General features: G+C 51.9%; 7 protein-coding genes across 10 annotated transcripts; 2 read left to right on the top strand and 5 right to left on the bottom strand.

The window, feature by feature from the left end:
- The first annotated feature begins 459 nt into the window (after positions 1-459).
- On the top strand, positions 460-5,027 carry PTGIR (prostaglandin I2 receptor). Of its 3 annotated transcripts, none has more exons than XM_064580292.1 (3): positions 460-574; positions 910-1,703; positions 2,731-5,027. In XM_064580292.1, the coding sequence occupies exons 2-3, from the start codon at positions 936-938 to the stop codon at positions 3,115-3,117; spliced, it is 1,155 nt and encodes a 384-aa protein (XP_064436362.1). In that variant the 5' UTR covers positions 460-574; positions 910-935; the 3' UTR covers positions 3,118-5,027. The 3 variants fall into 3 exon arrangements, with proteins under 3 accessions (XP_064436362.1, XP_045746366.1, XP_064436361.1); XM_045890410.3 differs by having other exon boundaries at positions 528-574; positions 915-1,703; XM_064580291.1 differs by lacking the exon at positions 460-574 and having other exon boundaries at positions 687-1,703.
- Positions 5,028-10,694: 5,667 nt separating this feature from the next.
- Positions 10,695-18,768, bottom strand: CALM3 (calmodulin 3). Its single transcript, XM_045891792.3, has 6 exons — positions 18,547-18,768; positions 14,075-14,105; positions 11,637-11,780; positions 11,358-11,464; positions 11,016-11,151; positions 10,695-10,872 (listed from the first exon to the last, which is right to left on the bottom strand). The coding sequence occupies exons 1-6, from the start codon at positions 18,547-18,549 to the stop codon at positions 10,844-10,846; spliced, it is 450 nt and encodes a 149-aa protein (XP_045747748.1). The 5' UTR covers positions 18,550-18,768; the 3' UTR covers positions 10,695-10,843.
- A 30,242-nt stretch (positions 18,769-49,010) lies between these two features.
- On the bottom strand, positions 49,011-50,752 carry LOC123842986 (paraneoplastic antigen-like protein 8B). The gene is given in 2 exon segments (XM_045872127.2): positions 49,011-49,462; positions 49,465-50,752. Coding segments are annotated over 2 exon segments (1,740 nt in total).
- A 9,324-nt stretch (positions 50,753-60,076) lies between these two features.
- LOC135362881 (paraneoplastic antigen-like protein 8B) lies at positions 60,077-61,819 on the top strand. Its single transcript, XM_064581626.1, is given in 3 exon segments — positions 60,077-60,208; positions 60,210-61,365; positions 61,368-61,819. Coding segments are annotated over 3 exon segments (1,740 nt in total).
- Positions 61,820-68,362: 6,543 nt separating this feature from the next.
- On the bottom strand, positions 68,363-71,176 carry CCDC8 (coiled-coil domain containing 8). Its single transcript, XM_045891791.3, has one exon. It carries the CDS (start codon positions 70,384-70,386, stop codon positions 68,830-68,832), a length of 1,557 nt encoding a protein of 518 aa, XP_045747747.1. The 5' UTR covers positions 70,387-71,176; the 3' UTR covers positions 68,363-68,829.
- Positions 71,177-84,750: 13,574 nt separating this feature from the next.
- On the bottom strand, positions 84,751-86,011 carry PNMA8C (PNMA family member 8C). Its single transcript, XM_045890409.3, has one exon. The coding sequence runs from the start codon at positions 85,363-85,365 to the stop codon at positions 84,751-84,753; it is 615 nt and encodes a 204-aa protein (XP_045746365.1). The 5' UTR covers positions 85,366-86,011.
- Positions 86,012-112,140: 26,129 nt separating this feature from the next.
- On the bottom strand, positions 112,141-116,281 carry PNMA8A (PNMA family member 8A). Of its 2 annotated transcripts, none has more exons than XM_045891790.3 (2): positions 116,023-116,281; positions 112,141-115,475 (listed from the first exon to the last, which is right to left on the bottom strand). In XM_045891790.3, exon 2 carries the CDS (start codon positions 115,397-115,399, stop codon positions 113,900-113,902), a length of 1,500 nt encoding a protein of 499 aa, XP_045747746.1. In that variant the 5' UTR covers positions 115,400-115,475; positions 116,023-116,281; the 3' UTR covers positions 112,141-113,899. The 2 variants fall into 2 exon arrangements, with proteins under 2 accessions (XP_045747746.1, XP_045747745.1); XM_045891789.3 differs by lacking the exon at positions 116,023-116,281 and adding an exon at positions 115,620-115,882.
- Between the last annotated feature and the right edge of the window lie 5,615 nt (positions 116,282-121,896).

Here is a 121,896-nt window from a genome sequence, read left to right as displayed (position 1 = left end):
GTAGTGCCTGAAAAACACTACATCGGGGAGGAATTTCCTGGTCATTTCTCAATCCCTGGTCAATGTCCTAACCCTGGGGCCTGGAGCCCAGAATAGATCTCAGAGGCCACCCCCAGACAGCCTCTCAGACTGGTCAGCTGTGCCCCTCAGGTCTTGTCCTGGTGCGCTCCATGGTGCGATGACTCAGTGATCCCCACGAGGGGCCACTGGGAGAGCTGCGGAAGGGAGAAGGGCAGAGACCAATGCGTGGGTCAGCGGCAGGTGGCTCAGGGATGGGACCACGAGAGGAAGCAGGGAGGGGAGGCAGAGGTAGCCTGGGCTGCACTGGGCAGGGAAGTTGGAGGGAGCGGGCCAGGGAAGGGGGGAGGGAGCGGGGGGGGTGCCCTCTGGAACAGGCAGGGGGTGGGAAGGCGGGGCAGCGGGAGGAAATGAAAAAGCCGGGGCGAGCAGGCTAGATGAGAAGGGAGGAGGGAGGAGGGAGGAGAGAGGAGGGAGGAGGGAGGGAAGTAAGGAGAAGCTGACTCGCAGAGCGGAGAGCAGGGCACAGAGGAGGGGACTGAGAGAGAAGGCAGAGGTGCGGTGAGAAGAGGGTAGAGGGCTGCTGGGGCGAGAGAGGGAGAGGCAGAGGGGGAGGTGAGGAGTGGGTAGAGGCTGCTGGGGCGAGAGAGGGAGAGGCAGAGGGGGAGACCGGGTGGGCAAGGGGTGGGGGAAAAGGACAGAACTAGGGAGAGGGCAGGACGAAGGAGAGAGGGGGAGAGAAGAGAGGGGCGGACAGACGGACAGCCAGCCGCACACACAAGGAGAACTGGGGGTGGCCCATGGGGAGGGCGGTGGGCATGAGCGGGCCTCAGGGCGCCCCCCCAGCCCCGGCTCCCCCTTACCCTCCCTCCCCCCTGGGGACCGCTCTAGTCCAGGCCGCACCAGAGGTGAGGGGGATGGCCGACTCGTGCAGGAACCTCACCTACGTGCGGGACTCGGTAGGCCCGGCCACCAGCACCCTGATGTTCGTGGCGGGCGTGGTGGGCAACGGGCTGGCACTGGGCATCCTGGGGGCGCGGCGATGCTCACGCCCCTCGGCCTTCGCCGTGCTGGTCACCGGGCTGGCGGTCACTGACCTGCTGGGCACTTGCTTCCTGAGCCCGGCCGTGTTCGTGGCCTATGCCCGCAACAGCTCGCTGCTGGGCCTGGCCCGGGGCCACCCCGCTTTGTGCGACGCCTTCGCCTTCGCCATGACCTTCTTCGGCCTGGCCTCCATGCTCATCCTCTTCGCCATGGCCGTGGAGCGCTGCCTGGCCCTCAGCCACCCCTACCTCTACGCTCAGCTGGACGGGCCGCGCTGCGCCCGCCTGGCCCTGCCCGCCATCTACGCCTTCTGCACCCTCTTCTGCTCGCTGCCCCTGCTGGGCCTGGGCCAACACCAGCAGTATTGTCCTGGCAGCTGGTGCTTCATCCGCATGCGCTCCGCGGAGCTGGGCGGCTGCGCCTTCTCGCTGGCCTACGCCAGCCTCGTGGCCCTGCTGGTGGCCGCCACCGTCCTGTGCAACAGCTCGGTCACCCTGAGCCTCTGCCGCATGTACCGTCAGCAGAGGCGCCACCAGGGCTCGCTGGTCCCCGGCCCCCGGGCAGGGGAGGACGAGGTGGACCACCTCATTCTGCTGGCCCTCATGACGGGCATCATGGCCGTGTGCTCCCTGCCCCTCACGGTAAGTCCCCTCTGCAGTCGGGGCGGGTGGCCGGGGCGGGGCGGGGGGAAGCGGGGGGGGGAGGGCAGCACCCAGCTCCAACCTCCAGCGGGGGGGCCTAGTTCCCAGAGCGGGGACGCTGAAGCCCCAAGAGGTCAGAGGTTTTGGGCGCGGTCCGACAGCTCCCAACTTTCTGGAGAGGTCTCTCCCCATTTGCTTCTGCCCCACTGGACGCCTCCTGAGCCCTCGGCTCCCCCCCTTTTGTATCTCCGGCACCCCCCCAGACACACCCCAACCTTGCCGCACCCCTGTAATGGTAATAAGATCCACCAGTCCTTGAGCCCTTGTTCTGTGTCTGTGGTTTACAAATTCTCTCTCAGATCATCTTCAAATGACCTTAGGCACCCATTCCACAGCACTTAGCAAGGAATGGACCCAAGTTCCTGTCCGGTCCCTATTTTTACAGATGGCTTCTCTACAGTCACACAGAGCCAGCTCTGGACCTCAGGCTTGTCTGATCGCAGAGTCTGATTTCCCCACTACCTCCCGCCCCAGCACCCCGCCCCCCCACCTCTGCCAGGGACTCTCCAGGCCTTGCCCCTTTCGGGCAGAGCTCCTGCCTGCCTCCCAGGAATTGAGCGGGGCAGCCCCCAGTCATCACCCCTCCCCCACCCCGCCCTGTACTCTGGGCCTCCAATTCTCTTTCTGTAAATGCAAGGGCTGGTGGTCAAAGCTTTGGGGGGATTACGGATGACTCACAGGCTGGAAACTTGGAGAGAGACACGCGGCCATAGCCCCAGGACTCACCCACACAACCTCCGCTCTGTTCCTCTAGGCTAGTGGTTTCCTGGGGCTTCCTTTCCCTCTGCTCCCCGATGCGTCTCTCACTTACTTTTCATCTTATCTTATTTCCTTCCCCTGCTGAAGGGCACCCCTCCCTCATTCCTGCTAGTAAGCACGTGGAAGGAGGGGAGCGAGGGTGGGGTGGGTGTGCGGTGGGGGTCAGAGGATTCCTGGGTGCTTCCTGATGCCCCCGCCCTGCCCCCAGATCCGAGGCTTCACGCAGGCTATCGCCCCGGACAGCAGTGAGATGGGGGACCTCCTTGCCTTCCGATTCAACGCCTTCAACCCTATCCTGGACCCCTGGGTCTTCATCCTTTTCCGCAAGGCTGTCTTCCAGAGGCTCAGGCTCTGGTTCTGCTGCCTGGGCCCCAGGCCTACCCACCGCGACTCGCAGACACCCCTCTCCCGGCCCGCCTCCGGGAGGAAGGACTCGAGGGCTCCCGCTGCTCTTGGGGGGAAGGAGGGGAACTGGGTACCTTTGTCAGCCTGGGGCGAGGGGCAGGAGGCACCCGTGTCTCGGGAGCAGCGAGCTGGTAGCACCGTGGGAACGTCATCCAAAATGGGGTCCGCAGCCGCCTGCTCCCCCTGCTGACATCTGCTGCCCATGATCTCCTGCCCGGTCTTCTGGGAGCAGAAGCCTGAGGCTCAGGGGCACAGCTGCCGGGTGGACGAGCAGAGATGAGACCCTGGAGTCCTTGCCTGCCAGAATCTTGAACCCCTGAATGCGGGGTGGGGGGCGATCAGCTGCTATTTCCCTTTTTCTCCTCGTCCAGGGTGGCCCCGACAGGCTCTGGTAGAGAGGGAGGGAGACAAGGAACGTTTATCCTGGAGCACAAAAAGAACACTTCTCTCAAAATAACCAGGGGCCCGGCCGGCCCAGTCTGGCCCTCGCTTGCCCATCCATCTCGCTGTCTAAATATTTAGAAGGCAGAAAAGTTTCCCAGAAGCTTCTGTGCGCCCAGGTCAGCTCTGGTTCGGGTTCTGGCTCTGACCCTCATCCATTCAGGGTGCCTTGCTGCCCACCCCAAGCCCCCCCCAGGGGACAACCCGGCCTTCTCCGAGGCCACTCCAAAAGCCAGCCCCTCTCTGCCTCCTGGGAGCCAGGGATTCTTGGACCAGCTCCCGGCCTCCCCTCACTCCTGATTTCCCATCAGACTTGGAAGCCCCCGCCCCCTCAAGGGGGGAGGCCAGAGGAAGGAGAGACTGCTGCATTGTAAGTAGCCTTGCTGGACAGTGCCTGGGAATCCGCATGGCTTGGTAGGCTGCAAGATGTGGGCCGTGGGGGCCCGGGTGTGTGTGTGGGGTGACCGGAGGACAAAGGCATGGGAGTTACGGATCCCAGGGACCCCTCCACCCCCCCGGGGGACACAGCCTGTCCCTGGAGGAGGAGCTGTGGCTCATACACAAAGCCCGCCCTCACATCCTGTGTCCTCCAAGCCCTCGCAACAAGTTCATTCATTCATTCAACAGCGAGCGGGCCCTGACTTGGCAGGTGTTGGAGATAACAGACCGGTCCCTGCCCCGCCCTGGACTCCGCTGGGGTGATTTCCAGCCTTCGGGCTTTTCCTGCCCTCAAGGGAGACCCAAGATCAAGGGTGCTTGGGACGGAGCTGACTGGCAGGAAGGGAAGTGGTGTTTAGGGTAACCCGGAAAGCCCTTTTCTCCCTACCCACCCTCCCCCCCCCACCCCGCCCCACCCAGTTCCCCTTATGCGGTTGCTCCAGGGTTGAAAGCACTTGATCCGGGGTTAAAAGGGTAAATGTGAACCTGGGGACAGGCCTGGTAGGGAGGCATGGGCCTCTGGAGAGATAACAGCACCTCACATCAGTGAGTCCTGGGCCCTGATGTCCTTGGAGCCTTTCCACAGAAGCTGGAAATCAAGGTCCAGAGAGGGTAATCGCCAGTCCTAGGTCACACAGCGAGGAGGAAGCACGGTCTGAGGGGGAAGCTGACCTTTCTGTCTCCAGAAGCCAGCTCCCTTGTTTGGCCAGGGGCTTTGCCTCTCTGTGCCTTGGCTTCCTTTGGTGCAGAATGGCGATCATAATCTAGAATTCAGTTTACAGGGGGGTGTGGAGGATTAACTGATTCCCTCTGAGAAGCAGCCGAGCACAGGGCCTGCCTGGAATAAAAACCACAAAAATGTTACTGTTACTGCAATCCTGTCGTTGCTGTTGTTATCTGTGGCTACTGGGCAAATGTGGGCTGAAAAAAAGCAACATTTCGCTCCATTGGTCTTTCGACCGCTATGATTCAAATCACGTTACAGAAGGACAAGGGTGTGTCTGGGAGAGTTAAAAATTGGTCAGGATGACTGGTTTATTGGGTATGGGTTTCCTTTTGGGGTGATGCAAATGTTCTGGAACCCAATAGCGCTGTGGGTTGCATAACATTGTGAAGGTACTAAATGTCTCTGAATTGTTCATGGTCAAATGGTTAATTCTATGTTATGGATACTTTGCCACAATAAAAAAAATGTGACACTAAAAAAAAAATTGAGGGTGTTTAGAAACTTTTATGAGTCTTGCCAGAGTGACATACTGGTTGAATTTGGTAATGAAAAAGGTTGACCTGTACAAAAACCCAAACGGGGCAAGAAACATCAGGTGGAGTCCGGCCTTTGTCGCCAAACCTGGCCCAGCTTCAGTGGGGACAGACCCAGAGGGCCTCCTCGGAGGGTGGTGGGGAAAGGATGGGGTAGGGGGAGGGGCCCCAGAGGGGCATTTGGAGCGAGAGGCCAGAGAACGGGGCCTGCCTGCCTGTCCAGGCAAGACCCCCAGGGGGCGCTCGCCTCCACTCTTTGTGCCGGCCCAGAAAGTGGGTCAGTCTGTCTCTCTGGCCTCTCAGGGCTCACTAAATGAAGGTAGCACAGGGCTGGGCATTCGAACCTACAGCATCCAAGCCTCAGGTGGGTGCTATTATCATCCCCATTTTCCAGATTTGGATTAAGGGGAAGTGAGGATTCAGCGCGGAAGCTGGTTTTCTGCGGGCTTTCACCGGCCAGGCCTAATATCTCAAGAATCCATCCGCCCTCGGGATCCCCCTGTATAGTCGCAGACCCCCCACCGCCTCTGGCCTGGATGTGTACACTTTCTTCCAGCTCGGGGGTTCGCAAGCATTTCCCGCCCCATCTATCTACACGCAGCCCCTGGGGGAGGATTTGGAAACTCCTCTCCTAGCTGGTGTCCCGACCCCCTGAGCGGCCGTGTGTCCTCTCCGCTAGCTCCTGGAGTCCTCTCTGAGCGGTCGCTCCCCTGATTGCCAAACTCCGAGGGCCCCCACCGCCTGGAAGCCGAGGGCCAGCTCCCTCGCTCCCTGCTCAGCCCCAGCCAGACAACCGAGGATTCTCCCAGAGCCTGTGCGTGACCTGTCTGGCTTCCGCCTCTTTGCTGATGGAGCTCACCCTTCCTGAAACAGCGTTTTCCCTTCGCCGTTCGTCACAAGCACCCTGGCCCTTCAGGTCCCGCTTAAACTATTTCTTCTTCTTTTTTTCTTTAAAGATTTTATTTTTAGGTCATCTCCACACCCAGCGTGGGGCTCGAACTCACAACCCTGAGATCAAGACTGAGCCAGCCAGGCGCCCCTATTCCTTCTCCTTGCAGACTTATTCGCATCTATCTCAGGCACTTGGGGCACTTTTGGGCTCCATGACGGTCCTCCCTGCAGCCTGACCTGGCGCAGACATTTGCTCATTCACTCAGCAGGCTCTTATTGAGACTGTGATGCGGGAGACACAGCGGTGACAGAGACAGCCCTGGCCCTCTCTCCTGGGGCTCTGAGTCCAGAGTGGGCAGAGCTGCGAGGTGGGGTGGGGTGGGGTGCAATCTAAGGGGACATCAGGGAGGGCTTCGTGGAGGGGATGGCAGAGTGGGACCTGAGGACTGGAAGAAGGTGAGCCCAGGAACTGTGCTCACGGATCTGACTCTGACCTCCTAGCCTCTTACTCATTCATTAACTCAACAATTCCCTGGAATCTGCCCCGGGGGCCCAGGCTGCTCTGTACCTGCTGGGGATACAGCAGTGACTGACACGGCCTTGGCCTTCTCTCACTCACATTTCAGTTGGATGACAACTTAATAATCACAGAACTAAGTATTCCAATAAGCAGAAAAAAATACAAATTTGCGAGCTGGGATATGCGCTGAGAGCATAGCCGAGGGGCCTGCCTAGCATGGAGTGGGCGTCAGGAAGCGAAGGAGACTTTGTGCATTTATCACTTCGTTTTATTCATTTTGGACTTCCTAGAACTGGGCCCGGCCCACAGATGGGACTCAAGCGCGCGCGTCCGTACGCGCGCGCGCGCGCGCACACACACACACTGGCGGGTCCCCAGGAGTGGCAGCTCTCTGGGGCCTTCTGTAGTCACTGCCCCACCTGCTGGTCACATGGGGAGTGACATTTAGAAGTACTCCCAGTGGCCACGACCCTGGGGGGGGGGGGAAGGGAGGGAGCCCTGGGTAGGGCACCTCCCACTGTGTCCCTCGGCTAGTCGCCCGCTAAGGACAGATGTGAGCTGGTCCAGTGGCCCTGAGAGCCGGAACTGGAAATGATCCCCACTCTCAGCATCCCGCTCTGGGCTGGAGTTCACTCCCTCAGGGCCTGCCCCACGTCCATTAGAAGCTCCGAGTGCCGTCTATGTGTCTTTGATTAATAAAGCATGGGAAAGAGAAGTCATGATTATTTAATAAGGCAGCCTGTCCAGGAGTAAAAGTCTTTCAAAACATAGGGCCCAAGGGGGAAAACTAATGATAGGAGCTAGAGTCACGCAGGCAGCGTGGGGCGTTTGGGATCCAAACGATCTGGGGTTTTGAGACCCAACTCAGCCACTGCCAGGAAGTATGGTACAAGAGCCTTTACCTGCCCGGGGCCCCCAGTTCTCTACTGTCAGATCTCCGTACTTATTTCACGCCTATGCGCACCCTCCATGGCCTGCGTGCCACCCGAATGAGACAGGTCTAGAAAGTGGTTGGCACAACCCTCTGAAGTGGGTATTTTCATGATCTTCCTCCTATAGGGTCATTATTCATCTCCATTTTGCAGACTAGTAAACTGAGGCCCAGAGAAGTGAAATCACTGCCCCAAGGTCATCAAGGAGCGGGTGGCAGAGGTAGACCTTGAGGGTTAGGGAGTGCACAGACTCACGAATGAGTGCTCACATGGGGCTTGGAGCCCAGTTCTGTGGGTCACCAGAACTTTTTCTCTCAACCACGAGACTAGAATTTTACACAGGGGTCCTGGCAGCTCAGAGGGCAACTCCCATCTTAGACCTGACCACTGTGACCCCAGACTCAGCCTACCCCTCCCACTGGCTTAGGCTCTGGCTCTGGCCTGCCTGAAGTCAGTTTTATTTATTATTTTTTTAAAGATTCTATTTATTTATTTGACAGAGCGACACAGCGAGAGAGGGAACACAAGCAGGGGGAGAGGGAGAAGCAGGCTTCCCGTGGAGCAGGGAGCCCGATGCGGGGCTCGATCCCAGGACCCTGGGATCATGACCTGAGCCGAAGGCAGATGCTTAACGGCTGAGCCACCCAGTCACCCCTGCAGTCAGTTTTAAAAGTCTAATGGAGGGGAAGCTGAGAGCCTGGACTGCTTGGGGTCAGCTCTGGTTCAAATTCCAGCCCTGCCACTTTTGAGGTTTGCCTCAATAACCTGGAGTAGCCTCTTCACTCTTCTGGGCCTCAGTTTCCTAGTCTGCATTCACAGCGTCTGGCCCAAACGGTTGCTTGCAGGACTCACCCGCATGGGGGCTGAGAGGTGCGCCCGCGGTGTGGGAGCCTCCAATAAAGACTGAACAGCGCTTGCTGTACCCCATGGCGAAAGCAAGTTTTTTTTTTTTTTTTTTATTCCACTGGATTCGGTTTCTGCTTCCACCAGCCCAGCCGCTGTGGTCGCGTGTGAGCAGGTCGCAAGTTAGACAGTGTCCGTTAACCGTTCATTCCCTGCACCCCTGAACGGGTGAGCGGATGGGATTTGCAGTTGGGGGCAGGGCTTCTTTATTTTGGGAAAAGCCCCCAAGGATTCTATGCCTTCCCTACAGAACCACTGGGCCCCAGGCCTTTCTTCTTCACATCCCCACTTGTGGCAGGGAAGTGAAGGGGCTTTCTGCAGTTTGCACATGTTCTGGGTTGTTTCAAATCTCCTGTCCCGGGCCCTCTCCGGGCCCTCTCCGGGGAGCTCACTAAAGCTCTGTGAGCTCAGGTCCCCAGGGTGTGCAGGCCGCTTGACTGACATTGACTCATTCAATGGCACCCCTTCCCCAGAGCACCCGGAGAGTCGCCAACCAGGGTCTCACCCCCAGGGTCTGCGTTCTTGCTGTTCCTCTGGATGACGCCCCTCCCTCCCACTGTGTGAGTGCTCAGCCTTCAGGTCTCAGCTCAGCGGGCTGCTCTCGTGGCCCTGGACCGGCCAGTCCTCATGGCGCATTCATTCATGTGACGGACACGCTGGTCTCCGCGCTTCTGTGCTCTGCCCCCTCCCCCCCGCCCCTGGGCCCCAAGGTTGATGGGCTGCACGGCCAGATCAGCATCCAGCTCAGAGGTCCCCTCTTGACTGCCATGACCAGGACAAGGCTCCAGGATGAGCACGCAGGAAAGGCTCTCCCAGGGCCGGGCTGCAGGGCCCACGCAGGGAGCAGGCCCAGAAACAGAGACAAGAGGGGAGGAGCCACGTCAGGTAGTCACTGTATTTTATTGGAAAACATTGATATATATTTTTCTTCACAGCTTGAACTGAACACAATATTGCCCGGTTTAAAAAAAAAAAAAAAAAAAAAGAAAGAAAACCAAAACCAAAACCAAAACACTCCAAAAATGTCCACAGCCTCACGCCTACCTGCCCTTACCCTCAGCTCTTGGCTGGGTCTCCCACTACGCCCCTTCCTCCCCTCCCCTCCCCCGGAGGCTGGGTGCCAGAGGGTGGATGAGGAGATTCTCAAAGCTGGGCAGGTCCCAGGAGAAGCCACTTGAACAACCTGGGTGGGGTGGGGGGTGGGGCAAGATGAAATGAACAGAAAAAGGAAAAGAAAAATCCAGACGACCGAACTGCCCACATTGACGTCCTTGTCCCAGAGGCGAAAATCAGAAGCAAGGTCACGGATCATGCTCTCCGCCGGGGGAGTGGGGGGGCAGGCAGGCGGGCGAGGGGGGAGAGGGCACAGAGACAGCACAGGTGTTCAGGAGCCAACCGAGTCACCACGGAGAAGCGGGAGGGGCCGGCTGACCAGGGAGCAGAGCTGCCCTCGGCCACCAGTCCCCCGGGCAGCTAGCCCACAAGACTGTTTTATTGCAGGTGTGTTCTCTCGAGAGCATGGCGGGCCTCATCTTCCCTCTCCCACCCTTCAGCTAGCCCGGCATGGTTTTTGACAGGATCAGTTTTAAGGGGCATAAAGAAAAAAACCAAAGGATAACCTGTACATGACAAAGCAACATCCCCACATCCGCTCCAACGAGGGGACCTCGGTGCGGGCGGGCAGGTGCGTCACGGAGGAGCGGCTGGGACGTTAGCACCAGGTATTCACAGAACAGCTCGAGATCGCTTTAGAAACATGGGCACGTACAATTTGTAGAGTGACCAGCTGAGCAGCCCCCACCCAGCCCAACCTCAGGAAGTCAATCAGATGGTTTCAGAATAGCAGCCAGTGGGACCTGAGTGGTGTTCGCTCTATCCGTCCCCTTCTGTGAGTCGGCCCCCTCCAGTGGTAAAAAGAACGCCAGCTTCCAAGACTCCCTTGCCCCTCGACCCTGTCCTGGACCATATCCAGTCAACACCACAACCCCTCAATTCCCCCCAGTCCTTCTGGAATGCCTCTCTTGGCACCCCTGCCCCGAAAGGTTGCTGGGATGTGCACACAGAATCACAGGGCTGGTTGCATGCAACAGCAAAAGGCATGCTCTTCTGCCTGGGCGAGGCCTCATCCCCTCCCTCGCAGGCCCTGGGACAGGGCTGGCAGCCACCCCAGCACCCAAAATAAGATGACACACGAAAGGAAACAAACCAAAACAGAGGAGAGCCACCCGGGCTGGAGGAGGAGGGCAGAGGCTCCCCTAAGGGGAAGGGGGCTTCATCTTATGAATGCATCAGGCCTTGGAAGATGTGAAGTGGGGAGGGCAAAAGGAAGAGATGAGGGGCATGGGAGGAGACTCAAGGAGGGAGAAAGAGCAATCATGCAGCTTGGGACAAATCTTTTGTTGCTTTATCAGATTCTCAGTCAATCAACTGGTGTTTGCTAGAACCGGGGAACGCAGGGGAGTGTTGAAGAGAGCGCGCGCGCGAGAAGAGAGAGATCACGAGAATGGGCATCACCAGCTGCCCAGGGGCCTTCACTTGGCAGTCATCATCTGTACAAACTCTGTGAAGCCAAACAGAGAAGGAGCAGGTCAGCCGGCGAGTGGGCCGAGCCAGCCGCCCTCTGACACGAGGGGCCTGGGGCTCGTTCCTGACGCCGCGACTCGCGCTTGCAGCCGGGGAGGTGGGGCCCCGGCGACCGCTCACCTTCGTAATTGACCTGGCCGTCTCCATCGATGTCGGCCTCTCTGATCATCTCATCCACCTCCTCGTCAGTCAGCTTCTCACCCAGGTTCGTCATTACGTGACGCAGCTCAGCAGCGCTGATGTAGCCATTGCCGTCCTGGGTGTGGGGACAGGGGAAGGCTCTGAGCGGGAGGCTCTGCTGGGGGCGGGGGCGGGCGGGAGCGGCAGCAGGCAGGGGAAGGGGGCCTCCTGAGGTCGCAGGGCAATGGCGCTGGCACTGCAATCCAGGCCTGGGGAAGGTCCCCCCCCGAGCTCTGTCCCTCCGCCGGAGTCCCGGAGCCACTGTGGCAAGCGACTACCTACCTTGTCAAAGACACGGAACGCCTCTCGGATCTCCTCCTCGCTGTCCGTATCCTTCATCTTTCTGGCCATCATGGTCAGGAACTCCGGGAAGTCAATGGTCCCATTCCCTGGAAGGTGGGGAAGGGAGTCGGGAATGCTCTCGGCCCGGAGCCTGGGAGACCACCCCAGAGCCCTGGCAGAGGAAGTAACGGGCCTGGACGTCGCCCCGAGGACGGCTCCAGGGGGTCACGAGACGCGACCGAGAACAGAGCCCCCATACACCCGCTCCGTGGGGCTCACCATCTGCATCCACCTCATTGATCATGTCCTGCAGCTCTGCTTCGGTGGGGTTCTGTCCCAGGGATCTCATCACTGTCCCCAACTCCTTGGTGGTGATAGTTCCATCTCCATCCTTGTCAAAGAGGGAGAAGGCCTCCTTGAACTCTGGGGTAAGAGAGGGAAGGAATCAGAGGTCAAGGACCACAGGGAAAGCCCTCTGTGAGAGAAGGTAAAGGGAGTCCTGTCGGAAGGAGCCAGAACAAGACTTCCAATCCAGGCCCCCCGCTTCGGTGCTCAGGGCAGACCCCTTCCTTCCTTCGGTCAACGTTTACTAAGCACCTACTCTGTGTCAAGGAAAGCTACCTGTGGGGCCAACCTGGCTCGGTGAGCACAGAGGGGAAACAGGCTGAGAGCCGTCCTCAGAGAATTCTACATTTCTTGCTGGTCCCTGGCTTCGACCTCTCCCTCCAATGATGAAATGGACTAATGTCACGGGATGGACAAGAGCTGAGAGAAATCTCCATCTGAGGTCTGCCAGCCAAGGTCACCCGGCTGGGACGGGAAGGGGAGGCTGCGAAAGCCTTCGGGGGTACTCCCAGCCCAGCTCCCCGAGCCGAAGCTGCCGGCTTCCGGAGGAGGAGCCGGGCGGCCGCGTGTGGTGGGGTGCGGGGGTGCGCAGCGGCAGAGCGCGGCTGGCGGGCGGCGCGTGGGCTAGGTGGGGGGATGGAAGGAGAGGGGACGGCTGCCAAGCCGGGATGAAGAGCTAGTGGCGCCGAGTGGGAAGGCCACAGCTGGGGACGCATCGGGCGCGGGGAGAGAAGCACGTGGCTGTGGCCCTCCCACTGGGCCCATTTTGGCGCCGGTGCTCCCTACCCCCAAACCCTCAGAGAACAGATGCCTGGCAGCCTATTCCCAGAGAGTGTGGGCTGGGGTGAGGTGGTGGACAGTTTGCTAATGGGGACAGGGTGGAGAGTGGAGTCTGTGTTTGTGTCACATGAGGGCAGAGTCGGGGTGTGGGTGGCAGGTGCAGCGGGAGACACGCACACAGCCGAGAAGCTGTGTCCCCGAGCCTCGGGGTCACAGGGAGAGGTGTCTCCTTGGGGATGCCAGGACCTCCCTGTGCTGAGGCCTGGTTGTTCTCGTGGAGGGCACGGAGTGGGTCATGGGGACACCCTGAGCTCATGATCACTGAACAACGAGGTGGCGCTCCAGCTTTCCTCGGTGGGTCTCCATGGCCACTGGGGGCCAGAGTTTAGAAACTGAAGGTGTGACTGTGCGCTGGGGGGTGGGGGACGGGAGGAAAGGACAGAAGGCAAGTCCACTCCTGCCTCGTCCCGCTTCAGATGCGGGGCATTCAATACTTATCACGCAGCCTGTCGGACGTGACAGCAAAGCTGGGGTTGGGGCAGCTGCTGGGGCCCAGGGCCCACTCCGTGAATCCTTCCTCCTGTCTGCTCTGTGCTGGCCCCTGATTATGGAGAGAAACCGAGAGCTGGTTTCTCTCCTCAGCAGCTCACGGTCTTGGGAGAGGGAGACTGAGAAGCCCACCGAATCACAGGTCAGTTCCTGTAGCGGTGACCTTTCTGGGGTGGCTACAAAAATGAATTACATGGGATTCCAGAATTTCTTCTGGCTTACTGGGGGATATACTACCATTCCTTTATTCATTTATTTGGCCAACAAAAATTTACAGAGCACCTACTGTATTCCGGGCACTGGAGGTACAGCAGGGACCAACAAAAACAAAGCCCCGAATTCAAGGAGCTCACATCTAGTGACAGGAGATACAGCAGGTGAAGACAGAAAAGACTGCCAGACAGTGAGAGAGGCTACGAAGGAAACCCACAGAGTGACAGGACCGAGGGTCCAGGAAGGCCGTCTGTCGGGGCCGGGGAGTTAGGGAAGGCCTCTCCAAGGTGCCATCCGAGCGGAGGCCCAGATGATGGGAAGGAGCTGCTCGTGCAAGGAGCTGGGGAAGAGTCATTTCTGGCAGAGGAAAGTGACTGCGAGCACGTGCAAAGGGGAGTGCAAAGCACAGGCAAGTGCAGAGGTGGGAGTGACAAGCCATCTCCTGGGTGGCTCCTAAAGTGGGACAGGAGCTCTGCAGCCCCACGGGGAGGCTCACGTTCGGAGCCCAACTGGCAGAAGCTGGGACAGAGAGCCAGGTTCACCCTGCAGCCACTGAGCAGTGAAAGGCCCCCGATGACCCACGGCCAGGGAGGAACAGAGTTTTGGCATCTGGTAGATGCCTGGCTCCGGACCCTGGGGGTTTGGTGTCACTGGGGTGCAGTGTGCTCTTATCCACGGTTCCCAACGTTCTAAGCACAAGGCCCAGCATTAACTGAGGTAGGGGCCACACGAGTTCATCTGTCAGATGCCACTTCTGGCCGGAGTAAGATTTGACTGGGGATGCAGAGGCCCTCCCAAGGCAGGAGGAGGAGGAGGGTAGGCAAGCTCACCTGCGATCTGCTCCTCAGTCAGCTGGTCAGCCTGGAAAAGCGAGAAGGAGAGAGTCAGTCACCAGGCTCGCCAGCCATGGTCCGCACGTCCTGCCTGCTCAGCCCAGCCCCCTCTGGTGAGGCCGGCTCCGCAGGGCATCCCATGCACCTGGGCCAAGGGGGTGCATGCCAGGGTCAGGGTCTGCAGGACAGCCAGGTTCTGGGGGAAAGTCTGGTGATTCATGAAGTTGGGGACTAAAGTGGACCAGAAACCCAGGCCTGCCTGCTACGGGGCCATTAAGTTGCCCAGACCCAAGGGCTTCCAATCCTGACCCAGTGCTTGGGAGCCACAGTGGGTGGGGAGACATCCTGCCCCAGCCCCAGCCCAGCTGAGCCCGCACAGCACGGGTTTGTGTCTCCGCGTCGCCGCTGCCGCCGCCGAGAGCCCCAGAGGCTGAGTGAAGGGAGCAGTTGCCCTAGAGGCCTAATCAAGCAGCTCTGGAAGGCTCCAAACTGAAGCAGGCCAGTCCTTGGGTAGGACGGAGGGAAGATGTCTGGGGCTCTTTGCTAGTTTCTGTGTCACCTATTTGGACGCAGCAGGTCCAAGCACAGTGGACGCAGCCGGCCAGGATTCTCCTAACTGGTAGCTCCGAATTGCCCCGGGTGCTCGAAAGAACCCTGCTCAGGCCAGAGGCAGCCGCTCCACCCCTCCCTGCCCGCAGGGCAGGCGCAGGGCACCGTTCGGTTCTGTTTCTTTGGGGCAGGAAGGGCCAGTGGCGGGGAGGGGACCGCAGTGAGCGGCAGCAATGGCGGCAAAGGCTGGAGGACTGAAGTCAGCTTCCCCAGCTTCGCTGCAGTTTTTAACCCCTTCCAGCCCGGGCCACTCTGGGGACTGGCCAGTTGGTGGCAGGCAGCCCTTGCTGCCTGCGGGGTTCGGGGGTGGTGGGGGAGGGGAGAGGCCCAGACTCGCTTTTTTGGCACTGGTGTCCTCCGGAGGAGCTGGGCTGGGGGGGGCGAGTCCCAACATTTAGCTCTAGGCCCCAAATGCAGGAATTTCCCCTGGTTTTGGCAAATGCTGCCAAGAGGGCACCACCCTGCCCGGTGCCCAGACAACCGTCCCCTCCTTTACTCCCTCTTACAGTCAGGGGAAAGGGGCTGCACGTCCACGGCAGGGCTCTAGCCTTGAGGCTGAGGGAGCCCTCAAAACTAGTGCAAACTGTCTGCACAGTGGTTCCAGAGCTTCCACTGGAAGCTAGCAGTGACCCTCCCACCCCCACCCCCACCCCGTCCCAAATACTAAGAACCGGTCACATAAGAACTGGTCTAAAATGTCCTTTACCTTTTTTTTTTTTTTTTTAATCTAAGGGAAAAGGAACTTGAGGCCAAGCCCCAAAAAGGCAGAAGGGGAGGGGAAATCGAAGTGATGAGGACAGAGGAGAGAGGGCTAAGAGAGGAGGGAAGAAGGAAGGTAGAGAAGGAAAAACACCACACACGCACATTCCGGAAAAGGCCAAAGTCTAAAGGGAAGGTTAGGAGGCCAAATGGAGATGCTTCTGCATTGCCTTCACACAAGACGCGGGGCTGCTGGGCTCTAAACGCCAAGCCGGCAGCTCCGGCCCACGAGCCCCCTGCTCTGGCCGCTTCCCTTGGCTCCCACGGGCCGAGAAGCCTGGTCGTGACACCCGAGGAAGCTGCTGGGGGAAAGCGAGAAGACAGGATGGGCTTCTGGTTACCAAGGCCAGGCAATGCCAGGGGAGAGGGAAAAGAACCGAGGGCAGAGGGACAGTGTGGGGAGGAGGGCTGCCATTCCATCTGCTGCTCAGCCTGGCCCGGAATGGAAGGAGCCAGCCCGATCGGGGCCCTTCCCACCCCCACCGCCCCACTCCGCAAGAAGCCCAACTGTTCCCCCCTTTGGGCAGCACCGTCAGGGTCTGGGACAGGTGGCCCCGCAGGCCCAGGAGTGGCTCTGAAGGCCCATGGCTGCCACTCCCGGCCGACAGGCACGGAGGAGGCATGCCACATGGCCACCCGGGGCTGCTGCAAACAGGCGTGGCTCTGCCTCCTCCTGGTTAGGAGACCCTCTCCTCCACCCCCTCCACCCCCACCCCCGCCGGGGTGGAGAAGCAAAGGTCCCAGCTCCGAGCTATAGCCCTCAAGGCATGGCCGCTTGCCCACAGAACTGATCACCCGGGAAACTGTCCTCGCCAGGGACCCCTTCCCGGGATTTCTTCCCTTTCCAAATCTGAAGATTTTCTGCTTTCATCAAAATTTGGAATTCCCTTTCCCAACCTGAAGATTTTCTGCTTTCACCAAAAATAACCCAGCTGGTCTCCTTCCTTACCCCTCATCTTCCTTCGGCTCCAGCAAGGGGCCGGGCAAGAAAAAAAGCCCTGGGGTGGGGGAGGGAAGAGGGTATTATTTCTCCGGCCTGACCCAGCCCCCAGGCAACGCCAGAGAGCAGTGTTAGATGAGATCAGAAACCAAGGCCAGGGCCCCTCACCCGGGCCAAGGAGGAGCCACAGTGCTCAGGCCAAAGTCCAAGGCCGGTTACCAGGGACTTGTCCCACCCATACCTTGCTGATCACAAGTGGGAAGAGACACTAGCTGCGGCCAAAGCTCTGGTCCTATGTGGGAGGTGGGGGGCCTCCTGGCATTGGCCAGCAAGTACTTGAGGGCCCCTTCAGCGAGGTCGTACTGGGGGAAAATGGGGCAGTGGCAACCGGAGCTACCAGGTCTGTGTCAGCAAGTATGAGATCTGATCCACAGCAGCGGCTGCTTGTTCTCCCCGGCCTTGCCAGGGAGGAGGGCTGCGCACGGTTCCGAAGCTGAGCCTGGGGGGGCTGTGAGTGTTGTGGGTGGCAGGGCGCAGGAAAGAACTAGTCGGCTGGGTTTCTCTCAAAGCTCCAGCTGTGCGAATTAACAGAGGCACCCAGTGAGGGGCCCCGAACGGAACAAGTGGCCCTCAGGCAGATGACGGGGTCCCTCTGGAGGTCCTCTCTGTTCAAGCTCTGCAGCCCCCCACCCCGAGGCCCCGGGAACAGGCGTCCGATTGTCACCGACGCCACACTGTACTGCACTGTCATTTGGCCCAAGTGAGGAGATGCAGAACAGTGCACGGAGCTGGAGACCACAAGAAAACCAGCACTCCAGTTTGGAAAAAGCCGCTCTCTTGGTCTGAAAGGGGCAGCGAGGGGGTGAGATTCTAGGCTCAAAAGGCTGGCTCGTTTGATGCATCCCAAACTTTGGTCCCCACCCCCATTTCATGCGGCTTCAGTGCGCAATAGGGGCCCAAACAACTCCGCCCACCTGCTCCCACTGCCGGGGTGCCTCCTGCCCAGCCCCATTCTTCCTGGGGAAGGGGGACCGTATGGCCACTCCCTTCGGCCTCTGCAGCCCACTCCCCATCTAGACTGAACAGTCTTTGTCCTGGTCTTTCCCTGGAGACTTCCAGGGAGCTGCCCACATTCACCTCCAAATCAAATCTAGGCCCACCCTGGCTGCCATTCATTTTCTCCTCCGACACCTCCCCCCGCCCAGGCCTCCTTCCACCGCACCTCCCACCACCCAAGCCAGGCTCCTCTCCTACCCCCACCTTCTCATGGACCCAGCACAACACTCCGCCCTGGCCCCCTCCCATGAAAACCAGCCTCTCTAGTTCAACAGCCACTAGTAACCTCAGAACCTTTTCTGGCCGCCCCCCAAACCAACCACGAGGCCTCCTGCTCCCCCACCACTGCCAAGCACCAGTCTTGCCATTCCCTCTTAATCACCTCCCCGACCCCAATCCTTTTCAGTCCCTGCAGGCTCCCAGAACATCTTCTAACCTCCACTGCCACCCACCCCTGGCCCTTCCTCCCCTAAGCTTGCACCTCGCCCTCCTCCTCCTTCCTCTGCAATGCTGGTCTTCCGAGAACAGCCCCCCCTCCCCTCCCGGGTCTGATCTGCAGAAGTCGCCCCCATCCCTGCCCCTCTCCCCACCCAGGTCCAGCTACACACGGCCCCCTCTCGGGAGCGCCCCGGCAGCCTGGCCTTCCTCTGATCTCCCTTCCCCGCATCCTTTTAGGATCCAAAGTGTTCATTAGGGCCCGAACACCCCCTTCCCGGCCAATGCTTCTTACCTCGCCCCCCAAGGGGTCCGAACACCCTACCTCAGAGATCCAACGCCCCACCCTGCGTCCAAAAGCCCTTTTTGGGGTCCAAACGCCCCCTCTGAGGGTCCAGATGCCCCCTCTGAGAGCTCGGGTGCCCATTTTGGGGTCTAAGCACCTCACCTGGTATTAAAAGTGACTTTTGAAGCCCCTAACCCTCTTTTGGGATCCAAACATCCCGCTCTGGGGTTCGAATGCCCCCGACAGGGGGGCCGAGAGGGGTCCAGGGGCGCTCGCCGGGGCCCCGACACCCCCTATGCTGGGTCCGCCTGCCCTCTCAGGAATCCTGCCCCGCCGTGCCCGCCTCAGAACCCCCAGCCTGGGCGGCCCCCCAGCCTCACTCACCATGGCGAGGCCGGGGTGTCCGGAGCGCGGGGATCAAGGTTCCTCCGGCGGCGGCAGCAGCTGCAGCTCGAACTCCGCCGCGCGTCCGCGCCTCCACACTCACTACCCGCAGCGCGCGCCGCCGCCGCCGCCTCCCGCCCCAACGGTCCTTCAACGGCCGCCGCGCGCGCGCCCCGCCTCGCCCGGCCCCGCCCCGCCCTGCCCGCGTGCCGCCGCACTGCGGCTCCCGCGGATCCCTCCGCGCCCCACTCTGCGCTGACGCGCCCGCGGATCTCTCGCGCCCGCCCCACACAGAGCCGGGCTTTGCTTCCGGCCGCGCGCGCGCGCGCACCCGCCGCGGAACTACTTTCCGTCGCCGCGCGCTCCGCCCCCCTGCGTCCTCTCTACTTGCCTCCCCGGCGGAGGGGCACCGGTCGGCGGCGCGTGACGCGTCCCTGTGTGAGCCGCGCCGCTATTGGGCCCAGGCCATGGCGGAAATGAGAGCGCGGTGCCGATTGGTCCGGCCTTCCCTGCAATGCGTCAAACTGGGGCGAGCCACTGCGTGGTGGTGGTGGGGAAGCTTGAAGTGTGTGCCTGCGGGGAGCCGTGAGGTGTAAGGAGGCGAAGGGAGAAGCTGGGTGGCTGTTAGAGACGCAAATACATGACTTGGGTCCTTGGCCTTCTGTTTCATGGCCAGTGCCAGTCGTCTTGGTGGCCAGGGAGAGGTAAAGGGCTGGCGGAAGATGCAAAAGGACTATCTCGGCTCTCCCCTCTAACAGATGGAAGATGGTGCAATCCAAAATTCTGGGGTCTGGAAGCCCCGCCCCCATCTGGGCCCTACGAGGTGGCGGGGTCTTCAAGGTTCTGCTCTTCCGGTAGAGGTTCCACTTGTGGGGGCAGGTGTCTGCGCCCTGAGACGCACTCCACAGGTGTGCGGGACCCCTACCCCCGCTTCACGCTTGATCAGCTCAGAGTCTATGAAATTGGGGCGGTCACAGGACAGCTTCTGGGAACAGGGCACTCATTCATTCATTCATTCATTCAATAAGCATTAATGGGGCGCCTCCTGTATGCACGGACTTGTGTTGGGCTGCGCTGGGGAGACCGTACTTCCCAACCATTCTGGTATCTCCTAGACCCACTTGATTCTTGCACTTCTCGTTCCAAGGTTCCAGCTGTAGGAGGAAAAATAATGCGAAGGTTAGCTGAAAACTGTTGACTGGAGCTCAGAAACAACCTTCTTTTGTTTAGAATAGGAGCTGCCATTCCTTTATGTGCCCCGCCCCTCATCCCCCTATCATTGGCCGAGGAATGGGCAAGTGAGTCAAGCTGGGCCATTCCTTATGTCCCACCTGGCACAGAATGTAGGTTGAATCAATGAGAGTCCTTCCCTGGGTTTTTGGATCTGGAGTCTGGGGGCAAGAAGCCTTTTCATTATGGGGGTGCCTGGCTGGCTCAATCAGGAGAGCGTATGACTCTTGATCTTGGGGTTATGAGTTGAAGTCCCACGCTGGGTGTAGAAATTACTTAAAAATAAAATCTTTAAAAAAAAAAAAATTTTTCTTTATGGGTGGTGAGGCTTTGAAGGAATAGGTCCAGAGTGTCTGTGGCCATTTTCCCACTTCTGGAGGAGAGAATAAAACTGACACCAGGGAGAAGCAAGTAAGAGATGGAGTGAGAGTCCCTTTGGCATTTACTTCACTGGTTCCAGTACTCTCGAGGCCAGCTGCACACCATCATGCAGGACTTTGAGTACACGAACTATTAAAATTTTCCTCTTATCCCAAACTAGTTTGAGTTCAGTTTTTATCACTTGCACCCAAAGAATTCCTGATGGATATGAGCTGGGCTAAACTCTGTCTTGGTCATCAGCACTGGGCCATGAAACAGAAGGCCAAGGACCCCAGTCAACATTTGCTGAACAAATAAGCGAAACAAAGACATGCTCATGCTCTCTCCTCCTCTCTGTCTCTCTTTCTCTTGACTCTGAATTTCTACCAGGCAGATCTTAATTCCTGAATTACTTGGGGTTATGAAATAGCAAATATACTACAAGTAACGTCTTTCAGCACTTACTCTGTTCCACACACCATTCCAAGCACTTCGTGTGCATTAGCTCATTTAATTCTCAGCCTCTCTATGGATATGTTACTTCCATTTTTTTTCATTTGATGAAACTGTTGCATTGCCACTGGAGTTAGATGAGACCAGAGAGATATGAAGGCTTGACCAAGAACAGAATCAAGTCGCTTGCCCGTGGTCAAGGAGGTAGAGTTAGGATTTGAACCCAAGCAATTTGACTGAAAAGTCCACACTCCTAAACACCATTACACTACCAGTGAGAGAGACTGGATTTGTCTTCGACGATCCATTCTCCCTCTCTTCAAGAGTAATAGAAGTGTAGCTGGGCACATTGCCACCCCAAATAAAAACTACATTCCCCAGTCTTCCTTGCGTTTAGGCTCATCCTGTGAACAAAGGAGAGGAGCACTCTTTTACAGAGGAAGGGGGGCAGGTTGGCGAGGGGTTGTTACAAACCAAAGGTCCATTGGAGCAATCCGGGAGTTTGAAGTGTCGAGGCTGTTCATTGGCTGAGTTGTGACCGCTCTCATTGGCTGGGCTGTTGCTGGGCAGGAGAGAATCTTCCTCCCTGCTGCTGTTGTGAGGGAAGCTTCTGCCTGCTGGGAATGCAAAGTACTCTCTTCCTGTTGGGATCTGCAATTGGAATGGTAGAGAGTGGGAGCTCCCCCTTCTGGCCTCCCGACCTCATTTTATTTTATTGTACTTTATTTTTAAGATTTCATTTATTTATTTGACAGAGAGAGACACAGCGAGAGAGGGGACACAAGCAGGGGGAGTGGAAGAGGGACAAGCAGGCTTCCCACTGAGCAGGAAGCCTGATGCAGGGCTCTATCCCAGGACCCCGGGATCATGACCTGAGCCGAAGGCAGACGCTCAAGGACTGAGCCACCCAGGCGCCCCTCCCGACCTCATTTTAAATGAGGTTTCCTTTTATTGATTTTCACACTGAGTCCAGGGGACCCACACCACAATCTGGTGACCCTGTGATTTCTCTGAGCTCACCTGCCTGTGCTTTCCCCCTCACTCTCTCTGTTCCAGCCACACCGGCCTCTTTGCTGTTCCTTGAACACTTATGTCTGGCTTCTGCCTCAGGGCTTTTGTATTCGTTCCTCTTCTTGAGATGTTCTTCTCACAATAGCCACAGGGCTTCACTTTCCTTAGCATCACCCTTCCTTATTCAAATGACACATTCTCAGAGCTCCTGGCTGGCTCAGTCAGTACAGCATGTGACTCTTGATATCAGGATCTTGATTGTAACCCAACGCGGGGAGGGGGAAAAAAAAAAGAAAAATAAATAAAATTGTAACCCAATGCTCCCAATCCCCTTTACCTGGCTTTATGGCTTTTCATAGGAGTGACCACCTCCTCAACTATGAGATAATGTAATTCTTTTTATAGTTTGAATCTTCCACTGTCATTTAAGCTCCATGAGGTTCGATCTTCCTGTCTTTTGTGCTCACTGTGGTTATCTGCAGTGTCCAAACTAAAGCCAGGAATGTAGTACGTGCTCAATAAACATGTTTTGAATAAATAAAGAAAAACGAGGAGATGGAAACTCTCCTACACTGTTGGTGGGAGTATGTGTTGATAGAATCACTCTAGTGAGTGTATCAGTTAGATTGGACTAGGCTATAGTGCAGTAAGAACTGCAAAAATCTCAGTTAACACAATTAAAGTTTCTCACGCAGTCTACTGTGGCTCTCAGCTGCGTTGCAGGACAGCTGTCCTCCACGTGGTGACTTGCTAACCTGGGCTCTTTCATCTCTCCCCAAGGTCTCTACGCTGCCGCAGCTGGGGAAGAGGGAGATCAGAGAATCTCCTGGGGAGTTTTCATGGACTCAGTCTGGGAGTAACACCTCTCGATTCAGCTCACATGTCATTGTCCAGAACTAGCTACGTGGTCCCATGTCACTGTTGCGGGATGGGGAAGTATGTTTTCTCACGTGCTCCAGAAGAAGACACGGGAAGCAGAATTTGATGACCATACCATGGTCTTGGTAACAGAGAGCCATTTGGCAGTCTCTATAGGCAAGTCAAAGGTGCACATTTGCTAAAACCTAGCAATTCTACTCTTATATGTATCCCGATCAGTCACTTTCAAGCTTTTTTGAATGAGGTTCATAATAAGAACTAGTCTTTTTTTTTTTTAAGATGTAGGGGAAGGGGAATTTTTGTTTTTATTTATTTTTTTGAAGGTCTGATTTTTAAGTAATCGCTATACCCAACATGAGGCTCGAATTCACAACCCCAAGATCAAGAGTCCCATGCTCCTCCAACTGAGCCAGCCAGGCAACCCATTTTTCTTGATACTTATTTGACAAACACATAAAGCATTTCCGATGTGCCCAGGACTCTTCAAGTACTTTAGAGGTCTGTGTCCAATATGGTAGCCACTAGCCACACCTAGTCATTGATCTCTTGAAATGGGGCTACTGCTACATAATGAAAATATATTATCTTGAACATATTGGGTTAAATAAGATATATTATTACATTGACTTTCATGTATTTTGTTTTACTTTTTTAATGTGAGTCCTAGAATACCTAATACAACACATGTGGCTTGCATTATATTTCTATTGTCAGCACTGCTCTGAGGTAGGTACTATTATAATACATTTATAATCTCCGTCCCAAAGATGAAGAAACTGAGGCACAGAGAAGTTATTTGCTTAAGGTCATACAGCTAGGTAGTATGAACCAAACAGACTGGTTTCAGGTTCCATGCTCATAACTACTACATTATACTTCCAATCCACGGAAGGTTTTTGTCTAAGATAAGCATTTAAAATTACATTTCCCTCTAAGCACTGCTTTAGTTGCATCCCCCAAATTTTGGCATGTTGCATTTTAGTTTTATTGAGTTCAAGATGCTTCCTAATTTCCCTTGTGATTTCTTCTTTAGTCTCTAGATTATTTATTATTGTGTGTAATTTTCAAATATTTGGGGTTTTCCCATGTATCTTGTCATTGATTTCTAATTTAATTCCATGATGATCAGAGAATATACTTTTCAGTCCTTTGAACTTTATTGAGACTTGTTTTATGGGCCACCAATATATGGTATATATTGGTTAATATTCTATGGGCACTTGGAAAGAATGTGGTTGTTGTGTGGAATAGTCTATAAATGTCAATTATGTAAAATTGGGTGATAGTGTTGCTCAAGTCTTCTATGTCTTTACTGTTTTTTGCCTACTTATTCTAGCAACTACTGAGAAAGCAGTGTTAACACTTCCAACTGTAATTGTGAATTTGTCTGTTTTCCCGTCTAGACCTGTCAAATTTTGCTTCATGTATCTTGAAACCCTGTTATTTGGTACATCTACATTTATGATTGTTATGTCTTCCTGACAAATGATTTCATAAGTATGAAGTTATCATCTTTATTTTTGATATTATTCCTTGTTTTGAAGTCTAGTTGGTCTGATCTCAATATGAACACTCTAGGTTCCTATATTTTCTGTTTGCATGGTATATTTTTTTCTACCCTTTTACTTTTGATGTGACTCCATCTTTATATATAGAGTGTGTTTCTTGTGGACAGCATATAGTTGGGTCTTGCTTTTTTGTCCAGCCTGACAATCTCTGTATTTTGATCAGAGTGTTTAGTTCATTTATATTTAATGTGATTAATCATGGTTTGAAGTTTGCCATCTTGCTGTGCACTTTCTATTTGATCCATCTGCTATTTGTTTCTATTTTCTTGTCTTCTTTTGGGTTAACTGTGTATTTTTTAGTATCCCATTCTTTCCTCTGTATTTTTTTTTAAAGACTTTATTTATTTATTTGACAGAGAGTGACACAGTGAGAGAAGCAGGGGGAGAGTGAGAGGGAGAAGCAGGCTTCCCACTGAGCAGGGAGCCCGATGCAAGGTTCGATCCCAGGACCCTGGGATCATGACCTGAGCCAAAGGCAGACACTTAAGGACTGAGCCACCCAGGCACCCCTTTCCTCTGTATTTTTAAAAGCTTTGTATTTTAGGATAGTTTTGGATTACAGAAAGGTTGCAAAGAGTACAGAGAGTTCCCATATACCCCACACCCAGTTTCCCCTGTTATTGATTTTACATGAGTATGGTACATTTGTCACAAGTAATGAACCACTATTGATATATTATTATTAACCAAAATCTAGTTTTTGGTATTTATCTCATGTCCTTTTTCTGTTCCAGGATCACATCACTTTTACTCATCATGTCATTAGCCTCCTCTGGGCGTGGCAGTGTCTCAGATTTTCTTGGTTTCGATTACCTTGAGTTTTGAGGAGTACTGGTCAGGCCTTTTGTAGAACAGCCCTCTGTTGGTGTTTTCTGATGTTTCTCATGATGAGACTGGGATTACGGCCATTCTCATCACAGCATAAGAAGGGTGCATGATTTATCACTATTAATGAGCACCTGGCTGACATTGTTGTTCATCAGATTTCTCCCCTATAAAGTTACTGTTTCTCCCCTCCCTCCCCACACTGTACTCTTTGGAAGGAAGTCACTCTGCATAGTCTATACCTAAGAAGTAGAGAGTTATGCTCCATCTCCTTGAGAGGGTAATATCTACATACGTTTTTGGAACATATAGTCCACCCAAGAAATCTGTACATTCTCCCCTATTTGTTTACTTATTCAATCATTTTATTTTATCACTGTGGACTTGTGGATATTTATTTTATACTATGTCTTATAATACAATACTACATTATTTATTTTCTTGCTCAGATTGTTCCAGCTTTGACTACTGGGAGCTCTTTCAGTTGCCTTCTGTGTCCCTTTGGCATCCACTCATCAGTGTGTGTGTGTGTGTGTGTGTGTGTGTGTGTGTTGGCACATTTTTACTTTCTGGCACTATAAGATATCCCAGGATCACTTTGTACATTTCTTGCTGCAGTCCTAGAATCAGCCATTTCTCCAAGGAGCCTCCTTTTATTGGAGAATGTTAGAAACCAGATCTGGGCTCTGAGGTGCTCATTGCTACTGATGATTGTTTTTTGTTTTTTTTTTTAAGATTATATTTGTTTGACAGAGAGAGACACAGTGAGAGAGGGAACACAAGCAGCGGGAGTGGGAGAGGGAGAAGCAGGCTTCCTGCTGAGCAGGGAGCCCGATGCGGGGCTTGATCCCAGGACCCTGGGATCATGACCCGAGCCAAAGGCAGACGCTTAACGACTGAGCCACCCAGCCGCCCCTGATGATTGTTTTTCTAACTCTACCTCTTCACATTCTATTTTTGTGATTGCTCCATGTATCCCTAAATGGTCACAATTGGTCACCTATCTGTAATTTTTGTATCAGATTAAGTTTTTATTTTTATTTTTTTTAAATATTTTATTTATTGAGAGAGAGAGAATGAGAGACAGAGAGCATGAGAGGGAGGAGCGTCAGAGGGAGAAGCAGACTCCCTGCCGAGCAGGGAGCCCGATGCGGGACTTGATCCCAGGACTCCAGGATCATGACCTGAGCCGAAGGCAGTCGCTTAACCAACTGAGCCACCCAGGCGCCCCTAAGTTTTTATTTTTAAAAAAATATCTAATATAATAGAAGATCAGGAGGTAGGGTCAGCCCAGGACTGGGTCAGTAGCTCAATGATGTAACTAAGGACCCAGACTCTTTTTCTGCCTCTAGTCTGATATCCTCAATATTTCCTACTTTCAGGCTCTTTGCTTCATGGTGCAAGGTGGCTGCCATAGCTCCAGACATTACTTCCCAAGATAGTAACACAAGTCAGGATGAAAAGAAGTAGGGCTCTTCTGTTTTTGTTTGTTTGTTTGTTTTTATCAGAGAAAATAAACCTTGCTCCCAAATCCCTTCAAGTTTCACTGGCCCAAAATGGGTCACAGGATCACTCCTAAAACCAATCACTAGCAAACAGGAGCAAGGCTCAGACCAATCAGGGTTCAGTTTTTGGGACAAAGCTCACCTTCCTTGAGCATGCTGTTACTTAGTAACAGGACAAAACCAAGGCTGGTTTAGCAAGAGAGAGGGGTGTGTGGTGGGGGAAATTTCTGCTACGTGGAAAAGTCTAGATTTTTTTCTTTGAAAATTCTGGAGGAAAAAGAAGAGGAGAGTAAGTTGTCCATCACATGGAAAAACATTCTTAATCCCCTTCTCTTTACACATTTCTATTCTTTCTCCCAAGTTTTTCTCCCAAAGCAATTTCCTCAAACCTCACCTTTCTCTTATAATGACTTGTCATTTCCTGCAGCCGATCCAGCACTAGTGTTGCTCTGTGAGGTCATCCAGGGCTGGTGGCTTGGCCCTGCCATCCTCCACATGTGGCTTCCATGTCTGCATCCAAACAGCTCCTACAGCTGTTGCAACTTCCCCACTGGCAGAAAGGAGAAAATGAGAGGCTCCTGGGTGGCTCAGTCGGTTGAGCATCTGACTCTTGGTTTCTGCTCATGTCATGATCTCAGGGTCCTGGGATGGAGTTCCGCATCGGGCTCCCTGCTCAGTGCGGAGTCTGCTTGTCCCTTTCTCTCCCCCTCTGGTCCACCTCCCCCCCACCGCCACCTCCTGCTCGAGCTCTCTTTCTCTCACAAATAAATAATAAAATCTTAAAAAAAAAAAAAAAAAAGAAAAGAAAAGAGAAAATGAGGAAGAAGGGCACTTACTCTTGTCACTAGGAAGGTGCACTAGTTACAGTGAGTGATGTAAACTATTGTAACAAATAAGCTCCCAAATCTCACACAAGGCAAGTGTGTATATTTCATTCACACAATGTGTAATGTGTTACTTCCTTTTACGCAGATAGCCTTCAGGGACCCAGTTTCCTTTTCTCTTCTGGTTCTGTTTCCCCTGCACACTCAGAATTCTCTTCTGGATCCATTGTCCAGCCAGAACTTGGGGGAAGAAAGAACATCGAGGACCATGTGGGTGGATTGTCCTGGATGCAGAGCATGTGTTTTAATTGCAGTCCATGGGCCAGAACCCAGCTCCGTGGCCAGATATAACTGCGAGAGGCTGGGGAACATAACTAGCTGTTTACCCAAGAAGAGGAAATGAGATTCGATGAATGTCGAATATTCTTTGCCACAGCCAGAATGCTAAAATGAGGAGCTGAGAACTGATTAGATAAGGCACTATTATCCATATATATGTTTACATATAACATTTTCTGGGGGCGCCTGGGTGACTCAGTCGGTGAAGCGTCTACCTTCAGCTCAGGTCATGATCCCAGGGTCCTGCGATCGAGCCCCACATCAGGCTGCCTGCTCAGTGGGGCGCCTGCTTCTCCCTCTTCCTCTCCCTCTCCCTCTGTGCTCTCCCCCACCCCTCTCTCTCTCAAATAAATAAATAAATAAAATCTTAAAAGATTTTTTTCTGAATCCTTTGAGAATAAGTTGGCGACCTCATGGCCACTTTGCCTCTAGATACTTAAATGTGAATTTCCTAAGAACAAAGACCTATCGAATCACAGTACAATGATCAAAATCAGAAAATTCAACACTGATACGATGATCTAAGCTACAGGCCTCTTCAAAGCTTGCCAATTGTGCCAACACTGTCCTTTATAGGAAAAGAAACATTTTCCTTCTTCCTTCCTTCCTTCCTTCCTTCCTTCCTTCCTTCCTTCCTTCCTTCCTTCCTTCCTTCCTTCCTCCCTTCCTCCCTCCTTCTCCCTCTCTCCCTCTCTTTCTCCCTCTATTTTTCTTTCTTTCTTTCTTTCTTTCTTTCTTTCTCTCTCTCCCTCTCTCTCTCTTTCTTTTTCTTTCTTTCTCCCTCTATTTCTTTCTTTCTTTCTTTCTTTCTTTCTTTCTTTCTTTCTTTCTTTCTTTCTCTCTCTCTCTTTCCCTTCCTTCCTTTCTTTCTTTCTTTCTCTCTCTCTCTTTCCCTTCCTTCCTTCCTTTCTTTCTTTCTTTCTTTTTCTTTCTTTCCTTTCTTTCTTTCTTTCTTTCTTTTCTTTCCTTCCTTCCTTCCTTCCTTCCTTCCTTCCTTCCTTCCTTCCTTCCTTCCTTCCTTCCTTCCTTCCTTCCTTCCTTCCTTCCTTCCTTCCTTTCTTTCTTTCTTTCTTTCTTTCTTTCTTTCTTTCTTTCTTTCTTTCTTTCTTTCTTTCTTTTCTCCAACCAGAATCACCTATTCCATTTAACTGCCACATTGCTTTAGTTTCGAGCAGTTCCTCAGTTTTTGTGTTTTATGAAATTGACAGTTTTGAAAATGTTATGTCAGTTACTTTGTAGCATGTCCATCAATTGGGGTTTGCCTGATGTTTTCTCATGGCCAGATTCAGCTGATACTTTTTTTTTTTTTTTTAAGAAATATCCTCGAAATAACTCTGTGTCCTCAATGCATCTTATCAGTTTGTTCTGTTACTGGTGATGGTGACGTTTCTCACTGTGAAGTTAGTCTTTTTCCTTTTGGAATTAACAAGGAATCTGTGGGGAGATGCTCCAACACTGTGTACCTATCAGTTCTCACCAAACCTTCATCTACTGACTTCAGAGGACTTCATTTTTGCACAGACTGCTGCTCTAGAACCAGCCAGTCTAAACCACAGGATCCTCAGATGTGCAGAGCTCTTCAGAGTCAGGGCTCTCGTTAGTGCCTTTCTGTCTTTATGTAAATCGTAACCCTCATCATATCTTTTTCACCCAGAAATGTAGGACAACCTAATCTCAATCCCTTTAGGACCCTCTCTTCCCAAGCACAAGAGGAAGGGACTATGTCCAGTGAAGGTATCTCCAGGGTTCCCCATGCAGGTCTGTGACCCTTAGGCTGCCGTGCACAAGACCGTTTGCACGGATTTCCGCTACCTGCTATTCCTTTCTAGAAAGGGTGTCACAGGGACGCCTGCGTGGCTCAGTTGGATAAACGTCTGCCTTCGGCTCAGGTCATGATCCCAGGGTCCTGGGATCGAGCCCCGCATCGGGCTCCCTGCTCAGCGGGAAGCCTGCTTCTCCCTCTCCCACTCCCCCTGCTTGTGTTCCCTCTCTCGCTGTGTCTCTCTCTGTCAAGTAAATAAATAAAATCTTAAAAAAAAAAATAGAAAGGATGTCAGAGGCACCAGCTCTCTCAGCAATCGGCTTTGTACTCGGTGAGCTCACTGTGTGTTCTGCCTTGGGGCATGTGTTGTTCTGGGTTATACTGATGTGGTTTATTCCATTCACATTGTGCCAGTCCCAGCTTGTGGGCAGTTCTGATGGGGACAGGGACTGTGAGCCTGGGTGACCCAGTTGTAGCAGCTGTGAGCCCACAGGGGCAGGGAGTGGCTCTGGCACTGATGGAAATAGATGCCGGCCACAGCGGGCCTGAGGCACCTGCCAGCCACACCGATTCTGGGTCTTGTTCCCGATCCTGCTCTGGTCCATACACCTGGTTCTGCAGGCTTCACCTGACTCCCCTCCCTCTCCACTGGATATTCTTTTGATTCCCATTTTGCAGATGAGGAAACTGAGGTTACGATGGACCAAGGATACACAGATGGTGACAAAGCTGGGATTTTGGATGCTGGCCGGTTTGGCCTTGAAGGCCGAGACCTTGGGCTTGGTGCTATTCTGCCTCCAGAATTACCCACTGAGTTATCCAGAGGTCTTTGGTAAGTCACCCAATAAAAGGCAGGTCCAACCTAGGGATCCTTAAATACCCTCCCCCAAAGAGATACCCTCTCCCCAAATGACACTTTCTGTCCCCAAAACAATTCTTAGATTCTTTTTTTAAAAAAAGATTTTATTGGGGCTCCTGGGTGGCTTAGTCGTTAAGCGTCTGCCTTTGGCTCAGGTCATGATCCCAGAGTCCTGGGATCGAGCCCCGCATTGGGCTCCCTGCTCAGCGGGAAGCCTGCTTCTCCCTCTCCCACTCCCCCTGCTTGTGTTCCCTGTCTCACTGTATCTCTGTCAAACAAATAAATAAAATCTAAAAAATAAAAAATAAAAAGGGGCGCCTGGGTGGCTCAGTCGTTACGCGTCTGCCTTCGGCTCAGGTCATGATCCCAGGCGCCTGGGATGGAGCCCCACATTCGGGCTCCCTGCTTGGTGGGAAGTCTGCTTCTCCTTCTCCCACTCCCCCTGCTTGTGTTCCTGCTCTGTCTCTCTCACTGTCAAATAAACAAATAAAATCTTTTAAAAATAAATTAATTAAATAAAATAAATAAAAAAGATTTTATTTATTTATTTGAGAAAGAAAGAACATGAGCAGAGGGGGAGGAGCAGAGGGAGAGGGACAAGCAGATTCTGCACTGAGCCTGACGCAGGGCTCAATCCCATAACTCTGAGATCATGACCTGAGCCGAAATCAAGAATCGGACGGACGCTTAACCAATTGAGTCACCCAGGCGCCCCCGATTCTTAGATTCTTGTACTCCTAGAGCTCCAAGGCCATGGCTACGCAGGCGATTCAGCCTCCCATATTCCTCCCAGAATGGGTAAGGAGAGACTGAGGGGGACCTTTCACTCTAACCAATGCTGCTTTTATTTATTTTTTAAGTTTTTATTGACTTTTTTTTTTAAGATTTTACTTTTAAGTAATCCCTACACCTAACATGGGACTCGAACTCATGACCCCAATATCAAGAGTCACACGCTCCACCTACTGAGCCAGCCAGGCGCCCCTATGCAGCGCTGCCTTTAAAAGTATGGCCGATTTTATTTTCCAAAGGTGGCCACAGCAATGTGGCTCATCCCACATCCTCTGCTAGAGCCTTGCAACTCCTGCATTAAGAGGTGGGGTCTGTGTCCCCTTCCCTGGAACCTGCATGGACCTTGGGGGCCGCCTTGAGGAGCAACTTAGAAGTGAAGCCGTGTGATTCTAGAGCTCGCCCCTAAAAGCACCACGAGCTTCTGCCTTGTTCTCTTGGCATCTAGCTGCCATGCTGTGAGGAAGGTCCAGGAGCCAGAGGGAAGGGCCCCTCGTGGATAGGAGGTGAAGCCCCAAAGCCCTCAGGTCCAGCCCAGCGCCCAGAAGACAGCTAGCATGAGCACGCGACCTTGAGAGCAGAGTCTGATGCTCTCCGGCTGACACCACGCGGAGCAGAGAACTGTCCCTGCCTTCTCCAAGTTGCCAATTTGTGAGCGAAATGAATAATGGTTGTTGTAAGCCACCAGGTTCTGGGGGTGATTTGTAATGCAGTGACAGATAACTGGAAGAAAGCCCCAAAGCAGCTAAATCAGAAAATTGCACAGCCCTAGCCTGGGCCCAGAAAGCATTTCTGCACTGAGTCAGGGCCAACCTCACATCCAAATCCTGCCTCTCTTCCTAAACAGTGTTTTGCAGAAGAGTAGAGACTTGGGAGCCAGGCAGAGTTCATAACCCTGGTCCCAGTACTTCTCAGTCATGAGACCTTCAGCAATGGAATGGTCCTCTCTGACCCTCTGGCTCCTCCTCTGTGAAATCGGCACACTGATAATAATTCTCCCTAAATTTGTCAGGAGGATTTAGTGAGATTATACTTCTAAAGTGCTTGGCCAAGAACATAGCACGAGGCAAGAGCTCAGTAACTATGAACCAGGATTTACCATGACTATTATATATAGTTGAGAGCCTCTTGCTGACAAACCCAGTCGGTACCAGATAGTCTCTCTTGAGATTAGAAGCCTCTGGGTCCCACCACACTTGGTTTATGCTAAAGTTCTCTGCCTAGAGTCCGAGAGACCTGGGTTTAAATAACTCATGGCTCCTCCAGTTTCTGGCTGTGTGACCTTGGGCAAGAGACTTAACCTCTCTGTGTTTGGAGTCCTCATCTGCAGGAAGGGGAGAGGTCAGAATTCCCTCCTTAAGGGGTTGCAGTGAGGATGGCGTAGAGGACAAAGCACAGTGCCCTGCATACAGTAAATGTCGTAGTGTGTACTGGGGGCGGGAGGGAGTATTCCCCCACTCTCTGCAGAATCCCCAGGGATCTCTGTCCCCCCTGCGCTCTACCGCAGGTGGGTGGTGGTGGTGAGCTGCCCAGAGACCAAGGGAGGGAAGGGGTGTTTTCGGAGAGCCAGCCTTGTTGTTCTCCCATCTCCCACCAGTGGGCGCTCTGGTGAAGTTAAGAGCGCAGCTTACCGCACCTTTTGTGCAGATCTGTGCTCAGGAACCAGGGCTTCGGTTTATTTCAATGACACGGGACTCAATGTCTTCGTTAAAAATAAGAAATCGAGCAGAATCACAGGCTTTTATTTCCATTATGTTTGTGGGAGAAGTGTGCAACGATCCTCTTCTGACTGAGAGCAAGGGGAAAAAACAAAAACAAAACCCAAACCCTGCAAGCATTTATTCCTTTTAATAATAGAAAGATGATGTTATCACCATGGCAACAAATGATCAAAGAAGACAACCAATCAGAATTACGGGCTTCTGCGGGAGGTTATTTTTCTCAAGAGATAGCAACAATTTCTAGGAGACTCTCACAAGACTCTCTTGTTCAAAATAGTCCTTTCAAGGACAGTCTTAAATGAACAGACCAGGTTGGTGCCAGGGACTCAAGCCTCGGGATGGCACAGGGAGACAAGATACCCATTCCTGGGAATGTCCTCCGTTTGTAACCTAGGAGGCAGCCTTTTTTTTTTTTTTTTTTTTTAGATGGGCTTGATTATGCAAAATAGTATGTCTGTGTGTAGCTGTAGAGAAGAGAGAACCTCTTCACCTCTTTTTTACATTTTAAAGATGATTTTTGTTAAAAAGACCTTTTAGTCACTGTGTAACACTCCCTTTGTTAACAATTGCCAGTCTTGCATTTTAAAGAGCTCGGTCTCAATTTCCTTGTTAGCATCACAGGCAAAAAGGTAGGCCAGGGGAGCTCAATTTTACTGGTAGCCTTTTGAGCATTTTCTTTCAACCGCGTATAGACATCCATGCAGTCGTTCCTCACTGTCCTCACCGCTCCTTAGAAGAGCTGCGCTCAGCGTGGCCATGGGCAGAGGTGCCAGATAATGTGAGATGCCATGAAACGTGGTCCTGAAGCCACACTGCTTGGATGGGAATCCCAGGCTGTGTGACGTCTGGCAAGTTACTTCACTGCTCTGTGCCTCAGTTTGCTCGTCTGTGAAGTGGGCATAAAAATCGTACCTCTTTGTGAGGATTTTAGAATGTGTTTGCAGATTCTTTATAATCCTTGTGTAAGGAGGCAGATTCTAATATCCCCAGGCTCTTGAATATGGGCTGGCCCTACTGACTTGCTTGTCACGAATAGAACGCAGCGGAGGAAGGGCACCTGGGTGGCTCAGTCGATTAAGTGTCTGCCTTCAGCTCAGGTTGTGATGCTGGGGTCCTGGGATCAAGCCCCGCTTTGGGCTCTCTGATCAGCAGGGAGTTTGCTTCTCCCTCTCCCTCTGCCCCCCATACTTGTGTGTGTGTGCATGCGCGCGCATGCACTCTTTCTCTCTCTCTTCCTCCCTCTCCTTTAAATAAAATCTTAAAAAAAAAAAAAGAATGCAGTGGAGGGAATTGCAGACTGACTTCTATTTCTGAGGTTAGGTTAGAATAGGTGACACAGCCATGCCTGGGTATCTCTCTCTCTCTCTCTCTCTCTCTCGGGACTTGTGCCTTGGGAACCCTAAGCCACCATGCTGGAGAGACCTCATGGGGACAGAAGAGAGACCAGGGAGCCACTGGCACAAGACAGGTGGATGAAGAAAGCTTGAAGGCAGTCCCAGCCTCAGCCACCACCTGACCGCAGCCTCATGAGAGACCCTGAGCCGGAGCTGCCGTGATGAACTGCTTCTGAATTCCTGCCCACAGTCCCCGAGAAATATAATAAATGCTTGCTGCTGTTATTCTGAACCACGAAGTCTTGGGCTTATTTATACCCCAGCAAGAGATCGCTGACACACGACTCAGGATACATCAGCTGTCTGGCCCATAGAAAATGGCACACCAAAAAGTAAAGAATGATCATTACTATCACTTTCTACCTGATTAAGTGTTACGGATTGAAGGTTTGTGCCCCACCTCCCACCCCGCCCAAATTCATATGTTGAAGCCCTAACTCCCAACGTGATGGTATTTGGAGGTGGGGCCTTGGGAGGTAATTCGGTTTAGATGCGGTCCTGAGAGCAGGGACCCCCAGATGGGATTGGTGTCCTTATAAGAAGAGAGACACCAGGGTTTTTTTTCTCTCTCTCTCTCTGCTATATGAGCACACTGTGAGAAGGCGGCCATCTACAAACCAGGAAGAGGGACCTCACCAGGAACCGAATCTGTTAGCGCCTTGATCTTGGACTTCCCAGCCTCCAGAACAGTGAGAAAATAAATGTCTGTTATCTCAGCCCCCCAGCCTGTGGTATTTTGTTAATGAAGCCTGAGCAGACTAAGACACAGGGTCCCCTTCTTCCGTCCACAGGCTCAGCAGCAACTCTACCACCATCCCTTATGCACCCCTGAACAAGGTCATGTTCCAGATCAGCCTGAGTGGGCAGGGTTGAAAAAAATGTTCTGTGTTCCTAGAATTCTTCCTCGGTTGTGGAAGTCAGAACAATCACCCTTCCTCTTGCTCCCTTTCTAGCTGGGCTCTGCCCAGAACAGAGTTCCTCACATGGAAGTCGAGCTCTGTGGAGCCACGGTGTCTGAAGAGGAGCTGCTCTAGGTATTTCAAACAGTGGGAATTTAATGCAGGGGATTTATCACAATGGTGTTGGAAAGGCTGGCAGAGCAAGAGCGAGAAAAGGATGTGGGGCGGGGGGTGGATAAAAAGAGGGAGTGATTTCCAGAGGCCAGGAGCTGCTGAAACAATTTTGCGAAAGATGAAACCATGTCCCGTTTACCGCTGCCCCAGCTGAGTACTTGCAGCAACGGGGAGGTTACAGGTCTTCCCATTTTAGGGACATCTCCCAATCTTGAAATTAAAAAATAAAATAAAATAAAACACTGTATGGGCAAAGAACACTCATCTATGAGCCATCTCTGGCACATGAGGCTGCAGCACGTGGCTCTTCATTGGAAGGGGAAGCCTCCAGAAGGGGCTGCACTGGGGTTTCCTCTAACTGGAAAAGGCAGGGAACCAGAAAATCCCAGATTCGACTGGATTTGAGAAGCCAGTTTCCCACGCTGGGAAGGGTTCCTTCCATCTCCAGCCACCGTGGGTGCTGCAAGCTCCCCGGAACGGGGGGTGCCTTTGGTTAGAATACAAATGATAACTGTGGCAAGAACAGAAGCCCCAGCTTAGGTAGAAACTTACCAAGGGCCAGGCTCTGCCCTGTGGTTAAAAATGAAGCTGCTGTTAAGACAGGAAGTAGATTAGTGGTTGGCCGGGACTGCGGGAGGACCCTGGGGATGAGTGGGGAGCGACTGCTAATTACTAGTGTTTCCTTGTTTTATAGTGGGGAGGTACACAGGACACGAAATGTACCATTTTAACCATTTTAAAGATTACAGGTCAGCGTCATTCAGGACACTGTTGGACAGCCTTCACCGCTATCTCGTTCTAGAACATTCTCTTCACTCCCAGCCAAAACCCCTGTACCCATCCCACCTCCCCAGCCCTTGGCAAGCACTAATTTACTTTGTCTCTATGGATTTGCCTAGTCTGGATATATCATGTAAGAGGAATAATGTGTTATGTGGTCTTTTGTGTCTGTCTTCTTTCTTTCTTTTCTCTTTCTTTCTTTCTTTCTTTCTTTCTTAAAAGACTTTGAGAGAGTGTGAGAAAGGTAGCATAAGCAGGGTGAGGGGCAGAGGGAGAGGGAGAAGCAGACTCCCCACTGAGCAGAGAGCCAGTTGAGGGGCTCCATCCCAGGACCCCGAGAACATAACCTGAGCTAAAGGCAGACTCTAAACCAACTGAGCCACCCTGGTGCCCCAATTCCCTTCCAGTTTTAAAGGTTAGAAGTCCAAAATGGGCCTTCATGAGCTAAGATCAAGGTGTTGGCAAAGCTGTATTCCTTTTGGGGGGGCTCTAGTGGAGAATCTGTTATGTGTCTCCTTGTCTTTTCCAGTTTCTAGAAGCCCACTTGCTTTCCTTGGCCCGTGGTCCCTTCCTGCATCCTCAAAGCAACAGGAGTGGGCCTAGCCCTTCCCATGCTGCCCGTCTGGTTCTCCCTCTTTCCACTGAGATTATATTGGTCACACTCAGGGGATCCAGGACAACCCCTGTATCTTAAGGTCAGTTGATTCAACAGGACGTCATTTCATCTGCAACCTCAGTCCCCCCTCTGCCATGTCACCTAACACATTCATAGGTTCTGGGGACGAGGACTTGGACATCTGTGGGGGCTGTTGGTCTGCCTACCATACGGCGGGATTATTCTTTAGTGTGTGTGTGGACGCGAAGCATCATCCCTGGCTTCCCCCCACTAGATGACATAGCCCTGCCCTTGACCCCAGCCATGACAACCAGAACACTCTCATTGTCAAATGTCTCTTGGCGTACCCGCCAACTTTTGAGACCCACGGTTCTAGGCTCTGGGAACCCAGAGGTGAGCAAAGCAGACAAAGGCTCGCTCTTGTGGATTTTCCATTTTCACAGTTGAACTGGCACATGCATCACAAGGCACTGGGAGACACTGTGTCCCCAGTCTCTCTATTCACCTCTCTTGGTTATACCTTTGGAAACTGCCACCTATGGGTTCCATGTAAGTGTAACTGAAGCCGAACGGAACTTGGGGCCCTGGTGGCAGGGCTGGGCAGGAGAGCCACACAGGAAGCCGTCAGCACAGAGGTGACACTGGGACCTTCCCTGTGAAGTGGGAGCTCCGCGTAGCCTAACGAGTGACAGGTGTCAGCCCCTGGCTTTTGTCCTTCGTGTCTCGTGCCTTGTCTTCCGTGGTCTGTGCATGGCACGTGGCTGCCCCAGGGCCAGGCCCTAATGCTGCTTTACCCGTCAGCCCCATGACACTCACCCCTATGCTTCTCCACTCTCTCATACCTCCCCTCCCCGCCTGCCCCTTTGTCCTCAGCCTGCTGTGCTCATTTCCTGAGGCTGCTGAGACACATCACCGCAAACCGGGCAGCTTAAACCAACACGTAGGAATGATCTTACAGTTCTGGAACATAGCCATCAGACACGGGTCTCGGGGAGCTCATTTTAGCTGTTGGCAGGGCTATGTTGCTTCGGGAAGCCCCAGGGGAGAACGCACCTGTTAACCTTTTCCAGCTTCCAGAGGCGCCTGCCTTCCTCCTCGGCCAGTGGCCTCCCCACTTGCAAAGCATCTTCCTCTCCTCTCCAACCTCTGCTCCCTTCATTACTCCCCACCCCGCACCCCTCTTTCCTTATCGGATTGGTTTGCGAGGGCTCCTGGCACAAAGTGTCACAAACCAGGTGGCTTGAGACAACAGAAATGTAGCGTCTTGTGGTTCTGGAGGTTAGAAGTTCAAAGTTGAAGTGTAGGCAGGGTTGTTCCTTGCCTCTTCCGGCTTCCGGTGGTGGCCTTGGCAGTCCCTGGCTTCTGGCTGCCTAACTATGCTCTCTGCCTCCATCGTGTGGAAAATGGGCCCACCCACCCAGATTATCTCGAATAATCTCTCCATCTCCACTAACCTTAATTTAAACATAGCCACACATTCTTTTTTTGCCATTGAGCATAACATTTGTGGGTTCCAGGGATTAGGATGTGGGTATTTCTTGGGGATCAGGATTCTGTGTACCACACAGCCCTCTCTCTGAGCTCCAGGCTTAGGTTGCCAGAGGCCTCCTGGATGCCCTTCCCTGGATGTTCAAGGAGTTTTTGTTTTGTTTTGTTTTGTTTTTAGTATAAGTATATCCCAAACGTTGCATGGGACATACTTATACTAAAAAATTTTTTTGTTGTTGTTGTTGTTTGAAATTCAAATTTAACTGGTCATCTTGTGTGTTTTTTTCTGGCAATACAACCACGGGAGTCAAAATTGTTACCAGTAAAACTTCCCATCTTGTCACAGACCCTGTTGTTTGCCATCCCTTCCCACCAGATGGAGCCCTGGTCACATTGATGATGGCCTTAACTTGTCTTCTTGGTAGGCAACCTCTAAGCTATGGGGTAATTTGTTATGCAAGAGTAGATAACCAATATACTTGTTTAGTGTCCCCCTCCCCCTCACATGGACTGTGACATCTGTGAGGGCAGGGATGGGTCAGTAATGTCACCTCCTTGTCCTGGGACACAGCCCAGCAAGGGCATGCTTATGCTGGGTGCTCAAAATCCCCCATTCTGGGGGTGACTGGGTGGCTAAGATGGTTAACCATCTGCTGGGGGCTCAGGTCATGATCTCAGGGTCCTGGGATGGAGCCCCGCATCAGGCTCCTTGCTCAGTGGGGAGTCGGCTTCTCCCTCTCTCTCTGCCCCTCCTCCCTGCTCATGCTTTCTCTCTCTCAAATAAAATCTTAAGAAAAAAAAAAAAAGAAGAAGAAGGCAAAGCCAGCTTTTGGATCCTTAAGGACCATTCAGAGAGTGACACCCTCTTACCTAATGTCACCTGTCTTCAAGTGGCCCTTAGAACTGCAAGGCCGAAATGATGCCAGGTCTTCAGCTTTCTCTCTCCTACATGAACTCCCTTGGCATGGACAAATCGGCGTGAGTGGGAGAAACTCTGTTCTGTAGAAACTCTCTCTCTAAGACTACTCTAATCAATCAGAGGAGGGGCAGCCCCTACAGGGCCCAGAAGGCCCCTTCTGCCTTCAGTCAGACTCCTGCTGGTCCAAAGCCTGTCTCTCTTCCTAAAAGTAGTGGGAAAGAGCAGAGGCTTTGAGGCCAGGCAGTCCCCGGTTCATAACCCTGGTTCCAGCACTTCCCAGTTGTGTGGTCCTCTCTGGACCTCAGTCTCCTCCTCTGTAAAACGAGCACGGTAATGATTTCTCTTCCTAAGCTCGTTCATGATTTTGTGGGTGAGGAATTTGGAAAGGGTTGGTCTGGGGGTCCTCTCCGCTCTGTGTGCCATGAGCTGAGGCGGCTTGGGCTAGAGGATCCTCCATTTTCCAGATGACTTCTTTACTCAGGGGGCGGAGCTTCGATTCCACGGGGCCTTCTCATAGCAGGATGCTCTTACGGCTTTAAGAGACTAAGATGGAAGCTGTTTGTTCTCTTAAAAGCTAGGTCCTGTCACTTCTGTCATATCTTGTTGGTCAAAGTAGTCAGGTGTTCTGGCTCGGTCTAAGAGCACCAGGAACAAAACCTGTGGTATTAATTTGCTAGGGCTGCGCGGTAACCGTCCACACAGCAAACTGGGTGACGACCGCAGACGCAGTCCTGTTGTTCTCCCATTGACCGCCAGATGGCGAGCTGGACGTAATATTAATAATTGCCATCAGCAGGAGCGCGAACTCCACGTTGTGCTAAGTGCTTTTGTTACCCTAGTTGAAAGACTTTCAATTTCTTTGTTAAAAAACACATCTAGGGGCGCCTGGGTGGTGGCTCAGTCGGTCAAGCGTCTGCCTTCGGCTCGGGGTCCTGGGATTGAGCCCCTCATCTGACTCAGCGGGGAGCATGCTTCTCCTTCTGACCCTCCCCCTGCTTGGGCTCTCTCTCTCTCTCTTTCTCAAAAGTGAATAGATAAAATCTTAGGGTCGCCTGGGTGGCTCAGTCGTTAAGCATCTGCCTTTGGCTCAGGTCATGATCCCAGGGTTCTGGGATCGAGCCCTGCATGGGCTCCCTGCTCCGAGGGAAGCCTGCTTCTCCCTCTCCCACTCCCCTTGCTTGTGTTCCCTCTCTCGCTGTGTCTTTCTCTGTCAAATAAATAAAATCTTTAAAAATAAAATAAAAATAAAATCTTAAAAAAACCCAAACAAATCTAGAAGAGCCTCGGGCTTTTATTTCAACATGTTCGGGAAGAGAATTGATCATTGCCCGATTTGATAGAGAAGACCTAGCATTATTTATTCTTTAAAAAAAGAGTCTATTTGCCCTCATTATCACCATGGCAACAAATAGGCAAGGAAGACAGCCAATCAGAAATGTAGGCTTCTTGGGGAGGTCATTTTTCTTCAAATATTGCAACAATTTCTGAGAGAATCTCCCAGACTCTTGTTCAGATTCTTCCCAAGGACAGGCTTAAATGAACAGGGAATGGAGGAGGTTGGTAAGGGATCCTATTGTCTGCACAGAGAACAAGACGGATGTTTTGGGAATGGTCTCAATCCCTCACATTCTTTTTTTTTTTTAAGATTTTATTTATTTGCTTGACAGAGAGACAGCGAGAGAGGGAACACAAGCAGGGGGAGTGGGGGAGGGAGAAGCAGGCTTCCCGCCGAGCAGGGAGCCCGATGCGGGGCTCGATCCCAGGACCCTGGGATCACGACCTGAGCTGAAGGCAGACGCTCAACGACTGAGCCACCCAGGTGCCCCTCAATCCCTCACATTCTTGAAGCTGGTTCTTTTTTTTCCCCCTCCTCTCCCTCCTCCCAGAAGCTGATTCTCTAAATGGATTTTATGATGCAAAATAGTATCTATCCCTCCCACTGCAGCTGTAGGAGAGAAGGGGTATCTCCATCTCTCTCTCTCTCTCTCTCAGTGTTTAAAAATTATTTTTGCAGTAGGCAAAAATACCTCAGTCACTGGTAATGTTGATTGGCTGATCTGTCACTTCCAACTCCTCTCCCATTTACTACCTCACACAAAAGAGGTGAAGAAAGCCCGCTCCCCTCTTTCCCGGACTCCCCTGCAGCCAAAGGTAGGCAGTGGCTCAGTTCTGACCACTGAGTGTGCTGGCCGCTTTTGGGAAATATGTCTGCTACTAGATAAGAGAGGAGAAGCAAGAGAGGAGAGGACTGTTACCACCCCACCTACCCACTTTTTACCCATTATGTGAGAAGGTGATGCCTGGGGCTTGGCAGCCATATTGTGACCATGAGGCAACAAACTGGAAGGCAAAGGGCAACAAGTGGAGGAATAGACAGATTCTGGATTCTCGATAACGTACTTGACCTGCTAATTAAACCCAGAAGCCTCTTTCCTCCAAAATTTTAATTAAGAAGCTAAGAAAGATCCTTATCTTTTATACCTGCTGTCAGTTTGGTTTTCTGTAACTTGTAGCCAAAACATCCCTGGCTGACCCATGCTGCTTTCCAAATGACACTAGAGCAGGGCTCCCAAACTCAAGTATCCACAGAGACCAGGCAGTGGACGTGAGGGGGAGAAGTGGGCCAGACAGGGACTCTGGTAAGTAGAGGCTTTGTGGCCCCCCCCACCCCCCAAGGGACTCAGCTCAGTAGAAATGCCAGCTTAGTGTGAGGCATCTCTTGATTCCCAAATGTTGTGAATTAAAAATTTAAGAACACGATATGGCAATGAAGACTTGTCTGTGGGACTCTACAAGCCTCCCTGGACGTGACTCAGTTTGAGAAGGAAACACCTACGCTGGGGAGTCCTTTTCCCATCTCTGGCGAATGCAGGTGTCCTTGTGCACTGGAGAGATCCCTCTGATCATCATGCAGAGAATAATCTCGTGAACAATAGCAGCTACGCTTTCTGCAGAACTCACTAAATGCCTGGCTCTGCCTTCTGTCTAAAAACGAAGCTGCTATAACCTTAGTTTACTTCTATTCACAAAAATGTATGAAAGGAGTAAAAGCACACAGATTTGTTTCTCACTCTAGAAGATTCTTCCCACTTCTGGATAAGGTGAGTTAATTCTGATAGGATTAGTAATGCTTTATTTGTTAAATATTACCAGTTTCAGGGGCGCCTGGGTGGCTCAGTCATTAAGCGTCTGCCTTTGGCTCAGGTCATGATCCCAGGGTTCTGGGATAGAGCCCCGCATCAGGCTTCCTGCTCAGTGGGAAGCCAGCTTCTCCCTCTCCGACTCCCACTGCTTCTGTTCCCTCTCTCGCTGTCTTTCTCTGTCAAATAAATAAATAAAATCTTTAAAAAAATATTTCCAGCTTCAGCAATAACTTCTGCTTCCTATTAAAAATGTGCAACGATCGGGGCGCCTGGTTAGCTCAACCGGTAGAGCACAGGACTCTGGATCTCGGGATTGTGAGTTCGAGTCCCAGGTTGGGTGCAGAGATTACTTAAGAAATAAAATCTTAAAAAAAAATGTGCAATGATTAAATACAATTTCTCATCACAAACATTTGAAACAAGATTCATAGTCACTATGGCCTCAGGATAAAGAGCTAACATTCCAGAAGGGATCAGTGCAGAAACCAGTGGGGTCAAAGTGGCTTCTTGTAGGCGAGCTTCCCATTCATTCATGTATTCATTCAGCTAACATGTATTTTTCCCTCTGTGCTAGGCACAGTTCTAGGCACGGGGGGTGGGGGTGGTCCACACTGTGAACACATCGGACACTGGTCACTGTTTATATGGACCCTACATTCCTGAAACCTAACCAGAACCTTCCCCCCACCTGCCAGGGGAAACCCTGTGTTTGCACTGTGTCCAGTTCAGAGTTTCCCATTGTTATGGGCTGAATTGCATCTCCCTGCAAATTCATACGTTGAAGTCCTAACCCCCAGGACCTCCGGATGTGACTGTATTTGGAGAGAGGGTGTTTAAAGAGGTGGTTGAGATAATGTCCTCATTCGAGGACTGTCTGATCCCAAACCTTGGTGCAAACATAGTCTAGTGGGGGAGACAAGACCTAGAAAGCCACGAGGAAAGTGGTTTTGCCTTTGCTGTGAGGCGATGGTGGGTTAGATTATTCTACCTTTGCGTTCCCTGCCTTTCTAAGGAGGATACGCATTCCTGAGTGTGGCCAAGTCGCTGCTGCTGGTATCTCCTGTGGGGGAAGTAGGCGCAGCCACCCCAAAACATCAAGGCAGTTTGTGACTTGCCTTGGCCCACGGTCAGTCGTGCGAGGGCAATGTGCTGAGTGCCTCGTCGGAGTAGAAGCGACAAGAACCACCTCAAGTTCTGGCCCTTGTCCCGCAAACCACCAGAAGAACATATTCCAATGGGAGCTGCCCCTTTGGCTTCTAGAATAAAAAAGACGTGTAATAATAGGTGTGAAAAATCAACCTGTGTTGCCGAGAGCCACTGAGATGTCAGGGTGATTGTCCAGCGTCGACTCCTGTGGTCAGGGCCTTCAAAGCCCGCAGGGAGTTGGGAAACCCAGGCTGCCCCACACCCCACCATCTCCAGCAGGTGGCAAGTAACTTGTTGCTAACTCTGTATACAAGTCAGCGACGGATGCCACTCAATTCTATAAACTGGAACAGATTCAGAGCTGTTTCCTAGGTAACCACACGCTCACTCAGGTTCATTGTAATGTGTTCCGGAGGGGGCAGGTACATCCCCAGGGCTGGGGATTACTGAGCTTCCTTGATGAGGAAGTCTTGGGAATCCAGGAGATAGGTTCAAAGCCTGGCTCTGACACACGCCCATTGTGTGAGGTTGGGGGGTCCTCCAAACTTCTCAGTGCCTCAATAATATGGAGATCCTAGTAGCTCCATTATATGAGGTCCCGTGAGGTCGGGCTATCCCCATCTTGCCAGCCATGTGGGTCTTAGAAAAGGATCCTTGGCTCTCAGTAGAGGCACCCCCACATGGAGAAGAGATGAGTGCTGCTGTTGAGTCCTGCCCCGATTACATTTGTATGCAAAACAAGTGTTGATTTTTAAAAAAAATTTAAAGATTTTATTTATCTATTTGAGAGAGAGAGAGGGAGAGGGAGAAGCAGACTCCCTGCTGAGTGGGGAGCCGGGTGCAGGGCTCGATCCCAGGATGCTGAGATCATGACCTGAGCTGAAGGCAGACGCCCAACTGGCTGAGCCACCCAGGCGCCCCAACAAATATTGATTTAAGCACTAAGTTCTGGGGCAGTTTGTCGTGCAACTATAGATAACCAGACACGTATGAAATTCTGTTTAGTGCCTGCCCACAAAGCTATTCCCCACCCCTATTCCTCCCTAACAGAACCTAGATTTTGTTCAAGGGTAAGACAGAGCTTCCTTGACCTTAATCAGCCCCATCCTGGTCAGGGTTACGCATGTGCCTCAGTACAGGCCAAAGAGATATGAAAGGAGGTCTGCTGACGAATTCTGGGAGAAGGTGTTCCCACCCTTAACACAAAGAAATTTCCTGCTTTCTGCTTTCCCCTGCTTCCTGTCTTTGAATGTGGTGTGTGAGTATGATGTCTGGAGTGGCTGCAGCCATCTTGTGACAATGAGGAGAGACCAGGGAAAGTTGCAGACTCTGGAACTGACATTGTTGAGCTGCTAAATCAACCCCAGCAACTTCCAATGCTTGGCTTTCTTGCTACGTTTGAGCCACTATTAGCCGAAAATTCTGTGACTTGTCCCAGAAAATCTTAATGGTGCACTGGGCTTCCTTTGCCTGGTAATACTTCTCTGCTGTAATTTCACTACCTGTCTCATTGTTTCCTAGATCTAGACAGGGCAGAAACTGTAGATTCCTACATAGGCAGAAGGTGCTATTCAGAGAAGGAGGAATTTTTTTTTTTTAAAGATTTTATTTATTTATTTGACAGAGATAGCAACAGCAGGAACACAAGCAGGGGGAGTGGGAGAGGGAGAGCAGGCTTCCCGCTGAGCAGGGAGCCCGACGCAGGGCTCGATCCCAGGACCCTGGGATCATGACCTGAGCCGAAGGCAGACGCTTAACGACTGAGCCACCCAGGTGCCCCGAGAAGGAGGAATTTGCCCATGAGCCCATTACACACCTTTTACCTCTTAGCCCTAAGCCCAATCCTTATGCATGAGCATGGGCTAGGATGGAGAATGGAGAAAAATCAGCTAGCCCATCGCTCTTTCAGGAACATCTGAGGGAGCAATTTCTCCCCTGATGCATGTGTGGCTTTAATTTTTATGAGTTAGGCAGAAAATGAGCCAGGAATGAAAAAGATCTCTGTGGTGCTTTGTTTGTCAAGTAGGCTCCACGTCCAGCATGGAGTGCAACACGGGGCTTGAACTCATGACCCTGAGATAAAGACTTGAGCTAAGATCAAGAGTCAGACGCTTAACTGACTGAGCCACCCAGGCGTCCCTCTGTGGTGTTTTTATAATGTGCCCACACACTCTTTGATGATCTTCCCTTCCAGAGGTGGAGCTTAATTCTCCTCCCTTCGAGTGAGGTTTGGCCATAGAGGCTCACTTCTAACAAATAGAAAGTGGCAGAAATGGCAGTGTGTGGCTCCTGAGACCAGGTTGTATAAGGCTTTGTGGCCTCCTTGCTCTCCCACTGCAATCGCTCACTTTGGGGGGAAGCTGGCTGCCATGTTGTGAGGACCCTCCAGCAGTCCTGTGGAGAGGCCGATGTGGTGAGGCCCTGAGGCCTCCAGACAACAGCCCCGGGAATGAACCATCTGGGAAGCACGTCCTCCGGCCCCATACAAGCCTTCGGATGTTAGCAGCCCCAGCCAACATCCTGATCTCAGGAGAGACCCCGAGCCAGAAGCACCAGCTAAGCTGCTCCCAGATTCCCGACCCTCAGAAACTGGGAGATAGTAACCGTTTCTTGTTTTAAGCTGCTAGGTTTGGGGGTAATTTCTAACCTAGCAATAGGGTCCAATACAAATTCTATAGGGTGCCCCATCTTAGTTCCGGGGAATATGCTCTGTTAATTTTGTACCTTGGGAGCAGAGTTAAGTTGATTGTCCTCCCAGGGGGACAGATGACCTGTCATCCTCATTCTGTTGGCTTGTTTTACTATTTTCCCTTCATCTCTAATCATGCCCAAAGAATCCACACCTGTGCTTCATGAGAACATCGGCAACTGGACTCCAAATTGGAGTCAGTGGTGGCTGAAAAAGCCACAAAGCCAACCCACGATTATGATGTTGACCAGACAGATCAGAGACACGTCTTTCCCTGCAAGATCTCTCTTGCAGTCCAATAGGGCGGGGAACCAGACCCCAAAAGAGGGGGCTGAGGAGGACATGAGGATGTGCCCCTGCCCCCCACCGCACGTCCTGGGGCCAGAGCTGGAGAAGGAGAGAGAAGGAGGAGGGAATTTTAAAAAGGATTGAATGGACTTTTCTCTCACCAAATGTGATTGGGCTGGGCCCAAGGTATCATTGCAGGATGGGAAAGGAAGATTCTAGGTGGTCCATATAGGCACAGACTGAAGTAAAACTAAAATGTTGCATGTCTCGGGGATGCCTGGGTGGCTCAGTTGGTTAAACGTCTGCGTCTGCCTTCAGCTCAGGTCGTGATCCCGAGGTCCTGGGATCGAGCCCTGTGTGGGGAATCCTTGCTCAGTGGGGAGCCTGCTTCTTCCTCTCCCTCTTCTGCTCCCCCTGCTTGTGAGCACACGCTCTCTCTCTTTCTGACAAATAAAATCTTAAAAAAAAATAAATAAATAAAATGTTGCATGTCTCTCCACTCTGCACCCACCCAATCTCAGACCTCTCAATTAATAGGTTATGTCAGCGTGGATAGCCTGGACTAGGGAAACCCCTTTCCTACTGGCTTCCTCCACCAGTTATTGTGGGGAAGGGGACTAATGCTTTCTACTAACTCTCCTTCTTCTGGAGAAGACAGCTGGAGGCAGATGTGACATAAAAATGTTTAGAACCGGGATGGATGGCCAGGACCCCGGCATCAGAGGACAGCTGGCTGAAATCTCCACTAGGGCACAGACCAAGGATTGGGGATCCAAGTGGATCCTCAGCCTTGCTTGTGGGGCTTCTTAGGCTCCAAATTACAAACACATTCCTGCTCCGGGCCTGAGAAACCTGGTGGGGACAAGGCTTGTCCTGGGGGAGGTGATGCTGGGGCAGGGAGCAGGGTGGGGGGGACAGGCACTGATGAAGGGAGGAAAAGGGGGTGCATATCATTGACAGGACAGTCCCAGGTGTTCCAGCTGGACTTCAGTTATGGGAGGTGGGGCATCCCCTGCCCCATGGTCCAGAGCACAGAGACCCAGGCCAGAATGTTCAACTCACTTTACTGAAGGGTCCCAGGCAACCAGTGCACAAGGAAAGGAGCCTACGCCTGCTCTGGGGCTCTCCCCACCCCAGGAGGCCACAGAGGCCACTCAGCCCAGGGCCATCCCCCCCCCCAACAGGGAGGAGGGGGCTTCCTCCCCAGCCCCAGCCCCAGGCCTACCCTAGCCTGCTCCGTGGTGATCTGAGGAACTGTCCCATGGAGGTCCCTGTGGTTCTGAGGGAGGCAGCTTCTAGAACAGCTGAAGCACATCCTGAGTCTGCTCCTGCACCTGGGGGTCCCCAGGCGGGGCTCACACAGTCCAGTCGGGCTGTGAGGGCGCCCCCAGGCCCCTGCGCCTTCCTGGAGACATGGAGGGAGGGCCCTCCTGGCACCCCCTGGGGACAGGGACTCTGGCTCAGGCACACACAGCCCCAGGGCAAGAGGACTTGGCATCCGGGGCAGAGCGCTACGGAGGGGACACAGTGAGGTGGGCAGCAAGGGCTGGTGTGCGCTTCACCACGCGGACACTGACACCCCACGGAAGCAGCCACACTTGGGACAGCAGGTGCTGACCCCCACAGCGCTGAGCCACGCTCCTGGGGGAGCCCGGGGTTGGGCAGCAGCTCCCTCCTGGGCACACTTCCTTCCTCTCAACGCCATTCCCTGGGCAGCTCCTACCCTGGCTGGACCAGCCCCTGCCCCTCAGGTGCCCCCTCAGGGTCCCCTCCGAGGTCTAATTCACGCAGAGGGTGAACCCGGGGGCCCGCATCCTCTTATGCCAGGGGCTGCAAGACCAGTGCTGAGGGGCTGGTCAGCCCACGGGACAGGGGGGACAGCTGTTGGGACGAGGGGGCGGGGGGTGGGGAGGGGACCACGGGCCTGTGGGAGGTGCGCTGTCCTGCACTGCCAATGAGGGAAGCCAGAAATCTGGAGTTTATGGGATTGAAAATGGTGGCAAATAATTCAGATTTTTGGCAATCACTGGGCAGCCTGAGTGAGATTCAGCCTGTGGACAGTAGCAGGTGGCCGGCCTTGGCCTTGAGGGGCTGGCTCACTTGTCTCAGCTGCACCCCAGGGGGGCAGGCCTGGTGCCCTTTCCCTTCCTCCTCCTCCTCCTCCTCCGCTGCCCCCGCCCTTCCCCACCTCTCCTCCCTCCTCTGTCAGAGGACCTCTCCCCTCCCCGAGGAGCTGCCCCCTCTGCCCTTCGGCTGCCCCTCTTTCTGATATCATCTCCTCCCCCAAGCAGGGAGGATCAGCCTTCAGGCCTCAGCTACACGCAGACACGCACGGCCCAGCTGGGTGGCCCAGGCTCCATCCCAGAGCCCAGGCCCCATGAGACCGGGGCGGGGGGCCAGGGACGCAGGCCAAAAGCAGGCGTCTGGAACGACGGGGGCCTCGCAGAGAGCCCGAAAGAACTCTCTGGCCCGGCGGGCCTCCCCACTGCCCCACGGCCGCCGCCACGCTCACCCCGGTGCTAACCCGCGCCGCGCAAAGCCCAGCGCCCTGGGTGGGCCCCGAGACACCGTCCCATCACCTGGGGCTGCTGCGTCCGGGGAGCCCGCACCTCTCTCCTTCTTCCCTGGGGATCGCTCCCGCCGCCTGCCAAGGAGGGACTGCGAGGGGCCGGGCAGGCAGGCGGGCGGCGGGAGGCCCGCGGCGCAGCAGAGCGGGGGTGGGCGCGGAGAAGCGGGGAGGCCGCCTCGGCCGCAGGGGGGCGGGGGCAGCGCCCCGGGGGCGGCCGCGCGGCTCCGGGGTCCCCTAGCGCCCGCCCCTGGGGGGCTGCCTCCCGCCGCGACGAGCCTTCCTCCCGCCCGCCGACTCGGAGCCGGGGGGCGGCGGAGCCCTGGCCTCGCCGGCCTGGACGTGGGCCCCCGCGCCCGCGCGCCCCTTCTTTTTCCCGTGCGCCGCGGCCCGGTCCTCGGCCGGCGTCTCGAGACTGACCGCCCGCCCGCCGCCGCCGCCTCCCCCTCGGCGTCTGCGGGAGCCCGACGGGGCGGGGGCCGCGCCCGCCTCGCCCACCTCGCCCAGCGCCCCGGAGGCCGTGCGGGCCCGCTTGGCCCGCGCCTTGCCGGACGCCCGGGGCTCGGCCTGCGACTCCTCGCTCTCCGCCGCCTCGGCCGCCGCCGCCGCGCCCTCCCGGGCCGCCAGCAGCGCCACGAGCTCCAGGAGGCCCCCCTCGCCGGCGCCCCAGCCCGCCAGGGGGCCACGCGCGCCCTCTTGCCGGGGGCCGGGGGGTCGGGCGCGGCCAGGGCGCAGATGCACTCCCGCAGGCTCCCGCCGCCCGCGGCCTTCCGCAGCACCAGGGCGTCCAGCTGGCGGCCCGCCTCCTCCACCTTCCCGCGGGCTCCCCCGGTGTCCTGGGACAGGACGCCCAGGACCTCGCGGAGGGCATCCGTCCCGTCTCTCCTGGCGCTCCAGCCCAGGGACTCCATCACCGAAGCGATCTTCAGCAGCTCGTCGCGGGCCCAGGCGTCCGACGGGTCCGTATAGGCCACAATGGCCACAAAGTCGGGGTTGTCCAGCGCCTCGTCTCCCGCCTCCCCGTTCGGCTGCGACTCGCTCTCGGGAGCGTCGCCGTGCGCCGGCTCCTCGTCGCCCGCGTCTCGCACGGCAAGCAGGGCCACTAAGTCGGGGCCGCGGCGGCTCCGGCCTTCGCCGCCGCCGTCGAGGCTGACGGCCTCGGGCCCCGGCGCCCCGTTCTCCGTCGGCTCCCGCTTGGCTCTGTCGGTCACCGTCACCAGGGCCAAGAACTCGCGGGGCCCCTGGCCTGCGTCCGCGTCGCTCCGCAGGGCCCACTCCTTCTTGCTGAGCTCCTGGGCGGCCTGGTGCAGCGTGGCGGACGGCGCGCTCTGCGCCTCGTCGGCACTCAAGTCGTCGGGGTCCAGCTCCTCGAGCACGATGCCCAGGCTGCCCTCGGAAGAGGCGCCCGACTCCCGCCGGGCCCACGTGGGCCGCCGCCCCCCTCGCTCGCTCTTCTGGCTCTTCTGGCCCTTCGGGGCCCACCTGTTGCCTCTGGCTCTGTTTCTGCGAGCCCGGCGGCCCCGCCTGGGAGGTGGGCCAGCCCTCCTGGCCGCGGGCTCTGAGCCCTGGGCCCGGGGCTCCCAGGCCCGAGAGAGGAGCGTGTCCCCGGCGGCCCCGGGCCCCGCGGCCTGCCAGGGCCTCTCATCCAGCACCAGGCGTCTCATCTGCCTCAGGACTCCTGGGTCCTCCGCGGGGTCCTGACACACAACCCTCCAGACCCCGTCCTTGCCCGGGATCTCCCTGGGGACGGACGCGTGATTTATGTCCTGCACAAACTCCACCAGGGCGGCCTTGGCCTTTTGGTCCCTCGCGGCCCTGGCGTTCCACAGCCTGAACGTGCCCAGGGGCAGGAAGGCCGGCTGCAAGACGGCTTCGATGGCCGCCCGCTCCAGGCCCTCCGGGATGCCGGTGACCAGCAGGGCCCGGTGCATGTCCACATCCAGCCCCCGGCACCAGTCCCGCAAAAGGCTCACGGCCATGGTGCCTCTAGCCTGACGCAGCAGCCTGGTGCTCATGCCCCCTCTCCCGGGCTGTTGGCGAATCCGCAGGGGGCTTACGTGTCACTTTCCGGGATGTCGCCAGCCCGGCTGCTCTGACCTTTGTCCCTGAGAATGGCCTCGGTGACGCCGCCCATGTTCAGGTGCAGGGGAGGGCGCCACCGCTGTCATCTGGAGCAGCAGCGGGGAGGGGAGTCGGGCTCTGGCCATGTCTGGGCGCTCACCCTCCGCTCCAATCTGAGTTGTTGCGCGGCGACCCGGCTGCTGGGTCCTACGCCTGCGCGCCTGGGATCGCCCCTCCCCCAGCTAGGCCCGGTCGCCGTGGTAACACTGCTGCTGGAGCTGGGGTCTGTGCCGCTGGGGTCCAAGGAGCCGCTCTTAAAGGGCCGGAGGAAAGGAGGACGTGGGGATGGGCAGTGCCACCTTCATTGATGAGCCCACAAAAGCCAAATTCACAGGGGACCAGGAGACATCAGCCGGGGAGACCAGACCTCGCTCGGTTGTTGGGCGGGGGCGGGGGGGGGGTGCTTCGGGAGATTACAGGCTTTAGCCGGTTGTAACCCCCTCCCCAGGGTACAAGTGGAGGTCAGGATAGAAGGCGTAAATCCGGGGGCCCCGGCCTCCCACAGTGTGGTCCAGGGACTCACTCTCTGGGGAGAAGCCTTGTTCCGAATTTCAGGGTCAGTCAGGCTTCAGTATGGGTCCACAGGCCTCACCTGTGAGGTGTATGTATCATTCGGGGTACACAGGCCCAGCTCCCGGAGACCAGGCTTCATTCTTGCGCCTTATTCCAGTATTCAAAATGGCAGTGCAACTAATCTTGGTTTTGTGTATGGCTTGTATTCGTGTATGATCGTCAGTGAGACCAGACGTGAAGTCCAGTTCTGCAAGAAAGCGTTTCCTCCTGGCTGGGACATGTGAATATCATAGCTACTCTAAACACACATTTGCTTTACATCCTTTGTCCACCCACTCTATGTATATCAGTCTCTGCAGTCCAGCTGCCAGGTTTCTATGCTATTTCTACCCTTCCTGCCCCCCCCAAAACTCCGAGTAGATTCCTGAGCTGCTCCAGGCCAGGGTTTGCTCCTCAGTGAAATGACAATAACCATGAACCCTACCTCATAGGACCCTGATGGGGATTAAAGCAGATGATCCAGGAAAACGCTTGGAAGAGACATTCATTGGCCCAGAGTTGATGCTCCATATAAGGTGGCTATGGAAATTATTTATGGAGAACTCACCCTTATATAAGCATATTTTTAAAATAAATAAGGAATCAAAACACTTTGGCTTTTTGCTCCTTCCTTTCCTTTTTATGTCGGAAGAGAGTTTACAGCAATGTTACCATGGCAACTGGGCCTAGGGCAAACCAAACTGCTTACTCATTCCCCTACCAATCCCCCTGTAGCTCTTCTTTTCCTTGCTTTTCTCTTCTCTTACCTTCCTGATCCCCAAATGGATGTTACCCATCTCTCTAGAGCAAAGTTGTCCTGCAGAAATCTAATTCGAGCCCCACGTGCAATCCACACGTGTAGTGTGGAATTTGCTACTGGCCACCCTCAGTCAATAAAAAGAAACAGGTGAAATGAATTTTAAGAATAGATTTCATGGGACGCCTGGGTGGCTCAGTTGGTTATGCATCTGCCTTCAGCTCAGGTCATGATTCCAGGGTCCTGGGATGGAGTCCTGCACTGGGCTCCCTGCTCTGCGGGGAGTCTGCTTCTCCCTCTCTCTGCCCCTCCCCCTGCTTGTGCTCCCTTTCTCTCTCTCTCTCAAATAAATAAAGTCTTAAAAGAATAGATTTCATGTATCCCAAAGCATACAATATGATCATTTGCATCTGTCATCAATATGAAACAATTATTAATGAGATAGTAAACATTCTATTTTTCTTTTTTTTTTTTTTTACTTTTTAAAAAAGATTTTATTTATTTGACAGAGAGAGAGACAGAGCACAAGCAGGGCGAGAAGCAGGCTGCCCACTGAGCAAGGAAGGACCCTGCGATCATGACCCGAGCCGAAGGCAGACACCCAACCGACTGAGCCACCCAGGCGCCCCTGCAATGTGTCTTTTTAAACATGGTTTTAATCACCAATGACTATGTCCACTTTCATTCTAGGGCCCCCATCCTGCCATACTTCCTGCATAATTCCATCTGGCTTGCCCTCCTCTTAGCTCTAAATCCACATTTAGTTATGAATGGCAGGTGTGACAATCTGTCCTCTTCATTCCGCTTTCTGGCTGCTCTGTCCCTCAGAGGTGGTCCCTGTTCATTTCTCTCCTGATGGGTTGGGAATGGGACTGAGTGGGTGGGGACATGGTCCTAGAAGCCAAGTAGAGAATTAGAGAGGCTCAGAAACTTCCGGAAAAAGACTGGCAAAGGGGCGCCTGGGTGGCTCTGTCGTTAAGCATCTGCCTTCGGCTCAGGTCATGATTCCAGGTCCTGGGATCGAGCCCCGTATCGGGCTCCCTGCTCGGCAGGAAGCCTGCTTCTCCCTCTCCCGCTCCCCCTGCTTGTATTCCCTCTCTTGCTGTGTCTCTCTCTGTCAAATAAATAAATAAAATCTTTAAAAAAAAAAAAAAAAGACTGTGGCATCCAAGGAGCTGAAGGTCCCTACAGCATTGCAGAAGCTCCAGGGCACAGAACCAGAGTAGGCCTTGAATGCTGAGCCCCGCAAGCAGAAGATCCAACAGGCACCAGCCAGGCAGGTCACTGGGAAGCCCAAATGTCCTGCCTAGCCCTGGCTGCCACCTTCACGGTTCCCATAGAAACAGCTGGAAGAGAAGGGCATATCAAATATTATTCACAATTCTTCTCCAACCTCCCCATGTTGGGGGGGGGGAAACAAACTTGAGTCTGCTTTTTAAGTGGTAATAGCATCATTGGGGCAGGGGTTCTCAAAGTGTGGTCCAAGAACCCCTAGGGGTTCCCAGAGGCATTTCAGGGGGTCCACGAGATCAACCCTGTTTTCATAAGAGTACTAACACATTATTTGCCTTTTTCACTCTCATTCTCTCACAAGTATTCAGTGGAATTGTCCAGAGGCTACATGGGGTACGATATTGCACCTGACTGAACGCAGAAGCAGGTGCAAGGATCTAGCATCTTCTGTTGAGTCAGACATGAAGGAGATTTGCGAGAACGTAGCAATTAATTTGGGGAAAAATATAGCTATTTCAATAAAATATGTTCTTTATATGGACCTGTAATGAATATGCTACTGCTACTCTAAAACGAGTTCGTAAATAAGTATTCTTTTAATTTCTCAGTGGAAATTCCTCATACGGGAAATAGCAACAGATAGAACCCACATAAACAAAAGCTCTTTGGGCGGTCCTTGATCATTTTCAGTAATTTAAGGGGTCCTGAGACCAAAGAGTTCGAGAATCGCTATGTTAGAGACACAACACAATGTCCCTGGACACCCCCCAGATAAGAAAAAGATGATCTGGGGGGGCTGTTTTTCTCCAGTGAGTTATAATTGAATCACAGAGTGAAGTTCATTGCCGGGTTTGTCCCCACTCCGCTGTCTTTCTGTTCCCCTCTCTCCAGCCTGGTTGTCAAGGAAACCATATCAAAGCATCCTCCACAAAAAAACACATTTAACTCCCTGGTGCCTGGATCATGGGGGCTGGCTTGCCTTTCAGGATGTTTATACCCAAGGAGCTGTGGACTCCTCCTGCCTCCGGGTCCTTAAAATGTCTTTGGATCCTCAGCCCTTTCCCCTATGCTTCCCCTAGCCTGGGCAACCCTTTTCACTTTATATTTTTCCCATGTCCTTTTATTCTCATGTGTTCTTGCAAACCGCTCATTGCTATTTGGGGGCATCAAATCTATATCTGGATAACTTGTTTTATTTATACATTTTAAAGATCTTATTTATTTATTTGACACAGAGAGTGAGTGGGGGAGCACAAGCAGGGGGAGCGGCAGGCAGAAGGAGACAAAGACGCAGGCTCCCCACTGAGCAAGGAGCCCGATGCGGGACTGGATCCCAGGACCCTGGGATCATGACCTGAGCCAAAGGCAGATGCTTAATTGCCTGAGCCACCCAGGCGCCCCTGGATAACTTGTTTTAGAGTAGTTCCCTCCTTTGGTTACTCACTTGTTTAACACTTAGTGGTAATGTGTCTCAGAGTGATCCCAGTTACAGATTTCGTCTGTAATCTCACCTGCTGAGTGGGGTTGAAAGATGGGCATTGCGCACATTTTACCTTTTTATTGTCCACTCCTCTAAGGAGAGACCCCGATTACAGTTTTAAAACAAGGCTGCAGGGCAACTGGGTGGCTCAGTCAGTTAAGTGTCTGCCTTCAGCTCAGGTCATGATTTTGGGGTCCTGGGATGGAGCCCTGTGTCAGGCCCCCTCCTAAGCGGGGAGTCTGCTTCTCTCTCTCCCTCTGCCTCTCCCCAATACTCATGCTCTCCCTCTCTCTCTCTATCTCAAATAAATACATAAAATCTTAAATAAAATAAAATAAAATAAAATAAAATAAAATATGGCTGCAAGTTCTGTGCCCCCTCTAGAGGTGGGGCCCACATGCTCTTTCCTTGAATCTGAACTTGGGGAAGCTCGTGACTGCCCCCACTGATAAAGTGTGGCAGGAGTAGTGCTCTGGGTCTTCCCAGGCCAGTTATAAAAGGCTTTTGCTTGAAACTCAGCTGCCCTGCTATGAGAAAGCCAAATTCACATGGACAGACCATATGAGGGCACAAAAGTCGATATCTCCTGCTAGGCCCCTAGTCTTCAAGTCACCCCAAACCAAGGCACTGGACACATGAGAGATCTAGCTTCCGGGTGATTCCAGACCTTTGATGTTGGAGTCACCTCGGCTAAGGCCCCAGACATTGGAGAGCTGAGAGAAGATGTTCCCACTGTGACCTTTTATAATTGAACCCATGCACATAAACAGATGTTGTTTTATCCCACTAAGTTGGGGATGGTTTAGTGCACAGCAGAAAGTGACCTGCAGAGGGGCCCCTGGGTGGTTTGGTCAGTTAAGCATCTGACTCTTGATTTCAGCTCAGGTCTTGATCTCAGGGTCCTGGGATCCAGTCCCCCGTTTGGCTCCCTGCTCAGTGAGGAGTCTGCTTGTCTCCCTCTCCCTCTGCTTCTCCCCCAGCTTGTGGGCACTCAGTTTCTCGCTCTCTCTCAAATAAATAGATGAATCTTAAAAAAAAAAAAAAGAAAAAGTAACTGGCACACACCTGTCTCCATCTCTTCCCCCACACGCTGCAAAAGACGCGATGATCAACATCCTCACACCATCCTTCCGTGCTGAATGAGACAGTCCCTGGCATGCGTGCCACAAGCAGGACTGCGAGGAGGTAGGGTCTGGGTCTTGCTAACTCTCCCAAGCCCTGCAAGTCACCTTGTGCAATGACACTCCCCGTCCACGTGCCCACCGTTAGCGCTTGAGGATTCCTGTGCCCCCAACCCCTCTCCCCAGACTGGACATTATCCAGCCTTCAAAGATTCGTTCTTTTCATGAGTGCAAAGTGGTGACTCATGGTTCTCTGACTACAAATGAGTTTGCACATCTCTTTGTTAGTTGTTGTTGTTTTTTTTTAATCCCCTAGACATCACCAAAGAGAACAAACAACAGAATGCAGGTGTAAAGGGGAGAGGGTCTGCCTGGCTGTCCCAGGAGGGGGACCGGTGGGGACATTTCTGGTCCCCTGGTGGGGGTGACAATGGGAGAAGGGGTTGACAACAGATGGGCACAGCTGCAGTAGATGGAGTGGTATTTGGATTGGGGCTGCCTAGGCTCCCTCCCACCCCCTCCTTCCCTAACCTTTCACTGCCCCTGGTTATCTTGGGCTGGTTCCTGACCTCTTAGGGCCTCCAGTTATGTACCAAAAATGAGGATCATGTTTTCTTAGCGTCCTCAGGAAGACGGAAGAGGTGGGGAACCCAGGGGCCACAGCTCAAGGAAGCTGACACCCCCTCCTTGCTCACGGGGGCCAGGGGGAGCTTTGTCTACTGTGCCTGGAGTCCCCACTCTTCCCTTCCCGCCCCTGTAGGACCTGGTACTTCCCCAAGAGGGAGCAGAGTGTTGAGGGAGGGAGTCCCAGGCTGGGCACTGCGGTCTCAGGTTGGAGCATTGGATCTATCTCGCCTGGGAATGGAAGGGGCTGGAGGTTTGGAGGTTTGTTCAGTTCAAGGTGAAGCATTAGGCTCCCGCCAGCCCATGTCACAATCACACTAACACTGCTAACTCACACAGACACACACACAGACCAACACACTCACAAAACTACCTGCACATCTCACACACACCACACGCATCTGCTCACACCCACCTGCTCACACCCACAGAGACTGACATTGACACACACTTGGACTGAGGCACTCTATTCCCCCCCTCCACACACACACACACACACACAGAGACCCACACCCACATCTACGGGCATGTAAACCAAAGCACTGACCTTATGCGGAGACCCCTGGACATGCATCCAGAGACCCGGGGGCCGCTACCTCTCACCCCCCTGTGGGAGCTGGAAGGTCTTTCTGCCCATGCAGGGACAGAGCCCACCCCAAGTGGCCTACCAGACTCTCTCTCAGACCCACCAGAGCCGACAGCAACTCGCCCCAGGGAAGCAGGGAGCACGGACCCTTGGCCCAAAGGGGCGCCACCACCAGCTGGAGCTCTGCTTGGGCATTGGAGACCTGGGCCAGGTCTGGAGGTGTGTGTTGGGGAGCCCCATAAGCCTGACTACCAAGCTGGGGATAAGGGGGCTCCTCCCTCAAACTAGGATGGGGTGGGGCCCTGGTGCCTCTCTCCCGCTCCAGCCCACAGGTGTTCCACCCCATCCCCAGCCTCCTCCCTGGGTCCAGCCCCACTCCTGCCTTCAGAGATTCATCCATCTGCCATTCATCCTCCACAAGACATCATGAACTTGACCCTGCTTCTCCCCTTCTCTGAACCTTTCTATGGCTCCCCTGCCCTCTGGAGAAAGCACAAGCCCCTCACCGTGGCCCATGAGCACACTGTGGTGCTTCCTCCCCGGGCATCTTTCCAGCCTGGGGCACGTGGCTCCTGCGTTGAGCTCTGCTCCGGAGGGATTCCTGGGTTCCCCCACTCCCCACCCCCACTGGACTGTGAACCCCAGGAGGACAGGGCCTGGGCTGTCTCAGTCATCTCTGGGCCTCCAGCTAGGCGGGAGCAGATCCTGTGGGAGTGTGTGTGGAAGGAAGATAGGAAAGAAAGCCCGGAGAATGGAAGGGAGGGAGGAAAAGAAGAAGAGAAGGAGGAAGGATCTCTAAAACTCTTGGCTCCATCTTTCTTCCCTGAACTGTCTCCCGGTGCCCACCAGAGGGCACCCTAATCCAACAAATCCCTCAGGCAGCGCCCCAGCCTCCCCTGCAGACAAAAACAATTAGAGGAGGAGGACTATTGCCAATTACCATTACTTAAAGCCCTACTGCCTTAGGGGCTAAAGCAACTCCGAGTAGCTTATAAAGGAGGAAAGTGAGGCTCAGAGATGTTGTTTAACTTTCCCAGTGTCCCACAGCACCTAAACTGTAGAGAAGCTCCCAGCTCTCCCGACCCAACAAAGCCTTCTGCTCCTTGGTCACATCCACAAGTCCCCATGCGCCTGGCCCTGACATTGCCCCCACTCAGCCACACTCTTCTCCCCTGAAAATCCAGGCCTTTCTCTGCGAGTGCTCATGTCCCTATGCAATCAGGGCTCTGAGCTTCAGGAGTTAGGGCCTAGCTTAGTCAACACCATCCCCAGCGACCTGCACAGGTGGATCCCAGAACAGATACTAGAGAGTAGAGAGACACTGAATGAATGAATTCTCCAGGTGGGAGTGACTTCAGTGAGTACCTAAATGGGTGAATGCTCTTCCCCCAACCAGGGATCTAGAGATTCTCCCCCAAAACACCCCCCAGGCAAGGAGAGGTCCCATCCTTCCTTTCGGGCTCACCCCAATCCAGGTACAGTGAATCTCACTACTCACCTCCATTTCTCTTTGGGGAGCCCCCTCCCCTACCTCTGACCAGGTGGGGGTCCTCACACACCCAAGCCTGGCCAGTCAGAGCACTCACTCCCTCTCCAGTCACTCCAGCCACTGTGATTGCCGGCAGGATTTCCAGCTCCAAGACTGGGCCAGGACTAACAGGGACAAGGAAAGGGTCTTCCTGATTTCTCAGACCCAGCACCACCACTTGCCGTAGTTCCTTTCTTGCTTGCTTGCTTTTTTTCTTTCCTTTCTTTCGTTTTTTTTTTTTTTTTTAAGATTTATTTATTTATTTGGGGGGTGCAGAGGGAGAGGGAGAGAAACAGACTCCCCACTGAGTGTGGAGCCTGACTATATGGGGCTCCATCTCACAACCCTGAGATCATGACCTGAGCCAAAATCAAGAGTCGGACGCTCAACCGACTGAGCCATCCAGGCGTCCCTTGCCATAGGTTCTTGGGGCTTCTTGCCTCGCTCCGGGGACCCCAGGTCTCATACCAACAGGGGGCCAGTAAAGGCAGTCTCACTGCCCCTCCCCCCCAGCACCCCCATCCATAGGCAAGTTGTTAGTCAGTGTTTGCAGGACAGAACCATGCTTGGGCAGACTGACAGCTCAGCCACCAGGTAGGCTGAGAAGAAAGAAATCACTGATTTGGGGGCACCTGGGTGGCTGAGGTCCTGATCCCAGGGTCCTGGGATCGAGCCCCGCATGGAGCCCCGCAACAGGCTCCCTGCTCAGCAGGGAGTCTGTTTCTCCCTCTCCCTCTGCCTACAGTTCTCTCTGCTGGACCAGAGTAACCCCCCATTAAAGCCTGGTTCCCTGAGATGGGTCCCAGGTTAGTGAGACTGAGTTCTCTGGGTGAGACCTGCCACCCTGAATCATGAAAGGTCCCAGTGAGCTCCTTCAAACAAATGCTCAGCCCCTGACAACAGCCTCAAAATGGTTGCCATGGAAATCGCAATAGCCAATGGGGGAAAGAGGGATGCCAGCGCCCAGGAGTCCAAACCTGCTGCCTACAGTAGGGTTGGGAGAGAGAGAGAACCCGTCAGGAGGAAGAGGAAGGGGGAGCAGGTTCACACTTGGCTGGAGCAGGAGACCTGGAGCAAGAGACCAGTGATCCTCGACCAGGAGATCCCAGCAGCTGGGGGCAGTGGTCGGGGAGAAGGGGGACCTGTTGCTCCCAGAGAGCTTCATCCTGTCTGGGCTCTCAGCCAGGCCCGCAGCAAGCCCGGCTAAAGCAGCAAGCAGACCCGAAAGCCCCCTGCGGATTCGCCAACAGCCCGGGAGAGGGGGCATGAGCACCAGGCTGCTGCATCAGGCTAGAGGCACCATGGCCGTGAGCCTTTTGCGGGACTGGTGCCGGGGGCTGGATGTGGACATGCACCGGGCCCTGCTGGTCACCGGCATCCCGGAGGGCCTGGAGCGGGCGGCCATCGAAGCCGTCTTGCAGCCGGCCTTCCTGCCCCTTGGGCACGTTCAGGCTGTGGAACGCCAGGGCCGCGAGGGACCACAAGGCCAAGGCCGCCCTGGTGGAGTTTGTGCAGGACATAAATCACGCGTCCGTCCCCAGGGAGATCCCGGGCAAGGACGGGGTCTGGAGGGTTGTGTGTCAGGACCCCGCGGAGGACCCAGGAGTCCTGAGGCAGATGAGACGCCTGGTGCTGAATGAGAGGCCCTCGCAGGCCGCGGGGCCCGGGGCCGCCGGGGACACGCTCCTCTCTCGGGCCTGGGAGCCCCGGGCCCAGGGCTCAGAGCCGGCGGCCAGGAGGGCTGGCCCACCTCCCAGGCGGGGCCGCCGGGCTCGCAGAAACAGAGCCAGAGGCAACAGGTGGGCCCCGAAGGGCCAGAAGAGCCAGAAGAGCGAGCGAGGGGGGCGGCGGCCCACGTGGGCCCGGCGGGAGTCGGGCGCCTCTTCCGAGGGCAGCCTGGGCATCGTGCTCGAGGAGCTGGACCCCGACGACCTGAGCGCCGACGAGGCGCAGAGCGCGCCGTCCGCCACGCTGCACCAGGCCGCCCAGGAGCTCAGCAAGAAGGAGTGGGCCCTGCGGAGCGGCGCGCACGCAGGCCAGGGGCCCCGCGAGTTCTTGGCCCTGGTGACGGTGACCGACAGAGCCAAGCGGGAGCCGACGGAGAAAGGCGCGCCGGGGCCCGAGGCCGTCAGCCTCAACGGCGGCGGCCAAGGCCGGAGCCGCCGCGGCCCCGACTTAGTGGCCCTGCTTGCCGTGCGAGACGCGGGCGACGAGGAGCCGGCGCACGGCGACGCTCCCGAGAGCGAGTCGCAGCCGAACGGGGAGGCGGGAGACGAGGCGCTGGACAACCCCGACTTTGTGGCCATTGTGGCCTATACGGACCCGTCGGACGCCTGGGCCCGCGACGAGCTGCTGAAGATCGCTTCGGTGATGGAGTCCCTGGGCTGGAGCGCCAGGAGAGACGGGACGGATGCCCTCCGCGAGGTCCTGGGCGTCCTGTCCCAGGACACCGGGGGAGCCCGCGGGAAGGTGGAGGAGGCGGGCCGCCAGCTGGACGCCCTGGTGCTGCGGAAGGCCGCGGGCGGCGGGAGCCTGCGGGAGTGCATCTGCGCCCTGGCCGCGCCCGACCCCCCGGCCCCCGGCAAGAGGGCGCGCGTGGCCCCCTGGCGGGCTGGGGCGCCGGCGAGGGGGGCCTCCTGGAGCTCGTGGCGCTGCTGGCGGCCCGGGAGGGCGCGGCGGCGGCGGCCGAGGCGGCGGAGAGCGAGGAGTCGCAGGCCGAGCCCCGGGCGTCCGGCAAGGCGCGGGCCAAGCGGGCCCGCACGGCCTCCGGGGCGCTGGGCGAGGTGGGCGAGGCGGGCGCGGCCCCCGCCCCGTCGGGCTCCCGCAGACGCCGAGGGGGAGGCGGCGGCGGCGGGCGGGCGGTCAGTCTCGAGACGCCGGCCGAGGACCGGGCCGCGGCGCACGGGAAAAAGAAGGGGCGCGCGGGCGCGGGGGCCCACGTCCAGGCCGGCGAGGCCAGGGCTCCGCCGCCCCCCGGCTCCGAGTCGGCGGGCGGGAGGAAGGCTCGTCGCGGCGGGAGGCAGCCCCCCAGGGGCGGCCGCTAGGGGACCCCGGAGCCGCGCGGCCGCCCCCGGGGCGCTGCCCCCGCCCCCCTGCGGCCGAGGCGGCCTCCCCGCTTCTCCGCGCCCACCCCCGCTCTGCTGCGCCGCGGGCCTCCCGCCGCCCGCCTGCCTGCCCGGCCCCTCGCAGTCCCTCCTTGGCAGGCGGCGGGAGCGATCCCCAGGGAAGAAGGAGAGAGGTGCGGGCTCCCCGGACGCAGCAGCCCCAGGTGATGGGACGGTGTCTCGGGGCCCACCCAGGGCGCTGGGCTTTGCGCGGCGCGGGTTAGCACCGGGGTGAGCGTGGCGGCGGCCGTGGGGCAGTGGGGAGGCCCGCCGGGCCAGAGAGTTCTTTCGGGCTCTCTGCGAGGCCCCCGTCGTTCCAGACGCCTGCTTTTGGCCTGCGTCCCTGGCCCCCCGCCCCGGTCTCATGGGGCCTGGGCTCTGGGATGGAGCCTGGGCCACCCAGCTGGGCCGTGCGTGTCTGCGTGTAGCTGAGGCCTGAAGGCTGATCCTCCCTGCTTGGGGGAGGAGATGATATCAGAAAGAGGGGCAGCCGAAGGGCAGAGGGGGCAGCTCCTCGGGGAGGGGAGAGGTCCTCTGACAGAGGAGGGAGGAGAGGTGGGGAAGGGCGGGGGCAGCGGAGGAGGAGGAGGAGGAAGGGACAGGGCACCAGGCCTGCCCCCCTGGGGTGCAGCTGAGACAAGTGAGCCAGCCCCTCAAGGCCAAGGCCGGCCGCCTGCTACTGTCCACAGGCTGAATCTCCCTCAGGCTGCCCAGTGATTGCCAAAAATCTGAATTATTTGCCACCATTTTCAATCCCATAAACTCCAGATTTCTGGCTTCCCTCATTGGCAGTGCCGGGCAGCGCACCTCCCGCAGGCCCATGGTCCCCTCCCCTCCCCCGCCCCCTCGTCCCAACAGCTGTCCCCCCTGTGCCGTGGGCTGACCAGCCCCTCAGCACTGGTCTTGCAGCCCCTGGCCTAAGAGGATGCGGGGTCCCGGGTTCCCCCAGGAGCATGGCTCAGCGCTGTGGGGGGTCAGCACCTGCTGTCCCAAGTGTGGCTGCTTCCGCGGGGTGTCAGTGTCCGCGTGGTGAAGCGGACACCAGCCCTTGCTGCCCACCTCACTGTGTCCCCTCCGTAGCGCTCTGCCCCGGATGCCAAGTCCTCTTGCCCTGGGGCTGTGTGTGCCTGAGCCAGAGTCCCTGTCCCCAGGGGTTGCCAGGAGGGCCCTCCCTCCATGTCTCCAGGAAGGCGCAGGGGCCTGGGGGCGCCCTCACAGCCCGACTGGACTGTGTGAGCCCCGCCTGGGGACCCCCAGGTGCAGGAGCAGACTCAGGATGTGCTTCAGCTGTTCCAGAAGCTGCCTCCCTCAGAACCACAGGGACCTCCATGGGACAGTTCCTCAGATCACCACGGAGCAGGCTAGGGTAGACCTGGGGCTGGGGCTGGGGAGGAAGCCCCCTCCTCCCTGTTGGGGGGGGATGGCCCTGGGCTGAGTGGCCTCTGCGGCCTCCTGGGGTGGGGAGAGCCCCAGAGCAGGCGTAGGCTCCTTTCCTTGTGCACTGGTTGCCTGGGACCCTTCAGTAAAGTGAGTTGAACATTCTGGCCTGGGTCTCTGTGCTCTGGACCATGGGGCCGGGGATGCCCCATCTCCCATAACTGAAGTCCAGCTGGAACACCTGGGACTGTCCTGTCATTGATTTATACCCAGTGTCCCTTGCTTGTTCAGTGGCTGTCCCCCTGGCCCAGCCCCCTGACCTATCTGCAGCCATATAAATTCTGCCTTGCTTTAGCTTCTACCTGCCCCCACCTCTGGCCTCCTCCTCCCACTCTAGCCTGAGCTGTCTGTTGCTTTATTGTATCTTGCCAGGCCCCAGCACTCCATAATCTTTAGAATGCCCTTTCTTGGCCCATCCGGCTGCACTTTCTGGGGCCCAGCCATCACCCCTAAATCTGGTTCCTACACTACTCCCCCTGCACCTCATCTGGTCCCTGTGTCTGCTCCATTCCCTAGCCCCCAGGTTAGTCTCTGCCCAACTATACCTCACCCTGGTGCCCATGTGGACCCTTTACCTCGCTCTCTGGCCTGTAGCCCTCCATAGTCAGCACCCCACTCCCACTCACCATGAGGCCCGGCCCCTGGCCCCTGGGCCTAAGGTTTGCCATGGACCCAGACTAAGGGGGTCCTATCTCTGCTCCTACTGGGATCCTGCCTCCCTCCCTGCTCCTCCCCCATACATGGCTACAACATTGCTAGAGGGGCCCTTTTGGAACTCAGTCGGCTGTTTGATTCCCTCACTCTCCTCCCCAAACCCTTCAAAGTCTTCCTTTGCCCCCACAGGTTAAACTGAAGTTCTTATAGTGGTCTACACCTGCTCTGTCCAGTAGAGTAATCTCTGGTCACAAGGGACAATAAATTTAAATAAAATTAAATAAGATGGAATATCCTTTCCCTCAGCCATACCAGCCGCCTTACACGTGCTCCAGAATCGCATGGACCCACTGGCTACCATTCCAGCGCAAGTATAGGACATTTCCACCATCACAGAAAGTTCTCTGGGATAGCACCAGTGTGGTTCCTCTGTCCCCATTTTCTCTGCCTCACTGCCCGCCACTCTCCCGTGCCTTCAGACACCCAGATCTCCTTGCTGTTCAGGGAGCACTTGGAGGCCATTCCTGCCTCAGGGCCTTTGCACTTGCGGTCCCCCTGGCCTGGAGTGCCTTTCCCCAGGATATTTGCATAGCCCCACCCTCCACTTCCTCCCAGTCTTTGTGCAACTGTCCCATTCCCAGGGAGGGCTTCCCTGACCACCCTATCTAAATGTAACCCTTCCCCCACACCCCCACTTTTCCAAGCTCTGATGGGTTGTCACCCGCCACACTAATTTGTTGCCAGACACCCCGCTGAGGACACGGGTACTGCAGGTCAAAGTGCAGAAGGGAAGGTCAGGTTGCCCCAAGGTGAGGAGTGCAGCAAGCTGCTCCGGCCCCGGGAAGCGCCGCTGCGGCCCAGAGCCCGGCTCGCTGCGCTCCAGAGGATCCACCAGGCAGCCGCGTTCCCCGGCCAGGGACCCAGGCGCCCCTGGGCCACGTCCCCGCCGCCCACAGCGCAGGCCGAGCAGCTTCCGGAGAGCGTCCCCGCCCCCGGCTTTCCGACGGCCGCCGCGCACCGGGCAGAGGAATCGGGAGCCGGGGGTGGGCGACCGTGGGCCGAGGGGCCGCGGGAGCGCTCAGGCGCCGCCCCCGGGACCCGGGCTGGGGTCGCCCTGTCCCCCGCCGCGTCCCCGGCGCCAGCACGGTGCCCGCGCACGGTGGCGCGCAGCCCCGAGGACACCGAGCCGAGCGCCCGCGGGCCCGGCGGCGGCAGGAGGCGGCGCCGGGCGGAGGCGGGACGGACGGTGCGGGCCGCGGGGACGCGGAGCCAGGCCCGGGGCCCGCTCGGCGCTGGCGCGGCGGCCGGCCGGACACCCACAAACGCGGACCCTCGCGGGGCGCCGTGGGGCGGGGACGCCGAGAAGACGCTTCCGGAGCAGCGCGCGCTGTGGCGCGACCCGGGGAGGCGGCAGGGCGAGCCGTCGGCTGGGCAGGGTTTGCCAGCCTCGCGCATTTCGGGTGGTTCGGGGGCGCCGTCACGGAGAAGGTGACCTTTGAGCGAAGACCCGAAGAGGGGAGGGCTGGGCCGGCGGGTGCCCGACGGAGGCGCGTCCAGGCCGCGGAACGGCTCAGGCCCCTGATCCGAGGGGTCATTCACGGGTGATCACGGACCCCTCCAGTGCCACCTCCCGTGCTGATGGTGTCCCTGTGGGGGTCTGTGGGGTGACGAGATTAGGGTTGGGTTGTATGTGTCTTTGTTTGATTCTGTGCATAGAGTAGGGCTGGGGGAATAGGAGGAAGGCAGGTTTTCACTCCCATTTCCCAGATGAGGAAAGTGAGGCTCTGGAGGCGGGGAAGGGAGCTCGAACTTGGGTTTGTCCTCCTCCGGGGCTCCCTCGCATAACCGCTTACCGTTCCAGAGCCTGTGGCCGCGGTGCCCCCCAGCCCCATCCCCTACCCAAGCTCGCCCCGCACTCCCAGGCCCAACCTGTCCCGTCCCGGCCCCTCGGCCCCGTCGAGTCCCGGGACTCCTGCCAATGGGGTCGGGTCCCAGAACTTCTAGAGGGAAGATTGGGGGCTCCAGGACCAGCTGACGCCGCCGGCTCCCCACCACCCGCCACCCGCGAGACGGGAGAAAGCCCGCACTAACTGCAGCCCCCGCAGTTCCCACCAGGGGGCGCTGCAGGACCGCTCGTTAAAGGCGCCGCGGCGAAGCCTCCCGCCGAGGGCGCAGGATGCTGCACGCACTGGCCCAGGGCCTTCCAGGCCCAAAGCTCCACCTCTGAATGTCAGGCTGCGGAAAGTGGACGTTTCTGGAGGCCAGCGGTCCTTCGTGTGAGGTCCCGGGATCAGCAGCATTAGCATCACCTGGAGCTTGATAGAAAAGCATATTCTTGAGCCCACCCCACACCTAGGGAATCACTTGGGGTTGGGATCCAGCAGTCTGTGTTTTAGAAGAGCTTCCGATGGATTCTGCTGCGCCACCAGCTTGAGAGGGGTCTGCTGTGGGGTCTGATTATCTCCTGGAGCCCTGGGGTGGCAGCTGTCGGTCCCGGGTGCATGTTGGAATCACCCAGCAAGCCTCGGGGCTCTGGGAGCCCCAACCACACCCTGCACCACTTGCACGAGAATCTCTGAGCATGCAGGCTGGGCAGGGGTGTTGGAAAGCTCCCGGGTCATTCCACACACCAGCCAGGATTGGCAGCCCCTGTCCCAGGGGCCCTCATCAGGGCTGAGATGTCTCGAGAAGTTCTGGCCACCTCTGATGTAGAACAGGAATAGGACAATGACAGAGGAGGTCTTTTGGGGTTGATTTGAACTCCAACACATTACGTCTTCTTCCATTGTCTCCGCAAATCTTGGGATCCCCCTTTAAGATGAGTAAGTAGAGGCACAAAGGGGCACAAGGTAATCAGCGGGAAGGTAACAAAGCTTATAAGGGGCGGTGCGAGGGGCGAGCCAGGCTCCAAATCCTAACCCTGCCCCTTTGTGGTTTCCTCCTGCCAAGGCACACCAGCATGAGGGACTCAGAAAGTCCCTGGTGTCGCAAGGTGGCACCTCTATGGATGTGTTCCGTTGTTTTTCCCTTTGGGGATATTTAGGAGTGTCCACATTTAGGGTGTCCTCCTATTTTCTGGTGCTTCTCCCCATGAATATCCTGGCATGTTTGAAACCATAACCCTGGAAGCATCCATGGGTTGCATTTGGGGACTGGGCCCTTCAGGTGATAAACGAAATCCCCTTGGATTAAAAGTAACATGAAAGCCCTGATACAATTTCAGAGAACCCAAGGGATCTCTGCCTCCTGGGCCTCCCTGGATGCTCATGCCTGGATTGCTGGGGATGGGAGGGACAAACGGAGAATCTGCGGGAGGGAGGGATTGGCCCCATATCTGGGAGTCCCCTCCTGGTGTCTCTCCCCATCACCGCTCCCACCTTCTTTCCCCTTCTGGAACTCCAAACCCTCGTGGGCATGTGCCTGCAATTCTCCCAGATGGAGACAGCCCCCATTGGTACCACCAACCTGGCATCTAGAGCATGCACTGGGCACTCCAGAGACAGACCCATCCAGCCTAGTTATTCCCTGGCCCCCAGCACAGTCCATCCCTGCAGGTGGGGTCCACACCCTGTCTTTCTTCCCAACTCCCTTGGGGCTTTTCCTTGCTGGGCTAGGGACTGTGAACTGTACTACGTGCAAAGGGACTCTTAGCATCCTATGGAAGGAGCACCAGCAGCTACTACTTCCAGAACAGGAGCAGGTGAGAGCAGGCGATTCTTTAGTTCTAGAAGCGAAAACTAAGAAAAAACCCAGGCCAGGACTGCAGTCCCAGCCAAGACAGAGCTGGCCTCCAGGTCTCCCTCCTCCGTGATTTCTCTTTCCTCCCGCCCTCAGCGAGGCTGGGGTGTGGTCATATGCTGTTTTTGGTGGGTGGGGTGGGGGTTTGGGGGACACAAGATAATACAGAGAGAGGTCCCTCAGTGCCCATGGGGCCTTAGCAACCCTATCTGTCCCCAATCATGAGTGCCAGTCACAGCTCACTACACATCACACCCAGATCGGGCTTTTTGGCCTGTCTCTAGAGCAAAGAGTTTTCAGTGCGCCCAGTGGCCAATCTGTCCCAGGAGATGTTTTGGGGGGCTTGATTGAAACAAGATTCCTGGGCCACACAGGCAGCTGGAGCAAATCCACAGCTCTGGCATGAAGGGCCCCAGAATCTGAATTTTGGACATGTTCCCAGATGATTATTCTGCCCATGTAACTGAGGTCAGGGGAAGTATGTAATGTGCTAGAGACACCCTCCTCATGGGCCAGGAGCCAGGGGTACGGGGATGGCAAGCAAAGTGACATAAACACAGGGCACCATCCTGGAGGGTGGGAGCAGAGGGAATACAAGGGAGTGACGACATAACCCTGGAGCGTTCGTCAGTTGCCCAATCCAAAGGCAGGAAATCTCGTGGTAAATATTTTTATTTGCATGTTGGCTTGTGCCCTTTTTTTCAAGTTCAAGGAGGCGGCCAATGTTAAGTGGGTGGTAGAAAAGAAGAGGAAGGGAGAGGGGAGGGGAGAGAATTTCTCTACCACTTCCCCCCTTCAAGCTGAGCACCTAGAGTTGCACTGGAGAAGTTAAAATCATGAGTGATGCAACCCCTTTGTACGGCTCTTTCTTTACGTTCCTTGGGTGACTAGAAAGAGTCTGTTTTTAAAAAAAAAATCAACGCATGAAAGATAAACTTTTAACAAGACAGAGGGGTGTTGGGTAGAGATGGGAGGCCTGCTGCCTGGCCCTTGTCCAGCTCCATTTTCAAGTATGGCCGCAGGAAGGGCATCTCCATCCCAGCGCGGGAGGGGGAGGCCGCGCCCTGGGTGGTGACAACATGGCAGGTGGCAGCAAGCTCCAGGGAGCCCCTGCCCTCGCCTCACAGCTGGTCTTCTCGTTCTCCCTGCTCGGCTTCTGCTCTGGCCTCTGCCCTCAACACCCTAAGGCTCCTGGCCTCGCCTGCCCTGGGGACTCTCTTGGGCAGGGTTGGCAACCGGGGAGTGTGCCAGAAGGCTCTCCGGTGTTTGCGAAACCACGAAAAACGTCCAGGGGTCTGGAACCTCACTGTCTTGACCTGTTTCCGGGCCTTAGCTCCTTGGGTTGTCCCTATGGCCCCCCGGGCAGCTGGGGCTCCTGCCCCATCCGATGCAGCCTCTGCCTCCTGGACAGCTGGGGCCTCTGCCCTTTGATTATCTGCAGCCCCTTCCCTCTGATTATTTGCAGCCTCTGCCCTCTGGACAGCTATGGCTTCTGCCCCTGGGTTATCCTCAGGCTCTGCCCCCTGGACGGGTATGGCCTCTGCCCTCTGATTATCTATAGCCTCTATCCTCTGATTATCTGCAGCCTCAGCCCCCTGATCATCTGCAGGCTCAGCCCCCTGATCATCTGCAGGCTCAGCCCCCTGATCATCTGCAGCCTCAGCCCCCTGATCATCTGCAGCCTCAGCCCCCTGATCATCTGCAGCCTCAGCTCTCTGATCATCTGCAGCCTCTGCCCTCTGATCATCTGCAGCCTCTGCCCTCTGATCATCTGCAGCCTCTGCCCTCTGATCACCTGCAGCCCCTGCCCCCTGATCTGTGGATGCTGCTTCCTCCCTCCTTCGATGGCGAAAAGAGGCCCATTTGATTTTGGGCTTCCATCGTCTTGGGGGCGTCTCCGGCCCCTGCCCATCTCCTGTGTTGCCCACATTATCCCCCGGGCTGGCTCTGCCCGGCCCTGATGCCCCAACCCTCTCTAGCCTGGGAGAGGCCTGCTGAGCCTCGCTCCCCTCGGGGCTGGACCTGGGCGCCCAACCCTTCACCCTCCGCTTCAGCTTGCCCCAGGACACCTGGCTGACGTACTCTCGCCACCTGTCCGCCTTGGACAGCTGCGGCCTGGGGTTGTCCTCAAACATGGGCACGGGCAGGTTCACGCGGCGGCGGGCAGGTGGCGCGCTGGGCTTCTTCTCCCCTCGCTGCAGGAAGGCCTCCACCAGCTCCTCGTCGTCCTCACTCTCCAGGTCGCTCCCCAGAAATTTGCTGCCCAGGTAACTGACTGGCATTTTGCGCACCTTCCTGCTGCGCCCCGCGCCTTTGTGACCCTTGTCACCCTTGTCTCTGGAGGTCTCGAAGTCACTGAACTCGCTGTCGCTGACGTTGCTGCTGTCATAGGTGCCCACGACCAGCCGCGGGGGAGGGGTCACCATCTGCTGGACTCTCCTCCTCACCTGGGGCTCCTTGGGCTTTTTGGGGGGCTGGGGCGGGTGTGGGGTGCTCTTCTCAATGATGCGGGCCACGTCCTCCAGTGTGCGGCCTTCTTCCTCCAGAAACTGGGTCAGCCGCTCGCGAAATTCCGCCTCCTTGGTGGCGGGCTTGGAGATGACCCTCCACACGCCTCCCGCCAGCCTGACCTCCCGGGGGATGAGCAGATAGTCCACGTCCTCCCCGATCTGCAGCATCCCCACCGTGGAGTCCTCCTCCCTGCGGAACACCTTGCCGATCTTCTTGAAGGTCCCCACGGGCTTCAAGGCTTCCACGAGGACGTCCAAGTCCACATCTTTGCAGACATCAGGGACGCTCCAGAGGATCAGGCAGTCGGGGGATGGGAGGAAGCCCCAGGGGAACCAGCCCCCCACGTGGCTTTTCTCGAGGGTCTTTAAGATCTCCAGGGTGAAATCGGGGGTGGGGGCAACGACCCCAAACTACACGTAAGCCTGAGTCTTAGGGGCTGGGGGTGGGACGAGTCCCCGCAGAACTGCCCGGAGGGTCTCACCTCTCCAGCCAAGGATGAGCCAACCCCTCCCAACTTCTCTGCCCGCCACAAAGTCCAGTCTTGACCAAGTCCGGCTCCCCCGCCCCAAGGACTGGCGGGAATCAGTTCCCAGGATGCTTACGTGAGCCGGGGTGAGGTCAGTCCCGAGGCTCGAAACCCACCGCCAGCTGCAGACGTGGGGTCCGGGCTCCGAGTTGGGGCGCACGGGCTGCCCCCGTGGCTCTTCCTGCCTCAGGGACGCGCCTGCAGCTTGGGAGAGGCCTGCGCGCACAAAGACGGCTCGGCCGTGGCTGTTCAATATGGCCGAGGCGCTTGGAGGCCGCAGCCCAGCCCCCCCGAGGGTCTCCCGCCCCCGGGCAGACGGCCGCCCCCGTCCAGGCTGACCTTGACGCGCCTGCAGCCTCCCAGCCCGTGCGCTCAGCGCCGAGGAGCGCGCGCGGGCAGGAAGTTCCTCCTCGCTCTCCCCTAGGGTGAGGCCCACCTTCCCCCTTCTCATCTTACACTCCCCGACTCGGGAAGACTGACAGGGGGGCTGTCCACTCCCCTCGGGGCGCCCTCCCTCCCCTCCCCCACAGGGGTGTGGCCGCGCTCCGGGCCTCCCTGGGGCCACCGCTTCCAAGCAGAACGCCCCGCCACGGCCCACGTCAGCACCTTCCCCGGGAGACGCGGCAGTTCCCCAACCTGCCTTTCCAAACGCGCGGGTTCCAGCCAAACCCTGGAGGTGGCTTTGGCAAGCCGCTGGTACCGTACCGTTCGGCTTCAACATCATAGGACGTTGGGTACCAGCCGGTCCTACCTGTTGAAGCATATAGGTCGGTGGAGAAATTGGTACCAGGATCTTACTGCCCCAGCCTCTGGCGCGGGGCATGGCACCCTGTAGGTGCTCAGTAAATACTTTGGGGGTGAGTGAATGAACCGAAGTGGTGTTCATCAGGAGGGACTGGCTCTGCCGTACGATTCTCACATTGAAATACTATGCAGCTATGTACAAAGAAGCACCTAGTAAAAAGGATAGTCAGGTTTTATGGGGCATTTCCTAGAGCTTTCTGTGGATCAGCTCCACGAAATCCTCCCTGTAACATTACGATGCCGGTAATAGGATTGATGATCATTCCCATTTTTTTTTTTAAGATTTTATTTATTTACTTGAGATAGAGCAAGAGCGAGAGAGGAAGAGCACAGAGGGACTCCCCGCTGAGCAGAGAGCCCAATGCAGGGGCTCTGATCCCAGGACCCTGAGATCATGACCTGAGCCGAAGGCAGGCAGTCGCTTAACCGAATGAGCAACCCAAGCGCCCCACCCCCATCATTCCCATTTTGTAGCTGAGGTTGTAAAGTCGCTTGCTCAAGGTCCCACTGCCATAAGTGATGGAACCTGGACTTGAATCTGAAACAGTCCAACTTGTGTGTGTATATGTGTGTGGGGGGGCGGGCAAAAGGTCTAGACGTGCGGGTGTACTGATCTCAGGTAGGAGCCGACAGTGGCTGTCTCTGGGAGGGAGACTGGGGAGCCCCAGAGGTGGCAGAGACATGTACTTTTCCCCCTCTATATCTTTTTGGATTGCTTGGATTTTTTTTTTAAAGATTTTATTTATTTATTTGAGAGAGAGAATGAGAGAGAGCACATGAGAAGGGGGAGGGTCAGAGGGAGAAGCAGGCTCCCTGCTGAGCAGGGAGCCCGATGCGGGACTCGATGCCGGGACTCCAGGATCATGACCTGAGCCGAAGGCAGTCGCTTAACCAACTGAGCCACCCAGGCGCCCGATTGCTTGGATTTTTAGTGGTCAAAAATGTTAAGTTAAATTAAAGCAAAATTCCTCAGAATCGGCCATGGACAGAGGGGGGTCGGGGTCCCTGGGATGTGGGGCCCAGGACGTGCAAAGCTTCCCAGTAACTCTGAAGCAGCTGGCTCAGCAACAATATGCACCACGATGGCATTGGTACTAATAACAGTGAACTTGCAGGGAGAGCTTCCTCCAGGCACCCTGCTGTGTGTGTGGGGTGGGGGTGGGGCGCTGTTGTTAGGAATTCTCAGAGCTACGGGAAAGGGGAATCCATGCAAACAGCTCCCCGTTTCCCCCTCACTGCCTGCAGTCGACCCCAACCCAGCAGCTGGAGGGAATCTTTTAAAAACTTCAATCTGTCTCTACTCTTTTAAAAAGCCTCCATCTTACTCAGAGAAAATCAAAGCCCTCACCGGGGGCCACAAAGCCCTAGCACACCTCCTCCACTTCCTTCTCTCTTTCTCTCCTTCTCACTGACTCCACTCCAGCCACCCCCGCCTCTTCACTATTCATCAGACACCAGGCTCAGTTCCACCTCAGGGCCTTTGCACTTGCTGTTCTCAACCTCCAGATTGTTATGGCCCCACCTTTTCTTGGCAATTTCCCTCTGCCCAAATGTCACCTTTTTTGGAGAGGTCATTCTGCAACACTACCCCTCCTCAACGATAGGAGTGGCCTCTACCCTCTCCAGAGTCCACTATCTCAGGAATCCTTAACCCTTTCTGAGTGCCATGGGGCCGTATTCAAGATAAAGTTTTTCAATGCATAGAATCGCATCCATCGGATTACGAAGGAAACCAATTAGAATGAAATATACAACTGTTAAAAGAAAAATTTTAACAACAACAAAAAACTCTAAAATAATAATGACTTTAATACAAGGTATAAAAAAAGGAACACGTATAATTTTATTTAACTCACGACGTGGGATTTTATTTAGTTCTTGAAAGAACCAGACAGATGTGGAGAGAAAGAGGGAAGGAAAGGGAGAGAGGGAAGGAAGGAAGATGCTTGGGGGTGGGGTTGAAGATCTCAGCGAGGCCTTTGCACAATTACTGGCTCGTTCGGGTTGTTTTTGCCTTTGCAGAGCCGGGTCGATAGGCTTGCTGGATTTTCTCCTCCCTCTGCCAAGCTACATCCCTGCGGGCGAGCTTAGCCCCCGCCTGGCCTCCCACCGCCCCGCCCCTCCCTTGTGCTCAGTTTCCAGCCGCCCAGCGGTCTCCACGGCAACGAGGAGACGCGCTTTAGCACGGGTCAGCTCTGGGACGGGAGGGTCCGGAGTGGGTGGGGGGCGGCACCTCCTCTGGGCTTCTTATCCCTTCTTTAGGCCTGAGCCCCCCACTCAGCTTCCCTGAAAAGCTACCGGAAACTAAAAATCCCTAGGCTACCCGTTTGAGGAATGTTGGTTTATGAATCCAAGTCCGAAAAGTCGAGTCTTCCAAGTGGAATGACCTCGCCGATGAGATATTTGTGTTCTGCAATTGGTAAAAGGTGTGTGTGTGTGTGTGTGTGTGTGTGTGTCTATGTGTGGGAGTGGGGCGGGGGCGGGGCGGGGAGGATTATCCTCGAAATGAAAACCTCAAATGTTCAACATTCTTACAAAAATTGCCAACCCCTGAGCAGTTCCGCTGTGGGTATTTTAGATTACTCAGATCTCTGGCAGCGGAGAGCCTTCTCCAGCCGCCCCAGAACAAACGATAATCACAGCTCCCATTTTTATACGTGTTTAAAAGAGATGAAAATCCAAAAAGGATGGGGGAAGAAAGCAAAACGTGGCCCAGATCTCTCTACCCAGCTACACTTGGTTGCCACTTTAAAAAATACTACTACTGAGCCACCCAGGAGCCCTGCTTGTGTTCCCTCTCTCGCTGTGTCTCTCTGTGTCAAATAAATAAATAAAATCTTTTTTAAAAATAAAAAATACTAAAAGTGACACACACACGTTAAGAAAATGAAGTTCCAGAAAGGTATAAAATGAAAAACAAGTCTTCCTCTCCCAGCCTCCAGCCTCCAGCCCTCTTCCAGCAAAGTAACCACAGTGAAATAGCTCTGTATTTTTGCAGGAAGAAAAAAAATGCTTAAACGTGTAATTTTAGAATTTACCCCTGGGGATTTTTCACATTATCCTGAATTATTTTTATCATGGTGCTTACCACTTCCTAGTATTTTCTTATTTATTTATTCTTTCTTATTTGTTGTCTCACTATTTGTTGTCTCACTATTCAAATACTCGACCCATGAGGGGATATTTGTCTGGTTTTGTCACTGCCGAATTCTCAGAACCTAGAATGGGGCTGGTAGGTGCTCAAAATATTTGTTGAGTGAATGAACGAGAGGATTGTGCTAGATCTATTACTATAAATTTTGCTTTTTTCACTGAATAGCTGGGCTTGAAGTCTTTCCATATCTGTGTATGTAGATCAGTGTTGGTTTTCTTTTTTTGTGACCATTTCCACCCTTCTTTGGATATGCCCAAAAGTAGGGTGCCTGAGAATACTGACAATGATTCGCTTTGATCAAGCTCCTACTTTCTCCCTTTCCCCTTGCATTTTTTCTTTTACTCCTTACAACCCCTCTTTTTTTTTCTTTAAGATTTATTTACTTATTTGGGGGGGGGGCATAGGGAGAGAGAGAATCTCCAGCAGACTCTGCGCTGAGCTCAGAGGTGGGGGGGGGTGGGGGGGCGCTCAATTTCACGACCCTGAGATCATGATCCTGAAGTCATGACCTGAGCCGAAAGCACGAGTCTGATGCTCTAACAGACTGAGCCACCCAGGTGCCCCACTCTTTACGACCCCTCTTAAGCAAGTATTTATTCCCATTTTCCAGCTGAGAAAAAATGAGGCCAAAGAAAGCCACACAGCTAGTAAGTGACAGAGCTTTGAATCACTCAGGCTCCTTAGATTCCAACCCCTATACTCTCATGCTTCCTTTATTTTCCCAGTTGCCTATGGTGGCTAGGGGATGGGGAGCAAGGTTGGTGAGCAGTCTCTGAAGACTTCTCTCCCAGGTGACATTTGTAACTTTGGTGTAGTCACTGGATTTGTCCTCAGTCTCAACTGCCCAGAAATCAGATCCCTGTCTAGAATGAACGGGATATAAATTTTCTGTACTTTTTAACCGTTGGGTTCATCGACAGCACATAGTAGGTCCTCAAGAAATATAGCAGGAAGCAGCCTTATTGTTCACACTCTGGCCTCCAGAACCAGCCATGTAGTTGGGCCACGCCTGCCTCTCACCTCTTCAACACTAAAATCTGGAGGCTGTTTGGTGAGCATGGAAGCAAAGCCGACAGAATAGCTGTATATTTGAAAAATCGTTCGTTCCTTTATCCATTCATTCATTCGTGTGGCACATTTCTTTAAAGCAGTGATTCGCAAATCTGGTTGTACATTAGAATCACTAGCGAGAGTTTTGGAAATCACGATTTCCCGAGTGCAACCTACTGAATCGGAGCATTTAGGGTGGGGGTGGGGTGGGGTACTGCATTACAAAAATAATCTTCCCGAGTGACTGACAAGAGGTGATGGTTGGTGGGGCTGAGCAGAGGCAAGAGAGGAACTTGGCCATCTGGAAATACCACACAGCGCCTGCAAACCAGCCAGACTGGAAATGAGGGTTTCTCCACTTTTAACAACATAGAGGGACCCTTAAAGGGGGTGAGGGGTGGGAATCTCAGAGATCTTGTAATAGTTTGGATAATGGCTACCCCCGGATTTCAGGCTCGAATCCCTGGAATTTGAAAATGTTACTTTATTTGGAGAAGGATCTTTGCAGATGTAATGAAGGATTTGGAGATGAGACTACCCTGGATTTTCTGGGCGGGACATCAGGAGTGTCCTCATAAGAGAGAAGTGGAGAGAGATAACAGACACAGAGGAGAAGCCATGAGGAATCAGAGGAGGGGTGTGACCATGGAGGCAGAGACTGGGGTGATGTGGCCACGAGCCAAAGAACACCAGGAGCTACCAGAGGCTGGAAGAGGCAAGGAAGGATCCTCCCCTAGAGCCTTCAGAGGGAGCTCAGCCTTCCCGAGACCTTGATGGTGGACTTCTAGCCTCAAGGGAATAAACTGCTGTTGTTCTGAGTCGCCCAGTTGGCAGTGATTTGCTACAGCAAGCACAGGGAACAAATCTAGGATCCCCCCTCCCCCAGTGTGGCCGCTAATCCCCCAGACTCCAGTGAGGAAAGTTCCAAATTAAAACATCCAAGTTTTATTCTGTGACCTTGTCTCTCAAGAACCATTATCCCCAAAGTGAAATATTGTGCAGTCTCCTGACCCCCGGAATCAGGTATGGGTGATGAGAACCTTAGAAGGGTTTTCAAATGCCCGCTGCCCCCGCCTGCAGAACTTCCCTCTGCTGCCTGCCCCCCCGCACCCCCAGCCTCACCCCAGGGTGATCCAGAGGTTAGAAGTCCCTTTTCTCAGGAGTCTAGGAAACCTTTGGCATTACATACCTAACTCCCCCATAAAGATGCGTCTTTCTGCGTCTTCATGACCGCCCTCAGCAGTGGGTACTATTATCAACCCATTTCACAGATGAGGAGATTGAGGCATGGAAATGAAGTCATTCCCCCAGGCAGCCCACCTCCCAACTGCCCCACTCTTGTTTTCACTTTTTAAAAAAAAAAAAAAAAGCTCCGGGTGCCTGGGTGGCTCAGTCGTTAAGCGTCTGCCTTCGGCTCAGGTCGTGATCCCGGGGTCCTGGGATCGAGCCCCGCGTTGGGCTCCCTGCTCCGCGGGAAGCCTGCTTCTCTCTCTCACACTCCCCTTGCTTGTGTTCCCTCTCTCGCTGCCTCTCTCTCTGTCAAATAAATAAATAAAATCTTTAAAAAAAAAAAAAAGCTCAGCTCTATTGGAAGTATAATTTATGTCTTATACAATGTACCCTTTTTAATGTCCCATATGGTAAGGTTGATTGATTGATTTTAGAGAAAGAGGGAGGGAGAGAATGCATGCACAGGGGGGAGGAACAGAGGGAGAGGGAGGGAGAGAACCTTAAGCATCTTCCATGCCCAGTGCAAGCTCGACATGGGGCTCGATCTCACGACCCTGAGATCATGACCTGAGCCAAAGGACTGACACTTAAGACTGAGCCACCCAGGTGCCGCTCCAGAGCCTATGTTTTTAACGCACGGTACATACTCTCTTTGCTGCAAAGAAACTGTGGCATGGGTAGTATTAGCCCCATTTTACAGATAAGGACACTGAGGCCCAGAAAGATGAAGTCACTTCCCTGAAGGCACACAACCAGTTGGTGGCAGAGTCAAGATTTGAACCCAGGTCTGTCTGCGCAGCTCTGAATCCCTGGACGCTCTCTCCATCATGTGCCCTGTTGATGTTAGGGCACAGATTGGGTACTGTCTCCCGAGGGGTGTACTCACTTGGTGTACTCACTACTTTGCCCAGGTTCCAAGACAGCCTTTTGTCAGAACACAGGGAACATACTGTCTTCTGAGGAAGCTGGGCACACGTTTAGTTCAGGAATCTGAGATCTAAAACCAGGCTAATGCGTTCTTCGTCAATGCAAAACGCAGCAGTCAACTGGACCCAGGATCCCAGTGGCCAATGCTTAATAACTGCCTCCCTCTTGGTCACTGTGCCAAGTCATTCATATGTCAGCATGGATATACTCCTCCCCACACCTGGTGAAATAGGTTACCACTATCCCCATTTTACAAATCAGCAACCTGAGGCACAGGAGGTTCAAAGGCTTGCCCAGGCTCATCATGCTTTGGGAAGTGGAGAAGTCAGGACTCGAACCCAGGCCATATGTCCAACTCTTCACTCCAAACCTCCATACGCCAGGCAGAGGCCTCTGCTGTTTTGTTTGGCAGGTTGCCTAGTGAGCAAGCCAATTAGAGGAATTTCAGATTCAGTTCCCCTATTCACATAATAGATATTTATCTGTGTTCTATGTTTATTACTGTAATGACCGTGTCTTTTTATTTCCCATATTCTGACGCTTGGGTATCTGTGGCCTGGCTGACTCTTGAGGGACTCGTTTCTTCCCGCAGAAACCATAATAAAAACTTTTGCCCATGGTTCCCCCTCTCCTCCCTCTGCCTCCTAACCAATGCTGGTGCTTCCTCATGTGGCACCCCATGGTGTGACATGTCCTATTTTCTTGGGCTCTGTGAATATGCCAAACTATCTTTTCTTTCTTTCTTTCTTTTTTTAAAGATTTTATTTATTTATTTGACAGAGAGAGAGAGAGGGAACACAAGCAGGGGGAACAGCAGAGGGAGAGGGAGAAGCAGACTTCCCGCAGAGCAAGGAGCCCGATGCGGGGCTCGATCCCAGGACCCCGGGATCATGACCTGAGCCGAAGGCAGACGCTTAACTGACTGAGCCACCCAGGTGCCCCATCTTTCTTTTTTTTTTTTTAATAAAGATTTTATTTATTTATTTGAGAGAGAATGAGATAGAGAGAGAGCATGAGAGGGGGGAGGGTCAGAGGGAGAAGCAGACTCCCTGCTGGGCAGGGAGCCCAATGCGGGACTCGATCCCGGGACTCCAGGATCATGACCTGAGCCAAAGGCAGTCGCTTAACCAACTGAGCCACCCAGGCGCCCCCCAAACTATCTTTTCAATGACAGTCATCTCCTGGTCTCTTGGCCTTACCATTCTTAAATAAAAATAAAACCTGTATTAAAACAATCACCCCTGTATATGTATTTCTGGAGTACCTACTATGTGCCAGGCAGAGTGCTGGGCCGCGGGGATACCGCAAGCAATGAGACAGACCCAGCTCCGCTCCCTGGGAGCTCATAGTGTTACAAGGAAGTGTAATATTAAACAAAGATCTACACAAATAAATTAATCACCATCGAGAGACACACCAAGCCAGAAAAATACAGGGGAGCTATGAGGAGATAAAAGAGGGGGAATAGGGCGCCTGGGTGGCTCAGTTGGTTAAGCGACTGCCTTCGGCTCAGGTCATGATCCCGGAGTCCTGGGATCGAGTCCCACATCGGGCTCCCGGCTCGGCGGAGAGCCTGCTTCTCCCTCTGACCCTATCCCCTCTCATGCTGTTTCTCTCTCTCTCTCTCTCTCAAATAAATAAATAAATAAAATCTTAAAAAAAAAAAGAGGGGGAATAATCCATCTTGGGGTGGCGTGGAAGGCTTCCTGGAAAAAGAGACCTGAGGGGTAAGAGTCAGTGGGAGTCATGTAAGAGCATCCTGGGCAGAGGCAACAACAGGGACAAAAGTTCTGAGGTGGGAGGGAACATGTCCTGGGGTGGCTAGGGTGTTGTGAGATGGGGTGCTGAGGCAGGCAGGGGTCACTGGGCTATACAGATGTTGAACTTTCTTCTCAAGAGGGATGGAGTAAGCAGAGGAGTGACCAAACTGACTGATTTGTCATTGTAGAAGGATCCAGCAGTGCCGGAAAACAGAGGGAGCCCGGTAGCCGGAGTGCAGGGAAGAAATACCCAGACCTCTCTCTCGTCCTGCCGACTCCTGCCGCCGCCTCGCATTGGCTGATCCCGACTGGAAGTCATTGGGCAAAGGAGCTTCTGTAATGCAGTGCACGGAGGTGGCCTCCCGGGGTGCGGAGCAGGGTGCAGAAGCACGGAGAGGCAATTTGGGGAACCCATGGAGAATCACCAGCGCCAGCCCCATGGGAATCACATAGAGGTTGGCCTCTCAGAGGTTCAGAGCCCTCCTTCAGAATCCCTGACCCTCGGCGAGCACTGTTGAAGGAGCGGCAGAGAGACCCAGCCCTGTGTCAGGAGCACAGACTGTCCTCAGAAAGACCTGGGCTTCCGGCCTTCTTGAGCTTTCCTGTGTGGCTTTAGGCAGGTCACTTAACCTTTCTGAGCTTCCTTTTCCTTATCCATAGAGTGAGATGAAGATCATAATAGTAGAACATCTCATAATCACTAATCTCCTTTTCTGAAATCCAACAAACTCAGAAAGCTTTGCATCACCCCCTCCCTCCAGAAAAGTAAGGGATAAAATTTAGAGGCAAGATCTAGACTGACATGAGGCTATTTATAGTCCTAATTTATTTCCCTTCATATCAATATCCTACATTTCCCTACAGAATACTAATGGAGGGCGCCTGGGTGGCTCAGATGGTTAAGTGTCTGCCTTCGGCTCAGGTCATGATCCCAGCATCCTGGGATCGAGTCCCGCATCGGGCTCCCTGCTCCTTGGGAGCCTGCTTCTCCCTCTGCCTCTCTCTCTGTCTCTCATGAATAAATAAATAAAAATCTTTGAAAAAAAAAAAAGACTAATGGATTTGATTATGGTAGTTGCTCAAACCTGCTGCCCATGGGGTGAATTACACAGTATTAGATATAGTCACTGTATCAGTTTTCTGAAATCTCAAACTCTTTGAATTCTTTTTTTTTTTTTAAGTTTATTTAAGTGATCCCTACACCCGATGTGGGGCTTGAACTCACAACCGTGAGATCAAGAGTCACATGCTCTTCCAACTGAGCCACCCAGGCACCCCTATTTTTCCCTTTTAAAAAAGATTTATTTATGGGCACCTGGTGGTTCAGTTGGTTAAGCATCTGCCTTCGGCTCGGGTCGTGTTTGGGACCGAGCCCCACATCGGGGTCCCTGCTCAGCGGAGAGCCTGCTTCTCCCTCTCCCACTCTCCCTGCTTGTGCTCTCTCTCTGTCTCAAATAAATAATAAAATGAAATTTAAAAAAATAAAAATAAGAAAGATTTATTTATTTGAGAGAGAAAGAGAGAGCACGGGCTCACGTGCGCGAGTGAGGGGAGGGGCAGAGGGAGAGACAGAGAGAATCTCAAGCAGACTCCCCACTGAGCGTGGAGCCCAATGTGGGGCTCGATCGCATGACCCTGAGATCACGACCTGAGCTGAAATCAAGAACTGGATGCTTGGGCGCCTGGGTGGCTCAGTCAGTTAAGCGACTGCCTTCGGCTCAGGTCATGATCCCAGGGTCCTGGGATCGAGTCCCGCATCGGGCTCCCTGCTCTGCGGAGAGCTTGCTTCTCCCTCTCCCACTCCCTCTGCTTGTATTCCCTCTCTTGCTGTGTCTCTCTCTGTCAAATAAATAAATAAAATCTTTAAAAAAAAAAAAAAAAAAGAACTGGACGCTTAACCGACTGAGCCACCCAGGCGCTCCTAGATAATTTTTCCAAATTAGATCTAGCATGGACTCCCCCAACACATCAAAGAGCATACTGTGATTGCATTCACATACGTTTATTTTATAAGTTCGTATTTGTACAATGGAGCATCGACCACAAAGAACAGTGAAGAGTTTTAACGGAACCCGCTCTTGAAAATGGGGGTTTACCAAGGCCGCTGTGGGCATCTCTCAGCAAATTCTTAGGATTTGCTGTGTGCCAGCCAGGTATTGACTCACACAGATAACTGGCTTTAAATGGCAACCGGTTGACCCAACTGCTTGCGTCGCTATGTCGGGAAACTCTTCCAGAAAACCTCGAGAAGGGGCAGGAGATTGGGTCTTAGGGGCAACATTGAACATTGACACACACTCAACATTGTGTATCACACATATGGATGTTGTATGGGAAGCACCCAAAACCCACAATAAGCACAAATATACAGTCTGGATACTGCAATAAGATGGTAAGGAATGTCGCACTGTCCTTGTTAGGATACAACGACTCTGCCTTGATGGGAGAACAGCATGCAACAAGCTAACGTGCCTGAGGTCTTATTGAAGCTCAGACTCTTGAGGAAACAGCGAACACAGTAACACAATACACCGTGAGTGCAGGGAGTGCGGTTGCCTGCGCTGGAAACTTACAAGGGAGAAAAAGATCAGTAGGGAGCTACAAACTTCTAGGCCATCTAGATGCACTTGCAAGAAGAGTAAATATATACGTGGGGATGGCAGGAAAAGCTTTATCCCGACCACTGCACAAAAGAAAAGGATGGTGAGGCTGATGATTCAGAGTCAGCTGGGGGAGTTTACAGAAATCAGAGTCAGGTTTTTAGGGTGTCAACGTACGTGAGCTCTAAAAATTCCTTCTGTCTTGACGCTTGCTGGGGATGCAAGGACCTAAGAGGAATTTCTGACTGCCTGAGGGTGGATCCTTTGCCTGCACCCCGGCTGCCAAGGTGAAGGGGTGGGTAGAGAGAGAATCTCCACCTTTTGGCTCTGCTAGGGGGGCCTCAGGGGGTAGCCTCACAGAAATAAGAACAGGGGTTGGATGCTGGAATTCACAGATGTGACTGATACCCACCACAGTAATACGTTGGGGGTCTCCACTATCATGATTTGGCAGGTGAGAATCTGAGCTTCTGAGTGTGTGTGTAAATTGCATTTTTTTTAAAACCAAAGAAATTCAGCCCAAACCTTTGCAAATCCCTGAACTAATGGAAGTTTGCAAATTCGCAGACCGGATGCCCTGAATAAGAGCTCTGTCTACCCATGGACGTTTGGATTTTACCTGATTCATTTCTTTGTTTTTGTTGTTCTTCACCACGGGGGACTCAAAGTTAATTGCCGTTAATGGGTAACTCTTGAAGGTGACCTCTTAATTATTTACCTCCTTTTGGACTATTTCCTGAAAATCTTGCCTTTTGTTCTTTAGAGTGGGGTGCCCCCTCTGCCCAAGTCAGAGCTTCTGGAACTGAATTTGGGGAGACCCAAATCCTAATCCCAGGGGCCAATCAGAGCAGAAGAGTCCCACGTCTGACCATCCCTTGTAAGGGAGACTGAGTGTGCACAGGACAGCGACAGCTTTTGACAGAGTCAAACACAGAGCCCTGAGCTCCTCAGGTGCGGCAAGCAGGCAACTCACTTCGTCAGGCATGGTTTCTGCAAATCAGGGTGGCCCACTCGGGACGAGTTTGTGCCAGAAGTACCTTCAAGGTCCATCCTTTTAAAAGACCGAAAAAACAGGTCTAGACTTTGCAATGGCAGGATCTCCAGCAGTGCCCAAATCTAGAAGGGTCTGTGTCTCTTCCTGGCAACACATACTCAGCAAGAGGGGCTGTCCCTGAATCAGGACTCAGGGAGTGCTGAGGGGGGGATAGCGGCTTTTCTCCAGAGCAGGGATCTCCCCAACATGGTCCTCCTGCTTGGCTTTTCCTCGACTCTGGCAAGAGAACTTCTGCAAACCCTTGGAATCCCCGACCCTGTTCCTCCTCTTCCGTTTCCTTCAAACACCTGCTCACGCACGGTGGGGAGGGGGAGACAGCCCGAGGTCTCCATGGCAACAGTCGGGATGATGTGCTTCTCTGCCAGGACTGCGACCTCCCGGCTGGTCCCTTGGGGTCTCCAGGTTGTTAGACGTTGTTTGCGGGTTCTTCACTCAAAAGGTACCCTCACCCACTCAAATAATACTCACACACACACACTCAGGTGTTACTCCCACAGTCACACGTTGCCCACAACTACTCAGATATTACCCGCTCTAACTCATGTTACCTTCAGATTCAGATGCTACCCATACACTCAAATGGTACCACGCTCACTCATGTATTCAAGTAACTCAGATGTTCCCCTCACCTACTCAGACATTAATATGAGTGCCACGAGGGCAAGATTTGTCTATTTGGGGCGCCTGGGTGGCTCAGATGGTTAAGCATCTGCCTTCGGCTCAGGTCATGATCCCAGGGTCCTGGGATCGAGTCCCGCATCGGGCTTCCCGCTCCTTGGGAGCCTGCTTCTCCCTCTGTTTCTCTCTGTCTCTCATGAATAAATAAATAAAATCTTAAAAAAAAAAAAAAAAGATTTGTCTATTTGTTCCCTACTGTATGCCCAGTGCCTGAAAGAGCATCTGGTACACTGTGGGTGCTCAGAAAACATTTGTTGAGTGACTGAGTGATCCATACTCAACCAGATATTACCTACATCTACTCAAATGGTACCCATGTCCACTCAGATGTACCCCAGTAACTCACATGTTCCCCAGTCTCTATGAGTGCTGTGAAGGCAGGGATCTGTGTTGGATTTGCGTGCAATAGATATCTGCAGAATGAATGAATGAATGAATGAATGGCCCACGCTCAACCAGACGTTACCCCCATCACTCAGATGTAATCCACAAGTTAACTCAGATCAAAATGCCCTCCCCTCACTCACACTAGTCAGATGTTCCCCATCACTCAGATGACACCCATTCTCATTCAAAGTGACCCACACACCTGAGTCATACTCCCCACCCTCACCCCCATAATCTCCACACTCACTCAAATTCCCCAAACTAATTCAAAGGCTACCTCCCCTTCCGGTCATTCCCCCCACCCCCACTCAGATGTCACCTCCCCTCACCCTGCCGCCCCTTGCAGCCTCCCCACCTCACCTCACAGCTTCTTGTCAGATGCATGGTGCCGTCGACGGCTTTTCTTGTGCTTTCGCTTGCCTCTCTTGTCATCTCCAGCCTTGCTCTGCTTCTCCAGCGAGGCCAGGGGTGGCGCCCCGTCGGCGCCCGCGGGGGCCCCGGCCCCCGCCTTCTCCCCGGGCCCGGGCGCCCGGCACTTTCTGGCAGGCAGCTCTCTGGGGCCCGTCACTGTTGGGCACAGTTCCTGCCTCAGGACCCGGGCCACATCCTCCACCGTCCTGCCCTCACTCTGCAGGAAGAGGTTCAGCTTGGTCAGGAATTCTATGTCCTGCTTCCGGGGCATGTAGACCACTCTCCACATGCCGCCCTTGCCCTTGATCTCCCTGGGGATCACGGCATAATTGATGTCCTCCTCCAGCCTAATGATGGCTGCCTTGGATCTCTCTTCTTCCAGAAACGCCTTCCCGGCCACTTCGAACTTGCCCAGGGGCTTCAGGGGGACCCGTATGATCTCTTCGAACTCCTCATGGTTGCAGTCTTCCGGTATACCCAGGATCATCAGGGACTTGTAACTGTCCACCTCGAGCGCCTTGCACCCGTGCTCCAACAGAGCAATGTCCTTGACCCCGAAGAGCATCTTGCCCAGCTCTCGGAGGCAGGAGTATGCTCGCTGGTGCGCACCTGAGCTGCCTCGAGAATCCACAAAATTATCCAGGATGCCACGATCCCTTCCCAAAGGCTAAGTAGGAGAGCGGCCTCACGGGCCCGATTTGTCCCTCTAGTGGAGGATGTCCCTGGCCCTGCCCGCAGGGCTGCAGTGTCCAGCCCTCTGTAACCTTCCCCGGAGAGGGCTCTTGGGAATGCCCAGGGACTTACGCACAGTGAAACAGAGGTGGCGTCTGCCAGCTGGCTCGTGGGTCCCGAGGCTGGGCAAGGCCACACTGAGGAGGGTCTGAAGATGCACCTCCCCTTTCTTGGCGATGGTCTCCAAAGGTCTCACCCGTCCTCGCAGTCTCAGCAGATCTGGGACGGCGCGTCTCCCTGGGGCTGCGGCCACCGGGGTGTCGTGGATGGGGGCCCAGGACGCAGGGTGGCTGGTCTCTCGCGGCTGGCCCAGAGGGCTGCCCTCAGTGCCCTGTGGCCCCGGCGAAGACAAGGATGTGGTCTCTGCACTTGCTCCCGCAGTGACGTCACCGCCTCCTTCCGCGGCTCTGCGGCCCAGAAGTCTCCATGGCAACCGCTGGAGCATCGCCTCTGCCATTGGCCGGGGCCAGCCGCATTGAAATCAGAGTCCAAGGGGGTCACTCAGGGGTGAGGGGTCAGCCACCTTGCCTTCAAAAGCACCCTCCCTTCTCCTTAGAGAAAACGGCTGATTCCAGGGGAGAGGGGACAGAGAAGATACAAGAGGAGCCTGGAACATCCTTTTTTTTGGCGGGGGGGGGGGGGGGGGGGGGCGGGGGGGTCAGAAAGTAAGGAAATGCTCAAAGAATGATGAGAACAGGTGGAAGGACAGAGAGCCAGCTTGAAGGGCTCCCACTGGCCAAATCTGGGACAATTTGAGCATCAGTGTTAAAAAAATGAGATCATAAACCCCTTGATAAAATAAAAATCCACGGGTCTGTGGACATATTAATAAATGCATAAATGGAAAGTTTGGGTGGAAGAATGTGGGCTGTACGTTGTCTCACATAAAACTTACAAATCAAAGGGAACAAGAGTCTTTACCTTGGAATATCCTTGTTTGTAGGACACACCCAACAACATTCAGGGCACCATACTGGCAATTTTCTCACAAAATTGTTCAGGAGGGAAAAGAGTTCTTTGTACTGTACTTGCAACTTTCCTGTAAGTTTGTGATTGCTTCAAATATATTTTTAGAAAAAAGAAACGCCCTGCACATGGGATCACCTTCACGATGTCCATTTTTCCCCTTCCTACCCCAGTAATCAAAAGCCATCAGGTTTGAGTTGGATCAATATCCTCCAAACTCCCGGCTTCAGACTGGGTCAATGAATGGCTGGAACTAATCAGCATAATCCCACCCACCCCCCACCCCCGCCACAGTGATTGGTTCAGAAATGGTCACTTAGGTAACCCAGGCCTAAGCCAATCAGTGTGTTTTATCTCCCTGCTCACAGAGATTGGTGAAGGGCTGGATACAACTCAGTCCAATTAGAATGAAGCTTCGGATATTTGACACTAGTTATGAGGAGAAATATACTCTTTCCCCCTAGATGTGAAATAATGAATATGGGAGCTGCAAGAGGTCATCTTGAAACGAGGAAAGAAGCCATTCTGAGGATGAATTCCACATCCAGAGGAAAGCAGAGCTGAATCACAGAGAAACCAAGCCATTGTCCTGACGTCATCACATACTTCTGGATCAAACCATGCCTGAAACCTACCCCTCTGAAACTTTTTTTTTTTAACTTTTTAAGTGAAATACAACATTTATAATGAGAAGTGCACAAGTTATAGAGGAAAATCTGTAAACTGAACACATCGTGTAACCAGTATCCAAATCCAATAAATGAACATCATCAGCATTCCCAGAAGGGTGTCCTCTGCTTTCTCCAAGTCACTATATCCTGTCAAGGGTAGCCACATTCCTGACTTTCAATGGCATAGATCCCTTTTTTCTGGTTTTTTATTTTACATAAATGGAATCACATATTATGTACTCCACGTTTCTTGGTGACCATATACGTCCGGATCTGTCGGTTATAAGCCTAGGCAGATGCTAAGCTGTAGTAGATACTCCGAGTTTCCCAAGGTAATTGTATCATTTTATACTCCCCTAGTAGCGCTTGAGAGTTCCAATTCCTTCATATCCTCACTGACACTAGTTATTGCCAGAATTTTCCACTTTGGCAACTCGGGTGTGTATCTCCTTGTGATGTCTCCTGAGTGGAATCTCGTTGTGTTTTTAATTTGAATGTTCCTGATGGCCAGTGACATTGAGGATACTTTTTCAGAGGCATGTTGGCCATTTGGATATTTTGTGAAGTCTGTTAAAGTCTTTCACTTAAAAAAAAATTAGATTGTCACATTTTCCTTATTGATTTGTAATTAATGTAATCTGCATATTGTCTTGATTGTTTTAAGCTGGTCTGACTTGGATTTTCTGTAACTTGTATCCAAAATGCAGCTTCATTAACAAGGAAAGACTCCCAAGTACTTACTTCATTCAACATTTTGCTTTGTCTTTTTCACACCTTATAAGTATCGTGACCATGATTATATTATATTATATTATATTATATTATATTATATTATATTACATAGGTACAATATTGGGCTAGCATTTTTTTTTTAAAGATTTTATTTATTTGACAGAGAGAGACACAGTGAGAGAGGGAACACAAGCAGGGGGAGTGGGAGAGGGAGAAGCAGGCTTCCCGCCCAGCAGGGAGCCTGATGTGGGGCTCGATCCCAGGACCCTGGGATCATGACCTGAGCCGAAGGCAGGCGCTTAACGACTGAGCCACCCAGGCGCCCCTGGGCTAGCATTTATTATGAAATTTCTCTTCTCTCTCTCTCTTTCTCTTTCCTAAATTTCAAAGACACCTCTCCAACTCTCAAAGTATTTCCTCCTCTGGGTCATCCTGGGAGCTGATGGGACAAGTAGAATGTGTGAACTTGAGGGCAGGACTGACAGGGACCTGGGGGTGACCCAGGATGCAAAAAGCCCTTTAACTGGGGCGCCTGGGTGGCTCAGTCGTTAAGCGTCTGCCTTTGGCTCTGGTCATGATCCCAGGGTCCTGGGATCGAGTCCTGTATCGGGCTCCCTGCTCTGCGGGGAGCCTGCTTCTCCCTCTCCCTCTCCCACTCCCCCTGCTTGTGTTCCTGCTCTCGCTATGTCTCTCTCTGTCAAATAAATAAATAAATAAATAAATAAATAAATCTTTAAAAAAAAAAAAAGCCCTCTAACTGGAAGTCAACCTGAACTACACATTTGGCCTCTCCAGGAGACCCTACACCTAGTACCTCACGATGGCCCCCCAACCCATCTGTGAGCACCCATACTGAATGATTGGTGTGTTACCTCAGTGAGAACGCCAGGCATAGACAGAGTGACCTTGGACAATGTCTTGGGGATGGTCCATTGTTAGCTGGAGGGAATTGTTTAGGTCAGAGGCCACCAACTGCAAGCCTACAGAAGAAAATACAGATTTCTGACTTCCCTTAAAAATGAAAGAATCTGGGGCGCCTGGGTGGCTCAGTTGGTTAAGTGACTGCCTTCGGCTCAGGTCATGATCCTGGAGTCCCTGGATCGAGTCCCGCATCGGGCTCCCTGCTCGGTGGGGAGTCTGCTTCTCCCTCTGACCCTCCCCCCTCTCATGCTCTCTCTCTCTATCTCATTCTCTCTCTCAAATAAATAAATAAAATCTTTAAAAAAAAAAAAAGAAAGAAAGAATCTGTCAAAATAGACTCTCATTCTCATCCTATTAAAATCTGTTGAGGCCGAGAAGCTTCTGCCTCTCTTTAATGGAGTGCCTGCTCTCTAGTTTTTCACAGATCCTATCAGCCCCAATTGCACCCCACCCTGCTCTACATATGCATCTACATTATCTACCTTGTCTCTGTAGGTGCTAGAATTTGAGATACCTAATTTACACCGTTAACTTTTTTTTATTTAAGATTTTATCTATTTATCTGACAGAGAGAGAGACAGTGAGAGAGGGAACACAAGCAGGGGGAGTCGGAGAGGGAGAAGCAGGCTTCCCGCGGAGCAGGGAGCCCGATGCGGGGCTCGATCCCAGGAACCTGGAATCATGGCCTGAGCCGAAGGCAGACACTTAACGATTGAGCCACCCAGGCGCCCCACCATTAACTTTTTAAAAAATATTAATTCACCCTTCAACATCTTTGAATTATTCTCCACAGAGGGATTTTTTTTAATTTAATTTTTTTTTCCACAGAAGGAGTTAAACACTGACTAATGGTGGAGATCCAGGTCATCCTGAGCACAGAAACCTTCACTTCTGTGTCGAACTCCCCCACAGCAGGAGTTGGGGAGGGAGTGCAGCCTGGCTGGGAGGGGGCAGCCAGGCTGTGCCCCCCCCCCCACAGAGTCTCCAGCCCCCTCCCAGCCAGGCTGCGCCCCCCTCTCCCCACTGTGTGTGTGAATGAATGGATAAAAAAAATGTGGTATATATACATGAATTCATATATACATAAGTATTACTTAGCCATTAAAAATCGGGGTGCCTGGATGGCTCAGTCAGTTAAGCATCTGCCTTTGGCTCAGGTCATGATCCTAGGGTGCTGGGATCAAGTCCCGCATCGCATCAGGCTCCCTGCTCAGTGGGGAGTCTGCCTCTCCCTCTGCCCCTCCCCCTGCTCATGCTCTCTCTCTCTCAGATAAATAAATAAATAAAATCTTAAAAAAAAAAAAGAAGGAAATTATGCCATTTGAAACAACATGGATGGATCTTGAAGGCATTATGTTAAGCGAAATACGACAGAGAAAGACGAATACCTTATGATCTCACTTATATGTGGAATCTTAAAACAAAAAAACCCAAAACAACCCAAAATGAACTCCTAGATACAGAAAATATTTTAGTGGTTGCCAGAGCTAAGTTAAAGTAGTCAAAAGGTATACACTTCCTTATCATGGAACACTACATCTGAAACATCTGAAACACTACATCTGAAATGATGTAATGTATGGTGATTAACATAACAATAAAACATTTTTTAAAAAGGTATACACTTCCTGTTACAGGATAAATAACTCCTGGGGACGTAAGGTACGGCATGGTAAGTATAGTTAGTATTACCGTATTGCGTATTTGAAAGTTGCTAAGAGAGTAGATCTTAAAAATTTGCATCATAAGGAAAAAAATTTTTGTAACTATGTGTAGTGATGGATGTTAAAAAAAAAAGTATGTCATAGATTAATGAATCCTTGGGGCTCCGTTGCATTTCCCTGGGATTATGCACATTCCAAGTTGAGAAGCAGGAGACAGAATGGTTCATTTATTCGATCCCCCAATATTGACTGAGAAGTTTCCTTGTTCTAGGCTCCGGGCCATGTGCTGGGCATACTTGAGTGAGTGAGACAAGCTCTGCTTTTAGGAGCTCGGTCTGGTGGTTAGGACAGACTAGGTCAGTCTGTTTACCGCCAGATGGATAAGCCCTGTAATTATCATGAACATGTGTTCTGATCGCCAGTGTATGAATGAAGTCCTGACCCCAAGATGGATGAACCTTGAAGACATCATGCTAAGTCAAAGAAGCCAGACACAAAAAACCACATGTTGTATGATTCCACTTGGATTAGATATCCAACATAGGTCTGCCTTCGACTCAGGTCCTGATCCTGGGGTCCTGGGATCGAGCCCCAAGTTGGGTTCCCAGCTCAGCAGGGAGCCGGCTTCTCCCTCTCCCTCTGCCCCTCCCCCCACTTGTGTGAGTGCACATGCTCTCTCTCTCTCACACATAAATAAATTTTTAAAAAATCTTTTTTTTTAAAGATTTTATTTATTTATTCATGAGAGGGAGAGAGAGAGAGAGAGAGAGAGAGAGAGAAGCAGGCTCCCAAGGAGCAGGGAGCCGGATGCGGGACTCGATCCCAGGACCCTGGGATCATGACCTGAGCCGAAGGCAGACACTTAACCATCTGAGCCACCCAGGCGCCCCTAAAAAATCTTTAAAAAGATATCCAACATAGGTAAATCCAGAGGTAGAAAGTAGATTAGTGGTTGCCAGGACTGAGCAGGGGAGAATGGACAGGATTTCCTTTGGGGGGGATGACAATTCTTGGAATTAGAGATACTGGTTGCACAAGATGGTGAATATACTAAATGCTACTTATGAACACTTTATTTATTTATTTATTTATTTATTTATTTATTTATTTATTTATTTTTATTTGAGAGAGAGAGAGAATGAGAGAGAGCACATGAGAGGGAGGAGGGTCAGAGGGATAAACAGACTCCCTGCCGAGCAGGGAGCCCGATGCGGGACTCGATCCTGGGACTCCAGGATCATGACCTGAGCCGAAGGCAGTCGCTTAACCAACTGAGCCACCCAGGCACCCGCTTATGCACACTTTAAAATGGTTCATTTTCCCAAAAAAAGATTCAGTTGTTTTTTTTTAAGATTTTATTTATTCATTTGAGACACAGAGACATTAGAGAGAGAGAGAGAGAGCATGAGCAGGGGGAGAGGCAGAAGTAGAGGGAGAAGCAGGCTCCGCGCTGAGCCTGGAGCCCGATGTGGGGCTCGATCCCAGGACCCTGGGATCACCACCTGAGCCGAAGGCAGACGCTTCACTATCTGAGCCACCCAGGTGCCCCAAAAGGTTCAGTTTTATTATGTGAACTGCACCTCAATTAAAAAAGAAATTTGGGGGGCTCCTGGGTGGCTCAGATAGTGAAGCGTCTGCCTTCGGCTCAGGTCGTGATCCCAGCGTCCTGGGATCGAGCCCCACATCTGGCTCCCTGCTCTGTGGGAAGCCTGCTTCTCCCTCTCCCGCTCCCCCTGCTTGTGTTCCCTCTCTCAGTGTCTCTCTGTGTCAAATAAATAAAATAAAATCTTTAAAAAGTAAATAAATTAAAAAAAATTTTTTTTAATGACTCCATTTTTGGCTTAAATGATGGTGAGTCCATTCACCGTGACAGGGAAGCTTTAGGGAGAAATGAGCTGGGAGATCAGGAATCCCATTTTTAGAGGTCTTAAATTTGATACGCCTAGCAGACATCCAAGCAGAGTTAGAATATGAGCCAGGAGTTCAGGGGAGACATAGAGCAGGGACATAAATTTAGAAGTCATGGGGACATGGGAGGTATTTTAAGCCACGGGGCTGGATGAGATCATCTAGATCGAGAGTGTTCAGAGGGGAGAGAAAATGGCCCTGGCTCAACCCCCAGGGCCCCACCGGGGATCAATGTCAGGCAGAAGAGGAGAAATCATAGAAAGGGATTGTATAGGAGGGGAGGGATGGGAGAACCCCAAGAGTGTGAATTTGAAAAGCAAAGAGAGTTATAGCAAAAGATTGCAGTTAGACCAAATATCCATTCACAGAGGACAGTTTTGCAACCATAGAATGGATTATAGATAGATGATAGATGATAGATGATAGATAGATAGATAGATAGATAAACAGATAGATAGATATAGATATATATGGAGAGAGTTCTCTCTAGTCCAATATGGAAAGATTCCCCTTCTACGAAATGATGTGCTGAAATCCTCAAGAAGTATTGCTTACATAATAAAGCAACTTGTATGGCACTGTTTTTTAAAGAAAAGCCAGGGGAGGTGTTACAAGGAAAAAGTAGCGAAGCGCCTTCCCCAAGGTCACACAGCTGATAAGAGGTGAGGCCCCTTGAAGACAGGCAGCAGAATCCCCACTCTAGACTCTACCACATAATGTCCGTGCTCACTGTCCCCCCGCCCCCGGGCTCTGTTCTTAATAAAGGAAGATGGGAGACCTGCAGCTGCTGGGGTTTGGGGCGGCATAGGGGCACTTGAAGGTTGAAGGAGAGAGGAGAGTCACCAGCCACCGCCTTGAGAGGAAAATTTACTAGAAAAATGAGTGGGTTTCACACTTGAGGTCTGTGGTACTGGATTTTCTGTGAAATCAGGAGGCTGGCTGTTTGAGGTTGGGTTTGTTTTTTGTTTTTTCTCCCCCTGCATGGGGGCAGGGAATGGCTTTTGCAGGGGGTGGGGGGAGGAGTGTGGCCCCTTCCCCAGTCCACAGTCCATTTGCACATCCGCTGTCATTCCTGAGCCCTTGTGATCTGGCGCTGGCTGGCCCGTGTCCTTCCAGCCGACCACCCGGATCTGCATGAGCTAAACTCCGGGAACCAAGCGTGTCCTCCAGGCTGAGGGGGAGGGAAAGGCCCGGAAGGCTGTTCACAGGCCAAGGTCCAAAGCAAACAAGTTCCGTTCCAGGAACAGGAGTCCTGTGGCAGGGGAGTGGAGCTACGGGGTTGGAGGGCCTCCGAAGCAGTGTGGGAAGTTGAGCCTGAGCACCAGAGAAAGCAGGGCCTGTGGTGGGTCCTCTCCCACAGTCACAGTGAGGGACGATGGACTGGGGATTGTGGAGTGAGTGGGACCTGGATTCGAATCTCAGCATTTGCGGGATCTAACTTGAGGAACTGTGATTGGCTGAATAAGGCCTTCCAGAGACAGCCACGTGCTAATCCTCAGAACCCTGTTGTCTTGCCTGGCAAAAGGGACCTCCCAGATGGGACCACGTTAAGGATCTTTTTTTTTTTTTTTTTTAGATTTGATTTATTTATTTGAGAGAGAGAGACAGAGATAGCAAGCGGGAAGGAGAGGGAGAAGCAGGCTCCCCTCTGAGCAGGGAGCCTGATGCAGGACTCGATTCCAGGACCCTGAGATCATGACCTGAGCTGAAGACAGAGGCCTAACCAACTGAGCCACCCAGGTGCCCCTCACATTAAGGATCCTGAGATGCTCCTTGATCTAGGGGAGTCTTCCTGATGGTTCATAGACCTGGTTCCTTCCATTGCGGTTGGGAAGGCTGCAAAGGATTCTTGGGGGAAACTCTCACAGTGGGACACCCCGTAGGTCTGTCTGCTTCTTAGCCAGAAGCATTTGATAGCTCCCACTCCTCAAATCCAGTTTTCCAAAGCACTGAAAGCATTAGTGTAGTTCTATGAATTGTGGAATATAACAATTTGGATCTTTAGTCACAATAGTCAAGGAACAAACACAATGAGTTCTGATGAGTACCGTTTGGAAGCCAGGGGCTCAAATGGCAGTTGTGATCTTAAACAAACCGCAGCATTCGATTAATTTTGGTATCTTGTGTCCTTTGTATAGACCTAAGGAAAACTGACTTCCAAGATAAATAAACGAAAGGTTTAAAACACTAGTTTCGTTTTTATATAGAAAATTATAAAGAAGAAAAAGAAATTGGCAAAATCTCCCATGGTCCAGCAATGCCTGTGATGTTTCTTTAGGAAATGTTAACAGTCCTTGAGCGCGGTAAGAAAATGCCTTTAGTACATCACTCAAGTGAAAGATATGACTACTTAATGTATGAGAGAGAGAGAGAGAGAGAGAGAGAGAGAGAGAGAAACTGAAGGCTAGCAGCTCAGGGCTGCTATGTGGCTCCACAATCATGAGAGACCCAAGCTCCTTTTAACTTGTGGCTCTGCCATTCTCTGTCAGATAGCTTCCACCTCATGGCCCAATATGGCTGCTGGAGCTCCAGTCATCACGAAAGAGGACGGGACAAAGAGTCACTTCCTTCCCTTTAAAATACTTTCCAGAATCGGAAGTTAATAAATGATATTTCTTTTTTTTTTTTTTAAAGATTTTATTTATTTGACAGAGACACAGCGAGAGAGGGAACACAAGCAGGGGGAGTGGGAGAGGGAGAAGCAGGCTTCCCGCCAAGCAGGGAGCCCGATGCGGGGCTCGATCCCAGAACGCTGGGATCACGACCTGGGCAGAAGGCAGACGCTTAACGACTGAGCCACCCAGGCGCCCCAATAAATGATATTTCTAACAGCAACAGGGACAGAGCTCAGAGACGAATCACCTACGAAAAAGGGTAGGAAACAATGAGATATAGGGCAGGATCAGCATGGTCTATTTCACAAAGGTGTAAAAGTTTGGCCTCAGCCTTTGGAGAGCCAAGCGGCCATTTCTACCCCCTTGAACCCAACAGATCAGTGATGCTATGGTTGTCTAGGTGATCATCCCCCTAATCTCCTTAGTGGTGGGGACCAGGCAGATGATTTCCATCTACTCTCATTACCTGAACACACACTGTCCAAATGTTAATTGAATTCTTGATGTAATGAGGAGCAAAAATCTCCTCATGCTCTTTATATGTTGAAAACTTTTCGGTTGAAATATAAAATAATTTGTACTTTAAGAGTAAGATGCGGGGCGCCTGGGTGGCTCAGTTGGTTAAGCGACTGCCTTTGGCTCAGGTCATGATCCTGGAGTCCCTGGATCGAGTCCCGCATCAGGCTCCCTGCTCGGCAGGGAGTCTGCTTCTCCCTCTGACCCTCCCCCCTCTCATGTTCTCTGTCTCTCATTCTCTCTCTCTCAAATAAATAAATAAAATCTTTAAAAAAAAAAAAGAGTAAGATGCTAAAATAATAAATGATTATTGTAAAAGCTGCTGATTTTGTGACAAAAACAACTATGAAGGGCTTACACATATTTAAAGAGAGAAGTAGATGCAAATATTAGAGAATGTGGTGGCCACACACATTTTGGTGGTTTGTTTTTTTGTGGGTTTTTTTTTTTTTTTTTTTTTGCGATACACATTTAAGAAGGACATAATGCCAAAGCCGAAATGGATTTTTTAAATAATAAAAGAACAAACAATAAAGATTGGACTTTATTGTGATTTATTATGATTCTAATCTTTTTGAATGATTGAGTGCACTAGTATTCATAACATTATATAAAATAACTATTAAGAGCTAAATTTAAGGGGTGCCTGGCCGGCTCAGTCAGAAGAGCGCATGACTCTTGATCTTGGGGTCATGAGTGCCAGGCCCATGTAGAGATTATTTAAATAAATAGAACTTTAGGGCGTCTTGGTGGCTCAGTCCGTTAAGCGTCTGCCTTCAGCTCAGGTCATGATCCCAGGATCCTGGGATCGAGTCCCGCATCGCATGGGGGGGGGGGTCCCTGCTCAGTGGGGAGCCTGCTTCTCCCTCTGCCTCTGCCCCTCCCTGCTGCTTGTACTCTCTCTCTCTCTCTCATGCTATTTCTCTCAAATAAATAAATTAAAAATAAATAAAACTTTAAAAATAATAGTTATTTCATTGCATTTAAGCCGCGACTCATTCAAGAAAAATGATTAGAAATTAAAAGCAGAACGTCAAGTTTGCTACCTTTTTAAAAAAGATTTTATTTATTTATTTATTTATTTGACAGAGAGAGAGAAAGAGCACAAGCAGAGGGAGCAGCAGAGGGAGAGGGAGAAGCAGGCTCCCTGCTCAGCTGGGAGCCCGACATGGGGCTCGATTCCCGGACCCCGGGATCACGACCGGAGCCAAAGGCCGACACTCAACAACTGAGCCACCCAGGCATCTCAAGTTTGCTACTTTAAAATTTGGGGGGAAATACTCCAAAATCAACTGTAACATCCATGATGAATCATCTTTGATCCGGATATGTGAAGTATAAAACAATAGAGAATTTTATTTTTAATTTTGGACCTCGATGCAGAGAATTAGGTTACTCACAAGCCCCCTTCTGTGATCTCCTCTTGTCCCCGGCGCTCTTTAGTTTCTGCTTTATGTATGCACCTGATTTATTTGTCCCGTTTATAATAAACACTTTTGAATCTACTACCCAACTTGTAAGGCGCTGACAGTGCATTACAATAATTAATTGTGGTGGATTGTTAAAATAATGGCCCTCGATGAAGCATGCCTCCCCAAGCCACGCCCCTTTGCGGCGTGACTTTGCCCTTGGCCCGGGGGGCGGGTCGGCTTCCCGCCTCCTGGATCTGGGCGGCTCTTGTGACTGCTCTGACCAATAGCAGGAGGCAGAATGATACAGTGTGACTTCCAAGCTAGGTCTGGAGGGACCTCACTGCTTCTGCTCTTGTCATACACAGAATCATATAACACATAAACACAAAACATGCATGCATATGCACACACATATATACATACATTATTCACACATATACATGCACCTACACATAGAGAGATGTGCTGGTATATACATAAAGCATCTCTTCTCTTTGGAAGGAAAATTGAGAACGTATTATGGTCGTTGGTTTTGGGGGGGAGGCGGAGGAGGGGTACGATGGCGGAGTGCTTTCTATTTTCAATCCTGCGCTGTTGGAATGTCTAACGCTGTGCATATTTTGTTTTAAAATGTCCACGGGGGCTATTTTTGCTGTGGGATTATGGGTCATCTCTTGTTCGTTCTTTATATGGACCCTTATTAAATAAAAACCGAACCACCACAACCTAAAAATAACATGTGTTCGAAGCCAAGACCACAATATTGGCTGCAACTACAGGGATTCTTTTCTCTTTCCTTTTTTCCTTTTTATTTTTCTGCAGGTCTGATCGCTCCTATAAATCTGTTGCCTGAATAAAACACATAGCTCTATCTGAACACCCCAGCCCCAACACGTCCACACATGTGAGACTGTCCAACTCGGCAGCTGCCACCGCTCACATTCCTCAGGCTCCGAGAAATGACAGGAGCATCTGCCCAGGATTTATTCAGCCTTGGTGACATAAAAACTTTATAACAACAAATGATTGTGTAATGAGCCTGAACACAGGGTTAGCTGTGAGTCTAAAAGGCTGCATTCCAGCAAATTCAGGGTGTTTCCCTCGTGACTTTTTCATTTGTGATAAGAAATGACAAGAGTTTTGCAATTCTGCTTGGGGGGAAAAAGAATTCCCCCATGGCTCCACTTCGAATCCTTCTGGATCTGGGTAATGGCGATTAGAATAAGCAGCTGTTTAAAACCAGGTCACACGAGCCAAGGCATTGTTGAAAAGAAAATGAGACCAGCGCATTTAATAACCATTAAAATGTTCAAGGAAAATACAATTTAAAAAATACAATAAATAAAGGTTTTGGGGGTGCCTGGCTGGCTCAATTGGTAGAACATGTGACTCTTGATCTCAGGGTTGTGAGTTCAAGCCCCACGCTGGGTGCAGAGATTACTTAAAATATAAATAAATAAATTTCTTTAAAAAAAAAAGGTCTTGAAAATAGAGGGGGAAAACACATCAGCAGGATGATTTTAAATACACGCATTCACAGTCTGTCATTTTTTAAAACTTTATGATTCTCCGGTCACATACAAGCTTTAGAATTCAAATGTATCAACCTTGCCGCTAGGAACCTTCTGAGTTTTGTTTTTCTTTTTAGGAAAACATTAGCTCCACTTTAAGAGCATCTATGAACACACCATTTGTTTTATTTTAACTCCAGTAGAGTTAACACAATTTACCGTGGTTTGCATTTAAATTTTGGACCCATTTGGAATTTATCTCAGTAAAAGGGACATAGGAATCCAGCTTTTATTTCTCTATTCTCCAAAGGGTTGGCCACTTGGTTCTTATCTTGTCTGCTGATTTGCAATAATACGGTCTTCATCAAACCCGAAAATCTCGTCTTTGGGGGCACCAAACTGTTAGGAATGTCATACATTTATGATGCATTTTGTAGCCAGACAGGGCTTACTCGGCACCCCGCCCCTCCCCCACCATTACACTTCCTTTCCAAAATTTCTCGGTTACTTTCCTACCGTAACAAGTTTTCAACAGCTTAATTTGCAACTCATATGTAACCTCAAGGAGCTGGGACAAAGAGGTAGTGGGGAGTTTGTTTTTCAGTTAAGTTACTAAAACCATGGACAGCTGTTCACATTGCTCAGCCTCAATGTCAAAGTCACCGGGAGGCACCCAGCCAGCGCCCCACCCCCCCAGCACGTGAGCAGGCACTCAGTTGTTACGCCTTCACTTGCTTTTACAGACTGATCACGCAGGGACTGGAGCTTTTCCACGGCAGCTGTCCCTGAGGTTTCCTTGTCATTGAGTTGAGCGTGACAAGGCATGTGTTTTGCAGAAATAGTTGCTAGTTTTTCAGGAGCGGACATGCCTGTACCCCAAATCTAAACTTTAACCAGTGTTCTGCAGGGATACACCTTCCAACACAAAGATGCTTTATAAGTGCAAATATTTGTTCAGAAATGGCAGGAGACACTTCTAGGAACTGTAGGAAAATCTGGTTAACTTAGCAATGTCCGTGAATGTGGCTTTGGGACTAATTCAACCTCTTTCTAAGTACCGTGTTGTTTTTTACAGCAAAGAAAAATAGAGAAAATGAAAAATGTCCAACTATCTTGACACGTCGGCATTTTAAAAACTTATGTTATCAAATGTGAGAATTACAGTTAGGGACAGTAATAACGTGTCCCCATATCACAAGCCCCACCCCCGTGCCACCTCCACTGAGTTCCCCATCTCAGAAGTAATGTCTTCACAGTTATTTTTTCCCTCCAGGAAAAAAAAAATTGATGCATATCCTACCATTTGTATAACCACATAATGGTTTTCATTTATATGGAAATGACTGATCTCACGTGGCCCCTACTGCACCTCGGTATTTTTCACGTAAAATATTTTCCGAGCTGTTCTGCATCAGCGAAAGACATCTCAGCCTTTCTTTTTAAGGCCCAGGGAGCATCCCATCCTCCCACAATTAATTCTTCCAGTTCCATATTGACGGGCACTTGGATTACTTTCACTTTTCACTCTTACACAGACTCCCCTTCGATATTTCTCGAGTGGGTACTGTGGTGTGCATTTGAGAGTATATAAGGTTGGAGAAAACCACTAGGACCCAAAACAAGGGCCATCTTAAAAGTGCGACAGCTTTCGCCACATTGTCCCTGGACCGGTTCCCACTCCCGGTGGGATCGAGTGAGATTGTTCTTTGGAAACTTGCCAGCACGGGACATTACACAAAGTCCAGAGCTTTTGCCCACCAGATGCATGGGACATGGTATCTCACGGGTCTTGTCTAGACCCTCAGCTCCATTCCATCGATCTGTATGTCCATCCTTCCCTCGCGGCTGTTTTTTGCTGTGCATTTCTTTTCTTTTCTTAAAGTTATTTATTTTTAGTAATCTCTACACCCAACATGGGGCTCGAACTCACGACCTGGAGATCAAGTGTCGCATGCTCTTCCAACTGAGCCAGCCAGGCGCCCCACTGCCTTGCTTTGAGTGTGGGGCTGAGCATCTTTTTACGTGTTTATGGCCATTGGTATTTGTTTTTCTGACAATCTCCTATTCTTGTCCCTTGGCCCTTCTTCTCAGGAGTTCTGGATCATTTACATGGATCTGGATCATTTACATAAGATTTTCATGAAGGAAGGTATAAAGACTTTGTCTATTCCCCCCCAGTGTGTCACTGTCTTTTGACTGTTTTTTTTTTCTTTCCCATATAAGAAATTTAGGGACACATGGGTGGCTCAGTTGGTTATGCGTCTGCCTTCGGCTCAGGTCATGATCCCAGGGTCCTGGGATCGAGTCCCGCATCAGGCTCCCTGCTTAGCAGGGATCCTGCTTCTCCTTCTGCCTGCTCTGCCTGCCCCTTCACCTGTTTGTGCATGCTCTCTCTCTTAAAAAAAGAAATTTAACTTTTCTGGGGTCCAGTGGCTAAGTGACTGGTTTTCTTTGAGGGTTTTGCATTACATGAGACAGGAACACCCCAGTCCCAACTTGGGCCTACATTTATGTGGGGGTCACCCGACCTTGGCACTCCCCGAGTCCAGCTGGCTTTGAAAAGCTCTCTCCCCTTCAAGATGTTCAATTACCCACCACTCTTTCTCTCTGCAACTCTTCCAATTTCATCTTTTTTTTTTTTTTTTTTAAAGATTTTTATTTATTTGTCAGAGAGAGAGAGAGCACAAGCAGGGGGAGCGGGAGAAGCAGGCTCCTCACTGAGCAAGGAGCCCGATGTGGGACTCGATCCCAGGACCCTGAGATAATGACCTGAGCCGAAGGCAGACGCTTAACGACTGAGCCACCCAGGCGTCCCTTCCAATTTCATCTTATCCATCTTTTAATCTTTCTAGTATTGATTTTGATGTAAGGCGCAGCTTCTGTTTCCCCAAATAATTAGCTTATTGTCCCAATACCATTTTGTGAATAATTCATCTTTCCCACACGGAGTTGAAGTCCCACCTCTGTCGGAAACGAGATTTGTATATTTATGTAGCTCTGTTCCAGACTTGATATTCTCCCAATCTTCACTCTGTACCAAACTATTTTAATTATAGGTTTATAATACATTTTCCATATTTAATCAGAGCCAATTCCGTTTCATCACTGACCTGTTTTCTGGTTGTTTCAAATGTTTTCCCCTCCCTATTCTTGCACGTTAAAACAGCTCACCTTAGATTCACAGAAAATGCTTCAGTTAAGCATGTACAGAATCTTGAAAAAGCAGTGGTAGGACTTTTTTGCTTCAGAGCTTTGTTCTTGAACATTCTCTAAATGCTCACAATTCTTACCTAAGTGTGAAAGTCATAAAAGGAATACTCAATCACCTCAAATATGAAAGTAGACTATAATCATTGGCATTAGCTACACATTCACTGTTGTTCCAGAACATTCCCGCTGAGGCTGGGGCCCCACGGCTTTACCAGACTACACTCTGCAAGTCCTCTTGTTTTTCCGGTTTTGCAAGAATGGATGAACCCAGGCTGGAATTTTAAAATTTGACCCTTGGGAAGCTAAAAGTGCTCCTAACCAAAAACATGCTGATTTATAAACTCAAATACATATCTAAAGATGACAGGAAACGCCTTCTTCCAAGATCTGCAGCGGAACTAATTTACCCGGCAGTGAGAGGTAATGTGGTTTCCACATGTGTTTGGCTTGGTGGCTTTTTTAATGCAGGGAAAGTATAAAGAACAGCCACCCTACTCCCCTCAAAAAGGATCCATGAGCCAGCTGCCAGATTTTTTTAATACTTTTTTAAAAAATTGAATTGAAATTCACATAACATAAAATTAGTCATTTTAAAGTGTACAATTCAGGGGTGCCTGGCTGGCTCAGTCAGCAGAGCATGCGAGGCTTGGTCTCAGGGTCGAGTTCCAGTCCCACACTGGGGGTAGAGTTTACTTTAAAAAACAATTAAAAAAAAAATAAATAAATAAAGCGTACCATTCAGTGGGCATTTAGTGGATTCACCACCACCTCTATCTAGTTCCAGAATATTTTCATCACTGCAAAAGGAAACCCTTACTCACTAAGCACCAGCTCCTCATTCCCCCACCCTGGACCCCAGCAACCACTTAATCTACTTTCCCTCCTTTCCCTCCCTATAGATTTCCCGAGTCTGGACATTTCATATAAATAGAATCGTACGATATGTGGCTTTTTGTGCCTGGTTTCTTTCATTTAGCTTAATGTTTTAGAGATTCAGCCACATCATAGCACATATCAGTACTTCATTCTTTTTATGGCTGAATACTTGCTACTTAAGAAAAATAAAAACAATATGAGTGCTTAGTTAGAAATTGACAAAGTAGGGGCGCCTGGTTGGCTTAGTCGGTTGAGCGTCCGACTCTTGATCTCGGCTCAGGTCTTGATCTCAGGACTGTGAGTTCAAGCCCCGCATTGGGCTCCATGTTGGGTGTGGGGCCTACTTAAAAAAATTTGACAAATATAGGAAACCAGAATAAACCCCTTCTTCTCCCTCTTCCTGTCCCTGCCACTCCCCCTGCTTGTACTCTTCCTGTCAAATAAATAAAAATCTTAAAAAAAAGAAAAGAAAAGAAAATGTATCTACCTGAACACTTAAGATATGCTAACTTTCCAGTAAAAGGTTTTGAAGGTATGGCCTGGAAAGCAGCATTCAGAGATCTGTTTCTTTTTCTTTTTCTTTTTTAAGATTTTATTTATTTGAAAGAGAGAGTGTGAGTGGGGGGCGGGGGTAGGGGGCAGAGGGAGAAGCAGGCTTCCCGCTGAGGAGGAAACCCCACGCTCGATCCCAGGACCCCAGGATCATGGCCTGAGCCAAAGGCAGAGCTTAACAACTGAGCCACCCAGGCGCCCCTGTGAAATACAGTATCATTAACTATGGTCACCATGCTATAGCGTTGCTTCTGTTTTTACCTAAATGTCTCTTGATTTCATTTTTACATTTACGTCTTTGAGCCATCTGGAAGGTATTTGGGAAAACAAAGAAAGAGGTGGAGAATCCAACTTTAGTCTTTTCTTCCAAATGGCCAGCCAGTTTCGTAAGCACCAGCCATGCTGAGAAAAAATCTCTTTTCTTTTCTACTAATTTAAAATAAATAGCACCCTGCTTAGAGTCTGAATTTCCAGATATATGACATTTTATTTCTGGATTCATCATTCTGCCCCGCTGTTTTTTTGACCTGTTTCTTCCTCATGAACAAACTATACTAACATCACTGCTTTATAATCCATGTCATTGTCTGCCGGCTCACCTGCCCACATTGATTTGTGTTCTGAATGTTCTGGCCGTTCTCAGAGGGTAGCAGATTTTAAATAGTTTGCCTTGTAATGTCAGGATGTGGTTCAGTTAAACCAATCCAGATGCTGGCAAGCCAACAATGGAGAATTTGATTCATCTGGAATCATTAACATCCTCCAATAACTGAACACCTGCCCCCTCAGAAATGTCAAGGTCACAGGCTGCAACAGGACAACCTTCTCCAGCAGCTCCTCTGGGGTGTAGATCTGTTGTACCCTCACCATGGACCAAGCAGCATCCCCCAAACATCTCGAGCCCCTTGACCTTGAACTGAATGTGACATCCACACACATGAGATGTGGATCACATGCACGATTTTATAAGAAGAAATGTGTCAGGTCTGAATTTTAAACACAGACCCATGCTGGGCTACAAATGGTTGTCTTATTTCTTTACTTACTTATTTATTGCTTTACTTATTTATTTTTAAGTAGGCTCCATGCCCAGCATGGAGCCCAACGTGGGGCTTGAACTCACGACCCTGAGATCAAGACCCGAGCCCTGAGATCAACACTTGAACCGAGATCAAGAGTCGGAAGCTCAACCGATTGAGTCATCCAGGCGCCCCTGGACTACAAATGGTCTTGATCCACAGCACACTGATCGGAAGTGTACATGGGCCTGTTGAGTGGGCTGGAGCTGACTTACCCCAAGATTTATAATTGTACACAAAATGCATTAAACCAGCCCCATCGGTGATGTGGCTTGACCGTTCAACATTGCTATGGTTTTTCCACTGTTAATTATTCAGCTCACAGCATTGTCAGGATGAAAATAAAATCTCCCCCTGGTTACTTTTTAAAAATTGCTTTTATAAAAGTTATAAGTTATAAAAGTTAGAGGCAGTGAAATGCACACATTCTAAGTGTCCGAGTCTGTAGGTTTGGGCAGATACGTACACCTGTGCAACCACCAGGCACAGAACATTCCAGCCCTCCACAAAGTTTTCTCGTGCCCTCCCGCAGCCACACTCTGTCCCCCACCGAAGCAAGCACAGCTGTGATTTTTTTGTTCACCCATAGATGAGTTTTTCCTGTTCTGAAAACTTCTCAGAAATGGTATAAGCTGAGTGTTTGTGTCCCCCGCCAAATCCATATGTTGAAATCCAAACCCCCAACGTGATGGTGATGGTTTTAGGTGAGGCTTTGGGGAAATAATTAGGTGATGAGGGTAGATCCCTCGTGAATGGGATTCGTGCCCTTTAGGAGACCCCAAAGAGACCCCTTGCCCTCTCTCCTCCATGTGAGGGTAAAGGGACAAGTCACTCGTCTACGACCTGGAAGAGGACTCTCCCCAGAACCATGTTGACACCCTGATCGTGGATGTCCTGCATGCAAAACTGTGAGAAATAGATGTCTGTGGCTTATACGCCACCTAGTCTGTGGTATTATGAACTAAGATAAGTACGCCTTTGCGATTTGTCCATATTGTTGTGGGTATCAGTCCTTCATTCCTTTTTATTATTGAGTGACATTCTCTTGAATGGATGTGCCACTCCTAGGAATCTACCCAAGGGAAACGAGAACATTTGAGTGGTTTCCAGGTTTGGGCTATTATGAGCAAGATGCTGCTATGAATATTCATGTACGTGGCTTCAGTGGACATGTTTTCATTTCTCTTGGGTAAATCCTTAGGATTGGAATGCCTGGGTCACACAACAGGCGTTTAACGTTTTCAGAAACTTCCAAATAGTTCTCTAAAGTGGTTGTACTATCTCTGGCTACTTTTATTTCATTAATTAATTAATTCATTATTTAATTAATGATTTGTGTGTGTGGTTGTAATATTCAAAGAGTATTTAAAAGCAAGATATGAAAAGTGAGACTCTCCATATCACTATTCAAATCCTCCATGGTCCCTGTCGCCAAAATAACAACAGCGACAGTTTCTTTTTTTTTTTTTTTAAAGATTTTATTTATTTATTTGAGAGAGAGAGAGAGACAGCGAGAGAGGGAACACAAGCAGGGTGAGTGGGAGAGGGAGAAGCAGGCACCCCGCGGAGCAGGGAGCCCGATGCGGGGCTCGATCCCAGGACCCTGAGATCATGACCTGAGCAGAAGGCAGATGCTTAACGACTGAGCCACCCAGGCGCCCCCCCCCTTTTTTTTTTAAGATTTTATTTACAACAGCGACAGTTTCTTACTACTGCTTTTTTACTTATCACTTCCAGAGAAATAAATTATTCATATACCAGCACTTATATATAAATCTTCCTTCATCTTTAAACAACTGCGATCTTAATATGCATTCTTGTGAATTTTTCCTTAAATGACGGCCTAGAAAGCCTTTCACATCAGCACATGGTATTTCATCCTAAGAATGCCCAATGGATGACTTAATCAGCCCTGAAATCACAGGCATCTAGAGCATCTCGACTGGACAAATCCACCTTCCCACCAATAGCGGGTGAGACCGACCATTTCTCCACAGCCTCAACAGCAGTGGGTTTTTATCCAGCTTTTAAATTTCTGATTGGTGAAAAACTATAATTTATTGCTTTTAAAAAATTTTTAAAGATTTTATTTATTTTTTATTTTTTATTTTTTAAAGATTTTATTTATTTATTTGACAGAGAGAGACACAGCGAGAGAGGGAACACAAGCAGGGGGAGTGGGAGAGGGAGAAGCAGGCTTCCCGCCGAGCAGGGAACCCGATGCGGGGCTTGATCCCGGGACCCTGGGATCATGACCTGAGCTGGAGGCAGACGCTTAATGACTGAGCCACCCAGGCGCCCCTTAAAGATTTTATTTTTAAGTAATCTCGACACCGATTGTGGGGCTCAAACTTACAACCCTGAGATCAAGAGTCATGTGCTTCACCAACTGAGCCAGCCAGGTGCCCCCATATAATTCATTGTTTTTGATTCTTATATAGGAATGGGGTTGAATGTTCCTGTCACACCCTTATTAGCCATCTTGATTTCTTTTCTCTAAACTACATGTTCATGGCCTTTGTGTATTTTTCTGTCAGGCTTTTTCTTATTTCCTATTAACTTTTGGTAAGTGAATTAGCCCATGTCTGTTATATAATGCTGTTAATATTTTTCCCAGTTTGTGGTTTTCATCTTTTCCCCTCACTTTCTTTTCAGGGGTGAGAAGCACAGACTCTACACTTCTAAATGAATTAAACGACGCATAGCAAGTTTACGTTGTTATGTGTTATGCACAGATTTTTTGATGATGTGGTCACCCCTACCTAGTATGTTTTTTTTTTTTTTTTCCCAGACATTTCCATATCTTCCTACAGGAGAACAATTTTTCAAGAGCTCGTTTTGTAGAGCTTTGGTGAAATGGAGCCAGAAGCTTGAAAGTGGGAGTCACAGGAAATGTGGTATCGTAACGGAAACAACTAAGCCTCGGACAACTCCTTGTCTTCCTCAAAATCGCCCAAGTCACAGGAGAAATGCCCATCTCACACAGAGCACTAAGATGATCCCTAAAGCCATGTTGCCACGCTGAGACCTGCCCTGCATTCTCTTGCTAGTACATGGCCATCAGGCCTGGACAAGATCCAGGGCCGGATCTGTGGGAGCCATGCCTGACATTTCACTGAGCAGGACATGCGCTGGGTTGAGCCGGGACTCCTGGGGGCAGTGTTACAGACCTGGACATGCCCTGCAGTGAGCTTTAGCACAGACCCCACAGCTCTCTGGTCTTCCCCAGCCACTCTTTCTGCCACAAAAAGTGCAAATCTATAAGCAGAGGTGGATAGAAAAAATTACTGCATCATCTGTGGGGGAATGAGTTAACTGACCACACTATCTAATGTTGTTTGGATTACATAATGCATTTGTTTGGGTGCTTTTAAATGTCTGTGATGTGGTATTTTTTAATGTGGGGAAATATACTAAAAAAAAAAAAAAAAGGAAATTAATCATCCCAGTAGCACACCACCAAACTGCTATTTTGTAAAAGTGAACACAGGTTGACCAGAGTTCTTTGGGAATATTAGTTGCAATTGTCAGAGATCAATAAAAAAATCCAGAAATTTGGCATCAATTTAAGCAAACAAAGAGGCTCTATGAAGATTTTTCCTAATATTTTAGTAGCAGGGAATACGTAAAGTGTAAAAAGTTTTGCCTAAAAGGTGGCAAATGCTACCTTGCTTTGACTGCATTGATTTCAACAGGAGTGTGGTGAGCTTACTTTTCACGTGATTTCTCAGTCATTTGGAACTTGCCTATTCAGATGCTTTGCCCATTTTTCTATTAGGCTGTTCATCTTTTGCTTATTAATTTGAATTCGTTGTTAATAAAGTTTAAAAATTAGATCGTTGCTGTGATGTATAGTGAATATATTTTCCAAGTGAGCCATTTATCTTCTCCTTCATAGTAACATTTGTCATGAAGTGGCTTTAAATGTTTGTGTTGGGGCGCCTGGGTGGCTCAGTCGGTTAAGCATCTGCCTTCGGCTCAGGTCATGATCTCAGGGTCCTGGGAGCAAGTCCTGCATTGGGCTCCCTGCTCAGTGGGGAGTCTGCTTCTCCCTCTTCCTCTCCCTCTGTGTGCTCTCTCTCTAATAAATAAATAAAATCTTTTAAAAAAATGTTTGTGTTGACAATTGATCTTCTTCCTCTCATGGCCCCTAGGTTTTATATCCTGCTTAGAAAAGCCTTTCTCACACCAGAATGATGGATGAATTCATCTATATTTCCTTCTATAACTTCTGTACTGTTATTTTTAATATTTTATTCTTCGATCTAGCAAATTTATCTTTTATAAGGAAAACTAGCCCCCCCAGCACAAAAGCATCTATTTAATTATCTCTTTTCCCTCTGATCTGCAAAACCACCAAACAAAATATCCCAAATCCACGTGTCTGTTTCTGACTTGCTCTTCTGTTCTACCGCTTTCTCTGTGATTGTGGATTGGGTACATATTTGTATATCTTTTAATAACCCACAAGGCCATCCTTTTTCCTTGTCTGTTCTAGAATTTTCTTGGCTACTCCAGCTGTAAAAAATGTTAAACCATTCACTCTACAATCACGGGAAATGCTCAAATTAAACAGATCCTAAGGCTTGGAAAAATAATGGTAGTTTTTGGGGGGTTTTTTTTGTGTTGAATTTTTAACACTAACAACTGCTTACATCCTACCCACCAAGAGGTATTAGGAGAACACCTCCATTGACAACTGGCACAAAGTCATCTATAATGCCAGATTATGCTACCAAAATTGGTTCCAGGTGCAGGGAAACTGGAGCAGACAGCAGACGGGCTAGAGAAGTTTCTACCATGTGGCTGAGCTCCCCTGCTCCTGTAAGCGCATCATAGAGGGCATCCTTGGGCGGGAATTTTAAAACCAAGGCAGCACAATGAAAAACAATATGGCATTTCTTCAAAATATTACAAATAGAATTATCATAGGACCAGCAATTCCACATCTGGGTACGTACCCCGAAGAGCAGAAGGCAAGAACCCAAAGACTTATTTGTATGCCTACTTTCGTAGCAGCCCTGTGGACTACAGTCAGAAAGGGGAAGCAACCCAAATGCCCCTCAGTGGATGAATGGATGAATGGATAAATGAAATGTGCTATATCCACACGATGAATGTCATTCAACTTTAAAAAAAGAAGGGGGGCGCCTGGGTGGCTCAGTTGGTTAAGCGACTGCCTTCGGCTCAGGTCATGATCCTGGAGTCCTGGGATCGAGTCCCACGTTGGGCTCCCTGCTCAGCAGGGAGTCTGCTTCTCCCTCTGACCCTCCCCTCTCTCATTCTCGCTCATAAATAAATAAATCTTTTAAAAAATAAAATAAAGAAAGAAAGAAAGAAAGAAGGAAATTCGAACACAGGCTACCACTGAGATGAACCTTGAGGACATTACCCTCAGTGAAGCAAGCCAGTCACAAAAAGACAAACACTGTATGAGGCCACTTATAGGAGGTGCCCGGGCTAGCCAAAGTGATGAGATTGAAAGTGGAATGCCGGTGGGGCACCCGGCCGGCTTGGTGGGCGGGGCATGCCACTCCCAATCTTGGGGTTGTGAGTTCGAGCCCCATGTTGGGCCCAAAGCTCACTAAAAAAAAAAAAAAAAAAAATAGAACGGTGGCTGCTGGGGGCTGGGAGGAGGGGGAATGAGGAATCATTGTTATTGTTTCTAGAGCTTTCATTTTACAAGATGAAGACAGTTGCATGGATGGTGGTGGTGATGGTTGCACGACACTGAATGAACTCGATGCTACTCAACTGCACACTTAAAAATGATGAAGATGGGGGCGCCTGGGTGGCTCAGTCGTTAAGCATCTGCCTTCGGCTCAGGTCATGATCCCGGGGTCCTGGGATCGAGCCCCGCATCGGGCTCCCTGCTCGGCGGGAAGCCTGCTTCTCCCTCTCCCACTCCCCCTGCCTGTGTTCCTCCTCTCGCTATGTCTCTCTCTGTCAAATAAATAAATAATATATAAAAATAAATAAATAAATAAATAAATAAAAATAATGAAGATGATATGTCAAGACTCATCCAACAGGTCACTTAAGATTCGTGCATTTCACTGAATATAAAATATAAAGGGATAATAAACTTACATCTTTATTCTTCACCTATTTGCAATTCAGCACGTGAGGGGCAGCTCTTTCTAGAGCCCCCGTGGGCCCCTGCCCTGGCCACTGTCGCTACTTCGGTCACCTCCTTCCTCCTCACTGGGCTTCCAGCTCTGCCCTCAACCTCCCCCCCGCCCCCCGCAGCCTGTGAAAACCGAATTCGGATCACGGACCCTCTGCTCAGAACCTCCCATGGCTCCCAACTCACTCAGACTGAAGCCAAAGCCCATCCTTTCCGAAGCCCACAAGCCTCCCAAACCGCCCTGACCTCACCTCATTTCCTCCTCGCTCCACCTCTCATCTGGCCACACCCACCTCCTCCTCCTCCTCCTGCGCTTTTTCTCAACCACCAGGCGTTCCTCACGCTCTCTTCCCTCTGCCTGGGATGCTGTGCCACCAGCCGGCTGCCTGTCTCCCTCCCTCACCTCCCACCTGGGTGTTCAGATGTCACCTCAGAGAGGCCCTCCCTGACCACTATATAAAACAGCCAGCGCTCTTTTCCATATACACACGCACTCATCGGGACCCTCTCCCTCCGCGGATTTCAGGCCTGTACTCACCACCCCTTCGGTATCACGCAGCTCCCTGTGCGCCGTCTACCTCCCACCGGAATGCCAGCCCCAGGAGGGCAGGAAACTTCGTCTGGTTCCTGGCTGTCACGGAGCCCATGCCCAGCACCTCGGGGCTGACCGAACGCACCGATGATCGAGGACACTGCCTTCAGGGCCTTGGGGTGGGGGGTGTACGCGGAGGCTCTTGGCATCACTCCCATCTCCCCCAGAGGAATGGTAAAGGCTGGGCCTTGCTCCCAGCACAGCCCTGAGCAGAATGCTGCCCCCTCCCAGAGAGGGGCTGAGAGGCTTCCTTGCAGACAGCCGAGTTCCCAGCATTTCGCCGGGCCCCATCCCTAGGTGTGCCCCCCCACCCCCCAACTTCAGGCCAAGTCAGCCTTTCAGACTCTACTGCCGGCCTGGGTGAACTACAGGGAGTGACTACATCTTGGGAGGTACTTAAAGATGTTGGCCAGATATGGCTTTTCCATAGAGGGAGAGGGGAAAAGCACCCAATCCATAAACCCACTACCCAGGTCTCTATGAGCCTCTACTCCGGCACCTCAGTCACTCCCCTGTCCCCAAACGCCAGCTTCGCTTTTGGTCTCTTGTGCGTCTTCCCTCCCTGACCATTTCCGTTGACCTTTCAGAACACCTCGCAGGGGAGGGCGCTGAGCAGGAGAAAACTGAAAAACCTGCTTCTGTCTGAGGGGAGGGGAGGAAAGGGCCTTCCTCTTCCAGCTGCTTTTCAAAGCGAACTAACATTTTCAGATAAATTCATGTCACCAGTTACCTGTTTTCGAAACTTCTAGAAACCCCAAGATCTGCGGGAGAGCCTCTCGAGTTGGTGACAGGCCGCAGAGCAAAGAGGACACCTCAAAGGCATCTTCTGTCACGAAAAACTGACGATCCTTGCAGGACTGACAACAGCTCGTGCCAGGCTGGGAGTCTAGGACAGTGTGTTGTTCACTGGGGGGACCCTCTTCTCAAATAATCCGTGACCTCACCTATAAGAGCGTCAACAGATACTTAATTTGCTAACCTAATTTTGTAACATACATGTTTGCCTTTACCCATCATGGTGGCCATCTGTTAACACAATGAAGCCCTAATGGACCCGATTTTGAAACCGGGTGCTGGAGAGTCCCAGGCTTCCCTCACCTTGAGAGGCCAGCCCGCTCCTGGGTTTTGTTTTGCACAAACCCAAGGAAAAACCTCGAGATGCGCACGGATGATGCGGATCCGGAGGAAGAGCTGCAAACGGAAACCGGTTTCTTCTCCCCCCAGCCCCAGGCATCTTCAGTTAAGACTCATCCAGGTTTTTGAAATTAACTGTCACGTTTATTTTCAAGGCGGAATTACTAACAACATCTAACAACTGTTCACATTCTCGAGCACAAAAACTGAAGTCAGAAGACAGCCCCTGGACACATCAAAGGGCTGAAACTCCACGCGACGGTATTACTGAGCGTGAATACATGACGTGCTATCATACAGCTGAACGTCACAGCGTTAACAAGAGCGTGTGAATTACAAAGGGAAACTTCTTCCAGAGCGTTACAGCACGGGGCATGCGCGGGACGCAATCTCTTCCACTTGCAACCTCTCTTATCAGCCACACTTATAAGAAGTTCGGCTATATGCAAATAGATGGCAGAAACAACTCACTGGAGACCTGTACGAAATCAAGTTCACTTAGGAACACAAGGTAATATTCTGATCGTCTCCTCTGTGACGGGCTTGGCTTACGACATTCAAGTTCCAGCTTTTTTTTTTATAGACATGAAAAAAATAGATTCCGTTTACATCTTTGAGCATGCCTTGGGCCTCCCGGGACACTTTTTGAGAACCACTGGTGTTGGGTATCCTGCCCCCTCCCCGTACACACACACACACACACACACACACACACACAGGAAACATGGTATGCTAGTCTATTCGGAGAACAGAAATTAACAGCCAACTTTTTAAGAATTTTTTCCCTCTCTTATTATAACATGAGAAGTGTCTTCAGCCCCAAAGATGTGGAGTTTGGTAGTGCTGGATGGACTTGGGGCTGGGAAGCCAGAAGTGCTTGAGTCCTTCCCTACCAATCACCTTTCCTCCCCACAGGCTTCCTGAGAGCATCTGACCCCAAATGGGAGTCCAAGTACCATTTTTATTCACAGAACCTAAACCTCAAACACTTCAAAGCCTAAGCGCACACTCTTGTCCCCCAGAACTAACTCTTGGGGCCTTCCTGCCCTCTGGCTAGTTAACTGGAGGATGGAAGCTGAAGAGCAGGAGGTGCAAGGCAGGCAGGTCTGCTTTGCAGATCTATGCTTAACTTCCTAGTAGGTGAAACAGAGAAGGTGGGAGAAAGGCCCTGCATGTAGAGGTCAGCTCACTCTCCAGGAAGCAGGGAATAAGGATGAAAGGCAGAACATGAACAGGCACCTGCCCATGTACGGAAGAGTGAATATTCTAGGATTTTCCCAGTCTGCTTAGCGATTCTCCAACCTCTGAAGGTGAGTCGAGGGGGAGAGGCAAAAGCAGGCCTGGCAGAGAAAAGAGCAGAGAGGTGCACCTCCCTCCCTTAACCTCTCCCACCTAAGAGCTCATGCATGGTTTTCCTCTGAGAGGCCCATCTCTCCAAACTGGGTCTCTAAGAGTCCAAAGTCATGGTTCATTCCTTAAGGAAAAAAACTTTGTTCCCCATTTGATACTTCGTCCTTGGTCTTCTTTCAACTCATAGGGTATGGGTGGTCCCCCGAATCAAAGCTTTCTGGGTTCTGTGGATAAATTAGAAGAGCTCACCAGGGAAGGAGATGTCATTTGGAATTTCTTTCTTACTTCCTTGGACCTTTTAAGTGTTTGAACATTTCTATCCCGCAACCAGGCTTCCAGAAAACTCCACCCTCAAAGCCATCGACCCTGACAAATGTTCTCACTCCCAACTATTCGATTCTTAACAAGGGAGCTAGGTCGGATGGAGTAGCAGAACGACTGGAGACTACCACAGTGACACTCAAGCAACAAAGGAGAGGTGAGGGGTTTGCTTTGCCACCTCCTGCCCATAGGTGTCCCCAAGGTTGGCCTTCAGGGGCTCCTAGGAGGGAGGTCAGGGCTCCCGCCCTCTAAAACCTCAACTGGTGTGTCATCCGCCTCCTCCACGGCCCTGGGGTCCTCCTCGCACACCACCTGACCTGCCACGCCCCCTAGTGCCTCTGCACCGACCTGCCGCTCTTGCTCGGGTTCCCCACTCATCCACTTGCCCTTGCCAGCACAACCCAAATGACTTCTGTTGTCATTCTGACCACTGGAGGCATGAGGAGAGCCTTTCGGCTTGGCCTTTGGGCCCCGAGACGTCGAGGCTGGCAACCCCACGGGCTGGGGGCCTCGAAGGGCCTTCTGAGCTGAGCCATCTCTTCTTGAGCCCAGCCCTTTCTTCCCCATCACCGGCTTCTTCTTGGCATCTTCTGAATCGACAAGGACGTACGAAACAGGGCCCAAGCTCACCTTCTTCTTCTTTCTCACAGGGGCAGGGCTCTTTGCCAAGGCCCAGCCCATGGCCTTCTTCTCTGGGGGGCCCTCCTGACCGCCATCTTGGTCTGACTGTGAAGCGACCCCAGGGCTCACAGCTTCTGACCGGGCATCATGGGATGGGCTGCTGGGAGCCTTCCAGGCACATTTCGCCACAGGCTTTTTCAAAGCCGACTCCTCCTGCTTCACACAGGGCTTTCTGTTGCTCCTGACGGATTCTGACACCTCCATATTTTCAGCACCATCAGCCTCAGGATCCTCCAAGGAGGCTGAGCTGTTGGAATGGTGGCCTTTGGGCTTCTTCCAGAGCACTGATTCCTGCTTAGTGTTTTTTTTCTGCTTCTTTCTCCTGGAGCGACTTTTAGCTCCAACCCGGCTAACCAGAGGTTTGGGAGGGTCACCTTTGTCTTCCAGGTCATTCCAGGTGTCGGGATTCTCCATCTTCAAAGCAGACCCTAGTTCTGCAGCCCCCCCTGGCTCCTTCTTGACCTTCCTCCACGCTGCTAAAGCTGAGATTGCTACTGCCTGGGCATCAACCACTTCCTGAGCCCTAGCTTCCTGGCGGCCGCGGATCTCGGCATCCATGTAGAAGATGATTTGCACCACTGCCCCCAGGAGCACCCCCAAAGCTTCTGCCCAGTTCTCTGGGGACTGATTCTGGGGCCGTGGGGGGTGGCTAAACTGGAGCAGGCGGACCACATCCTCCCAGGTACGCCCCTCGGCATCCAGGAATTCATTCAGATTTTTCAGAAACTCAGCATCCTGGGTGGGGTCTCTACAAACCACTCTCCAGACGCCCCCCCTTCCTGGGAATTCCCGGGGTATGGCCCTGAGATTCACACCCTCTCCGACCTCAATGAGGGCAGCTTTGGCATTCTCTTCCCTCAGAAAAATCTTATTGAGCACGAAGTATGGGCCCAGCGGGGAGAGGACCCCATTCAAAGTCTCCTCAATTTCTGCTTGACCACAGTCCTCTGGGATGCCCGTGACCAACAGGGACCTGTGGATGTCCACCTCCATCCCCCGGCACCAGTCCTCCAGAAGGTTCGTGGCCATGGTCGCGGACACCTGGCGGCTCTAATCCCACGTGCACTCAACAGTCTGTAAGATGGACGGTCCCCAGATATTAATCCTGTAAGGTGACAGGATAGGGAGGTCAGATTCCCCGGAAGACGGCCAGGCTCAGAGATCTCGGCTGCCCCCCGCGCGGCGGGCCTACAGGCGGCCTCGCGCTTCCCCAGGCCCCTCCTCCCCCAACCGGGCCCCGGGTGCTCACACGTGTCCTGCGACCCGCCGAGAACCGCGCTCGGCCCTGCCCCGGGCCCGGCCGGCGGCCGCCCAGCAGGGATCTGGCAGCCCCGCCCCCGGCCGCCGGGTCGGGTCGGGCAGAGGACAGGCCGCCGGGATGCAGCCGCTCGCCAGGCGCCTGCTCGGCCCACCCAGGCCGGCTGCTCCCGGCCGGAGGGGCCGAGAAGCCGGCGTCCGCTCCCGCCCGGGCCCCGGCGGGTCACGCGGCGTCTCGCGTCGATCCCCGCAGCTGCGCGGAGCCGAGGCCGGCGTCGCAGCGCGCGCTTGCGCACTTGCGTCCGCGCCGGTCCAGCGGTCGTCATGGCAACCGGCCATGGCTGCGGACGCGCCCTCCGGCCCGGGCGGGGGGTAGGGGGCGTTCAGCCGCTCACCGAGCAAAGGGTCTGCGCCTTCTCCGATTTTCCCTCCAGACGCACTCCTTCCACTCTTTTCAGTTCAGCGTGGGCCTCGGGGACCGGGGTGGAGTGCCCCGACTTCTATGATGACAACCACTTAGCCCTCCTAACCTCTCCCTTCCTGCTGGGTTCAGCCCACGGGACTCCTGGGAGCCACCAGGAACCTGAGGGCGAGAGGAAACAGCAGCTTTAATCCCCCCTGAGTTCCTCTAACAAAGCCGAAGCTCCTGACAGCTCTGTCATTCGGCCACAGTTACCCTGCTTCCAGAAATACCCAGGAGCTTCTGGAAACTCCCGCCTTCTGCCCCACGTGCCCTGCAAGTCTGGGCATAGTGCCTCACCTCTCCTTGGAGGCTTCCTCAACTTGCTGCCCACAGGCAACACCTTTGTTGGTGGTTAACGAAACACTTCTCAATGACTCAGTTTGAGTTGCTGTTTCCCGTCAGGACCTCACTGATGCACCTAACAATGCTGCTTACTGGCTGCACAGCCCCGGACACTTTGAGCTCTCCAAGCTCCTTCCTCTTCTTCCTAAAAGGAATACCGATAAAAACCGTCCTGATCAGCACTTTGAAGGTTCAGGGATATCACACAGGAAAGATGCAGCGAAGTACAATTTTGGCCTGAGTATTCAACCAAAATCTGTCATTTGGATTCCATTTTGGAATTGGGGCCTTTGCAAGACCAAATAGCCAAATGCGTGTTCAGCTGTCACCTCTAGCATCCCTGAACGTGGGCGTGATCAGTCCTTTGATTTTGCAATATGTGTGTGATTGCCCAAGTTCCCATGATATTTCATGGAAAAAAAAAAAAAAGACATGTCATTCAAATTGTTAAATCTGAATATCTCGTTCCAATAAACACTCTAGCTATAACTAGAGTTTAAAAATCTCATGTACTTTACCTGTGGAAATTCTATTAATCAGCTGAAGAATGAATGTGTATCATCATGCAGTGGTTTTAAAACACGGCTGTAAGTTTTTTGATATTCCTATCGAAAGGTGGTGATCTTTGTCCCTCTTATTGAATCTGAGCAGACTTGTAAATTCTTTAACCAATAGAGAGTGTGGTCAAAGGGAAATTATTGGGCCAAGAGCATCACGGAAGGGAATCTATGTGACTTCTCATGTTATAAAGGGCCATGCAACTTCTTCCTTGTTTACTGGGACCCTCTCATTCTTGGATCCCTGAGCTCCAAGTAAGAAGGTCAACTAGCCTCCGGCTGCCATGTTGTGAGGAAGCTCAAGCCAACTGGAGAAGCTACATGTGTGTGCGCCAATCAATAATTCCCAGCTGAGCCCAACCTTCAAATATCTTGGCCCAGGCATCAGACATGTGAGTGAGAAAACTTCTAGATGATTCTAGCTCCCAGCCATTTGACTCACTCCCCAACCATTTACATCTTCCCAGTTGAGGCCCAGCCATCATGTAGTGGAAACAAACCATCACAGCTGTCCCCTGTGTGAATTTCTGACCCACAGAATCAATGAATGTAACAAAACGATTGTCTACACCGCTAAGTCTTGGGGTTGCCTATTAGGCAGCAAGAGATCATTGGAAGATCCTGCAAAGGTGAAATGCAGCGAGGATCAATGATGATTGATACAGCATTACTACAAAAGAAAAGAAAGCAACAACCTTTTAAGTCTGCTCCCCAAAAAAGATTCCCCCAAATGGCTTTTTCAAGCAGTGCACAAAGACGTGCTTTCATGGGATTTCAGTTCCATGGGATTGTTTCAGTGAAATAGCATCATCACCATCAACCAGATCTTCCAGCTTGTGAGTTGAAGAGGAAATAAATTTTCTACTGTAGTCAGTTACTTTTAGCAAAGAAGGAAATCTTGATAGTTTGGTGACATGTCACCATCAACAATGCTGGTCAAAAATGTCTTGTTCCGGGGTGTCTGGGTGGCTCAGTCGTTAAGCGTCTGCCTTCGGCTCAGGTCATGATCCCAGGGTCTTGGGATCAAGCCCTGCATCGGGCTCCCTGCTCAGTGGGGTACCTGCTTCTCCCTCTCCCTCTGCCTGCTACTCCACCTGCTTGTGCTCTCTCTCTGTCAAATAAATAAATAAATAATCTTTTTAAAAAAATGTCTTGTTCCTTCATCAGCCATTTAGTATCATAAATGGGCAGGAGAGAGACCAGAGGACTCAGCTAGTAGCCATCTGTGCTACAAAATTACACGGTGACTACATTTTGAAAAAATAAAATTGTGACATAAATTGAAAGGTTTTCATAACATTTCAGATTTATTCCTATATTCCCTAAAGTTTATTCTATAATGGCGATGTTTGCCTGTGACCAAATACTCAGCCATTCAATATTTTGTCAAAATGTGTATTTGGTCCTGACACATAGCCAGCTCTTTTTATTATTGTAACAGCAGGAGTCCCAAAGGGCATTCCCACTGTTGAGCAGACTTCTTTTATGCTCTCTCCAGTGACCTGGAGTTTGTTCTGGGATGGTTGAACCGATGGGTCCTGGAAAGTAGCAAGAGGGTATGACTTAACTGCTACCAAATGGGATGTTCTCTTTAGAAAATTCTGGCAACTCGTACTGAAGTCTAGCGCTAGCACAGGGAGCTGTTTTAAATTTGTTGATTGAGAATAGCTCAATTGAGAAAGCATAAAAACACCCAGCGTTGATGAGGAAAAAAGCAGCTAGAACTCTCATACAGGTACATGGCTGGTGACAGTGTAAATTTTGGAAAACTCTTTAGCTGTATCTACTAAAGCAAAACGTATGAAAACTCCACACCTTAGATGTATATACTCAACAGAAATGTGTTCACTAAAAGCCATGGGTGAGGATATTCACTGCAACACGATTCATGATAGCTGTAATCTCGAAGCTACCGAAATACCAATCAACAGAAGAATGGGGGCGCCTGGGTGGCTCAGTCGTTAAGCGTCTGCCTTTGGCTCAGGTCATGATCCCAGAGTCCTGGGATCGAGCCCCGCATCGGGCTCCCTGCTCCGCGGGAAGCCTGCTTCTCCCTCTCCCACTTCCCCTGCTTGCGTTCCCTCTCTCGCTGTGTCTCTCTCTGTCAAATAAATAAATAAAAAATCTTTAAAAAAAAAACAAAAAAACCAGAAGAATGGATAATTGTGGCATGTTCACCCAATAAAATACTACTCGAATAGAAAGAATGAGCTCCAACTACACACAACAGTGTAGACGAATCTTGCAACTATGATGTTAAGCCAAAGAAACCAGACACAAGAGCATGTACGGTATGATCCCATTTATTATATGAAGTACAGAAGGCAAAATCAATCTATGCTATTAGAAGTCGGGACAGTGGTTTCCTGTGGAATGTCTTAATGACTTGAACTGTGGGACTCCCAGGGGGAGGGAGAGCTGGTGATGCTCTCTTTCTCTTTGTGGGTATTGGTTATGGGTGTGTTCAGACTATGAAAATTCAGCATGCTGTATGCCCATGACATGCACATTTTTGGGTAAATAATGTATACTGCAGTAATAGGCTTTACTGTTCTGCTGATGGGTTGGATGTGAAGTGCAAGAGTAACCGAGAAAGAATGACTCCTGAAATTTTTGGTATGAGCAACTAGAAGGAGAGTGATGCCATTGTTTTTTGCCTGGAGAAGGTTGGATGGAGAAAGCATTTGTGGTGGAGGGGAGAGGGCGAATCACAAGTTTAGTTTGGGCCATGTTGAGTTTAAGATGTTGGGTTGAGGGTCCCCAAGACCACGCTCAGGTTCAGTGGTTTCCTAGGATGTATGGAACTCAGAAGAGTTATTGTACTCACAGTTATAGTTTATTACAGCAAATGAAAAAGAGTAGATAGGACAGAGTCCAGAAGAGACCAGGCATGAACTTCAAGTTGTCTCTCCTGGTGGAGTCATGTGAACAGCATTGACTTTTTCCGGCAACAATGGGTGACAACACACACAGAGTGTTGCCAACAGGGCAGCTCACCTGAGCCTCAGTGTGCACGATTTTTATTTCTGGGTCAATCACATAGGCGTGGAGCACCTGTGTAGCTGAGCTTACTCAGCCTCCAGCTACTCCAGAGGTCAAAGTGATAGTGCATGGCCCAAGGCCCCCACCATGAATGGTGTTGTTAGTATAGAATTCTCCAAGGCCTTAGAGGTTAACTAGGAGCCCGTCAAGAGCCAGTTGTTTCCTTGGGATGTGCAGGTTTGGACAACCCAGGCCTGCTGAGTTAACCCTTTATTGCATGGATGCCCATGAGTGTATCAATCAGGGATCGATCAGAGAAGCAGATTGCTAAGTGTTCCAAAATACGTAAAAGATAAATAAATATTTAAGAGAGATTAAAATTTTTTAATTTGTTTTTAAATATCAAAAGGAATATATAAATACGTATTTGTAAATGTACAATGACATGTGTGTATATATATATGCATGTGTGTAATATATATGTGTGCACGTATGGGTGGGTGGGTGAGCGTGAGTGTGTGCGTGGGTGTTAAATGGAATCTGCTACCTGCTCCCTCTCCTGTCAAGGAGCCACCCTGATTACCAGCAGATCTAAAAATAGTTTTGGAGGGCGCCTGGGTGGCTCAGTCGGTTAAGCGACTGCCTTCGGCTCAGGTCATGATCCTGGAGTCCCGGGATCGAGTCCCGCATCGGGCTCCCTGCTCGGCGGGGGGTCTGCTTCTCCCTCTGACCCTCCCCCCTCTCATTCTCTCTCTCTCAAATAAATAAATAAATAAATCTTAAAAAAAAAATAAAAATAGTTTTGGAAGACTCTTGATGGAAGTCAGTGCTGTGGTTTCCATGACAGCACATCCCCGCAGCCCCAACCCTTCTACCCATCTCTGCACTTCCAGTCTGGGGTCACCTTTCCATCCTCGTCCTCTTTGTTTTGCCTTTGGGTTTTTATTTTGTGTCTGTGCATTTTATTTAAAAAAATTTTTTTTTTAGATTTTTATTTATTTATCTGAGAGAGAGAAAGAACACAAGCGACGGGGAGGAGCAGAGGGAGAAGCCGGCTCCCTGCTGAGCAGGGAGCCCAACAGGCAGGCTCAATCTGATCCCGGGACTCCAGGATCATAACCTGAGCCGAAGGCAGATGCCACCCAGGCACTGCTATGTATCTGTGCATTTTAAGTGAGAGCCCACAGAGTTTCCATAAATACTAAACATGAAGAAGGTCCAGGCAGCTCTGAGCTCCCACCCAAATTTCTCCTCTCAAGTAAGCCGTAATAATCCACCAGGATGCTTCTGTGATGTGTTCTATCTGGTTTGTACTGTGAGAGCCCTTTCTTGCTCCAGAGTTGTTGTTGTGTGTGTGTGTGTGTGTGTGTGTAAAAGAAATACACTTTATTTTTTTATTATGTTATGTTAATCACCATTAGTTTTTGATGTAGTGATCCATGATTCATTGTTTGCGAGCCCCACACCGGGCTCCTTGCCTAGCCGGGAGCCTGCTTCTCTCTCTGCCTGCCTCCCCCTGCTTGTGCTCTCTTTCTCTCTCTCTGACAAATACATAAATAAAATCTTTTAAAAAATAAAAAATAAAGATTTTATTTATTTATTTGAGAGAGAAACAGAGAGCCTGATGTAGAGGGAGGGGCGCAGAGGGAGAGAGAGAAGCGACTCCCCAGTGAGCGGGGAGCACAATGCGGGGCTCGATCCCAGGACCCTGAGGTTATGACCTGAGCCGAAATCAGACGCTTAACTGACTGAGCCACCCAGGCACCCCAGGATTTATTGTTTTAATCCTAATCTTTCTCATAACATGTACCCCCTTCTATAACTTTTAAGGGTAAAATTCATATTGTTAACTGAGAAGAAAGAGGCACCCCATCCCTCTTCATTTTATTAAAATATTTAACCAAAAGAATATGTACTGTGTTCTC

The sequence above is a fragment of the Mirounga angustirostris genome, unplaced genomic scaffold (genome assembly GCF_029215605.1).
Source record: "Mirounga angustirostris isolate CCGP_5_RB_7025 unplaced genomic scaffold, mMirAng1.0.hap1 SCAF_16, whole genome shotgun sequence".
Taxonomy (NCBI): Eukaryota; Metazoa; Chordata; class Mammalia; order Carnivora; family Phocidae; genus Mirounga; species Mirounga angustirostris.
The sequence above is the reverse complement of the archived record's forward strand: the minus strand, read 5'-3'. Positions and strand labels throughout refer to the sequence as shown.

What these genes read in the sequence shown, in the direction of transcription:
- PTGIR (XM_064580291.1), top strand. Translation starts at nt 819, where the DNA reads ATGGGGAGGGCGGTGGGCATGAGCGGGCCTCAGGGCGCCCCCCCAGCC. An exon ending in TGTGCTCCCTGCCCCTCACG is followed by an intron (nt 1,704 to 2,730) that starts GTAAGTCCCCTC and finishes CCCTGCCCCCAG; the next exon opens with ATCCGAGGCTTCACGCAGGC.
- CALM3 (XM_045891792.3), bottom strand. An exon ending in CAATGAGGTGGATGCAGATG is followed by an intron (nt 11,465 to 11,636) that starts GTGAGCCCCACG and finishes CCCACCTTCCAG; the next exon opens with GGAATGGGACCATTGACTTC. An exon ending in CGGCCAGGTCAATTACGAAG is followed by an intron (nt 10,873 to 11,015) that starts GTGAGCGGTCGC and finishes TTGGCTTCACAG; the next exon opens with AGTTTGTACAGATGATGACT.
- CCDC8 (XM_045891791.3), bottom strand. Translation starts at nt 70,386, where the DNA reads ATGCTGCAGATCGGGGAGGACGTGGACTATCTGCTCATCCCCCGGGAG.
- PNMA8C (XM_045890409.3), bottom strand. Translation starts at nt 85,365, where the DNA reads ATGCTCTTCGGGGTCAAGGACATTGCTCTGTTGGAGCACGGGTGCAAG.
- PNMA8A (XM_045891790.3), bottom strand. Translation starts at nt 115,399, where the DNA reads ATGGCCACGAACCTTCTGGAGGACTGGTGCCGGGGGATGGAGGTGGAC.